Source organism: Neltuma alba, unplaced genomic scaffold, assembly GCF_004799145.2.
Source record: "Neltuma alba isolate B1F8T4 unplaced genomic scaffold, ASM479914v2 tig00011128_pilon, whole genome shotgun sequence".
Taxonomy (NCBI): domain Eukaryota; kingdom Viridiplantae; phylum Streptophyta; class Magnoliopsida; order Fabales; family Fabaceae; genus Neltuma; species Neltuma alba.
In genome coordinates this window covers 9,205-132,543 of record NW_021635864.1, presented here as the reverse complement: position 1 = coordinate 132,543, position 123,339 = coordinate 9,205, and the positions used below count along the sequence as shown (strand labels likewise).

The 123,339-nt window shown below is 36.7% G+C and overlaps 12 protein-coding genes across 12 annotated transcripts in view; 10 read left to right on the top strand and 2 right to left on the bottom strand.

The window, feature by feature from the left end:
• The first annotated feature begins 3,691 nt into the window (after positions 1 to 3,691).
• On the top strand, positions 3,692 to 7,772 carry LOC114761647 (probable E3 ubiquitin-protein ligase RHG1A). Its single transcript, XM_028951061.1, is given in 9 exon segments — positions 3,692 to 3,960; positions 3,963 to 4,120; positions 4,122 to 4,144; positions 4,346 to 5,388; positions 5,391 to 5,707; positions 6,279 to 6,329; positions 6,853 to 6,951; positions 7,047 to 7,187; positions 7,275 to 7,772. Coding segments are annotated over 9 exon segments (2,145 nt in total). The 5' UTR covers positions 3,692 to 3,779; the 3' UTR covers positions 7,407 to 7,772.
• Positions 7,773 to 10,838: 3,066 nt separating this feature from the next.
• LOC114761633 (probable serine/threonine-protein kinase At1g01540) lies at positions 10,839 to 19,192 on the top strand. The gene is made up of 13 exons (XM_028951049.1): positions 10,839 to 11,387; positions 11,756 to 11,848; positions 11,931 to 11,996; positions 12,088 to 12,153; positions 12,855 to 13,145; positions 13,243 to 13,319; positions 16,426 to 17,235; positions 17,404 to 17,508; positions 17,641 to 17,763; positions 17,891 to 18,061; positions 18,164 to 18,293; positions 18,410 to 18,619; positions 18,875 to 19,192. Exons 1-13 carry the CDS (start codon positions 10,968 to 10,970, stop codon positions 18,998 to 19,000), a joined length of 2,688 nt encoding a protein of 895 aa, XP_028806882.1. The 5' UTR covers positions 10,839 to 10,967; the 3' UTR covers positions 19,001 to 19,192.
• Positions 19,193 to 24,441: 5,249 nt separating this feature from the next.
• On the top strand, positions 24,442 to 26,780 carry LOC114761641 (subtilisin-like protease SBT1.9). The gene has a single exon (XM_028951055.1). It carries the CDS (start codon positions 24,442 to 24,444, stop codon positions 26,740 to 26,742), a length of 2,301 nt encoding a protein of 766 aa, XP_028806888.1. The 3' UTR covers positions 26,743 to 26,780.
• A 3,476-nt stretch (positions 26,781 to 30,256) lies between these two features.
• LOC114761632 (uncharacterized) lies at positions 30,257 to 31,905 on the top strand. The gene is made up of 3 exons (XM_028951048.1): positions 30,257 to 30,838; positions 30,930 to 31,115; positions 31,247 to 31,905. Exons 1-3 carry the CDS (start codon positions 30,365 to 30,367, stop codon positions 31,529 to 31,531), a joined length of 945 nt encoding a protein of 314 aa, XP_028806881.1. The 5' UTR covers positions 30,257 to 30,364; the 3' UTR covers positions 31,532 to 31,905.
• Positions 31,906 to 36,994: 5,089 nt separating this feature from the next.
• On the top strand, positions 36,995 to 39,800 carry LOC114761698 (probable BOI-related E3 ubiquitin-protein ligase 2). The gene is made up of 4 exons (XM_028951125.1): positions 36,995 to 37,129; positions 37,282 to 37,382; positions 37,744 to 38,060; positions 39,207 to 39,800. Exons 1-4 carry the CDS (start codon positions 37,056 to 37,058, stop codon positions 39,732 to 39,734), a joined length of 1,020 nt encoding a protein of 339 aa, XP_028806958.1. The 5' UTR covers positions 36,995 to 37,055; the 3' UTR covers positions 39,735 to 39,800.
• Positions 39,801 to 51,813: 12,013 nt separating this feature from the next.
• LOC114761697 (heat stress transcription factor B-4-like) lies at positions 51,814 to 53,645 on the top strand. Its single transcript, XM_028951124.1, has 2 exons — positions 51,814 to 52,366; positions 52,454 to 53,645. The coding sequence occupies exons 1-2, from the start codon at positions 52,118 to 52,120 to the stop codon at positions 53,264 to 53,266; spliced, it is 1,062 nt and encodes a 353-aa protein (XP_028806957.1). The 5' UTR covers positions 51,814 to 52,117; the 3' UTR covers positions 53,267 to 53,645.
• Positions 53,646 to 59,601: 5,956 nt separating this feature from the next.
• On the top strand, positions 59,602 to 60,751 carry LOC114761612 (transcription factor HEC1-like). Its single transcript, XM_028951023.1, has one exon. It carries the CDS (start codon positions 59,902 to 59,904, stop codon positions 60,667 to 60,669), a length of 768 nt encoding a protein of 255 aa, XP_028806856.1. The 5' UTR covers positions 59,602 to 59,901; the 3' UTR covers positions 60,670 to 60,751.
• An 11,042-nt stretch (positions 60,752 to 71,793) lies between these two features.
• LOC114761699 (uncharacterized) lies at positions 71,794 to 75,567 on the top strand. Its single transcript, XM_028951127.1, has 5 exons — positions 71,794 to 72,100; positions 72,223 to 72,416; positions 72,593 to 72,626; positions 74,521 to 75,140; positions 75,238 to 75,567. Exons 1-5 carry the CDS (start codon positions 71,794 to 71,796, stop codon positions 75,514 to 75,516), a joined length of 1,434 nt encoding a protein of 477 aa, XP_028806960.1. The 3' UTR covers positions 75,517 to 75,567.
• Positions 75,568 to 86,363: 10,796 nt separating this feature from the next.
• LOC114761700 (uncharacterized) lies at positions 86,364 to 90,812 on the top strand. The gene is made up of 5 exons (XM_028951128.1): positions 86,364 to 86,670; positions 87,054 to 87,247; positions 87,422 to 87,455; positions 89,806 to 90,425; positions 90,523 to 90,812. The coding sequence occupies exons 1-5, from the start codon at positions 86,364 to 86,366 to the stop codon at positions 90,799 to 90,801; spliced, it is 1,434 nt and encodes a 477-aa protein (XP_028806961.1). The 3' UTR covers positions 90,802 to 90,812.
• Positions 90,813 to 107,571: 16,759 nt separating this feature from the next.
• Positions 107,572 to 110,934, top strand: LOC114761690 (uncharacterized). Its single transcript, XM_028951114.1, has 5 exons — positions 107,572 to 107,878; positions 108,001 to 108,194; positions 108,368 to 108,401; positions 109,630 to 110,249; positions 110,347 to 110,934. Exons 1-5 carry the CDS (start codon positions 107,572 to 107,574, stop codon positions 110,623 to 110,625), a joined length of 1,434 nt encoding a protein of 477 aa, XP_028806947.1. The 3' UTR covers positions 110,626 to 110,934.
• Positions 110,935 to 113,217: 2,283 nt separating this feature from the next.
• On the bottom strand, positions 113,218 to 117,517 carry LOC114761630 (uncharacterized). Its single transcript, XM_028951046.1, has 8 exons — positions 117,230 to 117,517; positions 116,691 to 116,823; positions 116,465 to 116,560; positions 115,696 to 116,358; positions 114,918 to 115,278; positions 114,599 to 114,680; positions 114,193 to 114,443; positions 113,218 to 113,825 (listed from the first exon to the last, which is right to left on the bottom strand). Exons 1-7 carry the CDS (start codon positions 117,422 to 117,424, stop codon positions 114,237 to 114,239), a joined length of 1,737 nt encoding a protein of 578 aa, XP_028806879.1. The 5' UTR covers positions 117,425 to 117,517; the 3' UTR covers positions 113,218 to 113,825; positions 114,193 to 114,236.
• Positions 117,518 to 122,105: 4,588 nt separating this feature from the next.
• LOC114761686 (uncharacterized) overlaps positions 122,106 to 123,339 on the bottom strand; it is a 6,465-nt gene continuing 5,231 nt past the window's right edge. Inside the window, exon 11 of the mRNA XM_028951109.1 lies at positions 122,106 to 122,416. Coding sequence (XP_028806942.1) covers positions 122,339 to 122,416 — 78 coding nt within the window. The 3' untranslated portion in view covers positions 122,106 to 122,338. The remainder of the gene's footprint in view (positions 122,417 to 123,339) is intronic.

The window sequence follows — 123,339 nt, the reverse complement described above, 5'->3', positions numbered from 1 at the left end:
AAATTATCACACGTTTGTTATACTCAACCAACTAATTAACTAATATTCTTAACATTTCAAAATTAGTTATTTGACTCTTATATTAAAAATAAAAGGATATGCCATTTTAACACCGGCAATAATGAAGATAACGCAGCAAACTGGTGGTCCTGGATCCCATTATCAAGTTACAGTCGCACAAGTCCTTGTACTGTGTTTGTAAGTACCTAATGGTGACACAGTATAACAATTAATAGCTCCAGCAAACTAGATGTGCCCCGGGGGGTTGAAGATGTGCATTTAATTTGCCGTATCTAACAATGCTTGTTAATTTCACAACTTTCTTACGACACATATTTTATGTATATGTTCATGTGCGTTCCTCTATTTATATATCTATGTAAATATTTGACTTTAGGGGATTGTATAGGAGAGGGCATGGTATAGTAGACAAGTTGATGGGTGAATCTGTCAGCAGTGGGTAACAATTATGTGCGTGTAATCTGGAGGTTGTCAGATAACGTAAAAGGCATCGTGCATTAAAAAAACAAAAAAACAAAAAAACGAAATGAGAACAGTATGATTAAGAAAATAGAGAAATTAGAGGGGGTGAACCGGTGGGCAAAGCGTGGATAACTTATCATATTGGCTTTGGTGGGAGATTCATTATATTATTCTAATGATATTGGATATTGGAATCTTTGGGAGCTCGATGGCTCTATGTCTGTGGGTTGCTTCTGGAAGGAGCCACGCAAGCGAGCCAGATGAGGGAACCCACAAGCCACGACTTCCTTTATGAGGGGCATAAACCCAATAAAATATTCATTCAGTGGCTAACATGGAAATTAAAGCAAAACAACCCCATCTTTTGAACGGGTCGGAAGGCACAAAGCAAGTGGGAAAAACAAGAACATGGCCAAAATTCACCCAACAACGCCGTGTTTAAAACAAGATCAGAATCCAATCGTTGCATCATATGCCAAGATAACAACAAAAGGAATATAAAAGACTGAAAAAATAGCAAAAGACTGTGTGGTGGAGCCACCCACATACCCAAGAATTTTAGGTCAGATCCATCTGTATATTTATTCAGTACTCACTTCACGCCTCTTTAAAGCAAAGCAAATTCATCCATGAAATTGGTTGAGCTTTCACACCAAGTTAAAAGGCTAAAAGCCCAAAACACTGCAAGTTGCCTCTCATCATCTTTGCCAGCCATACGTTACCATTTGGTTAAGCGAGACACCTAAAAGCTAAAATGGTACCCGACGACAGCGAAATTGATTCGTCGGGCGACCCTATGATGTTTCCCTGCTTTTAATTTTTGGTGGTCATTTTGTTGAATGGAGGCCGCATAAATAATGAAGTCCACCGGACATGGGAAGTCAAAATCAATCCAAGGAAGCGCCCAGATTTGGGGTACATGAGGACGAGGGGTGAGAGATTAAAAAAACAAAAGGAGAAAAATGCAAGTCATCAAGGCGTGGGCCCGATATGATTAAAAATAGAGCCACGTGTATAATCATGCAGTTTGTTTTCTGCGTTGTTATTACACACAAATCAAATGGGGCCCAAGTCACAAGGAAGCATGGCATGTGAACCGTGAAGGTGAGCGAGCGTGTGAATGGGATGGTAAAAGAGAAGGTAGGGGAGGCGGGAGGGAGGTGCTTGGCGTGAAAGAGATTGGAACAGAGGAGCAGTGGGGCTGTGTTCGGCGCGCATTGGAAGCCGAGTCTTTTAATCGTACTAATCACCTTCTCATTCTTACTACCTCTCATTTATTACTTTGAATCGGTTTGTTTTTGCGGGAGGGGGATGCATGTCAGAGAAAAACAAAATGAGGAACAAAAAGGCAAAGAGGTGAGCTTTTGGAAACGGGCTTTGGCTTCCTTTCCTTGTCAGTTATTACCCTACCATATTAATCAGGATTTTTTTTTCCTCCGCATCAATATCTTTAATATTACTATTATTCATTTCTTTCTTATTCTTAGTTGTAAATTACTGCCTGTCTCTGTAGGGTCATTTTTGTGAATTAAAAAGATTACTGTCCTCTTTAATCTTTTCCTTTCATTTTTTCCTCCCATTGCTCTCTATCCCAATTCAATCCTCCACCACACCACCCAACGCTCTCTCTCCTTGTCCCTCTTCCCATTTCTCACCCCGTATTCTGCCCTCTTTGTCTGCCCTGGAAGGAGGAACCAGGGAACGGACTTTCAATCCAACCAAAGCCGCCGGCCGCCAACATGGGCAGTTACCCTTGTTTTCCTTCTTTCTCCTGCTCGTCCTCTGATTTTACGGTAGATCGGCCTTTTTTTAAATGGTCTCATCTGGTGAGTTCCTTCCGCTTCTTGTACGTTGTTTTTCATTATCTTGGGTCTGATCAATCGGTGATTTTGCTGAATCAATGAATATCAAGTTTTATTTCACCCCTTTATTTTATAAATATATATTTTTTAAAAAAAGAAAAAATTTCGGATTTCATCTTAGTATTGGTCTTATGTGATGATTTGGGGCTTTCCCTGTGGCTATTGAAATTTTTGGTCATAATCTTAAACCGCTTTGTGTGTTGAATTCTGCTGCTTTTTGTTGGTTCTTATTCACTTGTTCATAGTTGTAATCGTCTAATTCAAGCTGGTCTTGAATGATTTGTATCCAATTTTGTGCTGCCAATGATCGAGCTGATGTCACGGAGACTGTAGTTCCTATTCCGCTTGGTTCATCTTATCCTGCAAAATGAGTTGACTTTAATGTGTGTCAACCATATGGTCTCCCCCCCCCCCCCGGGGGGAGTTGTTTTTCTACGATTTCATCAGTAGGTTATGGTGCATTTGTGGGATTAATTTTACCTGTTAAGCATCTGTATTGCTTGAACCTTAAGTGATGAAAGAGTTTTCACTGGTGGTGGATATGATGCCTGGCAACGCGTATGCATTATCCTTCATGGGGGTTAGGCAATAAGCATGCCTCGCGCTATCTTTAGTTCTTGTATGTTGACTTTATTGACCGACGTGGCTTTGGTTTGTTGAGAGACATCCATTTCATTACCTTGAGGTATAATGTACAATCTTGGCATTGTGACTATACATAAGCTACATTATACATATGAGCCGGGAAGTGGTTGATATTTGACAATTTACTAACGGATGCCAGTAACATCTTATGTTGAGGAGTACCTTACCTCTAGGCTGCTCTGAGATTTATACTGTTGCTGCATCTTGTCAAATAATAGATATGATAAAGTGCATACATATAATTCATTATCAGCTTGCATGATTAATCTCAATTATACTAAGAAGCATTACAAGTTTTACACATGCCCTTTTGGAGGGGCTTTTTCCTGTGAAATGGTCTTGGCATAAAGAAACAATCCAATTTGTGATGCTTTACCAAATGGCTACACCTCACTTGAGCTCTTCAGGAGAATATCTGTGCTTGTGCTTGTGAATGCTTTCATGGGTTAAAATTGCATCACAAGTTGCTTGAGCTGGCAGCGATTATTTTGCATGTGATTTATAAATTCTTGTTGGTGATAGTGAATTGGTTAAGATTTGTCTGTTTTCAATGCCTAATGATCATTCCTTTGCTTTGCTTGAGCTGGCAGCGATTATTTTGCATGTGATTATAAATTCTTGTTGGTGATAGTGAATTGGTTAAGATTTGTTCTGTTTTTCAATGCCTAATGATCATTCCTTTGCTTTGTTGTACAGATCTGGCAAACTTGATGCACAGTGTGCTTCATTGTTGAGGTTCTCGATACATATTCACCCACATTGTTTAGAGTATCTTTTAGTGCTGCCCCAATGCAAGGCCAGAGGGGTGCAATTGGTTCCTTGCCTGAAACCTTAGAATTCAATTGTGGATCCACATCAAGTAATCCTACTGTGGATCAGCAAATTTGCTGGAATAATATGCGGAATCCTGCTGATAATGATACTAATATACCTGAGTATTTACTTCCTTTGAACGATATGAACCCACCATATATAATTCTATAAGCCATGAATGGCAGAATTCAAGTGGATGGAGCTTAGGTGAGCCAGTTCTAGTAATACCCAGAGTGAAAATCAACAACAATCTGCAGAAAAGAGAACTTGGATGGACATCTCCAATTAGTGCTAGTGCTGCAGCTGGTCCAAGAGCAAGAAGGAAGGCACTTTGAGCCAACTTTGTTCTTTCGGCTGACAATGTTAATTCCAGTCCCACATATATGCACAACTCCGTTCTCACATGTCACCGGAATCTCAACTTAAATGCTGGCTTGCAGATGTTGGTGGTGATAACAGCCAGCTTTTGGAGCATCCGAACTTGCACAAATCTAGTGGATCAGTAAACGAGCATGTTCCACCTGGCATTGTTTCTGGTCCTTTTCCTCTCTTTCGGCTGACAATGTTAATTCCAGTCCCACATATATGCACAACTCCGGTTCTCACATGTCACCGAATCTCAACTTAAATGCTGGCTTGGCAGATGTTGGTGGTGATAACAGCCAGCTTTTGGAGCATCCGAACTTGCACAAATCTAGTGGATCAGTAAACGAGCATGTTCCACCTGGCATTGTTTCTGGTCCTTTTCCTCCTCCTCCTGGAAATAACAGCTTTGTGCTAGAAGGCACTGATGCTAGGTCGGGTTGTTCTCTAGATGTGTGCCGTGCATCTTGTAAAAGAAAGGCCGTTGAAGAAAATGTCGGACCATCTTTGGATGGTGGAAGTTCTAGTTCTAGTCAGCATGCAGAAAGTAGTGCTTGGAACACTCTTCCAACTCAGGATAATGCTGGGAGCAGTTTAAGTAGATCTGCTTCATCTGAGCAAGTAAATGCTAGACTTGGGCTGGGAATGGGGGATGAAACCCCTGAAAACCTTCCTGATTCAAATGATGTGGGGAGCACTGGAAGCTTCCACAGGAATCTCCGTTTGAGGATAAGTCCTTCAGGCCTGCAAGATTCAATTCCTCCCCCTGCATTCTCTACTGGGAGTGTGATTAGGCATTCTAGTATGTCAACCTCGTCAATGTCACATAGGTTCCCGCCTGTTGATAACTCCCTGGACTTGAGGGCAGCACCAATGGTAGATAATGTAATTCCTCAAAGCCAGCCCCTTGTGATCCATGTTCCTTCTTTGCCAAGGAATATGCAATCATTACGATGGAATGGTAGTTCTAGTTCAAGCAACAGCCAATCATCAAGCCCAATCCTTTGTGCAGAGAGGGATAACCAACCACAGGAAGAATCAAGCTCAAGAAGTATTTCTAGAAACATTTTTGATCGCCCAGTGTTCGTACCTGCAACTGATTTAAGAAATATTGTCCGAAATCCAACAACTAGAGCTTCAGGTAGCACAAATTTAAGCATGTCTGGAAATGTTGCTTCTTCTTCACGGGCTGGATCAAATTCAGCTATCAATCAGTCATCTGCCTCGCATGGGTTTCTCGTCCTAATCCTCCACAATATCCACGTAGATTGTCTGAATATGTTCGTCGATCATTGTTTTCTCCTCCTCCTGAGACCGCTGGAAGTCAAAATCCAAGCAATAATCATTCCTTGCGCTCTGGTCCTAGTGCTTCATCTGAAGCAAGGGTGCCATCTTCTGGGGCTGGTGGCCAAGGACATCATTCATCACACCCAAGATCTTTGTGGATGGAGAGGCAAGGTGACGCTGAATTTGGAATACCTTATTCATTGCGAAGTTTGGCTGCTGCTGGTGAAGGAAGTAGTAGTAGACTAGTATCTGAGGTCTGTATTTGACTCTTCCCTTTCTTATGTTCATGTTTTCAATGATTTCTTATTTTTCACTGCAGGGAAAGATTTTTGCTTTGACATAGCATTGAAGGCGTGGAGGAACTTGGATGATTTGGTGTTTTTAACATAAAAAGTTTAGCAAGTCTTTTTCAAAAAGTGTTTTAGAGGGAACTGACCTTTTAAAAATCTGTATTTGTCAAATTCAATGTATTCAGCTTGCTCTGCCAATACCGTCAAAAAGTAAATTTAGGCTGAGTTTTTGGGAAACCCCAGAGTGGGGATGAGGTAGACTTCTGAACATATCAACGTGTAATAGCAATGATTTCTGGTGATCAAAACAAGTCTGAAAACAAGCAGTGTTGTTTTAGAAAGTTACATAATTGATTTTCAAGTCTTAAGCCCTCTTACTGCTTGCATGGAACATTTCCATTTCCCTGTCTAATTGACATGGGCGATTGATTTGGAGCTGTCTGTTCTTTATACCTAGGCAATTACAATGTCTAACTTACATCTCTGAATATTTTTCTCTTGCACCTTACATTTTCTTTGCCCTTTTGTTATGCAGCTCCGTAATGTTTTGGGCCTCATGCGAAGGGGTGGAGGCCTGCGATTTGAGGTTAGTTTTCATAAATTAATTGGGTGGGTTGACAAACTCCATATTTTGATTAGACATCCTTTTTCTTTTTTGACTAATTCTCTTTTAGCTTTCAGTAGTGTTTGTCTTCAAATCTGGTTGATATCTGATTAAGTTGTAATGTATAAGATATGATTGCTTGTACTGTCAACAATCATTATGTTGATGTGGTTTTCTTGCCTTTGTGGCCTAATCATATTTGTCACGAGTGAAGGGATTATTTGAAGTAAATGCTGTAGAAGAGTCAAAAAATGCTAAAATATGAACATAAACTTTGCTTTCCTGCATAGAACATAGAAATAATCATGTGAAGTGTTTCCTCCCTCTTAAGATGCAAGCATATTTGGATGGGCTAATAAATTTGTGTTTTTTTTTTCCCCCCACTGGGGAAGTTGCCTGGGCCCCCACACATGCAGTGTGGTCTTTATCTGTTCATCATTTCATTCAGGTAGGCAGTGAGCTATTAAATTAGCCATGTAATATCTATGCCTTGACTTTGTCACAGGATGTTATGATTCTTGATCAGTCAGTCTTTTCTGGAATGGCTGATATTCATGATCGACACAGAGATATGCGTCTTGATGTTGATAACATGTCTTACGAGGTAGGAATATTTGACATGACATTTGTTTTCCTCCTTGTGTAATCTCTGCTGTATTTAATTCCTTCTAATATTCAAGTTGCCACTTCATTTTATAGGAGTTGCTGGCTCTAGAGGAGCGAATTGGAAATGTGAGTACTGGGTTGAGTGAAGAAACTGTAATGAAACTTTTGAAACAGAAGAAGTATTCAGTTGAAAAAGGATCTAAACTTGAGGCAGAACCGTGCTGTGTCTGTCAGGTGAACCTGGCTGTCTCAACTTCTTTGCTTCTTTTATATCCATAATCACCGACGCAATTCTTAATCACTTGATTGTATCATGTGCAGGAGGAGTATAATGATGGAGATGATATAGGAACCCTTGATTGCGGGCATGATTACCACACAGGCTGTATCAAACAGTGGCTAATGCATAAGAATCTGTGTCCCATTTGTAAGACAACGGGCTTGGCCTCGTGAGACAAGACAACTATTCAATTCTCAGGCATTTGATTCCGCCAAAAACAAAATTGGAGATGGAGATGGAGAGAATTGGTTCAATTACCTTGGAAACTCAGGTTAATTGAAGCGGAATTCTCTCGTGCGTTGCTGCCTTGTCAGTTGTCATACCCTCATTCTATATATAGCGTTAGTGAATGCTCAAGCACCTGTTCATCTGACAAATCACAAATGTCTTCCCTTCCCCCTTCCCTCACTTTCGATTTTACTATTTTGTTTATTTATTTTAGCCAATGATCTTGCACTTTATGGGACTGATAATTGGTGTTGGGTGAAGGAAGCATAATTTATCTTTATTCTAGCTGATCACGATTGGTTTTTACTTTTTACTGTCTTTGTCAAAAGCATTTTTACGTTGCCGATGACGTGCAAAATCATTGTTTTGGTTCGATTCATTATGGCTGACGGATCGCTATGCCAAATATACTTGAAGAGCGTCTGATTCAGGCTGAAAAGCTGTGGTTTGCTTGTGGTTTGGGTGAGAAGCATGTGTGTGGCTTTGGTGCTTCTCTATTATCATCATTCGATTCACGCGTAATTCTTGTGAATGACGCTTTTGTCTGTGGTTTCCCCCAAAAAAAAAGAAAAGATTTTACTGTTTGATGTAAGTTTAGGTTCATGCGGTTGGTTGCTGGTGATTCTTACTTTCCAAGTATTGATGATGATGACATCATCTTATATTTTAGTCTTTTTTATGTATTTAATATTTGTGATGATCCTTCGATAATGTAATTTGATTTTTATCCTTTAATGTTATTTGTTTTTAGCTCGGCAGTGCCTATAGTTTGACAAGGCTTCGGTAACTTGACCCTAGTTTGTATAATACTTATTATTCAGTTTTTAATGTAATAGCTGTTTAACCAATCTGACTATGTGAAAAGGGACGTAATTAGTTGTAAAATAAGGAATCGGATGTTGCTAAAATATTTCTGGGTAACAAATGTCTTTGTAACTGTTTGAATTTGATTGCTACAATTGGTGAGGAAGCATGGATATAGATAGTTTGAGGGCAAAAAAAATAAATATAAGAAATGAAGTGAACTGAGATTTCATGTTTAGGATGAAAAAAAGGACTCTGTTAGTAACTTTTATATTTGGGATTAAAAAGAGAATTTTGAGTGTATTTGGGCCATAGGAGAACAGTTCCCTTCAGCCTGATTAGAGCAACAGTTAGAAGCCTTAATAAGATTGAGGGCGCCCGTCGTCCGTGGTTGAGCAATAAGAACAGTATCCTCTCACTACCAAGAGACGAGTTCGATTCCTCGTCACAACCCTTAGAGGCATCCCATATCTAAGGAGCGTCTGGATAAATGTTTGAGAATCTGGTGTGGGTTTGCCTTACCCAACATATGATTATCTAAGAAAGGAGCTAGATTGAGCACCACGCCCTTGATTTGAGTTAAGCCCGAGCCTTGCCTGATATTTGTATAAGGAAAATGTATGCAGTTTGAGGGGGTAGGCTTCTAGAGAGGGGATAAGAGAGAGGGCTGTGGGGGAAGGGCAGAACAAGAGCGTTGGAGGAAGGTGGAGTGCAATCAAAGGCTGCCTCGGGAATTGCACTGCCCTGGGTTCCCTATCTTCAAATGCAACAATCAATGAATAAATATATGGCATTTGCTGATGCTGTCCGTTTGGTTGGTTGGGTTATGACGTCTTTGACTTTGCTTTTGCCCTTTTCCTCCTCTGTTCTCTCTTTCCTTCCTATATTCTCTTATTTATTTTGCTTCGCTCAGTCATATCCCTTCTTTCTTCTCATTCACATCTGCCCCTCCATCCCTCCGATTCAATGTTCCAAGTCAAACTAGTGCATCCATTCATTTACAGTAACAAATCACATTTTTTTCACAAATTAAAATGATAACTGAATCGTTAAATATTTTTTAAATTGATGAAAATTATATGTTTTACTTTTGTTAAAGAATATCATAGGAAAATTCTCTCCATTTTTTCCAGCGTTTAAAACTCTCCTTCCTTCTCATAACAACAGGTAAAAATAAAAAATTGTTATTAGTTATTACATCAGCCTGTTAAATTTTGCTTCAAGATTTCTTTTGAAAAGATTTCTTATGTTATTGATCACAGCGAGTAAATTCATATGGTTATAAATATACAAATAAATATATATAGTCAATTAATGGGAGGTCATATTGTTCATGAGTTCGCAATATTAATAATCTCTCTCGCATATCCTGCATTCTTTCTGTGATTTTAATTCTCCTCCACGTGAATTTAATATGTTTTCATTTTTAATGTTTTATATTTTCAATTTTTTCCTCATAAGATTCATATGTTATAAACATGAGCAGATTTTTTAAATGAAAAAAACTTACAAGATAAGGACACCCACCGACCGTTGCATGAACAAATTTTGGGGCAAAAACAATGACATTAATTCCCTCTGCAATTTTCAATTATCTAGTGTTCAGTGTGATTTTTTAAAATCAGAATCAATTTTCGAATGCTATATTTTGTTTTATAAAGGACGAGACTTTTGCACAATATGGTTCTGTAATTTTACTGTTCACCATGAGAGCAATATTATATATAATACTTTAATTTAATATCTTCTATAAAATTAGTCATACGTTTTTTTTTTTTTCAAAGAAAAGAACATACCCTGTGAAAAGTTAATTTTATTAACAGGAAATAAATTGACACATAATAAAAAAAATTAGAATAAAAAGTGGCGTTAGTAGAGAGAGAATCTTTAAAAAATTGTATTATGACTGATAATGGTTTTGAATTCGAATTAATACCCCATCTTTAGGCAAAAAAAAAAAAGAGAAGAAGAAGAGGTACTCCACCAGCACCGTAGTCCATGAGGATAAAGTTCTAGAAAAAGAGTTGTGACATCAAGTTTAAAAATCATACTATTTCCCTTTTCTTATAAATAAATCAATGGCTAAATATGAATTAACATGGATATTTTTAGCTGGGGAAAAAAGAATGGATATTTTTATATTTACAATATCAAGATTATATGTATAGATTCCAAACGAAATAAGTAGCAAAAAATTTATAGTCATTCAATAATTATTTGTTATAAATATTTTTAATGGGAGAACATTAATTTCTAAATATAAAATTCGATCACTTTATTAAAAAAAACAGAAAAAAAGGAAAGATCAAGTGGAAAAAGTATTTGGGAAAAAAGTTAGTTGGCAAAAAAGAACACGCAATGCAAATATGCAGAGGGGCAGGAAAGTGAGGGAGGCGGGAGAGTAATCAAATTGCATGAACTGTTTGCACAAAACGGCATCGTTTCAGGCGGTTTGAAGGCACGCTCAAACGTTTTTTTTTTTGATCTGAAGGCACGCTCAAACGTTAAACCCACTGCTAAGTGCTAAATGCAAAGCTTAACCAAAAATGGCCGAGACACTTGCACCCAACTGCCCAAGCGAGAACCCAACAAAAGTACAAAAGATGAACGCAGGCGTCTTTGCGCAATTTGGACATGAATCCAAATCCTTCCTAACCTCCTGAACATTCTCTCTTCTTTCGCATCTATCTATCTATCTATCTATGGCTGATATGTACGGTACTCCTCCTTCTCTGCTCACCGCCTCCGCCACGCCTTCTGATTCCGACGATTTCTCCACCTTCTTCACCCACCTTCTCCATAACTCGCCCTCCCCTTCCATACTTTCCAAACCTAAAACCTCAGCGCCGCCGTGGCTCCCTCCGCCTGTGGGGACCGCTGGGTTTGGCCAATCCGGGTCGGACTCCCCTCACAAAAATGGCAAGTCTGTTGGGTCTTCCGGTGTAGTGTCTGATTCTTTTGACTTTTCTGATCCCTATGCGTACGTTCCGGCTCATGTGATAGAGGCTACTGGAAATGAGTTCTTTCCGACTCGTATCGACGATTCTGATGAAAATACTTGCTTCAAAGAACACAGGATTTCGCCGGAGATTGATCCCGGCGATTTCATTTGTGCCGTCGAGGTAGCGCTGCCCGTATTTGACGAAATTCGTTTTGGCTGCCAGATTTACTCCAGTTATTTACCTTTTTTGTTGTTGGTGATCAAAATGAAGATATGTAATGAATTTGACCCTTTTAACTTTTGAAATGATCTTTTCACATCATTGCTTTTTGGGAATCCCCTTCCACCCAGTACAAAACAAACAAAATGTTGAAAATGAGGTGGACGTGTTACAATACTTGTTGAATATTAAAGTTGCATTTTGCCTTAACTTTGAAATTTTCTCTTTTTTCTTTATTTATTTTATCTCAAGAAATCACAGTAGCCAAACCGAGATTCGGTTTTTATTAATGAGTTACTCTGTTCTGGGTGGATTCCTTTTGGGTCTAGAAGAATGGTGAGGCGTCGCAGACACAGCGAGTCCCAGCACGTACTTCCTCAAAGAGGAGCAGAGCTGCAGAGGTTCATAATATGTCTGAAAAGGTTAGCTTCTTAACTGCTCGCGGTTCTTACATATTGTACCAATTTCGGACTTCATGTTGACAAGTCTTAATCGACGAGGCAGAGAAGGAGGAGTAGGATTAACGAGAAAATGAAGGCCTTACAGAACTTAATTCCAAATTCTAACAAGGTATTCTATTAAACCTTTGTCCTGGGTTTGATCCTGCAAAAATATTTCATTTCTTTTCTTTCCGATGATTGAGTTTCTTTGTTTCCAATAGACGGATAAAGCTTCAATGCTGGACGAGGCGATTGAATATTTGAAGCAGCTTCAGTTTCAAGTGCAAGTGAGTTTTTCTGTCAGCCTGCGTCTGTGGTATTACATGATTATATTTATGATTTCATTTGTTGCTGTTCTATAAGTTCCATGTTTATTTTTTCTGGGTTCTTTCATTGATTCATATCGAATGATAATCTGAAAACATGTATAACCCAGCAAACACCATATAAAATTTGTTCACTATTCTATTGGCCTTCAATTTATGCTCCGAGTTTCATTTTTCCTGCTAGAGGATATTATTGTTTACCATGGACGGTTCAATATCAAACGAACGAATTTGCATGCCACCAATACTTGGACTCGAGGTAAAAAGAAATTTCTTTTTAAATCTGTTTGGATCGGTGCAATATATCACTTCTAGGCCATGTATTCAGGACTAATAACAAGTTGTGCGAGTTTGTTAACGTGAGACTTCTAAAACTGTGAAGTGATTGCTGAGCTTGAATTAATAGAAAAGAAAAGAATTATTGTAGGAGTTGTGTGTTTGCGTTCTCAAGAATGATTTGCGATGGAGAATTGTTTCAGTTACACTGTATGGATAAACTTGTTTGACACAAAAATCGTCTGAAGCATTCGTTAATTTATTCATCGCCGGCCGTTAATTGGGACAAAAAGTCCTTCCGTTAGGATTGCCACATCAACGGGCATGCGTAGTCTGTTATTCCTTCAAAGACACTGTTAATTGAACACTCGTGCTTGGCTGTGCAGATGTTAATGATGAGAAATGGTTTGAGCTTGCATCCAATGTGTTTACCAGGAGGAGTGCAATCCATGACACTGCCTCAGACAGGGTTGAATTTTGACGAGTCCAATGGATATCAGACTTCTTCTCGCGGAATTGCCTCGTCCGGGAATGCTGAATGCTTGGTGCACCCAGACTTCAGTCTTCCAAAGCATTGCAGCATCTCAGATCAACCCGTGATCAAGATGGCCAACCCAGATAATTCATCTGGCTTCAGATTTCACGTTGCACAATTCGACCCTTCTACGTCATGCAAGGTTAGACAATTATAGCTTGTAAGTAGTGCAAGTTGTTAAAATTTCTATGTTATGCATTAAAAATACATAGATAACCATTCTTGTGTGTAACGTGAAGGATGCGCTCTCTGATGGCGCGCCACAGCTCCATTTGGATGCCACGAAGATTGAAAAGAGTGCGTCTTCTGATGTCTCCTAAATTATGCCCTGATGTATTGGGGAGATAGAAGGGACTTGGTAATTAAATTGGAGGCCACCTTATTGATCCCTAGTTTTTTTCGTTCAAAGAGGGACAGTATAATCTACAGAGGAACCTTGAAATTGCTGATCGTGACACGCCATGTCAGGATGTTCTTTATGCGAGTGAAGACAGTTTGACCCAACTGTGGGCTCTCCCAGCTTATTGAAATGTACAAACTTCCTGTTTATCGGTCGCATGGCCATTAGACCTTGCGGGCATTCTGCTTCTGTAGGATTTTTAAAAAAAAAAAAAAAATTAAAGATGTATTTAAAAAAAAAAAGGCAGGTAAAGGAAGTTACTAATGAAAACTTCAAAATATCACTTTGATGTACAAGTCCCATGCATTTGTTTCCCATAATTTTTATGCGTTTTCCGCTACGTTATCTTGGGTGATGACAAAATTTTAGATTAGGGATATGCTGCGAATTAACCGCCATTTTGAGTGAACACGGTTATATAATCCATACAAAATTTGGCAGAGCGTGCCACTAATGGTTTTCAAGTTGTTATGGGTCTAATTTGGTTTGTTGGAATGGTCATGCGTGAATATTAGGGTGTAATATTTTGCTATAAAATATAAAATAATACTCGTATGTAAGAAGTCTTGCATTTCAATTTTCAATTTCTACTATACGGGACTAGGTTTTATAAAGGAGTTAGGTACTGACAAATAATTAAAAGGTCAATGAAAAACGAAAAGTTTATTGACTTGTTGCGGACCGAGGAGAAATTTCACCTACTGCCTGTCGTGAGGCCAAAACAGACGATCTAAGAATCTCCATTATTATTCTCTATACTTTCGTGCGGCCTGATGAAACGTTACTGAGAAGCTAGCTGTAGAAGTAGAAGGAGGCTAGGAATTTAATTGAGAAGAGGAAATTAAATAATGCATGCGCAGGGAAGGGTCGGGGGTTAGGAATATAATGAAGATAAAGCCACCTGTGTCGAGACTGTAGTGTGTCAGAAATGAAGGCGACAGACATGGTGGGGCTACTTCACAAATAGTGGAAAGGGCGGTGGTCACACTACTCGGCAACATATTATTATATACAATTCCTTTTCATTTGTCCGTTTTAAAAGATCCAGCGCAAATCATTACTTTTTTACGGTGCACGCTGGTGAGAAACGTTCGTTGTAGAATTCTACTACAAACCCCACATATGAAAGTGGATTAATGGAAAAAGACGAAGGATATAAATTAGAGTAATTTGAGTTTTTGGTAAGAAGATGACTCCAAATGAGCAGCAGGGTATCAGGTTGGCGCCATTGTCAGGATGCGCAATGGTGTTTTTCCTTTCACAATGGGAACTGAGCTTAACTATATTGTAGCTCATTAGCAGTAGCAGACGCATTTTGTGCAGAGCTGTCGGTGGAAGTGAGAACTTGAGGTTTGTTATGCTGCTCAATGATCTTATCAAATAAATAAAATGATTAATAACCTGATGGAAGAAGTGCACTTGATTGAGCTTCGTGAAGTGGATAAGAGGCGGATGGCCTTGTGGATTCTTCTTCCTCAGTAAGACAGATAGAGATTGTGATATAACAGCTAGTTCGTAGTGTAAATAAGTTTGTAATGTAATTTACAAACTAGTTTTTATATCTAGGAGTGGAGGTAGCGTGGTATTTACTTGGGATTTTCACTGGTCACTATATGTCACTCGAGCTCTGCTCACCGTAGAAGCATTATTCATATGGGAAAGCAGATAGTGAATAGTTTATTTGAGGGAAGGAAGAAGAAAATTATGAAATAGGAGCGATAATTATGAGAATGAGAGGGTGGTCATGATTTATCTTGTTAGCGTCTCTGCGTTGCAGAATGACAAGGAGGAAGAAGATTGACAAGTTGTCTTGAAAGAAATCTACAATACATGACATGCACACACATTTATGCACCCAAAGCTTCAGTGCGTCCCCATTATTGTCATGTAATCAAATCTGAGAACGGCACCATCCAGCGAGAGAGAAAAGGCACAAGTATCTTTTATGGGAGACAATTATATTTTAGATATTATGAGCACCGAATGTTGGCACATTTTTTAGCCCACTATGTTGCGAGAGATTAACTCCTTCTATTAGACCCACTCCTGCTAAACTATCGTCCTCTGATTTTTTTTTTTTTAACTAAAGTAAAAGTATCTTTTATTAGAAGCAATCCTATTCGAGGTATTGTCGAGTATTAAATGTGAATACTTCTCTTAGTAGAAATTTGAATCTTGATTTATCACGTTGTGAAAGACTAATCTCTTCTATTATATCCCAGCTCTGTTGTTTCCCTTCCTCTGAATTTATTTCTACATGTGGGAGCTATGGGCCAGGAGTCATCCGCCATGCGGTATAGATCTTTATTTGGTGGAGGTATTTTTAGGATGGATTGAGTCCATGACGTGAAGGTGATCGTGGGCTCACTGGGTTATTTGCAGTAAGTAGGTCCGCCTTCGTACTTAAGATGCGACCATGTTAAAGTTTATTCATTATTCATTATGTCGGCCCAGCTCCCCGGGCCACAACCCCATGCATTAAATTAAAGTCAGCTCAATCTTACTGCTGACTTTGGTTCGTATGTTTAAAGGGGATGAACATAATTTTCGGGCAAGTTGGGGAAATTTCCAATAAAATAAGAAATTAATTATTGGAGTCGATTAATGAAGGCATCTCTCAGTCAGAAAAAGCAAGGCTTACATAAATAAAGGAACAAGCACCCGGAGGCAGGAAGTCTCCGAGTAGGGCCGAGGAAAGCAGATGGTTAATGGGTTCTAATATTTATTTAATATTATTAATAATCTCCAGAATCCAAACGAAGATGCTGCCGTATCCAGGATTTTGACCTTTCTCTCCGTCCTAATCTCTGCACTTGGATTACTAACTGACTACGAAGACCGCACAACACATTTAAAACAAAACTTTGATATCACAGAAAACATCACTTGCAGAATTATTAGACATTGAACCACGTTTGTTCTTTTTCTTTTTTTCGCCAGTGAACTACCTTTGTTCAAAGCTTTCATAATGCAGATGACATCGGAATCAAATTCAACCTGCTACAAAGTTTTGAGATAAAAGGCACAGTCTCCAAGGTCTTGGCTTCACTGTCACTGTGCTGTTTCGCCTTATTCATCGCTGCACAGATACAGACTGCGTTCCACTTGCTGGTGGTTACTCTTCTCATCCTCCTCCTCCTTCTTTCATAACTTGGGGAGGGGAGAAGAAGAGAACAATGACGAGCTACGCGTTTCTGAACGATCAGCTCTCAAAGCACACTTCAATTTTTGGGTTACGGCTCTGGGTGGTGCTCGGTATATGCGTCGGAGCAGCCATTGTCATTTTACTGTTTATCATATCACTCTGGTTCGCTGCAAAACGCAATAATGCTTCCAAGCTCAAGTCTTGTCAGAAACCCAACATCAACATACCAAGTGTGTCCAAGGAGATTCAAGAAATCCGGATTGACCATTCTCGTGAACCAACCAAGCCAAACCTCGTGCCTAACCCCGACCCACTGCCGGAATCACAGTCCGAGGCTCTAGAAAGAGCACAAGCCATTCTTCTTCAGCAGGAGGACGAAAGCCCAGGAACAGGCCCCCACAAAATTCACATCGAAATTGGAAAAGGCCACCGGATTTCGTTCCCTGAGCGGGGTGGAGGTTCATCTCATGGCAGCGGGGAGGTTCGGTCCGGTGAGCAACCCTCCATTGCTGTGCCGGAGGTTTCTCATTTGGGTTGGGGGCACTGGTACACTCTTCGAGAGCTTGAGGTCTCCACCAATTTTTTCGCCGATGAGAACGTCATAGGCGAAGGTGGCTACGGAATTGTTTACCGAGGGGTGCTGCAAGATAATACCAATGTTGCTGTTAAAAATTTGCTCAACAATAAGTAGGGGTTGCGCAATTTTAACTTTCTCTTCGAATCTTACATTCGGGAATTTTTCTGAGCTCCTAAAGAAGTTTTAACTGTTACGTATGGAAGCATGAGCTCAACAATAATGAATTGTAGTCAGTATCGCCTTGAAGAAAGTTAAGACAGTCGATTCTCTGCCTGCAGGGGTCAAGCCGAGAGAGAATTCAAGGTGGAAGTTCAAGCAATTGGACGCGTTCGGCATAAAAATTTGGTGAGGTTGCTTGGATACTGTGTTGAAGGAGCTCATAGGTATTTCGATATTCATGATGAAATATTCAATGCTTTTATTCTTCATCTGCTGATACGCTGTGGCCGTCTGAACTTCTTGAACCGTTTTAATATGAGTGTTATGCATTTTGGTACAAATTCATGTGATTGCAGGATGCTTGTTTATGAGTATGTGGACAATGGAAATCTGGAACAGTGGCTACACGGAGATACCGGCCCTTCTAGCCCTCTGACGTGGGATATTCGAATGAATATAATCCTTGGAACTGCAAAAGGGTAAATGCTCATATTTATATAGTAGTGAATGCGGTATCCACTTATTTTCTGTGAGTTCCTTCCCCGCCCCCCCGCCCCCGGGGCATTGCTCTTTTCATTGTTAAAGCCTAAAACTGATTCATTGCAGGTTAACATACCTTCACGAGGGGCTTGAGCCGAAGGTTGTTCATCGTGATATCAAGTCGAGCAATATATTGCTTGATAAGCGATGGAATCCGAAAGTTTCTGATTTTGGGCTTGCAAAACTCTTGGGATCCGAAAGGAGTTATGTGACGACTCGCGTGATGGGAACATTTGGGTTGGTTGAACTTTTCTTTGAAACGATGTGGCCACTTTCTAACTTGATAAAGTGATCCGGGCCTAACAGGACAGATGACTGATGACCTGTTATGTTTCGCAGATATGTGGCGCCAGAATATGCAAGCACTGGCATGTTAAACGAAAGAAGCGATGTGTATAGCTTTGGGGTTCTTCTTATGGAGATAATTTCTGGTAGAAACCCAGTTGACTATAGCCGTCCTCCAGGAGAGGTAGCAACCCATACTATTTAGTGACTCTGTTTTTGGGTCACTTTAATGCATCTTTTCAATGTTCTTCCTCCACCGAACGTGCTTTTCTGATCATAATTGGCATGTCAACTTTGCAGGTGAACCTGGTTGAGTGGCTGAAGACAATGGTCACAAACCGAAATGCGGAAGGTGTGCTGGATCCTAGGCTGCCTGAGAAACCTCCTTCTAGAGCACTGAAGCGTGCCTTGTTAGTAGCTTTACGGTGTGTAGATCCAAATGTCCAGAAAAGGCCGAAGATGGGACATGTTATCCATATGCTCGAGGCTGATGAGTTCCCATTTCGAGATGTGAGTTTGCCTAGAAATTTTGGAATATCGCAAAACCTTTTTGGTACTATCATCCCTAATTTATAATGTTGCCACTTTATAAATGATGTCTGCAAACTGTTCGAGCCGGATCAGTTTTGTGCACTGTCATTTAGTTGCTGCTTTGATGTTTACTTGCTGGAATTACATTAGACACCCAACTATCTTTCTTGAAGCCATACTTTGTGCGATATTCGGAGCCCATAGTAATAATTTTGATTTTGGAATCTTTTACAGGACCGTAGAGTTGGAAGGGAATATGGAAGGTCCCATCAGGATAACACAAGAGATAGGTTGATGGAAAAGCGAGTGAGCGAATCCGGTGACAATGGTGTGTATGAAAGTAGTTCCCACAATAAATAGGTATTTAGTGAATAAAGCAAGAACTTGAAGGACAGTAGCGTTGCTAGGGACGCTTTAAACACTGTCTTCTCTAACTGTACATGTAAAGTGTTTGTTAGTCAATATGGTACTACAAGCTACTGTATGCCATTTAGTTGAAAGCACAAGCTGAACGTCTTATCAGCCTAAATTGTGTTCGCTCTGGTTCTTGTTCTTTTTGGCCCCTCTTACTAAATTAAGTTCAGAACTGCCTGCCTCTTTAATGTTGCTTACCTATCTCACTTGTCACCATCTGTTACTTTCATCAACACATTTAATGATCCATTTCAAATCTTAGAAATTTCTTTCTTCCCTTGCCTAAACTTCGCACGACTTCGGCTCTTCCTTCTCCACCGTCCCAAAGCTTATTATATGTTGAATTTCGATTTGTTTCATTGTGTGCGCGTGGGATGACTGCCTGGGGGAAATTCTCTCTTGGTGGCAATTCTTTGTGGAGTGTTGGAAGGTGCAAGCAAGGCCTGGGCAGATTTGTTTTGTCAATGTTTGCAGGTTTTGTAATTTTGTGTTTCAGAAGCTGATGCTTTCTATTCCCGGCTCATCATTCTCTAGACCTTTACTAGCATTACAAAACTTCTTTCGAGGTTTTTCTGAAGGTGAAGGGACCTCAGACTCTTTTAAATTATGCTTATGTTTTGTCTTATTCTTGCGGGCTTTTTTTTTTGGGGGGGGGGGGTTGCATCACTTAAAAGGTGTTACTTCTTAACTAAAAGAATAATTAAACATGTATTATTTCATAAACTTTCTTGGAATTCCGTGTTACCAGTATTAAATTCTTCTCCTTGCTTAACCTGTCATTAATAGAATTTCCCGCTAAGATGTCCAGAAAACTCCTTTTGGAGGGGCTGGAGTTGAGTCCAGTTGCCCAAAATTATGAATCAGAGGAAGTATCTTTGAACCTGCTTGAATTCCTTTGAAATTTGTATTGCTGATATAAACAGTCAGGTAACGTGAGGACAAAGCCCAAGTGCACGTGTATTAGAAATGTGAGCCATTTTAATTACAGAGCCTCCTTCTTCCCATGGTCCAACAAGGGTGAATTTCTTAATATTTACAATGCGACAAAATTTTATGTGCGCCAAAATTGCTGAGCTTATGGATTCAAAGCACGCCGGGGCGTGTATTGTTTGTTTTCTTGCATGCGTTTACTTGGCATTTCTCATGAGCATTGCCTGTTTATGTTTAAGGAGAAGGTTAGGACCATGCTTATTATCTTCTTTTTTTTTTTTTAATTACAAAGGCAAGCTGAAGCTTGTAGAATAAAAACTAGGAACAAGCGGTCCTAGTCAACAAAATCAAAAGGAATAACAACTAAGAGGTAAGAATCAGTAATTTTGTCTGTCCTCTGAAATTATCTGCCTGCAGATAAGAGGGGTTGACGGCACCAAAGACGTTTGGTAGGTACTTTGATACCCCATCTTTGCCATATAATCTGCGCATCTAATTAATTCCCTGCTAGTATGGAAGATTTTCACATCCCAGTTTGCATATAATAGTTCCCTTACCTCCCTCACCAAGCCCTGTAATGGGTGGCCATTCATGCAATCTATCATCAGGATATTAAGGGCATCAACAGAGTGTCTATTTGGATTAGCGATTGGAAAAGTAACTTATAGAAAAGTGAATTTGGTAAAAGTTAAATTGATAAGTTGAATTGTGTTTAGATTGAAGTTCAGAAAAATTAGTTTGTAAAAGTGAGATTGGTAAAAGGTTATTTGAATTATAGTTGAGTAAAAATAAGTTTGGTTGAAAAATTATCAAAATATATATATCAGTTCTGTTTTTTTTAATCAAAAATCTTTTTCTCCTCATGGATTATGGCCGAAATAGGTGATGGAACAAAAAAGAAACGAGGAGAACACACTCTTTCTATCTTTGGCTTCCTCACTCTAATAGTTCAATATTCTTCTTTACTAGCTTCAGTTTGCACTTCTCACAGATGATTCCAATTTTTTAATGATCAACATTGCTCATAGTACTATTATTCTTCTTTGATTTTTTCCTGTCAGATGCTCATACAATGGGGAAAAAAAAAACATGTTCAACCCGACTCTAGCCTCTATGTTTTTTTTTTTTAAAAAAAAAAACCTCCTCTCTTCATCGATTATGGCCGAAATAGGTGATGGAAGAGAAAAAAACAGGGGACACACAGCTATTTACAGACCATTGTTAACATAAGAGCAGAAATCCCAACAAGTTCAGTTTCTAAGAGCAAAATCTATACTTAAATAGATTACATGCAATCCATCACGTTTAACTCTACAGAGAAGGAACTAAAAACGGAGACTTTGCAGTACCAGATAGATTAACTAGACAAAACCAAGCTCAGATTAATTTGCACATTAGCTCAACTCCACTATAAATCTACAGGTCGATCGTTACATGCAACCAAAGCAAGTTAGATGAAAAGAGAAAGATGAGAACAGAGAATCTGTATGGCATGTATCGAATCCGCAATAATAGAGCCTAAGAAAGGTAGATCGGACTATGTTTTGCACTCTTCAGCCAAGATATATACTGGGAACTCACCCCCAGTGCTCAGACGCCGACCACCACAGCTTTCGAGGAGGTCTTCAGATCTGACGTGCTTTGGATGACCGATGAAGCACGCAGAGATGCTTCCCCATCAGACCCAACACAACGCTCACCTCACGCCAGCCAACGGATGGAAAATGGCAGAGTGGTGATGGAGTTACAGCAACGGACTCGATGACGCAGCTCTTCTCTCTAGTAGTGAAGCTCTCAGTTTTTTGAGTGGAGGACACACAAATAAAGGCAGACGAAGAAAGAGACGAATGAAAATGAGGAGAGGCAGAGGAAAGAAAGGAATAAAAATGGGGAGAGAAAATAATTTGATGGGAAATGAGTATCTGACAAAAAAATAACGGTCCAATAAGCACGATTTCAATTTCAAAAAGCTCCTCCAACTAGCTTATACATATCAGGTGTTCCAATCTGACTTTTAGTGGATGAGTGGGATGGCCCAAACGCTGATCCAAACACCCATCCAAAGATAATCAGGCTTATTTTCATTTTAAACCTACTTTTGGCCCACCAAACGCCCTTCCAAACAGAGCCTGAGTCTATGTAAAGTTGTATCTTCCAACTTCCAAGCCCGTTTTAATTGCTACTAATTCTGCCTCGATCACTAAGCCCACTCCAATGGAGCGTGTGAAGCCCATTACCCATTCTCTTACATTGTTCCTAACAGTACCTCCACAAGCCGCCTGAGCATTTGTCCATACTGAGCCATCAACGTCTACTCGCATCACATTTGGTGGTGGTAGTGTCCAGTATTCTTCCTCTGCCTGTTCAAGATGAAAGATTCTATGCTTCATCTTCTGGTTTGAGGTGAACTCCATCAAGTGGTGTAGGCACCTCTGTGTGCTTATTATCTAACATGGAAGTTTATTACTCGGCAATTTAACGAGCGTGCATAGTGGCATGGTTTTCGCTGAAGATGCTTACTTTTCATCCGGTGCTTGTCTGCATCTGAAATTTGGACCAGTTATCTTAAACACGCAAAATATAATCACAAAGAAATGGGGGAATATGTTTGAAGAAATGGGTGCTTCTGGAACAAAGCAATGCGCTGATTCCCATTACAGGTGCCTTATATTAACAGTAAATAATAGGGAGAATTAAATCATTGTTTGTGGGGAGGAGGGAGCACGATGTCCTGTTTGAGACATCGCCATGTTTTGTTGTATGAGCAGTGAGGCCTTGGAACGGGGAGGGAGGAAAACAGAACCTCGTGAAAATATTACTGTAAATCACTTTGTATCATGATGATCGGAACTGAGCCCCACCTGCTTGGTTCAAACGTTATCAGATTGATTATAATATAATTATCATGGCTTTTTATCTCCTCACGGGCGGAAAATAAATCCTGATATAGAGGCCCACATACGCTGCGATAGGAACTGTGCAGAAATTATATGAGGTCTCAATAACAAGGAAATAAACATGTTATTTCGATCCTTAATATAAGAGTTAATTTGATTTTCAATTTAGTTCTCAATATAAGACTCAAATTTATTTTGTCTTTAATATTTATTCATTTTATCCTTAAGTAATCTCTATAATAGTTGCATATGTTAAAAAGTTATTATCAATTTGTAATTTAAAATAAAGGCATTTTAAGAAAGACAATATCTATTTATTATAAATAACTAAATATAATCAACTTTCTTAATATCTTTAAATTAGTTAATCAGGTAGTCTTATATTAAGAAGCCGGTGTTATATATATTACAAGTCCAAAATTACGAAAGACCTTCACGCCAATTGCCGAGGCAAAGGGTAACAAGTCGTAATTCGTAGCTTGTTGCTGCAGTGTGTTGCCAAAAATAAAGTTTGTCTCAGTGCGTAGGAAGTCTACACATGTGAATAGACTTGTACAATACGACTGATAGTTGCAAAAGTGGGTGAGAAGTCTGAATCCGCTGGCTATGTAATTTGGCCACTTTTGTATGTGAGAGTGGGAAGGAAGAGCATGGCAAGTTCAATCCCGAAGCATGCGTGGAACCACAATGACATGATAGCCCAGTACGCCGCGTGTGGCCTGGCCACCAAGGGCGGTGCCCACCCCCTCCCCCCCAACCCTCATTGTCAACGAATCAACATCGACGCAGGTCACTGATTTCTAATCGCTTCTCGCCTTTTACCTCCACGTATTCACCGACATGTATTATCATATATTCATATTATATCTAATTAGCCCCTTATTTACGCCACACACATACACAGTCGGACTTACCTTTCATCAGGACCCTTGTGTATATGCGATTGTGGGCGCACGGGATGATTCCTCGTGCCACCATTATTCAGTCTTTCTTGTTTCTTCACATAACATGCCTAACACTTTGAGTATTATTGTTCCCCATTCACTCTTGGAGATTATACTCTGATTGTCCCTTGTCCCCGCCCTTATTGTTCTCCATGCTCCGCAGCTCTTTCCTCATCACTTTATTTCGAATAATTCAACTCCGTTTCAATGCTTGAGCACCGCTCCGGTGCACGACGTTTGACTAATAAGGCGTTTGCTGCCAGCCATGTTGCTTAATGCGCAAAATAGCACCAAACACATGAATTAATCACCCCTAATTAAAGTTAATTAAGCTCTGAATGCAAATATGTACTCACATTATCCTAAAAAGATAAAGTAAAAAGTTGACTCTTGAGAAGAAAAAGGGGAAAAAAAGGTCCACAGGACACATGGGCATGGCTTGTTGATAAGACATCCGTGGTCCGCCAGTAAGATACCATCAGCACAACTTGGAACATATGTGGTGACAAAGTGGGGAATCCCTCGGGGCTAACCATACCCCTTGCTCCTCTAAATAAGTCTCTTGAGTTAGTTTCGTGTCGTAAAACAGCCATCCGAATTCAAACTGCTATCAGCAATGACTTCTCATATTTGTGTATGGCTGTGGGTATCCTCCATTGCAATCCTGCGCCCCATCTTCACGTTGGCTGATCGGTCTGACAACTACATCATCCACATGGACGTATCAGCCATGCCTAAACCCTTCTCCACTCAACACACCTGGTACCTGTCCACCCTTGCCTCCGCACTGAACAGCCCTCAAGTTTCCACTAATTTTACCTCTTCCTCTTCGAAACTCATCTATAGCTACACCAACGTCATGAATGGTTTCAGTGCACACATAACCCATTCCGAGCTTGAAGCTCTTAAGACCTCCGCTGGCTATATTTCATCATTCCGTGATTTGCCTGTCAAACCCGACACAACCCACTCGTCCCAATTCCTTGGTCTCAATCCCAAAGTAGGAGCATGGCCGGCCTCAAACTATGGCAGGGACATAATCATTGGATTGGTTGACACTGGCATTTGGCCAGAAAGCGAAAGCTTTCGAGACCAAGGGATGTCTGAGATCCCTTCTCGATGGAAAGGACGGTGTGAAAGTGGTACCCAATTCAATTCATCACTGTGCAACAAGAAACTCATCGGAGCTCGATTCTTCAACAAAGGATTGCTGGCCGAGAACCGAAACGTCACCATAGCGGTGAATTCCACCCGTGACATGGACGGTCACGGGACACACACGTCAACCACCGCAGCAGGAAGTCATGTTGAAGGTGCATCTTACTTCGGGTACGCCTCTGGAGCAGCAATGGGCATGGCTCCAAAGGCTCATGTGGCTATGTACAAGGCTCTTTGGGAATCTGGGGCCTACGCATCTGATGTAATAGCTGCAATTGACAGTGCTATAACAGATGGTGTGGATGTTATTTCACTGTCGTTGGGGTTTGATGGGGTTGCTTTGTACGAAGACCCTATTGCTATAGCAACTTTTGCAGCCATAGAGAAAGGCATTTTTGTGTCCACGTCAGCAGGGAACCACGGGCCATCTCTTGAAACTTTGCACAACGGAACACCGTGGGCAATAACTGTAGCTGCTGGCACCTTGGATCGTGAATTTCACGGGACCCTAACACTCTGCAGTAATCATGAAGTTCAACTCCATGGCTTGTCTCTCTATCCTGGAAACTTCTCCGCAAGCCAGAACTTTCCGTTGGTCTTCATGGGCAAGTGTGACAACTTGAAGAAATTGATTCGAGTCAGGAGAAAGGTTGTGGTGTGTGAAGAGAAGAACGGAACCCTTGGTGATCAAGTGGATAACCTTGACAGAGCAAAAGTTTTGGGGGGCGTGTTCATAACAAATAGCCCTGACATCACATTTTATTTTCAGACCAAGTTCCCGTCCATCTTTATAAATCCAGAGAGAGGAGAGATGATCAAAGATTATATAATGAAGAACTCAAATCCAAGGGCAAGCATGGCTTTCAATATGACGGTCTTGGGGACCAAACCAGCCCCAACTGTGGATAGTTATAGTTCCAGAGGACCTTCACAGAGCTGCCCATTCGTGTTAAAGCCTGATGTTATGGCTCCTGGAACGTTAATCTTGGCTGCATGGCCCCAAAAAGTTCCGGCAGCAGAGTTGGAGTCCCAGAACTTATTCAGTAACTTCAATTTGCTATCTGGGACATCCATGTCTTGTCCTCACGTCGCCGGAGTAGCCGCTCTTTTAAAGGAAGCACACCCCGATTGGAGTCCCGCCGCCATTCGGTCAGCCATAATGACAACATCCGACATGCTGGACAATACCCTCGGACTCATCAAAGACATTGGCGATGATTACAGATCAGCTTCTCCTCTGGCCTTGGGAACTGGTCATATTAACCCTAATAGAGCCCTCGACCCTGGGCTTGTTTACGATGCAGGAATTGAAGACTACGTGAATCTTCTTTGTGCACTGAACTTCACCCAAAAGAACATTTCCATTATTACTAGATCCTCTTCCAACAATTGCTCCAAACCTTCCTTGGACCTTAATTATCCCTCATTCATTGCTTTCTTTGATGGTGGGGTCACATCGTCTTCTACCCGTGATGGGTCCAAAAAGGCCACAGAATTTAAGAGAACAGTGACCAATGTTGGAGAGGGGCAAACAACGTACAAGGCAAGCATTACGCCCGTGAAAGGGTTTCAGGTCTACGTCATCCCGGATAAGCTGGTGTTCAAGGAGAAGAACGAGAAGCAAAGCTACAAGTTGAGAATAGAAGGACCAGAAATGATCGACGAGGATGTATATTTTGGGCATCTTGTTTGGACGGATCTGAAACACGTGGTTCGAAGTCCGATTGTAGTGACCACACCTGTCGAAGTAGCTAGGTAGAGCTAACTAAAAATGCCCCTCTTGTTACTCAAGTCAAAATTATATGCATTCGCTTCAACATTAATGATCATTATATCGTCGATCTTATTTAGAGGACATGGTTAATTAGAATTTATATAGCATGTAGCACTGGATAGAGTTCTGCAATATTGATGTTATCAGAAGGGCATGCGTGAGTGAATTAAATAATTATTAGGCACAAAGGGACAATTGAATGATAAGAAAAGAGGCAGGAGAAGGGACCAGGAGTTGCGATAGGCTTGAACCTCATTGATCCATGTGTAGAAAGAAGGGTATCCAGTCCATGTATTTTCCGTTAAAGCATGGCCACATTGATTCATTCATTCACTTCGTATTCTGTGGGCCACATTGTTACTCTTTTTTTGGTTTTAGATGCCGTTGCCTGTTGGTCCACCCCCGCTCCTGATCGGTCCCACTATGGGACATTAATAATTTACTTTTTTCTGTCTAAATAAGTATGTATTTACTTTTTTGAATTTTACAAATGAGTTAATAAGATTTTATATTGAAAACAAAAAGAATTACGGTAAGTTGTATGCTCTATACCAACCTTAATTAGTTTGACCCCTTTCTCCACTTCTCCTTTTGTTCTCAAACAAATTAGGCCCGTTTAAAATAATTTATAAGTAGTCTTTTAATTATGATTTATGAAACACGCTTATAAGTCATTTTAAATGTAATACTACATTCAATTCTTAATAAAAGACGCAGTTGACTAATTTAGAAAGATTAAAAAAATTAGCTAAATTAGTTATTTGTAATAAATACGTGTTTTTTTTAAATATTCTTGTTAATTATGTTTATTAGCTAAAGCTATCATTTGATGGAACATTTAATACGTGCAACTACTACAATGATTATTTTGAAAAAAAATAGATGAATATAAAGATAAAATTGATTGGATCTTATATTTAAAATCAAATTAAAAGTTAAACTAATGTTTATATTAAAGACCGAGAAGTAGTAAATATGATCTTAGAAGAACAAGGCAGTTACTTTCAGATAGAAAAAAAGGAAGGGGACGTCCTTACTTATGCTGTTTCATACCGGTCCAGTTGATTAGGCATTACAGTATGAGTCAATGAGAATGAGATCGTGGTGCAGTGCGTTTATGGAGTTTTTAAGGGCGTGTTTGGATAAAAACCAAATCATGATTTTAGAAGTGTTTTGATGGTTTACAAAGTAAACATGTGGAAAAATTTATTTTATTTTGCGAAAAAATACTTTTAAAACTATAGTTTAGAAGTTGCCAAACACCTCCTTATAGAGGAATGGAAAGAAAAGAAGAGGAGAAAAGTGAAAGACAAGGTGGTTTGGTAATAAAGATGTGTTATTTTTTTAAAAATATTCCTGTTAATTATGTTTATTACCTAAAGCTATCATTTGATGGAACAATTAACACGTGCAACCACTACAATGATTACTTTGAAAAAAATAAATGAATATAAACATAAAGCTGATTGAGATTTTATATTTAAAATAAAATTAAAAGTTAAACTAGTTTTTATATTAAAAATCGATCAGTAATAAATATGATCTTAGAAAAACAAGAAACTTACTTTCAGATAGAAAAAAGAAAGAAAGAAAGGAACGTCCTTACTTGTGTTGTTTCATACTGGTCCAGTTAATTAGGCACTACTGTATGAGTTAATGAGAATGAGATCGTTGTGCAGTGCGTTTATGGAGATTTTGTTAAGAGAGGAGTGGAAAGAAAAGAAGAGGGGGGAAATGAAAGACAGGATGGTTTGGTACCGAGGAAGTCAGTTTCTTCATGATTCAAATGGAAAAAATTTGGCACGAAATGATTCCATTATGACAAGGAGGGTACAGTACTTTACTGCCTATTGCCTAGTCTGGTTGTGCTCCCTCTCTGTAAATATTTGTTTTCAATATATTTCCCCTTTAGTTAAAAAAAGCAGGGTGCAGTAGTGGAGCATGGAATCCATTTTGAAAAGCCAAACTTGCCCAGAATTATTGTTGTTATGTGCATCTGTGATCCTTTTAGCACTGTTTATTTTAATCACACCAAACACCACTCGGGAATGAGGAAACTCTTATTTTCTTTCTCTTGCGTCTTAAATATTATCTTTTTTATACTTGGTTGGATGCAGAGCTAGGAATCACCTCATTTCCTCTGTCAAGGGGAGGAAGAGCAGAAAATGATTGCCGATCCGAAACACTTGACCGGAATGCGATTGGGTCCAGCTTCACCGGATGATGAAATCCTCCGGAACACATCTCTCCGAAAAGCTGCAATTTTGGCCAAAATCACAAAAACTTAGAAACCCTCCACAACCGTCTCTGGTTATTATCATATTATTACCTCCGTTCTAATTATTAGTTTTTGTTTATAAATTATAAATAAGATTAAAATCGGAGATACTATTATATTTGCACGAGAATCCTACCCTATTTTGTTGATACGTTTATTTTAAGTCAAAATTTGTTAAATCTAAGATTTTCGCCCCTTTCCTAACGCCAATGTGGATCATAAGGCCACCGACACACTTTTTCAGTTTTTTGTGAATTAAAATCTTGTCCTTGCAACTGATGCAAGACTAGCATAGGTGGCCTTACAGTTTGTTTGCGTAGCGCTTTAATCTATGTGTTTTTTTAATATCCAAAGTGCTGAAAAATTTTGTTGATTTACTACATTCATTGTTATGCGACAACATGTTACAAATAAAAAGATCAGACTGGTAGTCTTATTTTTTATTTTTAAAGATACAAATTCAAATATTTAAAAGGCAAATAATTAACTTTTTATCATAAGAAAATGATTGTTAAATTTTAATACTAAAAATATTAACCTGAGCAAACGCGGTGTAATTTTGCTTAAAAAACATCAGCGTCATATTTCAAAACGTACAAAAACTAAATATATATTTTTTTGAAATTTTTGGATAAAGAAAGCTACAACCGACATTTTGTAATGTCAATGAGTGGGACAATATATGGCGGTTGTTGATATAGCATAATAATTGTTATTTTGGCCACAAATTTATTAGAAGATTGTATAGTTTTGCCAACCCAGCTAAAAAAAACAAAATGTCAATTTAGAAGGAATTATTATTATTATTATTTTTGGTCAAAATTTAGAAGGAATTATTTAGGTGCAGGAAAGCAGCAAGGCTGCTGGCAGGGGGGGAGAAAACAAATGGTGGTGAGCAGCAAGGCTGTGATATCATCACACAACGGGTCATCGTTGGGAGATTCGCGTTAAGTGACAACTGGAATGTGGGTGTCGGGTCAATGATTAGATTAGGGTTTTATTCATTGCACATCTGCGCTTTTGTCTTCGGCCTCAGCCCCATGTGATGTGAGTCCAAAAAAAAAAAAAAAAGCCCCATGTGATGCGGTTACTGTTCTTTTTGAGTTACTATATTAATATCTGCTGCCGGTGGTTTAGTAACGTATAAAAATGTTTTAACAATCGGATTACCCACTAATGCATTTTCTTAATTTTCCTGTCAAACCGCCCCCCTCGTAAAAGGCCAGCTCACAGTATATCAGACTCCATTATTCTACATTCTGCTAATGATCTGAAGAAGAAGCGCAATAGAGAAACTTCTTGTGAGCTGGAGTTTGGAGAGATCACAGAATGCACGCCAAGACGGATTCTGAAGTGACCAGCCTCGCCGCTTCGTCACCCACTAGGTCTCCTCGGCGGCCGGTGTACTACGTGCAGAGCCCTTCTAGGGATTCCCACGATGGAGAGAAGACGGCGACCTCGTTTCACTCCACCCCTGCGCTCAGCCCCATGGGGTCTCCCCCTCATTCCCACGCCTCACTGGGTCACCACTCTCGCGAGTCTTCCTCTAGCAGGTTCTCTGGATCTCGCAAAATATCTCCCAACGATGCTTCTCGTGCTCCCCATGGCAAGTCTCAGAAGTCATGGAAGCAACCTGATGTCATCGAGGAAGAGGGTCTTCTTCCCAATGAAGACCGCCACAAGCCTCTCCCTCGTCGCTGCTATGTCCTGGCTTTTGTTGTTGGCTTCATTCTTCTTTTCACTGTCTTCTCTCTAATTCTCTGGGGCGCCAGTAAGCCGATGAAGCCCAAAATTGCCATAAAGGTTTGCATTCCGGTCCTTAATTTTCAGAAATATCGAATAGTTGAATCAATTCCCGATTTGGTCTTGATCGATTCGCATTCCCATCTTGTAGAGCATAAAGTTTGATCATATCACGGTTCAGGCTGGTTCGGATTCCACAGGAGTGGCCACCGATATGATATCCCTGAATTCCACCGTGAAGTTCACATATCGCAACACTGGCACATTTTTTGGGGTCCATGTTTCCGCAACACCTCTGGATCTGCTCTATTCGGAAATCGTAATTGGTTCCGGAGAAGTAAGCTTCGAAACCCATCATCCTAGCTCAAAACTTATTTTTAAGTTCATACTGAAATTCATTAGCTCAAAACTTTCGAAAAAGTCTAATCTCTTTTTGAATATACATACAAATAAACTTGGGGATTACAGATGAAGAAGTTTCATCAATCAAGAAATAGTCAAAGAACAGTGAGGGTGGCAGTGATGGGTAACAAGATTGCTCTGTACGGGAGCGGCGCGGGCCTGAGTAGTTCAACCGGTGCGCCTTCAGTTCCAGTACAATTGAAGTTAAGTTTTGAGCTTCGATCCAGAGCTTACGTTCTTGGCAAGTTGGTGAAGCCGAAATTTAACAAGAGGATCGACTGTTCTATAAATCTGAATCCTAAACACATCAACGCCACGATTTCTCTGAAGAAATCGTGCACATACGATTGATCGGGAATTCCACAGCGAGAAGAAACCCAGAAGCGGGGAAAAAGAAAAAGATAAAGAAAATGTGATACGTGTATTCATTTCATTGGTTCTTTAAGATGAGGAAAGAGCGGGGGGTACAGCTGTAAAAGGCTTCTGGGCAGGACACGAAGAAATTTGAACGCGTTTCTGAGCATTTTCGCTGCCAAAGTTCTATATTGCATAGTGGAGAAGATGATAACAGGCTGTCTTGAATGGCTTGGTGTAGACATACTTGTGAGTGATCTGTTAATTATGGTTTTCCTTTATGTATGTCATTTTTTAAACCCTTTTTTGTTAATGCTTGAGCATTATTCTCCAATTTCTTACAATTATATTTAAAGGTGAAAGTCAAATAATTTACTCAATCCCAGATCCTCCTATTGGAGCACTTGCGTTTATTGATGGAGTAATTATAGGCTAATAGAATCGGATGCAGCAAGTTCAATCTCCCGGATGCCTACGCAAATGATGGCTCGAAAAACAAATGCAACCTCCCAAGTGGTGCAGATTCATAATTATGGTTTGGTTATTTCATTTGAATAAGCAACGTTGGGAGGCATTGTTCTGTCGCGATTCACCAGAATGAATGTTGTTGTGTTCATTTGTCTTTCATCGGGAATCCATTATTCTAGCTCACGTGCTTGACAACCAAGCAACGTACTAACACTGTCTCACAGATCCATGAAGATTCATTCCAATAATAGCCCTTGATGAAGTCTCGTAGCATTGATGTGTGAATACTGAATATATGCTCCGTCAGTTTCATATTATGAAACGTGAAACATTAACTAGGAGCAAAACGGGAAGTGAAAAATTCAATGCATTCTTGTATTGTGAAATATGAAAAACAGTACTCATATTACCGTGACGATCTTAATATGAAACTGAGAAAGTATATAATTCATGTGCGAAATTTGATGCTTGTGAGATGATAATCCTTTCGAAACGTGTTGCAAATTTCACATGACGTGGCCCTTTAAAATTTGAAATCACTAGGGAATTTTGAAGTGGTAGCTACCAAAGAGGGCAAATTAGTTCCGAACGAGGGCTATGAGAGGAACTCACGGGAGGGCGGATATTTTTTTTGCAATAGAGGAACTTATAATTTTACCGTTTGCCTATAAAATATTGCTCCGTCATAATAAAGATTACTCAAAAGCCAGATCACACTCCAGACTCCAGAGCTTGCGCCGAGTTTATCAGTTGTCGGCATGACTTGTTCTCCCGAAAATGGGTCGTTATAATGCCCTAATCTCGAACGATGGCGGTTTTTATTAAAAATTAAAAATTTCCCAAATTTAATAATAAATGCGTTAGTATGTCAACATTAAGTTGCCCGCCATATATTATCAATTTATTTATATTCCTCACCGGCGCCAGATGATCCGATATGATGTGAGTTCCATGTGTGGAGAAGAAGCAGTCTTAAAACAAAGGCAGAGGGTCACCATTTTACGGGCGGTGTTAGTTGACTATGTACTCCTCTAATCCTAAATATAAGACTCTTATACACACTAGTATAAGAGTCTTATATTTAGGACCGAAAGAGTATATGTATATAGAGAGAGAGATAGAAAGAGAGAGAAGTTAGCTGGAGAATAACATCCCAATAGTCCTCTGCTCTTATTTATAGATTAGAGAGAGAATATTTTTTTATTCATAAATCACTTTATTAAATTTTTAGTGTGAATATATTATTTTGCCTTTCATTTATTATGGTGTAAATAATTATTATTTTTAAAATTGTATATATTAAATATAGGTAAATTAGGAAAATTATTATATTTTAATGGAGAACTAATGCATTTTAAAGTTTTTCTTAATCTATATGAAATATAATAAAAATGCCTTATAAATAGGACAATGGTATACTCAAGGACCTGAAATTTATTGAAAACACAATCTTCATTGTATTTTGTTTTCCTCCATGGTTCTCAGTCCTTTATGATATTTTCAAAAATTCCTAGTCCCCTAATGCAGAGTATTCTGTTTTCCACCGCGGTATCTGGGCGTCATCATTCTGCCAGAGTTAGAATCCGAGAGAAGTGGAAAGGGAGCGGTAGGTGTGAAGGCAAAAGTGGAGCCAATGGCCATGGGAGGAACAAAAGTGCGGGTGATTATTAATTAATCAAGTATTCTTTATTCAACATGATTACGCAAGAATTATTATATGGTTGGCTTCTGCTTCAAGTCTGCAAGTTGATGCTTTTCAAAGGCTAAAATATCATCCAATGGCTCTTTACTTGATTTTCAGACTATGTTGATGTCTAACTAATGCGATTCTTCTACACGAAATTGATAGTTGCAGCCTCATGTACTGCTTGGTTTGACAAAAATGAGGTCCTTCGCAAGGACATTGTGGCCAATTTTTAATATTTCATTGATGCATATCCTTACCGGTCTGAACTCTGGAGAAAAATAGGTTTGATTGTTTGAACGGAAAGAAGACTTCTGCTATTATATTGTAGTAATTAACCAAAAAAAAAAAGGGATAATGAAATACGGAATCATATGAATCGTGTACTGAGTTTTTCACTTCTTTGAGATTGACTTTAACCCCGTTCCCCCAAAATTACCATCGGGATCATCTTTGTGCTCAACAGAAAGTATCAAGTAAACGTTTATAGGAAAGTAAGTGGGTGACGGGCATCGACATGATTTATCAGTAAAAACGAAGGCCAAGCCTCACCATGAGGGGCGGGCCACAAATAATGTAATGCCCAGCATCACCTGTTTGCGCAACCCAGATTTTTTCCCCCACAAACAACATTCTTTGTTTCTCCACTTCTGCTTCATAACTATTCTATTCTATTCTCCTTTGTTCAACCCTGTCACAACATTAAACACAAAAGGACAAAAAAAGAGAGGCAAACTTATTGGGTCTGTTTGGACGAGCGATTGAAAAAGTAGCTTATGGAGAAGTGAAGATTGGTAAAAGTTAAATTGGATAAGCTGAATTGTGTTTGGATTAGAGTTAAAAAAAGCTAGTTTACAAAAGTGAGATTGGAAAAAGGTTGTTTGGATTATGGTTAAGTAAAAGTAAGTTTGGTTGTAAAATGACCAAAATGGGTGTGAATTTAATAAATAATGAAACATGATTAAAAAAATAATTTCACATAATATAATGAAATTAAGATAATTTAATATGAAGAAATCAAATTAAATGAGTGAATTAAATTATAAAAATTTTAGAAAACTCAAAAAAAATATATTTGATATATAAAGTGAAAGACGAAAAAAAATGAATTGAGATAATATAATGAAAAAGTGAAATATATAAAGTCAATTAAAATTGAAAACTTTAGAGAAATCATAAGAAATAATTTACAAGACAACCCTTGAAACATGATAAAAATATGAATTGACATAACACAATGAATTTAAATTAATTTAATATGAGGAAATGAAATTGATTGAGTGAATTAAATTTGAAAACATCAGAGAAATGAAAAAAATAGTGCAAATATAAAGCGAAACATAATTTGAATGGATAAAACAGTTATGAACTCCAATTTGCAGTATTGTGACAAAGTGAAACGAAATATTACATAATTAATTAATTGATAAGCTATGGATAATTTGGTCTCTGATTGCATCACGAACGCGATTCATATGCGATGAAGACTGTAATGTAACATTTGAAGACGATGGTTAACTAGTTTCAGTCTCGTCATGTTCGCCAACTATATTACCATTTTCAACTTGTTCAAAAAATAAGTTGGAGCCTGAATGCCTCCTTATAAGGTTATGAATGGCCATTGTTGCACAAAATCCATACTTGAACAGATTACATGCAATCGAATTAACATTATCATGGTTGTTTCTTTAATTCTACAGAAGCTCGGATGAAGGAACCGAAAACCGTGAGTACCTAGCTTAACCAGACAAAACACAGCTCGGATGAATTTGCAACATTCACAGCAGCCCAACTCCACAACAATTCAATAGGTCGGCCATCACATGCAACAAGAGAAACGCAGACGAAAAGAGAAGAAGAAAAGAACAGAGATGCTCGACAATGTGTACCGAATCCGAAACTACGGAGGCTGAGGAAGGTAGATCGGGCTCTGTCTTGTACTCTTTGCGCGAGATATACACGGGACAACTCACCTCCAAGCTTAGATGTCGGCCACCACAGCTGTTGGAGGAGTCTTCAGATCTGACCTTCGAACACCTTTAGACGACCGACGAAGCACGCAGAGAAGCTTCGCCCACCGAACAGAACACAACGCTCAACTCACGACGGCCGATGGACGGAGAATGGCAGAGTCGCGACGGAGCTACAGCAACGGACTCTTGACTGCACGGCATGTCTTCTCTCCAGCGGCGAAGCTGTGACCTTACGAGTGAGGAGAGGCAAATGACGAATAAAAAATGAGGAAGGAATAAAAAATGATCATTTGACAGGAAATTAATTTTCTAACGGTCCAGCAGCACAGTGCAAAAGCTACCCCTTCCAGCTTATTAAAATGCACGATTGGGAGTTGTGTCCCTTAAACATCGCCTTTGGGGTTCGATTCCTAGAGGGATGGGAATGGAGCAAGCGTGCCTGGGAGGGTCGCCCCCATCTTGAGCCCGACAGTACCCGAGGGATTAGTCATTGGGTTCGTTTCGATGGATACCCTGGTGAAAACCAAAAAAAAAAAAAAATGCACGATTGGAGCTCAAATGGGATGGGCCAAAAGCTGTCCCAAACGCCCTCAATTAGCCAATTGGGCTTATCATCCACTCAAACCTCCTTTTGGGCCCGCAAAACGCCATTCCAAACAGGCTGATTATCTGCCTTATTCATATCTCTCTCCTCTAAATCAACAGGGTCAAATAACCAGCCATATCCCCTTCCTCTTTTTCACTTTATCTTCTTTCTTTCTTGTCAGTGTGAATGGAATTCCATATATATTTTCGCCCTTCATTCTTCAAACAAGACATAGCTGCGTTTGCGTACACTCTTCATTGAATTGTTAGATAATCAAAATTAATGGCACAAAAGACATATACGTGACAAGACTGCCTTCTATTTATTATAGTATTTAATGACATTTGATTGTGCTGCAAAAGGCGCAGGTGCACACTGCCTCACCGATGCACCTCATCTCACCTCCCCTCATTAATAGCCCAGTGCTGCTCATTACAGAACATATCTACTAACTTGATAGTGCAGGATTCTCGGTCTAATAACTATTTGTTTAAAGATATCATAACGATCTTTAAGTTAAAAGATTATGAGCAAAGATTTACTACGGATTGGCAATATCAAGTCCGTCTCTCCGTTTTGGTCAAAAACGAAAAGCCTGTCTCTCTGCAGCTCCACTTCCGTCCCTTTTGGTTGTGGGCCTATTGGATCAAATTCTTGGGGCGGTGTTCTCTCAAATTTGGGCTTTGGATTTTCTGTGCACATCTACAGAAATATCATGAAATGGGAGGGGCAACTAGAAATTTCAGAATTTCCTCCTTCGGCCACCTCACCATTTTATTTTGACAGAACCTTCCTTCTCTCAGGACAACCATGGCTTTCCCTCAGCACCACCTCCAACAACACTACCAAACCCAACCACTACAACCACAATCGAAATCATTCAGGCAAATACTGTCCACTATTATCTGAAAAATTCTTAATATCTCAAGGAATTCTCTTTCTTTCCGCCTTTCATTTTACCGACCTTTCTTTTTGTTAGCAATCTGTTAGCTCATTGTTTCTTTCCCTTTCTTGGTTCTTGTTGCGTTACTTGCAGAGGTTTACGGACAGTAGATGGTCAGATGTCGCAGCAAGTTGCCTTCTATAATCCACCTGATTTGCAAGATCAGACCCAGCATCCTCCGTATGTTCCTCCTTGTACGTAAAATCTTCATCTTTAGCTTCGGCCCTTTCCCTTTTTGTTCATATATTTTCTTTTTGTGTGCTTCGCTTGTTTATTGGGATATTTCAGTAGGATACGTTTCTTTGTTACTCTGGAAAAAATTTCAGCTTGTGAAAAATGAAAGAAATGAACTAAGCTAGGGTTTTGTCACCATTTGACCATCTTGAATCCAAAATCTTCTTTTTATAGCTGAATAGTCGAGTTTGAGTTTAAATTCTTTCTTAGCATTTTCTTGCCTTCTTAAGTTTAGTGCTGGTAGGCGTAGCTACTTTCCTTTACGTTATGTTGATATATAAAACTAACCCCTTGAATTGTTGGGTGCTGCCGCTTTTCTAGTTCATGTTGTTGGCTTTGCGCCGGGTCCATTTCCTCCTGCTGACGGTAGTGACGGTGGAGATGACTTGCAATGGAATTACGGGTTAGAGCCCGAGAGGAAAAGACTAAAAGAACAGGATTTTCTGGAGAACAATTCTCAGATATCTTCCATAGATTTCCTCCAAACTCGATCGGTCTCCACTGGGTTGGGTTTGTCACTTGACAATACCCGCGTGGCTTCCACTGGAGACTCCGCTTTACTATCACTCATCGGTGATGATATTGAGCGTGAATTGCAGCAGCAGGACGCAGAAATACAAAAATACCTTAGAGTGGAGGTTAGTGCTGCATTCTAGTTTAATTTACTTAGCTACTTGCTAAGGTTAGAACTCGGTATATTTCATTGAAACTGGATTTTTATTGTTGTATGAACACACCATGCCGTTTAAGCATGTTTAACATCGTTTATTGTTGGGTGATGATGTATGTCTGTTGTGACTTTTATTAAGCGATCTAACTCAGTAGAATAAAATTGGCATTTTGATTGTTTTCGGGGTTAGCTTTGATTCTGGTTGCAAGAACCCAAACTGCATCTGTGTGAACTTTATAAAACGGTCACCAATGTTCAAAGGAATACAGATTCGAAGGAGGGTTGGTGTAATAGAAATATAATGTTAACACAATTTTCTTTGTCATTACATGGGTTTTGGATTCCATATGGTCCGAGAAATTTCAGTCTTATCTATGATCTCAATTGTCCGTGCTATTCAGTCCAAGGGGGCTAAGGTGACACCTCATGGAATGGATGACAAATTTTAGATTAGATAGGATTGCAATCCCATGAGACTTTATGGACTCTGGACGAGCCTGCAATACCATGATAAGCATAGCAAAGAGATAGTTGTGAGCATCTCCATTCTTCGGTGACTTTTTTCTTTTCTTTCCTTTGCTTTTTTTTTTTTAAAAAAAATCAAAATATAGCTCCTTCCCCCTCTCCTCCCCATCTTTTGATTCTGAAATGTTGAGTGTGCTCTTACGATGGGTTGCTGTAAATTGAGTGGCATGCGTACCTAAGATTATAGTTTTCTTGATCAGCTGCTGGAGATCCATGTTCTTCCCTTATCTCTAAATGCCAGTGGGCTGGCAATGATGAAGTTAATTTACATTTTTTCTTGGAAGAACGAATGTGTGCTCTGGTATAAAACTTCATCTGAGTTTTACTTCTTCCGATTAAAGTGATGGGATCAAATAAAAGTCATACTCATATATGACTTCATGCTTCAAAAAGTCTAATCAGTTATCCTGATCATCCTTTCTTCTGCGCCATGAGATTGTTAACCAACCTTTCTCTCAACTACATTCTCCGAATACCTCCCTCTGCATTATACTTGTTATAACTTGGGCTGGCCACTGCTACAAGCTGTGCAATACTCGATTTATATATAATATCAAGATAGCATTTTCAACTATCTCCTTTATGATAGGGTGAACGATTGCGGCAAACGGTTTTGGAGAAGGTTCAAGCAAGTCAACTTCAGAGCATGTCAATTGTTGAAGACAGAGTCCTACAGAAACTTAATGAGAAAGAAGCGGAGGTTGAAAGCATCAATAAGAGGAACATGGAACTTGAAGAGCGAATGGAGCAGTTGACCGTTGAAGCAAGTGCTTGGCAAAAACGTGCCAGATACAATGAGAACATGATTGCTGCTCTCAAGTACAATCTTCAGCAGGTATATGCTCAAGGCAGAGATAGCAAAGAAGGATGTGGCGATAGCGAGGTAGATGATACTGCTTCATGCTGCAATGGCCGTTCCATTGATTTTCACCTGCTCTCCAAGGACAACAATGATATGAAAGAGATGATGACTTGTAAGGTATGCAGAGTCAACGAAGTTAGCATGCTTTTATTACCATGCAAACACCTCTGCCTTTGTAAAGATTGTGAAAGTAAGCTTAGTTTCTGCCCCTTGTGTCAATCCTCAAAATTTATTGGCATGGAGGTCTATATGTAACTGGACAGTGGATACTTAACACGTGGAATCTCTAATTTTATATTAAAGTTATGCATTTGTTTGTTACTGGAGTAGTATCTCCATATTATCTTGCAGACAGTTACTCAAGGAGTGAAGAACCATTGAACCGAACCAGAAGAATATACAAATAATTGAACCATAATTGTTACGAATGTATATAAGAAAATTTCCTCTCAACTTTTTAAGAAGCAACCAAGCATGGCCATCTTAAAGCTGAAAGTGTGTGGTTAACCGTAGCGACTTGCTTGGATATCAATTGCATGTCGTTTTCTTATTGCAGGAAATCAAAATTGTGTAGTAGTGATTTATTCGCATGTGACATCGTGTGATAGAGAGTTCTCTCTCGGCTAATATCTAACAAAGATAACATAACACATGGAAAATAATGGCAGCTGTTTCTTGGAAATCGGCAAAAGAGGCTTGTCATGTGGCGAATGAAGTGGGTAAGGCATCGAAATTTACATAGAAGTGCTTAGATCGTGACCGTAGAACTCACAAGGACTCACTGGGGGGACCGTTGACTGCAAATCCTATATTCCAAATTATCCCGATCGAGATTGCGGATAAGGCTCATTCGTTGAAGTGGGCTTTGTGATTTCGTCTCCGGTTTCGGAGATTGCAAGCCCATTCTCATGAACTCGAGAGGGCCTGTCAAGATCATTTCAGCCTGCGAATTCGAATCAAGTTCCATATTTGTAGTATGTGTACTATTTAATATAGCGTGAGCGTGACGCTTGCATTGCGTTTGCATATTCTGTGTTCAAGCGATGCGCTGGACAAAATTAAGGGTCCAGAGCCAAAAAAATGCAGTTTGAAACTAAGCCTCCTTTTTCATGTTCACAACTTTTACTCAAATCACATCGCTCAAGTGATAAACAGTATACCTATTGGTCTGAGTTGAAACGAAAATACGGAAAATAAATGTAAATAATTATTCATGGACATGACATGTTATGGGCGGGGAAAGGACGAAGGATGGATGGGAATGGCTTTAGTGTGAGAGAAGAGGGAGAAGATTGATCAACTTTTTTCTAATCATGCTATAGAAAGTGATGACAAAGAGGAAAGTGAATGTGCTTCGCGCATTATTTTAAGCACCTCTCTCTCGCTCTCAATCCCTCTTATTTTTATTATTATAATTATTTCCACCACCTCCTCCACTTTCCCCTCCTTCCACCGCTAACTCCAGTCGATCTAAAGACCTGTCACACTCGTGTCTCTTTGCCCCTTTCTCTCTCTCTCTCTCTAGTCTCTCTCTCCTCACTTGCCTTTTCTTCTTTATCTCCGTGGAAAGCAAATCATCAACCCCGGAAATTCAATAGATAATCAAGTGTAATGCACATAACAAAAGATTGTTCCTAAATTTAATCGGAGAAGAGACAAGAGGGAGCTAGAGTGTTTTATTCAGTTCAAATATTTCAATCATGCAACCTCATCCTTATTCCCCATAAAGCTGAATTTTGCCTTTTCTTTTTATTTCCTTCTTCTTTAGTGGGGCCTGTGGCCAGCCTTCTCTTAGGCCAGCTTCCTTCCACTTTGCACAAGTATGCCATTCTTTTAACACAGATATTATATAAGGCCCTGTGAATTTTCTGTTGCGAGTCCGATTTCTCTGCTCTTTTGCAGTTAAAGTTATTCCTTCTTTAACTCGAACCTTGCAGCAAGCTATGCCCACATCTTCTGCTTTTGATGGATATTGCGTTCTGATGCAAAAAGCTTCTCCCTGCACGTAAATGGATCATTTGTTCTTTTGCCATATTGCTATAACCTCAAGGTTTTCATGTTAAATTTTGATGATAATAAATCATTCTTTAAAAATGTAATCGTTGATTAAATTGCTCAGTACAAAGCACGTAGTTGATATTAGTGCTCTTCTTAACTAAACTGAAAACGTTCTTTTCTTTGGACTGGTGAACCATAATCAAGTAGAAAATTATCATCCAGCATTCAAATCATTTGGTCTATCCTTTGATTATAATCACTTACAATAATTATTATAATCGAAGGGGAAAATATGCAAGTAGTAATTGCTACTGTGTTCATGAGTAACCAATAAAATAAAAAGATGATATCTTGGGCAAAAAAATAAAAATAAAAAGAGATATCAAAACATTTCAAGACACATTCTAAGAGCCAAAATATAGCCGACCATGAAGCAGATGAGGCTGCCCTTGACATACTACTTCTAGTCTTTATTATAAAAACTAATCTGATATTTAATTTGATCTTAAATATAATATCTCAATTTATTTTATATTTTATATTTATCTATTTTTAAGTGGTTTTTATAGTAATTGCACGTGTTAAATGTTTTATCAAATAGTAGGTTTAACTAATATATAATTAGAAAAGATATTTTAGAGGAAAAAAATACCTATTTATTGCAAATAACTAACTTAATTTATTTTTTTAATCTATTTGAATTAGTCAACTAGCTCTTATATTAAGAACTGGGTGTAGTAGCTTATGGAGCAATAATGAAAACAAAATCAAGACATGAGCAACAACATTGTAACGGAGCAATAACTTTATGAGGCTGGCAGTTAAATGCATGAAGATAATAAGCGAAATTTTGTTCTTTAAGAAATTCAATTATAATCAAGGGGAAATGACAATTGCAGCATATGTGAAGGTATTAATGAATGAAATTAATGAATATATATCTCTAATTATTGAAATACCATGTATGGAAGTATCATGGTCTTTAGTTGTAATTAAAAACAAATAACTTGACAAAACCAAATGTGAAAAATAATCAATGGAAGGTTACTCATGAATTTAAGGAATGTCACCTGTGAGTCAATGAGATATTATTTATAAATGGATCAATATTCTCACGAATTTATGCATCGTCGCTAATAAATTTAAAAACAATCACTTGTGTGAAGCAATAGAAAGTCATTTGTGAATTTATAAGAAGTCAGCTCTAAATGAATAGATAGTTTCGTAAAAGTCACTTGTAAATCTATGAAAAGTTAGTTAGTTAGTTATGAATTGATATATAATCTCTTTTAAATATATGCATCATCATTTATAAACTGAAGGACAATCCAATTGATTTTTCATAAATTCACAAGTAATTGTCATTGTTCGGTCATAATTGACTTTATATTGATTCACAAGTGACATTTCTTAAATTTACAAATAATATGAACTTTATTTCAAGTCATGAGTGATCTTTCATTATTTATATTGGCTCTTTTCTATATTTGGTGATAAGGCCAATTTTTGAGAAGTCATTTATTTTTAATTGTAAATGGAGGCCATGATCCTTCCATGACATGTCAATAACCTGAAGTCTCGATTGGCATTAATGTCTTCACAAGGTCTTCCTTACAATCAATACTAATGTGAACTTTTGACATTGTTGAATTATTGGGACTTTGCTGTACGTCTAACTAAGATAATAAAATTACTTAAAACAAAGTCTTTGTGTTTTTAATATCTACAAAAATTTACAAGTTATTGCTTGTGAAAAACTGAAAATTATGAATCCGTCCACTCCTCGTATTTAAATTATCAGCCCTAATTCCCTTGGTAAAAACTTCATATTTTTTAGTCCTACCCCCCCAGTTGAATAAATACATGGTGCATAGTAGGCTGGATTGAGAGTTAGCTTGTCAGAAAGACAAAGAAAGAAATGGAAATGAAGAAAAAGAAACAATCTAGTTAAAAAATTCTCTCTCTTTTTTTGTAATTTTAATACCTTCAAATACCGCAAATTTACCACAATACAAAATTTTTTCGTCCCTTCCATTATCCTCCATAATAATAAAAAATGTTATTTTTTCCTTCCTCTTCATTATCCTCCATAAAGTCATGGATTTTTTTTAATCCTGTCTTTTTGCGTGTGAAGAACAAGGAGTAACCACAGGAATGGTAACGGGAAACAGATGCACTTCTTACTGTCTGATACCATATTAATTAGCTTCGACAATATTATTGGCATAAAACTTGCTAGACCTTGTGAGTTGTGAAGCAGTTTTGACAACCACGGACATAGATAAGGTTATCTTGTTTTGTCGTCTTCGTTAATTGCTAATTCGAAAGCTGAAATACGAAAAGTATAATGTTCATCTCTTATTTTTGTCTCCACCATGAACTTAAACGTACGGACGCCCTCCCTGTCTTTCCTGCTTGTACGCATCTGGTTGTCTTCGACATTTATATCCACAAACAAGATTTGGTGCGTATCTATGCTGTTGTGTTTGGTAGGACTTAAAAAAATTAACAGCTTCACCATTATATTGTCCTGTAAATTTTAATAAAGCCAGCGTTAAAGGGTGCTGGTTCCACTTTTGGCAACAAGATATGCTCCCTGTTGTACATTACTGCATTCTGTGTATATCTTTCTCTTCCGAATGGAACAACAACTTCATATATAATTAACAACTCTAGAAGATTGCTAATTAGATAATGAGTTTTAAGCCTTTAGAGTTCTGGAAGTGGTTGAAGAGAAAAATAGAACATAATGTGGGAGTAGAAATAGGAAGTGAATTCATCTCGTACACATTCTCTTTTCGAACTATACACGAATCCCCCCAGCTCCTCCCAACAATAAAAACTCTAGAGGATCCTTGAACTTACCCACAACTCTAAAACCTCTCATAATTAATTTTAGGCTTTTAATCCTCCTCCATATCCTCAAATTAAACGTTAAGTAGTTTAGAATCGCTTCAAACTATATGTCACGTTGTTTGTGGAATTTTCTTAATGACCAAGAAAAAGGAAAGAACATAGGCTGAGAACATTTAACAACAAGAATATTGATGTTGTTGTTGTTATATTATTATTATCATCATCATTTAGTTTTCGTTTTATATCTAACATTCATCTGTACCAAGTGTAGTTTACTTCTGTTAGCCAAGAGAGGAGAAAACGTAGTTTACTTTGCCACTAAAAACAGTCCTTGCTATGATTATTAGTGTCTTGATCCATTTATGATTAAAGTCATATTCCTTGTGTCATTTCAAGAGGCGGACTTCAAACTTCAAAAAACGGATGAAAGTTTTTTAACTTGTAAAGAATCACGGGGGGGATCTAGTCAAATTATTCGGAGAATTACACTAGTTTTCAGTGCTGTTCATCACCGTCTGATAATTAATTAATTAAAGATGGATCGCCGCATGCACTGTGTGTCTATATATATATATATATATATATATATCACTTCATCACCAGCGGCGCGGGAGAGAACTTTACGACTGTGATAATATCATATTTGATGAAACCGTCAATTCCGTTCTCGGGCATACCGAGCTAGTGATTGTATCACCATCACCATCAGATCAGACCAGGTCGCAAAAAGAACTTTATATGCCACATCATTGACTCGGTCGGCCAAAAGGGTTACTGTTTAGTGGTTAATCAGGTGGCAATCTTGCAGTTATATTTGTATCATTATATTACGAAATTACACACACCGATGTATACATGGGTTATTTTTTATTCAAAATCAAAAAAGAATAATTAATGATTGCAGGACACGGGACAGTCCGGATCTATCAAACAAGGCAAATGATTTTCCGATCACAGCATCATGATAAATCTGGATTCCGAAGGGCTATTCATGGTATCCGTCGATTTTATTTTCTTTCTTTACCAGAAATCGATGAGAGGATAATGAGATAGTGAGGCTGTTTGCTCACGATTTTGATGGCTCGCACTCATGCATTATTGGCTGGCATCACAGAGGAAAAAGTGCCACTTTAAGCAACTTTACAAAGCAATATAATGGACGAGAGAGAGGTGGGTCTTCTTTAAACTATTACTGTTCGCTATATGTATGAAATGATGAGGGAGGGACCCAGAAAGTAGGTTGATCATCTAGTGGATTCTCTTGGACGACTGAAGATGAATTAGAAGCAGCCTTCAACTATGCAACATTGTGGAATGTGGATGTGGAACATATATCGTATTAGCTAGTCACCTTTATTGTTGGTTTTTCTTTAACGTTCTCAAGCCACATGATATAAAAGAAGAGGAACAAGAGAAAAAGAATGTGACGTGCATGTGATCCAACAGCCTTTATGTTCCCCTTTAGCTCTCACCTACTCATCTTCTACTTCTCTTCTCTTCTGCTTCTTCTAAACGAAATTTACCACCACCACTTCTCTGTGTCGTCTTTCTTGACATTTCGGTGAGTAATGCTTTTTTGATTAATCATGTTTAGGTCAAGCAGGGATCTTCATTACTTAATTGTACTGAAAACATTTTTTGGGTCCCACTATTAGACATGCGAGGTCGGCCATATAACAGGTATATGTGCATGCATGCATGCCATCGAGCTAATTCGTCGACATCCATCAAAAGCATGCTTTTAATTAGTGGAGTTAGTTCTTAGGCCCCACATCAAATCAAATGAATTATATATATCAAATCGACCACTTTGCTTTGCTTTTCTTTTGATCAGAAAAAGACTGACTGTTTTGGTGCTAGAGTTTCATGGTAGAATACGTGAATATACTGCTCCTTCCGTTCTTATTCTTTAACGGGAGGCCTGGTATCTCATGTCATGTGTAAATAGAAAGATCTCCTTTTTTTTTTCACGTAGAAGTCCTAGCTATGAACGTCGACTTTAGGAAAGAGAGAAAGGGAAAAAAAACATTAAAGGGAAAGGAAAAGAGAGAAGCAAGAAGAAAAAAGGGGGATGGGTTACGTTGAAACTCGAAAGATTGAGGAAAGACCTCCCTTGTTGTTCTCTCCTTTTGATGCAACTCTAAAGGATGTAAAAATCAGTTTTTTCTTATTGATAAGAAGCAATATAATAGGTCATGAAAGCCTAATATTTCGATTTGAGATAATACTATCCTTTGTGTGGAAGTTGCTTTTGAACGTCTTTTTACGGGGCACGGAATGAACTTTTGCATGGAAGTATATATTCTATCTACGTATTTTCTATTCCTCCGCCTTAATTTAGTGTCCCACTATCCATCCGACCAACATCTCTTGCGTGCAAGTTTGTAACATGTGGAAAGATTATTTAAGAGGTGTTTGGATGGAAACCAAACTATGGTTTCAGAAGTGATTTTACGGTATACGAAGTAAATATGTGAGAGTTTATCTTGATTTAGGAAAAAGTGTTTTTCAAAAACACTTCTCATGCTATCCAAATACCTCCTTAATTCGTTTAGATATTTGCTGCACTACAACGTAACATGAGGGGTTCATTTTCAGAAATCATGAACGCGTTTTTAACAGTTTATTATGTGAGTTAAAAAAAAAGTCTAAGACATATTATCTGTAAGATAAATGATACAAATAAATACTAAACCGTTGGTTTTTTCTTGGGCCCTTTCAAAATGAAAATTAAACCTGTTGGAATTACTGTAGATCAGCTCAGCATATATGTTGTCTAAAATATTTCCAACTGGCTGGTTAGTCCATTTGAATGGACGAGATATAGATCAATGCAAATATTTGAAATGTTCTCAGAATTGATTTGATGGAATGGAACGGACGTCAGTTATTGGGAACGCTGAAATCAGAATCTGCAATAACTTCACAAAATTTGATGGGCAAAAGAAAATGCATTACATTAATTATCCAATAAATCTATAGAAGTTGTCAAAAGAATCTTAATAGTTAGTGGGTACAATAATAATGTGATGGGAAAGAAGTATGGGATCCATGAAGGACGTGATGGCTGGGAACTTTTTGCGTAAACACGTTACTTCAATAATATTTAATAAATGAACATCACGCACTAAATTATATATTTAAAGACTAGCTGCAATTACTCCTACATTCTAGTTTTTATTACGACTAAATTAGAATTCAAATTCTTCGTCATTACATTTACATTTAAACTGTTTAAATAATCTTGTATGAGTACAGATGAGAGGACAAGAGAGCTCGTGTGGCACTATATAATTTGAAGAGCTGTAGAAAGACAAATTAAAGGAGCGTCTTGTCCGGTCCTTTATTACACATATCAGAGAGCCAATTCCTCCTGCCATATAGGCCCTCGTGACCTTCTGTTTAATTAATACTATTAATATGTTGCCATTAAAACACTTTAACTCAACTCTGTTTCCCCCGCCATATCCATCTGTCCCATGCTCCACTCCAGAAGAGACCAGTGACTTGTTTTTTATGGAGGAAACAGACAGAAGATAACAACCTTGCTAACTTTGTGCCTATTTGCATTTGCAAGCTCAAAACCGAAGCTCCAAAAAGCTTGCTGGGTGTATTCAGATTATTATTGCCGAATAACAAAAACTAGTGTAAATTTTATTGTTTGTGATCAGTATATGTTTTTGTTTATTAAATACATCTAGTTTATATCGTACATAGCAAATAAATAATTTTTTCAGTATTTACAATATATTTACTTCTTTTTATTTTTTATAATTAATTGTCAAATTTAAATTTAAGATTTTTCTTCAAGTTACGCATTACAAGTTCTAATACGTTAAACTCGTTTTTTATGGAAGAGTATTGAAACATAAATTATGTCACATTAACTGATTTTTATCCGAATTTTACTTTGGAGATTGTGATCTGTGAAAATTTCAATTTTATAGACATTAGTTTGAACAAGATCTTTGGCGAATGGCATGCATATAGCTTTTAACATTTTGATTCTTTCGGTTGGGAAGGATTAATCATTAGAAAAGAATGTGTGTGTTAATGGAGAAGCAATTATTAATGTTTTGCGGTTAATTAGTATGTGGAGGTTGTGATAGAGCAATAATATGAAGGGTGATTTTATTTGAAAAGTTGGCGGTGGTCACGTGATAGGAAGATAGTGGGGTTGGTCTCACTTTGGGCAATGTTATAGAAATTAGAATAGAATCTTCTTGGCTCTTGAACAAGAGTAGAGAGTGTGTTTGAGTGTGCTTTTGGTGGGTGAGAAGTGAATTTCACTAATGCTGGTGGGCTCGCTAGGATCTGTCTCAGTTGCTGACAACTTGTGAAGGAAATAACCCCTCCTTCATTTTCTAGATTTCCTTTTCTCTGTGGGCTCTCTCTCTCTCATTTCTTTCACACAAGCATATCCTTATCTTTTCAATTATCAGAATCAGAAGAACATAAAATGAATAAATTAATGTCTGTATGTGCAACTGTGCATCCATTAACTGCCAAATTACCCTTCTTTTTCTGTCTTTCTCCTCGAGCGCTTCTCTTACCAATCACCTACAGAAAATAAAGGACCCTACCCTATATCTGATGGACCCACCTAATCCCAGCTTTTTCATCCATTGATAATCACATAATTAGGTCTAAGACTAATGTGATCCCGTCATCTGGTAAAGCCAACCAACTGGCCAAATTTTCTGGAACACCAGTTTATGACCAAGTTTGAATCTTGGGAAATAATGACTGCTGTCAAAACTTGGGAACCAAGTAAAAATTTGCCTCAGTCTCAAAACTGATGCTTGGAAAGTAGAAAAGTATGGTGAAATAGGGTGATAAAGAGATGGGTTTTCCAAAAATATGCAAGTAACATGAAGGTGGGGAATGGGGAATAGGTGGTGGTAATAAATGTTTGTTCTCAACAGAATAAAAACAAGAAAAGAATCACGAGGCTAGGAATGCACTCACAGGGGTCCTCAACATTAAAAGGGACTACGTACTGTCTCCATGTCAGTCGCTGCGACGGTTCAGCAAAAGGGTCAGTGAGAGATTGAGCTGCGAATGGGGGGAACTAGAAGAAGAAGAAGAAGCAAGACCAAAGATAAAACTAAGAGGGCATCATTGTTTTCCTTGCCACAACATAATTATCAATTATCACTTCGGTCCTTTTTACCCTTCTTCTTCTCCTTCTTCTTCTTCACAGGTCATGCTAGACGCTAGACTAGGCTAAGGAAAGAACCCATCCATTCCCATTTTTAGTTAATTATCGGGACTTGAAGTTGCCAGTATAATTCCTGTCTAGCTGTTTCTTCGTTTTTGTGATATTTCCGATCCACATCTAATCAAAATAATGTATATAGCTCATGCATGCAAACGCAATAAATTTTTCTCCGACCTAGGTAGCTAAAAGTAAAAATCAGAAATAGAGTTTTAACCAAGAATATTGTAAGACTCTTAGGAGCACCGGGTCACAATATTACGGGTCAACGAATGAAGTACTGTCTCATTATGTATATTTTGCAATAATTGTGTTCAGTTTCAATTAATGTTTACTTGTCAGTAGCAGTATAATTACTGAGCAACATTTTATAATGAAGTCAAATTTAGTTCTGACAGTAAATGTAGTAGCTCTAAAAGTACACATATGAATGAGTAGGGACAAATTCTAACTCAACATGCTGGCCTGCTGGGTGGGTTAATGCTAGCTGTGAAGTAATGAGTAAGCTTTAAAATGTGTCCACAAACCTTTTTTTTTTTTTGTAGGGGGGAGGGGGGCCAGAAAGAATGGCTTCTCTCAGAAGCTAAACTTAGGTTTGAAAAACTATGGAGATATTATTATTATTTATGGGGATTTAATTATATGCACATTGAATCCGAGAAAGGCAAAGAAAATTGCAAAGCGAGGAATAATGATCTGGGAGTGGGGAGCTGGGACAGTTGAGCATTGCTTTTCCAATATAGAGAATGATACACATTATCAAAATAATCAGTTATGGTATCTGTCCGAAATAATTACTCATCATTTTCCTATTGCTTTGCTTTGGCCCTCTATCTGCTTCTCTGTCCCTACTCTTTTCCTTTCACTTACTATCACAAGATCAAAATATACGACGCCTCACTCATTTCGATGGAATGTACCAAAAGAAACTGTTTGAGCCAATCTTTCGACGGGAAAAAGCGAACATGAATTCCCATTGAAAAGACGAGTTTTAACGACGTAACCGAATACACGCAAACTCAACTCTGGTTGAGGTTTTCTGTCCACTTTAATATTCTCATATTGTTCACAAGTGTGCTTATATAAATTCTGGTATTTATGTTTCCTTTTGGTGATACACATTTTCTCGAATATTTAACTGGACTTGTACAGGAGGTTTTAATGGAAGTGGAAAAGCTGTAAAAACTTTTGAGGTCAATAATTCAAGAATTAATCACCTGGGGAAGAGCTAGCAGAAGAATCAAACTAGGAATAAAAAGCAAAGGAGAGCTGAAGAGGGCCATCTATCTACAATGTAACAAAAGGGTACATAGCTAGCAGTCAGAGACTAGTCTGTAGCCCACATGTCATTGAAGTTTGAGATGTATGTATCTGCCAAAAGGACATAAAACAAATATATTAAAAAAAAGGTGGTAAACAAGAGTAGGAAAGGGTCAGAGCGAAGCAGATGGAAGAAGAGAAGCAATGGAAGGAAGAAATGTCGTCACCCTCAACAGTCTTTAATTTCCATCACGCTATACGATGTGTGCTTTGCCTTGTAACTCTTCTAGAGCAGCAGGGGGGGAAAATGATAAGGATTCGAAATCGGAGACTGTGTTTGGTTGGTGACTTTAAACAACAAAAGGAAAACTACAAACTGAAAAAGAACACTGGTTTGACGTGAAGTTAGCCAAGCCCCCATCCTTCCTTCCTCTCTCTCTCTCTCTCTCTCTCTCTCTCTCTCTGGTTACTTCTAACATCACTCTACAGTACTATTTAGTTCTGTCCGCAGGGGAGAAATGACAAATACCTAATTAATAAACCTGTGTATTTCGCCGGAATACCCTTCTAACGAGGTTTCCTTCACCTTGGCAAACATCCTTAACGCCGTATTTAATGTATCCATTAATTAACCAAAGCTAGATTCCACCAAGTAATGCGCATAGGCTATAGAATAAGAACACGGGGGCAGAAAAGAGGCCCCTCTTTTAGGGGTTTATGAAGGGGTTTGACTAGTGTGCAGTTTGGAGTAAATAAAGAAGAAAAAGGAAAAGGAAAAAGGGAGGTGGGGGAGGGAGGAGGATGCAATGGTCAATTCGCATGGAGCTCATCAGCTGCTTGGAGGTGTGCGGGATTTTAAAGAGGGGTGAGAGCGGGGCGGATCAATGTCAGGAGGGCTCAGTGAATCACACACACGTAGAAAGAGAGAGCTAGTCACGGGTTTGTATTGAGAGGCCCTTATTTCACAGTCCTAGACAGACAGACAGACACATATTCCCCCTCACCCTACTTACTGCATAACCGAGGAGGGAAACAAATTTATAATACCCCTCCTACCCGACAATTCCCTCCTCCTCCTTCATCTTCACCCACCCAAACCAACACAAAAAGAGCAAAGACATAACCAAATTACCGCATTACACAGTAGAAGCAGTACTACTACTTCTATTCCTCTCTCTCCTCGACATTTTTATCCACCTCCATCATTCGCATCCTTCGCTAACCGCTTCGTCCTCCTTCCTTTCTCTCAGTTGACACCTTATAGCTCCTCCAGTTCCGTCCTGATTTTTCCAACCTGCTGTGTTCGATGGCTATGTTGTTGGACAATTGTGAGAGCATTTTACTGTCATTAGACTCGCACAAATCGGTGCCGGCTCCTTTCCTCACCAAGACATACCAGCTGGTGGATGATCCCACCACCGATCACATTGTGTCTTGGGGCGAAGACGACACCACCTTCGTCGTTTGGCGTCCTCCTGAGTTCGCCAGGGATCTCCTCCCCAACTACTTCAAGCACAATAATTTCTCCAGCTTCGTTCGCCAGCTTAACACTTACGTATGCTTCCCGCAACTCACCCCTCACCCTCTTCCTTTTCTGGTTAATTCCCTCTCTAACTTGAATTTTTTTTTTTTAATGAACTAGGGTTTTAGGAAGATCGTGCCGGACAGATGGGAGTTCGCGAACGAGTTTTTTAGGAAGGGAGAGAAGCATTTACTCTGCGAGATCCACAGAAGAAAGACGGCTCAACTTCACCAGCATGTCCCCGTTAATCATCATCCTCCTCACCCGCCACTTCCGTTGGGACTCAACGTTCCTACTTTCTTTCCCTTCTCAACCACCAGAATCAGCTTGTCTCCGTCCAACGATTCCGATGACCAACCGCCCCATTGGTGTGACTCGCCACCGCTCACTTCTCCAAGCGGCGGCACCGGCATGGTGACGCTGTCCGAGGACAACGAAAGACTGAGAAGAAGCAACAACATGCTCATGTCTGAGCTGGCCCACTTGAAAAAACTCTATAACGACATCATCTATTTCGTCCAGAATCATGTCAAGCCCGTGGCTCCAAGCAACTCTTTCTCTCCCTCTCTGCTCCTACCCAATACATGCTCACCATCTATGCCTCCTGCAGCTACAAACGTTTCCATGGTGCAAAGGCAAATGAATCAGCTTCTGGGGTATTATTCTACATCTGCTAGCTCAAAGCAAACTACTCCTCAAGTATCTCGTTTTGTGAGATCTCCCGCGACCTTCACGTCAAGAAGTTCCGTCTCCATTGTGGAAGAACCCTGCAGCAATACCAAGCTTTTTGGCGTGTCTCTTCAATCCAAGAAAAGGGCGCATCCTGACTCTCATTCTATTACTCCTGCCAATTCCGAAATGAACAAGGCTCGACTGGTCTTGGAAAAAGATGATGACCTGGCCTTGAATCTCATGCCACCTTCGGCATGTTAGAATTCTTATTAGATATACCACTTTTTTTCCCCGCTTAATTTCTTCCTCTCATTTGTTTGTTTCTTCTTTTCTTTTTTTTCATTTTTTCTTCTTCTTCCTCCTTGATCCTAAGTCTCAGTGAAGGAGAATGATATTGATGGAAACTTGAGTGTGCGCGTGCGTGCGTGTCAATGCTGTTTTGTGATTCCGTGTACATATGGCACCAAATATTATCTTTGTTCCCCACATATCATCCATTGATGGAGGCAGGTTTTGGGTAGAGTGAAGGCCAAATTAAAAGCAAAACTTTAAATGTTCATCTTCTCTTTCTGGATTCTTGTTGAGTTTTCTTTCTTTTCACTGGCGCAATTTACTGCTGTGCATTATTATGGTATTATTTTTCTTCCTCCTGTTCAACTCCATCTGTTTCTGATTATGATCTCTGCATGTTTCAGTTGCATTAATGGCAGCGATAGAGAGTGAGAGGAAAAAAGAGTCAATGAGAAAAAGGGGTTCCTCACAGTTCTATTGGGTAAAAGCTGAGAACTGAAAACGCAACAGGCTGGCCTAAACACTAATTTCTCTGGGGCTTTCTCTACCTAGCCCCATGTTAAAACGTACGAGCTAGCATTCTAGCAACGCCTTGCATTTCAATTCAAAAACCGATAAAAGACGAGTGATATCACAAAAGATCCACGGATCGAGCTGACACCGAATGACATATATTCGTTCCTGAACAATTCCATAATTAGCTTTACATGATTCTGCTTATTATTGCTATTATTACCATTTAATTATAATTTAATAATAATTTACGGAAAAAGAAAGCCATCATATCGGCCGCTTGATTATCTCATCGAGAGTTGTAGATTTCCTTTTTTTTTTTTTCAGAATAAATTGGGAGGAGGACTGAAAAGTAAGTAAGGGAGTCTTCCAAAAAGAACGAAATGGAAGACTACAGATGGAGATGTAAGGAAGGGAATATAAAAATGAAAATACGGTTAAAGAACAGGAAAACAAGGAATTGAATAATTCGATGAAAGCGAAATGTAAGGAAGACCAACTTTAAAACGTTGTTCGACGCGTATCTGTCGAGGCTTCTATACTTCTTCTGAGGAACTAGAAACCTTTGCCTTTTCCCACTTTAAGTAGTCATCGGATTAGCGTTTACGCTACTCTCTCTAGCTCACGCTCTCCTTGAGTCCTCTGCGTATTCTTCCATTTTCTATATATCTGGCACTCAGAACCCCCGGATGACTCACCACTGTGGATATCGAGTCATAATATATATATATATATATATTATAATTTCTAGTAACACCCACACACAGCACTTCCATATATATACGGGGAAAGTTATCTAAGAGAAAGTTTGAGTGAGCATTTTCACATGTTCTTGCCTTTCCTGGCCTCTCACTTAGGTTGTTTAACCATTCATAGGGAGCATTATTAAAATGTGAAGCAGAGAAACTGTACGAGAGAAAGCAAGCTAAGAAAGATATATCTAGGGGTCTGCGGTGAAGAGAGAGAGAGAGAGATATAGCAGACAAGGGAATAAAGATAAAGATAACGGCGAATATTAAAGAATAAAAAGGTTGAATATCTTTGTCGTGCAATGCAATAATATAACTTCGTCTCATACGCTCAAAAAGCTTGAGGAGAGAAAAGATAGAAAACCCAATAGCACTAGATTTCGAATTGTGTGTCCTTCATGGGCTTTTGTCTTTTGGGAAAGGATTGGCACGTGACAGGCACGGCAAGTGCAGCAGGTAGGTGGGCATGCGGGCGGGTGAGATAGTTTTGGTTTGAAAATGGGACGGGTTTAAAAAGTGGATACGGATCAAATGGCAAAGAGGCTTTATTCTTTGAACAGCCTTATGCAACCACTGAGGTCTCCACAGAGCATTAGACAAAAGGTAGACAAAAGATGACTTGTGGATTGTAAAGTCGTAATTAAACTGTAAATACCCCTCTTCTCTGCTCTATCCTCCTTTTTCTTTTTTTTCTTCCTTCCCTTTTTTTTTAAAAAAATTTTCCACTTTGTTATTAATTGCCTTTTCATGTTTTACCCCCCGGATCTTTATTCTCCTTTCTCTTTAACAAAACAATATCATAAACGTCAAAGTATTGCGGGTCAATTCAAAGCAAACCCGGGGTAAAATACCAGGCCTTATATCCACTCGGCCCAATCAGTGATCGTCAACACTTGGGCCGTATTAACCAGCTCTGGCGCGGTCTCTTTCTTATATCTTTATAAGCGTCTTTTTGGGCCTAGTTCTCTTTTAAGAGTTAGTGCATCAGAATTTTAGACAAAACTAGTATTTCTGGCCTGCTTCTGGTTTTCTCTTTGGTTTTGAAATTTCGAACAATACGAAGCATCATGCGCCAGGTGGCCGACGGGAAAATTGTAAAAACTGGAATTTCAGAAATTTGAATAATTTGAATAAGATTTATTATATTCGTTCTGATTAATTGCGGCTCAAAGCCTGAAAGAAACAAGAAAAACAAAACTACGAAAGCAAAGAAAAATATAATATTTATTATATCTTTATAACCAATATTTTTTATGTTTTAATTTAGTAGAGAGACTAGAATATTTTATACTCCTCCGGTCTTAAATATAAGACCCTTATACTAGTGCGTATAAAGGTTTTATATTTAGAACCGGAGGAGTGTCTCATTATGACATTAGTATGACCCCAAACATCAGGCGCCCAATGAATTCTTATTCCACTCTAAAGTAACGCTGTCATCTATGCGAAAATCAGCAACATAATAATATCACCACACACTGTTTCTCTCAGTGCGGAACCTCTCCATTTAGCCTCCATTCAGATAAAATGCAGTGTTTTATATAATTTAAGAAGTAATGCGATGCCATTTTGAAAAGGGAAAAAAAAAAAGCCTCAATCAACTGTTTGGGAAAAAAAAGGGTGTTTGGACGACAAACCTTCGAAGACTCACCCCTTTCCGATTCTTTTTGTTGAGGTTCAAACTGAAAGTCCACTAACTTTTACAGCATCTAGTAGTTTCCAAGACAATGCTAGTCAATCGCAAAGGAAGCTTGTGTTTTGGGTAATGGAGGAAGCTTGCATAGTGTTTGGGTAATGGAGGACATAGCGTCACTGTAATGAGAAACCTCTTTTTTTTTTTTTGGGTTCTTTCAAATGTTTGATTGAGTATTTTTGCTTTTATTTAAAATAAAATCAGAACCCAATAAAACCTGTTTACTGCATTAAGCTGGGGGAAATACAAGAAGCTGATTGGTGGAAAGAAAGAAACGACCTTGTTTTGAGTTAGTGACGGAAAGTGGAGAAAATTGCCCAATGGAGCGGTTTCGCGCCACTGTTTCTCTATTTTCTTGTCCCGGGAAAAGCGTGCTGTGAAAAGGAAGTTATAGAATGTTCAATCCAAACAAGTGGTTGGATTGTGGCAGTATAAGATGCAGAATAGGGCAATTGGAAAATGATTTAACTTGGAAGATTGATGAAATTTGTGCATGCAGAGACAGGCACGCAACAGAGCCGGGACCATCTCATTCGCTCGCCCTCGCTATTAAATTAATGCTTTCTATTCTGCCCTAAACCTACCCTCGCGTTTCCCGATAGCACCAAATGTGGCAGATATATCCAATTTACACAACACCAATCTTATTTTATACTATCAGTTTGTTTGGCATCCTTATAATAATAACCAATAACAAGGGTCGCTGCAGGTAGAATCGTATCAGCGTCATGAATGTAAAAACAACTGGGATGTGGGGAAGAGAAGATAAGACGATAAGGTGATAATGCGGAGTAAATATAGGCTATATCACCAGCAAGATCTCTCTCCTTTGGATTCTTCATCCACCAGACCAGCCTCTTTGGCCCCCACACTTCATTTAAATATATGCATGACCACCTTATTTTATTCTGTGTATTGGGGATTAATTGGTTCCACATTAAATAATACCACAGAGAGCTGAGAGAGATAATGCTGTCGTCAGTCGAGGCTGTGGACCAAACTTTGAAGTGATGAGGATGGGTGGGTTTAATTTTGCATGGAGGTTTCAGAACAAGAAATATCAGACCGATCTCCAATTAATATATATATATATAATTCCTCTGATGCTTTCCTCCGTAATCACAGATAAGCTGCGTAATCCGTGGAAGCGAAGGCAGTACGCATATATATTTGCTCATAATAAGTTTCTGGAAACGTCAGCAGAGAATTATAATGAGCATGAAATATTATACTATGGAATGTGCCACAAAAGCAATAATCCGAATATACGAGTTATTGGTGGCCAGCCAATCATAGCTAGCATAGCACCGCATACGTGTTTCGTAGCAAACAGAAGCGTGTCGCTCCCCGGCGGGACGATGGCAACACCGCATTAAGTTGGCCCCTCACCTTATCAACGTCTGCTAACTTCACATTATAATGTGCCCTGTCGCCTCCACACTCTTGGCCCACCCTTTGCCGATGCCAATATATGATTTCAATTCTCATGCAATCATTCAATATTTCAATACTTGTATATGTTACATAATTTATCTGTATAAATAATTCTAGGGATCGGAGCTTTAGTAATAAAGTTTGTCGTTTGATTATATTATTGAAACATGACTTGTCAATCGGGCTTTAATTTCATACGACGAGCATCGAAGATTTGTGAAACAAACTCGTGTATACATGGTGAACATATTTTTAATGTAGTTTCTTGTTACGCTATATACATATATAGGCACTGGGATATAATTTCGTCAAGTTTAGAGCTCGCATCTTTTTGTTAGTCAAAGGAACTTGTAAATCCCTAATATTTGACGGAATTAACTCATAAAACTTGTATATAACGATCCAGAGGGGGTGGTTGGGCGTGAAACAGAGCGGTGGGGTAAGTTCGTTAACAAAACGGGCACATGAAGCAGCTTGCATCACAAGTCAGAACCTGATCCTTCTCGAATAGCGTTCCCTTTTCATTCATTTCTCTGCTCTTTCTTTTTCTTTTTTGTTTAGACTGATATTACAATCCGAATCCGAATTCGTCCGCCTGTGGCTGCGCCCCATGAGGCATCATATGATCTCACTCATTCATCGATGGTGATAATCACTTCTACTACTTGCCTCGCCTTCTCATTGGTTTGCCTCTCACTTCCATCATCCCAACCCCATTCAATCCTCACGCTCTCTCCCCCCTTCCCTCCTCCTTTCCATCTAAAACACATATAAATCCTTCAAACAAATTAATTTATTCGACTAAATGGGCATGCTGAGATTCCTGACACCTGTGGGTCCCTCCTCCTCCTGTCTTTCAAAGGAACTGGGTGTTGTTTAAGGGCTAATCAGGGGTGGCGTGCTCTTAAGCGTTATTAGGCTTCAGCTCCCCACTTACACGCATTTTTCTATTCATCCGTTGACTCCCGTACATTTCATTATCCATCAGTTTGATTATTCTAATTAGGTCAAGATTTAGTTTTATATGTATGGAGGCCTATCACTTGCGCCGAGCGTTGCTCCTCTCGTGTAATATATTCTTGGACAAATAGATCTTCCTCATGATGCCCTCTTATCACTAAAGATATGTCCTTCAAATTCAATGGCTCATATGGCGCCCGCCCTAGCTAACGCCTTTTGACGTATTTCCTTTGGTTTTATTTATAAAACCAAAGTTAACTAATTTTACAATTCAATATTTTTAAACTGTCAATTTTTTTTTCTTAAAAAAAATCTGCTCTTCACTAAAATAACGCATCTCTGTTGATATTTAATGATCAAATAATGCTTTAAAACCTTATCATATATTCATTCTGATACTTGTTATAAGAGCAACCAACTAATTCACACATGCCAATAAAAACAGCTAAAAACATTAAATTTGTCATATAATTCAAGTGATATTTCTAATATTACCGTCATTAATCACACTAAATTCTAACATTATATTAATTTTTTACTCTCACAATCGCCTTATTAAACATGGGTATATATGAAAAGATATTTAATACCCATTCAAAATATTATAGGATCTTATAAAAAGCATAAAAGAATTTTCTACATGTGATCTTATAATAACGACAAGAGGGAGATATTAGAACCGGAGAGAAAAGTAATTTATTACCCACTGATTTTTTTTCTCCCTATTCTCAAAAGTGTATTCTTTCCAAATTAGGAAGTCTGAAACATTAACATTTCAAGAAAAGCAGCATCCATTGCGAAGGAATAAAGAAGGCCTGCCTCTATAATTATAATAAATTATAATTAAATAATATTTGTGCTTGAACCGCTTTTTATATATAAGACACAGTAGCCCCTCCCCTGAGATATTGATTCTTTGCCATTCCGTTCTGGACATCACCACCAAATCGATTTTTTTCAGTATCCTTATAGTTCCTTCTTTATCATATGAGTCTAAGCCTTCCTGCACATTCTGCCATTAAACTACCACTTCACTGCTCTTCTCTTTCATCTTTCCCATCTCTCTGTTCGTCTTCTGATTTCCCCAGTTCTTCTCAGTCACGCCACCTTAAATACCTCTCCATCCTATCAATTACTTTCTCACCTCTGTTTCTGATCCCATTTTAACCTCACCTGTCTTCTCCCGCCTCTTCTCCATCCACTTCAATTTTTTTCTTCCCTCTTAGCGGTGGGGTTAAACCATATTTAACACGTAAATGAACAGTAAGGACCTGTTGGAGTCATCCACTTCGGACCAGTACGATCAGATGGACACGATGACGATGATGATGCACCTTCCTGAATTCTCTGGAGCCTACCACGACGTTGTTTCCGATGACTTTGCACTGCCTGAGCTCTCCCCGGTGGCTGCTAGGACGGACACCGACATACACGGAACTATGCTACATTTTTTGGACAACTCTCCCGTGACATCGTCGTCCTCCTTCAATAGTTTACAGTCTGCTACAATTTCCTTTACTAACCCTACTCCGACGCTTCACCAAGAGCGAGATCCGCCACCGTGCGGAGGAAACGGGTGCAGTAGAGCATCGGAGAAAGGGATGTCGATGGCGGCGATGAGGGAGATGATATTCAGGATAGCGGTGATGCAGCCGATACACATAGACCCCGAGTCAGTGAAGCCACCAAAGCGAAGGAACGTGAAGATCTCAAAGGATCCTCAGAGTGTGGCGGCTCGCCACCGTAGAGAGAGGATCAGCGAGAGGATAAGGATACTGCAGAGACTGGTTCCGGGAGGGACGAAGATGGACACAGCTTCCATGCTAGATGAAGCCATTCACTATGTGAAATTTCTCAAGTCTCAGGTTCAGTCATTGGAACGGGCTGCAGGCCGGAAGCCTCCAGGGATAGGATTTCCTGTGGCAATGTCCACTGCATCTTCCTCCTCGTATCTTGCCATCCCATCAAAACCTTGCCAATTTCCTACTCAAGATGTTCCGCATTTCGGACATGATGCGTGGTAGCATATTAATATTAATTAACGCCACTTATATGTATTTGTAATTTATTATTGAGCATAAACAAGCTATATATATGGATTTTATTTATATTTGTTGTTCACTGTAGTTAGTATTCTAGTTCTCTAGTTGGGAATTATCCTTCTTCTGGCCACTGTATTAAATTCTTGCTAACATCCCCCCTCCTTTGGGCTTGAAATATGCACGCAAATTAATAAAAAGTGCTGAATAACCTAGATGCTTGCATGATTATAATAGAATCTAAATAGTAGTAACTGATCGAATAAAGATCTTTAAGTCTCTATTTTGTATTTGACTGTTTTTCTTCATTGGCCTATTGAAAAACGATAAAGCTAAGCAATGCAAAAAAAATCCCTAGTGGCGATCATACAAGGAGTTAACGATAAGGACCATGAGAATGAAATCCTAATGGAGTTGCAGCACCCAATCTTTGTGACTCGGAGGAAAATGTGTGACATTTTCAACGTCTTTATGTGGGAATGAGGGCAGAGCGTACAATTTTCTAGATTTCAAGCCGTTTATTTTAAAGGAGATTTGATAAATTCTAAAAGCGTTCATGAGACGGGACGAGACACGGACAACTCTGTCCTGATATTTGGGACATGACAGTTTTTTTTGTCCCGTGTCTCGTCTTGTTTGTCCTAGTAGTATTTATTCCTGTAAGAAAGGGACATAGTCAGGACAGGATAAGAATGTCTTATCTCTTTTTTAATTTAAAAATTTAAACTACATATCAAGTATAAAAAGTCATAACAAAATTATGCATAGATAAAAATTAGGAAAAGTTGGTAGTAATTAAAATTGACAAATAATGTTTTTTGTAATATTGGGGAAAAACAAACTTAAAATGTTTATTACAAAGAATATCATATAACTCATACAGAATACTTTATAAACAAATAATTGAAATAATGATTGGTAAATATATATTATTATCATGATTTTTTTTTTGACCAGAGATATATTATTATTATCATGATACTATTATGGTGACAAATAAAATGAATCTATAGACACACAAAAAAATATTGGGACAGACATCCTTGTCCTACAGGGACAAGATATTAGGACAGGATATAGTTGAATACCCTTACAGGTTTATTTTATAAAGGAACTAGATTAGAAAAATAAATATAAATAAGTCTTTTAAAAGGAATTTAATCTTCGCATTTATAAATTGAAGCCGGGGCGCAGGGGGTGTGGAGGGAGGAGAAGAGACAAGGGAATAGATTATGGGGATAGTTTATAAATAGTTTTTTAATTATGATTTACGGAATTAAAATAAATATGTAAAAAAATTTTATCTTAATTTATATAAAACATACTTATAAAATTGAGATAGCAAACAGAGTCGGTATTGATGGAAGTGGGAATGTGAAAGAGAGAACGTGGGAACACGAAAATTCTGTGGCGCCGGAGTAGGGGGACACCTGTACGGTGGTAATGGGGTGAAACAGAGGAGTGCGGTTTCCCCAAACCTGAAAAGGCGAAGACGCAAATCCCCTGATTCAATGCACTTGCTTCTGCTTCTGCTTGTGCTGCCTCTTCGGGAGCTGTAAGAATCCCAGCAGCTCCTCCCCCTTCATTACGCTCTTAGGAACTCTCGTCTTCTGACCCAAACCCCCTGCCTTTGCTACAACGCTACTGCAAAACCAAACACAAACTAAAAATATCATTTTAAATTACATGTTTTCTCCATTTTAATATTATTCTCTTCAAATTTCTGAATAAAATAATATCTTTATAATTAAAATACTGATGGTAATAAATGCGAAGTAAATTTAATAATATATATGTCATGTTCTTAAATGTTCTCAATAATTTTAAAACATAAAGATAAACAGAGGGAGAGACCGAATTGAATGGGAGAGAGAGGAACGCAAACAAGCAAGCACGAGGAGTGTGCGTGATGAGCTGACAGAGGGGGGGGTGGTTGCTTTTACGAATTGGGCACGGCGATGACGTCGACTCTGGTCACCATCCTCCCACGTGATCTCCACCCGCACGCTCCTCCCTGTCTCTCTCCACGTCCGATGAGGTTTCGTGTTATTCTCCACTTCTCATCCCCCCCTTCCAGTCTCATTCAAGGTCCATCTAGTAATTTCCCATTTTCATCTCTGTTTTGAATTTTACAAAATAAAAATGAAAAGGCCTTTCCAGAGCTCACCAATAAAAGAGTTTGAACTTGAAGGCCGGCGTTGATAGCCATGGTGGCTTCCATTGGGCCTATAAACTTGGGGTGCAGCATATCTTTTCCAGTGAAGGCGCGGCCTATTTAATTTGATACTTCCATTTTTAATACTCGGTTATGTCATGGGTCCAACAAAAAACGTTAGACCCCAAAACATTGTGGCTTCCACTGGGCTTATAAACTTGGGGTGCGGCATATGTTTTCGAGTATTGGCGCAGCATATTTAATTTCATTTAATTTCATACCTTCATATTTAATACTCCTCCTGTCTTTAATATAAGACCCATTTAACTAATTTGATTAGATTAAGGAAGTTAGGTAAGTTAGTTAATTATAAGAAATATGACACGTTTTTCCTCAAATATCATAATCATATTTCTTAATACCCCATCTTTCTCTTCTACTTGATTATGGTTGAAAGAGTATCCATAAGGGTAATTTAGAAATAATTGATAAATATGAAAAATGGTTCTTATATTTAGGATCAAAATCAACTCACTAATTGGGCCTTATATTAAGGACCGGAGGAGTACTTGATTATACCTGTCAGGGTTGTGTCTAGTAAAAAAAGTTATTCTCTCATAATATGATGAATCAAGGTTTGAATCCTTACTATAAGAGGTGCCCACATTTAGTGCTCGATAGTACTTCAAACATGATTGTCTTCAATAAGAAAATACCTGTGCCTCCCAAAAAAAAGAAAGAAAAAAACTCAACCGTACCTAAAATAAAATTACCCATAATAAAAAAGATATATATGCTTAGGAAAAAAAAAAAAATAGAGCTGCACAGTGCCCATCCCACTTCAGTCGCTATTTTTCTTTCTTTTATATACATCCACAAAACCCCTAAAGACCTAGGCAGTTTGATCCCAAATGATCGAAGTTTAAGGAGTGCATGCGGCTATAATAGATTGAAATGCAGTGCAACACAATACTACCTCCAGTCTCTAATACAAGAGCTAGTTTAATTTTTTTATTTTAGTTCTAAATATAAGATTTCAATTATTTTGCCCTATAGTAATTCCTATAGTGGTTGCATATGTCATAGAGTTACTATCAATTTGTAATTTAAACACATGACTAATAAAAATATTTTAGAAAAGATAATATTAATTTATTATAAATAATCAACGTAATTAACTTTTTTAATCTTTTTAAATTAGTCAAATAGATCTTATATTAAGGATTGGAAGTAGTATTAGTCATTGTAAGCTTGTCTGGTTTTATCGAAAATGATGTAAACAAATCTTTTTTTCTTCTCACATTTAATTAATCAACGCATCGCATCTAAGTTTTAACCTATCACGCGACCTCTTCCTACTCTCTGCATTATGCTCGACAAGACAAGACAGAAATATATGCATCCGGGGGCTTAGATGATGATGAATGGGAGAATGTCACGGCAAAAAAAAATTGAAATTATTAGATTTTAAATTGGGAAAATGACAATAAAATACCACTTGAATTCTAAAAAGACAGATAAGGGACCTGAATAAGCAAAATGACAAATAAGGCACTGGGTACCAATCTGGAATTCATATTTTCGGCCAAAAGACCAAAATGCCCTGATGAATGCGGGAAGACCGAAAGCTAAAAGTGAGAGAAAGGAGAGAGGAAGACCAACGCAGTGAGAAAAAGGAGAGAGGAAGACCGATGCTGATGAAATGCGGGAAGAAGGAAAGAAGAATGTTGGAAATGCTATTATCTTACTCCTTCGCATCACCATTCTGTAGAGATTGTTGATTTTGGTTGTGGGAAAGAGGATTTGTAGTGAAAGAGGGAGTGAACCGAAGCAGAAATCAGCAAGCAATTACGTAACGTAACTGCTGTCATATGCCTGCTGGTTTTTAGTAAATCCCATTACGTGAATGGTAAATTTCACTATACCTGTAGTTAATTATGAATTTTACAAAATACATATTGTGATTTACAACTTTTGTAGTGAAAGTGACTACTTTGTTAATAGGTTTTGCAACCTGTTTTCAGGAGATAAACAACTTGTTTGTAAAAACTAATAAAATTTTACGCTAAATTTGACAAAACGTATAGTGGGATTTACAACTTCCGTAGTAAAAATGACCACTTATTCAATGGGTTTTGTAACTTGTTTTCAGGGGATGGGCAGCTTGTTTCTAAAAACTAATAAAATTTCCTACTAAATTTGACAAAACACATAGTGAGATTTACAACTTTCGTAGTGAAAATTACCACTTCTTAAATGAGTTTTGCAACCTCTTTTCAAGGAATTGGCAACTTGTTTCTAAAAACCAATAAAATTCCATGCTGAATTTTACAAAACAGAGAGTGATATTTACAACTTTTGTAGTGAAAATTACCACTTCTTAAATGAGTTTTGCAACCTCTTTTCAGGGGATGAGCAACTTGTTTTTAAAAACCAATAAAATTCCATGCTGAATTTTACAAAACACACAGTGATATTTACAACTTTTGTAGTAAAAATTACCACTTCTTAAATGAGTTTTGCAACCTCTTTTCAGGAGATGAGCAACTTGTTTCTAAAAACCAATAAAATTCCATGCTGAATTTTACAAAACACACAGTGATATTTACAACTTTTGTAGTGAAAATTACCACTTCTTAAATGAGTTTTGCAACCTCTTTTCAGGGGATGAGCAACTTGTTTCTAAAAATCAATAAAATTTGACGCTGAATTTTACAAAACACACAGTGATATTTACAACTTTTATAGTGAAAATGACCATTTCTTAAATGAGTTTTGCAACCTCTTTTCAGGGGATGAGCAACTTGTTTCTAAAAATTAATAAAATTTGACGCTGAATTTTACAAAACACACAGTGATATTTACAACTTTTATAGTGAAAATGACCACTTCTTAAATGGCTTTTGCAACCAGTTAATTCAACGTGACTACAAAAGTTGTCACTTTTATTAGTTTTTACAAACAAGTTGTTTATCTCCTGAAAACAGGTTGTAAAACCCATTAACAAAGTAGTCACTTTCACTACAAAAGTTGTAAATCACAATATGTATTTTGTAAAATTCATAATTAACTACATGTATAGTGAAATTTACCATTCACGTAATGGGATTTACCAAAAACCAGCAGGCATATGACAGCAGTTACGTTACGTAATTGCTTGTCAGTTTTCTGATTTCCGCTTCATCTTTCCGCTTCGGTTCACTCCCTCTCTCACTACAAATCCTCTTTCCCACAACCAAAACCCACCAAATCAACAATCTCTACAGAATGGTGATGCGAAGGATTTAGTTTCGTCAACTGGAGGGGGTTCGGTTTCGTGAAGTGGAGGGATTGGTTTCATCGAGTAGAGGGATTCGGTTTCACTGAGGGGAGGGATTAGTTTCACCGAGTAGATGGATTGGTTTCGCCAAGTGGGGGCAGTTTCTCTTTCGCCGAGTAGGGGGAATTGCTTTCGCTGGGAGGAGGCGAACACAATAAGGGCAATTCAGTCTTTAGGCCAAAAATCAAAATTCCAGATTGGTACCTGATGCCTTCTTTGTCATTTTGCTTATTCAGGTCCCTTATGTATCTTTTTGGAATTCAAGTGGTATTTTAGTGTCATTTTCCCTTTTAAATTAGGTGTTGGTTCTCATACTTTAATAAGTTTTCACAATACTTGTTTTGCAGATAATAATGCATTTTTGTTGAATTTCATCACATTTGCATATAGAATCTCACACAACTCGAAAAGAATATGATAAAGATAATAATACTTGTGATCTTTAATATAAAAACTAGATAGTTAATCTGAAAAAAAATAAATAAACTAGTTAAGTTGGTTATTTGTGACAAATGAGTGTTATTTTTCTTAAATTATTATCTTTAATACGTAGGAGTCGTTTTCGGCTATAACAAGATAATAAGAAAGAAACGGTATCAGTTGCACCAGCAAAACCTATCACATGTCACGTCTTTCGTCTTGATGCATTTATTTTCCACAAGATGAAACATTGTTAATCAACACGTAGGGGTTGTTTGTTCAACTCAAGTAGTACAAGATAATAAGAAAGAAACTGCATCAATTGCACTAGCGAAACCTATCATTTGCGACCTCTTTCGTCTCCAAATACATCCTCACTGAATTATCATTTTGTGATGTTGGTTTCCTTCACGTTTATATGTCCATCTCCGCAAATTCCCACCGCCCAATCTTTGAAAGATAATAAAACTGTTAAATCAGCGATATAATAATAAATCACATCTAATTTTATTCCCCCCCCCCTGAAAGTTAGTATCAGGACAAGGAAGATAAAGTATCAATTGCTTCAACGAAAACCTATATCATGCGACCTATTTCTACTCTATTCACCACATACTAAATTAGATTACTATTTTGATCACTAATATGGAGCAAAGGAAATCACACCCACTGGTTCACGCAACGTAACCCGGAGATGACAAAACTGTGAAAGATAATACGAATGTTAAATCAACACATTGCGTATCCTTCATTATATTACTGTTTAATTAATTATTTTCAGCTCATCAGCCAGTAACAGGAAGAGCGAAAATTAATTTCTTCAAAGGTAACGGAGCCTGTCGTGTCATTATGACCCTCTTTTTCGTATATCATACGGGAAATGATGCAAGAACAAGGGTGCCCTAAATTAGGTGGGGTGGATTTGTTCTTTCTTCAAACTTCTTTTTTTTGTTTTGTTCAAAGTTCTTTCTTTAAATTTCATTCCAAGGCAATATAACATTTAAATTTCATATAGTGCAGACATACCTAAAATATTATAGATTTAGTTTTGCACATGTATGAGTATTACAGGGGTTAAAAATGACTTGGCTTCAACTCCATATGTGTGTTTAAATTTGAATCCGATGCATATATTTAAAATGAGTATTGCCTGTAAATCATGTATAGATTTTTTATATGTAAATTGAGAAATTCAAATATTGTCTTATTAATTTCCTAAATTTTTGTTTTTATCTTGAATCATTCAGAATGCAAAATAATATTAATGTTCTGATTATTAATTTATACAAAGATAATGCTGAGTGCATTCCAACAACTGTATATGGGATGTCAATGATGAATTCCTTTTAATTGCTATTCCATTTTACTTAATTAAAAAAATGAATGAATTATATTCTGGGCTAGACTATTTGGCAACTAACCCAGCCAATACTGAAGATCTGTTTCTTTCTCTGCATCAATAATCATTTCCTTCATGGAAATCCATTCAGTTCGAAATAAACAGCGGCTCAACTTAAAAATTTTGCCCATCAATTACATAATATATTCAGCTAAAATAATATTTTTCTTTTCTCATTTAAGTTTGGAATCGAGGTTTAGAAGTTACGTGAAGCCGAGTATGAAACATAGAAGAAATCTATATATGAAAATTCACGGAAATTAAGAACTCGTTGCGCAGTTAGAACTTGATCTGGTTGATAAGGGTACGAGTATGACTAGATTGTTTTAATAGGCTCATGGGAAATAATTTTGTAATCATATGTATTTACACTAAGCCTTTCATTCTCGACTTCTCAACTTTAGGAGTTACGAAAAATTTAAGATTTAAGATTGCAAATAAATAAATAAATAAGAGGCCATCTTAAGCGCTTTATATTTCTGATGCTTGCTCATCTCGAATCACCTATATTTTTTATTTGGAAATTAGCGCTAAATGACGTTATTGCAGAGTTAAGAATTATAAGAGTCCAGACCATACAAGTGAAGTAGAAATTCATGGAAATCACTAAAAACACATTATCCTCGAGGTTAATGCATTCTTCGGTATTCTGCTCAGTGACAAAAACTGGGGCGTGGCGTGTATGGTCACTCTTTGAATTCTTGTTATTGGGATGATTAGTTTTTGCCCCTGATTGAAGCTACGCACGTTAATGGTCCTCACGCCTAAACCTAAAAAAAAAAAAAAACACGTGTGATAAAAAACAGTCAAATAAAGATGAGATTCGGATAAAGACTTCCTCTAATTGGTAGAGTGGTTATTATTTATATACATCGTACGCGTGGCGGCTTAGAATTGGAACAATGATTTGACATAACCCAACAATAATCAAATGTAACTGTCTTAACACGTCCGATAATCAGTGCGAGATTTAATTATACGGATATATAATCTCAACCTTACTAATATTTTAGGCTCCCCGGCCACCTTCGTTCAAGCATCCCACGCATGACTTTCAAATTAAGTGGCGGCTGATCAATGCTGAATAATTAACCTTTACTCTCTCATGTATAAACGTATGTATAATCAAATCCCCCTTGCTTTCACTCTTTTTATTATTGATCTTCAAATCGAGTATGTATAAACGTATGTACCTGGTTCATCCTCAGCTTTCTTTATTTTGTTTTTATTTTTTCAGACTGCAGGAGGGGACAATTATTGACGCGGGGAATATTCAAGCAAAGTTCGACTTTAAAAATAGATCTCAATGAAATGAGAAGAAAGTGGATCTCTTGTTGATCAGTACAAATACTAAATAATGAAATATTGTAATAGGCCATTTGCATATGGAGGAATCTACGGCATAGAACACAAGCCAAACACCGCTTAGAAGAAATTAACATTGACTTTCTGCTTAATAATTAATTATGTGACCGCGTTTCGCTAGCTTGGCCTGGATTATTATTTCCTTCAACTTCTAATCTACATGTATATGACATATTATTTATCATATAATGAAGCTGGACCGAGTTCTTTTAATCATATACTGCCTCTAGTTTAAAATATAAGATAAACTTTGTTAAAGAGGTTTGAATTTTTTATAAAATAGCATTCACTTTTCTCTAAGTATTTAATAAATGTTTTCCTAATTTTACCCTAATCATATATTCTCTTTCTTCTTTAATTCATTTATAACATCTTTTTACTTGTTCTCTTTATTGATAAAGGTATATTTAAAAAAAAAAAACATGCTTTACATATTTAATGAAGCCGGAACGAGTTCTTTTAATCATGTAACAAATAAAAAAATTATAAAACATCTTCCACAATTACATAATTTTTTTCCCAAATTTTCAAAATCATTCATTATATATATGCGTAATATAATGCAATCGCCTGCAATATTATTCCTTTGCACGCTATGCGTGGAAATAAACCTTTGCGAATTCTCAACAATCCGTTATCCGTATCGACTTATCAAAAAGATACAATCATGACAAGTCCTCATCGTGATATTTTCTTCTGGTGGAAAACCAAAACTAGGGGGGAGAGAAATGAGGGGACGAAAATTGGAAAGGACAAGGAAAGATGAGTTGGAAGAAGACAATGATCCAAAAAGGTGTTTTGGCAAATATATGATCGTATATTATATGTATTAAATGATGATTAGCTCCATCACTACTAATTTAACTTTCAGTATTCATTTAACTTAATAAATTATTAATAACAAAACTCTTGTTCTCAATCTAGTTAGGGCTTAGTATTATATATAAACTGAAGCTCATCGTTTAATTCTTTTATATTAGTAACTAACCATAAAAGAAGTAAACAGAAATCAATTGAACGCTAAAGCAATTATAATTAATTAAATTACATTGTCGTTCAGTATTACTATTATGTTGGATAGGCCCCGCTAGCGAAAGAAAATATCAGAATAATACAAGTCATTATTCAATTGATGATGATTTGTTCAGTTGAGGAAATTAACCCTCCAATATTATTGTAAAATCAAATTGGGAAGATTACGTACAGATCCCACGTAAGAGATTTTATTCATCTAAGGTCTCACGAAACGAAATGTCAAAATTACTGACAGGTCCCAAGGGACCTTAGAATAATATATTCTATTTGTAAAATGACATTACTGCCGCTCACATTCCAAATTCATATTTGCTCTGTCATTACGATTTACAATCTCGGCAGTGACTATTAACAACCTAATGAGAAGGTGTTAACAACCTAAGCAGTATCCGTTAACAACTTACTTTATAGGATCAGATAACCTCCACATAAGGGTAAATTATAACCAAATAATATAATACAACAACTTTAATACTAAAATGGGAAGTTTTTTTGAAATCATTAAGAATTTTAACTAAACCCAATAGGATTATAGCAAAATTTTAATGCGGAGATCCATTGACAATCTCAACGGTGAGTATTAATAACCTAAGGAGAACTGTTAACAACCTCAACAGTGTTTGTTAACAACTAACTTTATAGGATAATATAACCTCTAACTATAACTAACTAAACTAACTAAATTATAACTAAATAGTGTTAAAGTTAATCTCATATAGTTGTTAGAGGTTATATTATCCTATAAAGTCAGTTGTTAACAGACACTGCCTAGATTGTCAACAACTCTCCTTGGGTTATTAATACTTACCGTTGAAGTTGTTAATGGATCTCGGCATTAAAATTTTTCCATAATCCTAGTAGATTTAGTTAAAGTTCTTAATGGCTTCGAAAAGCTTCCCATTTTAGTGTTAAAGTTGTTGTATTATATTATTTGGTTATAATTTACTCTTATGTGGAGGTTATGTGATCCTATAAAATAAGTTGTTAACGAATACTACTTAGGTTATTAACACCTTCTCATTGGGTTGTTAATAATCGCTGCTGAGGTTGTAAATCGCAATGACAAAGCAAATGTGAATTTAGAATGTGAGGAGCAGTAAAGTCATTTTACAACCAGAATATATTACTCTAAGGTCCCTTAGAACCTGTCAGTAATTTTGACATTTTGTGGGATCTTAGATGAATAAAATCTCTTCTGTGGGACTTGTGTGTAATTTTTCCAATAAAATTTCACGTTTTACCTGGTAAGACCTAACTAGCTAGCTTGCATATAGACCACACAAATGAAACATGATCGAATGAAAACCCTCGTCCAAAGTTTGAGACGTTGACACTACGACTCACCTCATATATATAAATCCTCATCATCATCATTATCTTTTGTTAAATAAGATTCCTCATTGATTAAAGCCACCTATGGCATCCAAGCAACCTTTTGACGGCGATTACCTGTTGCTGAAGCCAGAAGAAGCGAGTGTGATAGATCTCATTCGCCTCCTCTTTTCTTCTAAATTAGAAAACAGAAAGTTCATCGAGTGCCCCGCAGAGCTCCAATACACAGAATTTCGACGTCGATGGATCCTCTTCATCTCCGTCGTGGTTCAGATGGCCCTCCTCGCCTCCAAATGGCCCCTCGCCAAAACAGGCTCCCTGGTAGAGACGTGGCTTAACCTTGTTTCAATCAATGGCGGCTTCATAAGGCTTTTGTTCAACTTTATCAGAGGTTAGTTCGTCGTCTCATGATCAAAATATATATAGTATTTATTCACTAAAAAACCTTCCTTATTCCATGGCTCAATGTATGTGCGCGCATGTGGATTAATGTTGGTGGTGTGATATGTGCAGGAGCGGTAAGATTACCGGAGAGATCATCGGCGAAATTCAAATCGGTGGCGGGAATCCTTGACCCGCGAATGAAATTAGACAAGAGTATTACACCTGAGGATGCTAAGTATAAAGGCATGCTGTCTATGATGGCCTCTAAATTATCCGACGAGAATCAGAACCTCGTTGAAACTGTTGTCACAGATTATTGGGATGTAAGTTCATTTCATTGCCTCTTCTCATTATTGTTCATCATGACTGTCTCTCCGGGCTATATAATATTAGCTACGGGAAAAAAAAACCCCATCATTTGTTTCATTACTGTTTTCTCTAATGATCGAATGGGGTATTGTTTTTTTAATTTTATTTTTCTTTGTGATTGTTATTGCAGATGGATTCCTTGAGGTTCTACAACTTCTGGAACGGTAACTATGAAGCAAACCTTGAGTAATTTTTGGGTCTTCATTTAGTACTCATCATTATCATGCAATCTAAACTATCCAAAATCTAATATGGATGGTTCAGATTTAAAATTTTTAATATATAATTTTTTAATGATAAATTTATTTTTTAAAGATATATAAGTTATGATATTATATTTATTTTAAATTCTGTATCTATTACAACAAAAAGTTGATTAAAATATAAAAAATTTAAATTATATCAAAACGATCTAAATTGATTTGGATTGTTCAAATTACGATGAGCACTCCCTGCTCATCATTGTGATGAGCACGGAATGTGCTTCTGTAATTTTTTCTTTCAAAACACGAAATAGATCTGAATCTAGTGAATATTTAATAGGGAGACACAACCTCTTTGTTTGATTTTCTGAGAATATATAACTTTTCGAGTGTGGCAGCCTGGCAGGCATCACAGTTAAAAGGGGTAACCTGAGTTACTTAAATTACGATGATTCCTATTCCATATGCATGCGTTTTTCCTTTTTATAGCCTAAATCACGTTTTGAACAAAAAAGAAAAAGACAAATGAAGAGGGGAAAGTTCCGACTGGCTAGCCATGAGCGATAATTCTTAGAATCTGCTGACTCATATATTGGCATCATATAATTCCCGCCTAACCTTAATTTGTTGAAATCAAACGTTTTAAACTTCGTTTAATCACTTGAATATATTTATTTGACCTAACTAGAATAATCTCACGCGGAAACTTGTTAATAATGTGAATTTCTAAAAATGTTATATTATATGGAGAATATTATAGATTCATAGATTAAAAGCCGTGCATGTTTTCATGGTTTCTGTTTACTTGTATATTACTTAATTATAACCATATGTTATGTATGTACTTTTATTACCGCCAGTGAGACTGTATAAAAGGCTTTTTTTTTTCGCCTGTTATAAAAAGCTTAATTTGAAGAGGGGGATCTGTTAGTAAATTTTAATTAATCAATTGTTTTAAGCCACTGATATTATATTTCTCATGCTAAAAACCTCTGTTTGAATCTGGCTCCTCTCGTCTCTCTGTTTTTTTTAAAATTATTTGTATTCTTAAAAATTATTTCTCTGGTCTTTTACAGTATAAATTATACTACAAAATGAGTTTCTATATTTAGGACATGAGGAATACTATTCTAGATCAATTTTGTAGTGCAAAATAAATTATTACGTGTTTTTTTTTTAATCCTCGACGTCTAAAAGTTGAACTTTGAAACAAGTAGTTATATTAATATATATGAGTACAAAATTAAATCGTTGAAATTAAAGTGTCCAAATTGTTGATTAATTGCTTTTTCTCTAAGTGAGCCATTTGACTCCTTCCTCAACTTTTGTCGGTTCCCCCTTCTTTTTTAAAGGCGAGTCATTTCCCTCTTCTAACTTTGTCATTGGCAGTAATATCGTACCCGAGATTACGGTGCCTGCAGCCAGACTTTCTATATGTATTTTGATCAAATTAAATATAATTTCTATCATCCAAAAAAAAAATACACTCTCTTTTCTTTCTCTCTTCCTTTCTTGGTTTTTTTTAACCTTGAACTTATCCTTTCTTATACTCGAGACATTCACAAACTATTTTTGAACATTCTTTCCCAAGTAAATGTTTTATCATATTAGAGAATCGATAAAGACTTAACCCGATCACTCTCTAATACCCCAAAATATTTTGTTCCGCACATGATTGATTATTATCAATGAAGTAACAGACAAACAGTGTTACTTAATCAAATTATCAACTTTTCCGAGAGTTTCGTTTATCAATTTTTTTGTCCGCTGTTGCAGTTGGTAGAACAAGCATATAGTTTACATCCAAGTGGGGAATTTTTTCCCACTTTAACTAAAATAAAATAATGGTGTGCAGAATATCAGCAAGCTGACTCCACCAAAGCAATCATGTTCCAAGACACAAAGTCTGAACCCAACTTGATCGTAGTTGCATTTCGGGGCACAGAGCCATTTGATGCTGACCAATGGATCACAGATGTAGACATATCATGGTACGAGATTCCCAAAGTGGGCAAAATCCATGCAGGCTTCATGAAGGCTTTGGGACTCCAGAAGAATGGTGGGTGGCCCAAGGAGATAGACGAAACCAGTGGGGCCGAACACAAGCAGTTTGCATACTACACAATCAGAAAAGATCTGAAACAGATTCTGCAGCAAAACGAGACTGCAAAATTTATAGTGACAGGGCACAGTTTGGGCGCAGCTTTGGCCATTCTCTTTGCGACTGTTCTAACACTTCACGAAGAGGCATGGTTGCTGGATAAGTTAGAAGGCGTTTATACGTTTGGCCAGCCCAGAGTTGGGGACCAAAAGCTTGGTGAATTCATGGAGGACAAGTTGGAAAAGTACGATGTGAAGTATGTAAGGTATGTCTATGACAACGACGTCGTGCCTAGGGTCCCTTACGATGACAAAACCCTCTTGTTTAAGCACTTTGGTCCATGCGTCTTCTTCAATAGCTTGTATCAAGGGCAGGTATGAACTGAATCAATTGGTTTGTGTTCTTCTTCTATGTTGGGCTTTGCTGTGATTATGAATTGAGAGTCTTGTGGTTTTGTATATTGAAATGCAGGTTTTGGAGGAGGAGCCAAACAAGAACTACTTCTCCTTGCTGTGGGCAATACCCAAGAACATAAATGCAGCTTGGGAGCTAGTTAGAGGTTTTATTATCCCGTTCGTTGAAGGTGAGGACTACAGAGAAACGTGGTTGATGAAAATAGTCAGGCTGATTGGATTGATATTTCCTGGATTATCCGCTCACCTTATTCAGGATTACGTGAATCTTACTCGATTGGGTACGTTAGCTGCATCTACGAAACTCCAGAATCCACAGGATGCCAAGGATGAGTAATGTTGGATGATGAGTAGTGTTAAAATCTACATCCTCCCCTCCATTTGGGACGCAGTATGGTACCTCGTGTACAATAAAACCGAGTATAAGGTCTGATAGGATAAGACCTCATAAATGGCTAGTTCTACATAGTATTCGGATTGACACTGTATGAGATATTGCATCGTTTGATAAGACTGTTCTGCTTTTGAAGAATATAAAACCGGATAGAATATAAATGGCGAAGTTCCACACCAAAGTGGCTATAGACGTGTAAATTTCAATGTTTCACTTTTCCACCACACATCAGAGGGACCCCATGAGTTGTCACTATCATGGACCAAATATAAGATTACATACGGCAAAACTACCTATCAAGTTGTTGGAATTATGAGGTTGCTACGGCTAGCACAGTGCACAGCTACATGAGTATATGCGGCGACGGCGACGACGAGGAGGGTTAGCCATAAGGGTTTATTTAAATATTACTACACTAAATTATTTAACCTTGTTTAAACTAGAAAATGGAGGAGAAAGTAGATCACCAAATTTCAAAGGGTGAATGAATAATTATATTTTTACAGTATAAAATTCATTTAATATTAAAACATTTTACGGTTTTTAACAAATATTGCTAACAACGTAAAAAAATTAAATTAAATTATAAGCTTTATAAGTAGAGGAGAGGATTTTGTAATTTTGGTAAAAGTAAGATTATACAAACACTTTTTGTTATTGTTTTTTGAAATTCAAATCTTTCAAACTTTGAACAATAAATCTTGGAAGAGAAATTATGAAGTAAGTGATACTTTTATGAACTGAGATTTTTTTGTAAATTGTGTAAAATGTTTTTGTAATTTTTTAATCCGAGTATTTCAAACTCTGCACATGACTTCTTGGGAATTACATAATATACCCCGTAAATTAAACAAGACCTCATTTTACAATGTAAATTAATCGCTAATACGTTGGGTCTTGCCAGTTGGTTGCACTGAATTTGTAGTTTTAGAGGCCCAAACCGAAGACAATTTAAGAGGCTTTGAAATAATTAATATGATAATAATTATGAATGTTCTATTGTATATATATAAAAAAAAAAATTATGCATGTTCTAGAAGCTTTGGTCACTATGTCGAAGATCACGCCAGAGCCACGACCTCCGTAGTCCACTAGCGATGCTTGAAATGTAAGAATAAGGAAAGTGATCAAAGTGAAAAATGTGCTGCCTAAAATTAAAGCTTTGGTCAGGCTTTGCCCGGTTATGAATTGAGAAGCCTCCTCCAACCAACCATTAAGCATGAAGAATGAAGCATCAACTATCAATCATTACTCAATCCAACTACCCCACATATCGTCCATTGCATTTTCCTTATATTCTGATCACTTGTGTTCAGCCATTGTAATTTTAATACCTCCAGTTATAAAATCTAGTTTGTAATTTGTAATGTAAGGAGATAACATATCACTAGAACTACTATCAATACTGATTCCAATTCCCATCTCACGTACTCATCCGAAATTAAAGTGTTTCTGTTTTTATTATAAGATAGTCTGTTTCTTATTTCTCAAGTTATTTTCGGTTGTATTTTTATCCCTGCAACTTGAAGGATGTTAAGGGACTCAAAATCATTTGGAGTCTCCCCCCCCCCCCCCAAGATAGACATGATCCCTAAAATCTCTAGCACACCGGCAAAATCTCACCAACACTGGTAATTACGCAGATTTGACGTCTCTAGTAACTAATGCCCTAGCTAGTCATTTGGTCCTTATGAACAGTTATCTCTAATTGAGATGCCCGATTCAGGCTCAAGATTGAAGGGAAGAATAAATAATAGAGCTGCGTGCATAATATTTTCTACTGTAGCTAGATTACATTTGACCACGAACAGTCATCGAGGATTGGAGGCAGAGAAGTTTACAAAAGAAGCCTATTTCTAAAGATTGACTCAAGTACGTACATGTTATTAACTAGTCACTCTCAAGGATGAGGAAACCTGGGTCTTTCATTAGTGCTTTCCTCAGAGAGGATTTAGATCTTCAGGATTACTTACAGCTGAAGTTCGCTAAATTCAAGCCTTGAATCAAATAATTTGTCATCTCCCGACCAAAATCATGACTCGTGAATAATCTAAATATTCAACTGCGTATCTTATAAGATCAAACATATTAATGTTTCCAATTGAGTATCCAGATTGCTCAGATGTCACGAATTCAGAAGACATTTAATTGATCCAGTGGTTTAGATTTGACAACCTGCAGATCATAGATTTCTTGGGAAAGCGGAAATGAATACTAGACCAGGTGCTGATGTTACTGCAAAACTGCAGTAACACAAATTGAGTGTCAAAGTAGTAACTGCTCTACGCAGCACAACATTCGTTCAGATGCAGATAATCCTTTTAGATTCTTCAGTGACCTGGTCGCAGAAGCATTACATCTTCTGTTAGAACATCGTACACAAGTGTCATGAATAGTGCAATTTGCCATTTGAGGCCATCGAACGTTTAGATGAAGCTCCAGCTAGAAAATGTTCATGGGCTTTGTAAGATTCTTGATGATTCCAGGAAGAAAAAAATATGTCATGTATCTGTGGGATACAACCAGCCAATGAAATCATTTTACTTTCCAGATGCACACTGACAAACCAAAACTTTCCAAATTTTTGGAAAACTCGGATTGAGCAGCTTACACCTATAAATAAATTAATTAAAACCAATTGCATCAAAGGTATGAAAATGAGTGTTGTCTAAGCTAGGATCAGGTTGATTTACCCAGCATCACATGTACAATGAAATAAACAGTGGAGGATGACGCATCAAAATGCATGGCAGGTGAAACATCCACTCAAAGAGCCCATCTGGCTTGGTGTGCGGAAAGAGAGAGCCCCGTGGAAATTTCTGCCAACTTGATGGGCCTGGTTGTCGGAAACTGAGCTTCTCATTTCCTGAGGTTTCTTTTGAGCCGATTTCACCTTGTTCATAATCTTAACCATAGAAGATCTTTTCTTCTCCAACTTCATCTGAAATAACGAAAATAGTAGTGAGAATGTTGCTCCGTCTAAGTTTACATCTGTCAAAATTCCCGGGGTTGCCGAAATAGTGCTACGAAAAATTCTGCGGTGCCAGAGTAGGGGGGCACCTGTACGGTGGTAATGAGGGGAAACAGAGGAGTGCGGTTTCCCCAAACCTGAAAAGACGAAGGCGCAAATCCCCTGATTCAATGCACTTGCTTCTGCTTCTGCTGCCTCTTCGGGAGCTGTAAGAATGCCAGCTCCTCTCCCTTTATTATGCTCTTCGGTGAGGGTGTTCACGAAGCTTAGTTGTCCAATATGCCCGTTCAAGCCCGTAACAAAATATTCAATCTGTCCTAAAAAAATGGTCTGAAAGAACTATTGGGTATATTCGGGCTGGACAAACTGTTGGACTGGGCTAGGCATCAGACATGGTATGCTGCCCTGCCCATTTGACCATGCCTGCAAAAATATATATAATTTTATTTATATATATTTTATTTGCCTCATATTTATTTCTTAAATCAAACACATTATTGTATCAATATTCAGTATGTGTTATACTTATTTATTTTTGAATAATTTTGAGAGTTAGAGACTAGAAAAACAATTAAGTTTAATAAAATATACTAACAACATTTTTTGTCATAGTCCACTCCTCTTAGCTACTACAAAAAGTAGTTTCATAGTATATTAATTAGTAATAACAAAATTAAGGCCAAGTTTCCATTTTAATATAAAGTCACATTAGATTATTTAGAGGGATATAAATAATTAGTTAATTAATATAATATATTGACTTGTTGGATATAGAAGCCTGTTCTGCCCTGTTCGCATTTGCTTAACCCAAACTTATTAGGGCTTTTCATGAGCAAGACTGGGCAACGAGCTGCATTTTTTAGCTCGTTCATTCTCCAGACTGGGCATTGGGTAAGGGTCCTATCCTGCCCAGCCCTGTTCATGTGCAATCCTATTCTTAGGAACTCTCGTCTCCTGACGCAAACCCCCTGCGTTTGCTACAATGCTACTGCAAAACCAAACACAAACGAAAAATATCATTTTAAATTACATGTTTTCTCCATTTTAATATTATTTTCTTTAAATTTCTGAATAAAATAATATTTTTATAGGAATTAAAATACTAACGGTGATAAATACGAAGTAAATTTAACAATATATATATATATATCTCATGTTTTTATATGTTTATAATAATTTTAAAACATAAAGATAAACAGAGGGAGATATTGAATTGAACGAGGGAGAGAGGAACGCAAACAAGCAAGCACGAGAAGTGCACGTGATGAGCTGACAGAGCGGGGGTGGTTGCATTAACGAATTGGCCACGGCGATGACGTCGACTCAGGTCACCATCCTCACACGTGATCTCCACCCGCGCGCTCCTCACCGTCTCTCTCCACGTCCGATGAGGTTTCGTGTTATTCTCCGCTTGTCATCCCCCGCTTCCGCTCTCATTCAAGGTCCATCTAGTAATTTCCCATTTTCATCCCTGTTTTGAATTTTACCAAAAAAAAAAAAAAAAAAAAAAAAGGTCTTTCCAGAGCTCACAAATAGAAGAGTTTGAAGTAGATGTGGTAATGTGGGCTGGCGGTACGGATATGGGCCAGCCCATGGCGGTGCAGGCCCAAAACGGTGCGGGCTGAAGTAGCCCGCCAAGGTGCCAGCCCGAGCCCGCCTACATATTCTTTATTTTTTAAAATAAAAACTATTATTATTAATATAGATTAAGCTTAATTTGAAGTGTTAAAATTATGTTTTGAATCTTAAATTTGAGTAGTGAGTTATGATAAAATAAAGTGAAGATTAATTTATAATTTAAGAATATATTTTTAAAAACTAATATATTTTTTATAAATAATTAATTTAACTAGTTTTTTTATTCAAAGTAATTTAGTTTTCTTATCCAAATTAATTAAGTAGATATTTTATGTATAAATGTATAAGTATCACATGTTTATTTAATTTTATAAAGGCTTTTATAGTGACACAACAAATAAATGAAAAATAAAATATGGACGATGATCTTCGTATAACTACACACAAAATCACAAATATATAAAGTGTTTAATTACTTATGCAATGATATGAAAGAGGCAGTGTTTAATCGTTCATGTAGAATTTGAGGGTCAAAATATTTTAACTATATTAGGAATTATATGAAGAAAAAAAAAAAAGGAACTAGCCAGCGGCAGAGTGGGTTCAAAACAGTACGGGTTGAAATAGCCCGGACCTTGACAGACTGGCATATTGCCAACCCGAGCCCGTCTTTTTTAGCGGGCTGGACCCAATCCGTATTACGAGTTCTAGTTTGAAGGCCCGCAAGTAAATGGTTTAGCTGGCGTTGATAGCCATGGTGGCTTCCATTGGGCCTATAAACTTGGGGCGTGCCATATTTTTTTGACCGCATGCGAACTGCCCAATGCCCATCCCGCAAGTCGCTATTTTTCTCTCTTTTATATACATCCACACTAAACCCCTCAGGACCCGGGGAGTTTGATCCAATGATCGAAGTTTAAGGAGTGCATGCAGCTATAATAGATTGAAACGCAAGGCGATACAATACTACTTTCGTTTCTTAATATAAGAATTAGTTTGATTTTTTTATTTCGGTCATAAATATATGACTTTAATTTATTTTGTTTTCAATATTTATTTATTTTGCTTTCTATTATAGTGGTTGCATATGTCATGGAATCACTATCAATTTATAATCTAATCACACATAATTAATAAAAATATTTTAGGAAAGACAACATCAATTTATTATAAAGAATTAACTTAACTAATTTTTTTAATCTTTTCAAATTAGTCAAATAGGTATTATATTAAGGACCAGAGATAGTGTTAGTCATTGTAAGCTTGTTTGGTTTAATATTGAAAATGACGTAAACAAGTCTTTTTTGCACATTTAATTAATCAACGCAGCGCATCTAAGTTTTAACCTATCACACGGTCTCTTCTTGCTCTATGCATCTAACTCTCTCATTTTGTTCTTTCTCCAAGACGAGAGAGATATTTGGATCCGGGGGTTGAGATAATGATGAATGGGAGAATCTCAAAGAAAAAAATTGAAATTACTAAATTTTAAATCAGGTTCAGTTCTCATACTTTAATAGGTTTTGACAATATTTGATTTGCAGACAAATAATGCATTTTTGTTGAATTCCATCATATTTGCATATATATATATATATAGAGAGAGAGAGAATCTCACATAACTCGAAAAGGATCTGATAAAGACAATACTACTCTCAGTCCTTAATATAACAAATAGATAGTTAATCTGACAAAAATTAAGTAAACTAACTAAGTTGGTTATTGTAACAAACAAGTGTTGTTTTTCCTAAACTATCATCTTTAGTCAACACATAGGAGTTGTTTTCGGCTATAACAAGATAATAAGAAAGAAATGGTGTCAATCGCACCAGCAAAACCTATCATGCATCATGTCTTTCGTCTCCATACATCCATATTCCACAAGATGAAACACTGTTAATCAACACGTAGGGGTTGTTTTTTCAACTTAAATAAGTATAACAAGATAATAAGAAAGAAACTGCATCAATTGCACTAGCGAAACCTATCATTTGCGACCTCTTTCGTCTCCATATACGTCCTAACTGAATTATCATTTTGTGATGTTGATTTCCTCCACGTTTATATGTCCATCTCCACAAATCCCCGCCGCCCTTTGAAAGATAACAAAGCTATTAAATCACATCTAATTTTATTTTTCCCCCTGAAAGTTAGTATCAGGACAAGGAAGATAAAGTATCAATTGCTTCAACGAAAACCTATATCATGCGACCTATTTCTACTCTATTCACCACATACTAAATTAGATTACTATTTTGATCACTAATATTCCAACAAAGGAAATCACACCCACTGGTTCACGCAACGTAACCCGGAGATGACAAAACTGTGAAAGATAATACGAATGTTAAATCAACACATTGCGTATCCTTCATTATATTACTGTTTAATTAATTATTTTCAGCTCATCAGCCAGTAACAGGAAGAGCGAAAATTAATTTCTTCAAAGGTAACGGAACCTGTCGTGTCATTGTGGCCCTCTTTTTCGTATATCGGACGGGAAATGATGCAAGAACAAGGGTGCCCTAAATTAGGTGGGGTGGATTTGTTCTTTCTTCAAATTTCTTTTTTTGTTTTGTTCAAAGTTCTTTCTTTAAATTTCATTTCAAGGCAATATAACATTTAAATCTCATATAGTGCAGACATACCTAAAATATTCTAGATTTAGTTTTGCACATGTATGAGTATTACAGGGGTTAAAAATAACTTGGCTTCAACTCCATATGTGTGTTTAAATTTGAATCCGATGCATATATTTAAAATGAGTATTGCCTGTAAATCATGTATAGATTGTTTATATGTAAATTGAGAAATTCAAATATTGTCTTATTAATTTCCTAAATTTTTCTTTTTATCTTGAATCATTCAGAATGCAAAATAATATTAATGTTCTGATTATTAGTTTATACAAAGATAATGCTGAGTGCATTCTAACAACTATATATGGGATGTCAATGATGAATTCCTTTTAATTGCTATTCCATTTTACTTAATTAAAAAAATGAATGAATTATATTCTGGGCTAGACTATTTGGCAACTAACCCAGCCAATACTGAAGATCTGTTTCTTTCTCTGCATCAATAATCACTTCCTTCATGAAAATCCATTCAGTTCGAAAGAAACAGCGGCTCAACTTAAAAATTTTGCCCATCAATTACATAATATATTCAGCTAAAATAATATTTTTCTTTTCTCATTTAAGTTTGGAATCGAGGTTTAGAAGTTACGTGAAGCTGAGTATGAAACATAGAAGAAATCTATATATGAAAACGGAAATTAAGAACTCGCTGCGCAGTTAGAACTTGATCTGGTTGATAAGGGTACGAGTATGACTAGATTGTTTTAATAGGCTCATGGGAAATAATTTTGTAATCATATGTATTATTTACACTAAGCCTCTCATTCTCGACTTCTCAACTTTAGGAGTTACGAAAAATTTAAGATTTAAGATTGCAAATAAATAAATAAATAGGCCATCTTAAACCCTTTATATTTCTGATGCTTGCTCATCTCGAATCACCTATATTTTTTATTTGGAAATTGGGGCTAAATGACGTTATTGCAGAGTTAAGAATTATAAGAGTCCAGACCATACAAGTGAAGCAGAAATTCATGGAAATCACTAAAAACACATTATCCTCGAGGTCAATGCATTCTTCGGTATTCTGCTCAGTGACAAAAACTGGGGCGTGGCGTGTATGGTCACTCTTTGAATTCTTGTTATTGGGATGATTAGTTTTTGCCCCTGATTGAAGCTACGCACGTTAATGGTCCTCACGCCTAAACCAAAAAAAAAAAAAAGTGTAATAAAAAACAGTCAAATAAAGATGAGATTCGGATAAAGACTTCCTCTAATTGGTAGAGTGGTTATTATTTATATACATCGTACGCGTGGCGGCTTAGAATTGGAACAATGATTTGACATAACCCAACAATAATCAAATGTAACCGTCTTAATACGTCCGATAATCAGTGCGAGATTTAATTATACGGATATATAATCTCAACCTTGCTAATATTTTAGGCTCCCCGGCCACCTTCGTTCAAGCATCCCACGTATGACTTTCAAATTAAGTGGCGGCTGATCAATGCTGAATAATTAACCTTTACTCTCTCATGTATAAACGTATGTATAAACGTATGTATAATCAAATCCCCCTTGGTTTCACTCTTTTTATTATTGATCTTCAAATCGAGTATGTATAAACGTATGTACCTGGTTCATCCTCAGCTTTCTTTATTTTGTTTTCATTTTTTCAGACTGCAGGAGGGGACAATTATCGACGCGGGGAATCAAGCAAAGTTCGACTTTAAAAATAGATCTCAATGAAATGAGAAAACAATGGATCTCTTGTTGATCAGTACAAATACTAAATAATGAAATATTGTAATAGGCCATTTGCATATGGAGGAATCTACGGCATAGAACACAAGCCAAACACCGCTTAGAAGAAATTAACATTGACTTTCTGCTTAATAATTAATTATGTGACCGCGTTTTGCTAGCTTGGCCTGGATTATTATTTCCTTCAACTTCTAATTTACATGTATATGACATACTCCCTCCGTTCCTTATTATAAGAGACAAATAACCAAATCACGTTGATAAAAAAAACAGTTAAAATTAGTTGAGGGCAATTAATGTGTAAAAAGTATAATATTTTTTCCAACAATGTCCCCATTAATAAGGAGAGAGAGTATGAGAGAGAACAATTAAATTATTAAAAGAAAGAGAAGTGGGAGGGAGTGAGTATGAGTTGGAGACAAAATAAATAGGGGTAAAATAGGAAATCAATACAAAAAAATAGAGACAACTTTTAAGTGTCTCTTGTATATGGAAACATGCCATAAGCATCAAATGTCTCTTATAATAAGGAACGTAGAGAGTACTATTTATCATATAATGAAGCTGGACCGAGTTCTTTTAATCATATACTGCCTCTAGTTTAAAATATGAGATAAACTTTGTTAGAGAGGTTTGAATTTTTTATAAAATAGCATTCACTTTTCTCCAAGTATTTAATACATTTTTTTCCTAATTTGACCCTAATCATATATTCTCTTTATTCTTTAATTTATTTATAACATCTTTTTACTTATTCTCTTTATTGATAAAGGCATATTTAAAAAAAAAATGCATTACGTATTTAATGAAGCGGGACCGAGTTCTTTTAATCATGCAACAAATAAAACATTATAGGAAAAACCATATTGGAGGTACCTATACTTTCTCTCAATTTTTAATTTGGTACCTATGTGTTTTTTTCCCTTTAATTAAACATTTAATTTTATCTTTTTAGCAACATTAACTCTTATAACTTTGTTCTATTGATATTTTTAGTCTCTACATAAGGATTAATAATGTTAATAGAGCAAAATTAAAGATTTAGTTAAGAACAAAAAACACATAGGTACCAAATTGAAAATTGAGAGAAAGTATAGGTACCTCCAATATGGTTTTCCCAACATTATAAAACATCTTCCATAATTACGTAATTTCCCCCCCCCCCCAATTTTTCAAAATCATTCATTATATATATGCGTAGTATAATGCAATCGCCTGCAATAATATTATTCCTTTGCACGCTATGCGTGGAAATAAACCTTTGCGAATTCTCAACAATCCATTATCCGTATCGACTTATCAAAAAGATACAATCATGACAAGTCCTCATCGTGATATTTTCTTCTGGTAGAAAACCAAAACTAATTTAACTTTCACTATTCATTTAACTTAATAAATTATTGATAACAAAACTCTTGTTCTCAATCTAGTTAGGGCTTAGGATTATATATAAACTGAAACTCATCGTTGAATTATGTGATTCTTTGATGGTAATAACTAATCATAAAAGAAGTAAACAGAAATTAATTGAACATTAAAGCAATTATAATTAATTAAATTACATTATCGTTCAGTATTACTATTATGTTGCATAGGCCCCGCCAGCGAAAGAAAATATCAGAATAATACAAGTCATTATTCAATTGATGATGATTTGTTCAGCTGAGGAAATTAACCCTCCAATATTATTGTAAATAATAAAGTTTCACGTTTTACCTGGTAAGACCTAACTAGCTAGCTAGCTTGCATATAGACCACACAAATTAAACATGATCGAATGAAAACCCTCGTCCAAAGTTTGAGATGTTGACACTACGACTCACCTCATATATATAAATCCTCATCATCATCATTATCTTTTGTTAAATAAGATTCCTCATTGATTAAAGCCACCAATGGCATCCAAGCAACCTTTTGGCGGCGATTACCTGTTGCTGAAGCCAGAAGAAGCGAGTGTGATAGATCTCATTCGCCTCCCCTTTTCTTCTAAATTAGAAAACAGAAAGTTCATCGAGTGCCCCGCAGAGCTCCAATACACAGAATTTCGACGTCGATGGATCCTCTTCATCTCCGTCGTGGTTCAGATGGTCCTCCTCGCCTCCAAATGGTCCCTCGCCAAAACAGGCTCCCTGGTAGAGACGTGGCTTAACCTTGTTTCAATCAATGGCGGCTTCATAAGGCTTTTGTTCAACTTTATCAGAGGTTAGTTCGTCGTCTCATGATCAAAATATATATACTCCTCCGGTCCTTATTATAAGACCCAATTTGACTTTTTATTTGGTCCTAATTATAAGACCCAATCCATTTTCTCTCTTATATTTATGTATTTTTTTTCCAAGATAATCCTTCTAATAATAATAGTTTTAGCCAATATACTTAATTAGCAAGGATATTTTAGGAATAACAACACTTATTTATTATAAATAACCAACTTAACTTACTTCCTTAATCTCCTCAAATAAGTCAATTGGGTCTTATAATTAGGACCGGAGGAGTAGTATTTATTCACTAGAAAACCTTCCTTATTCCATGGCTCAATGTATGTGCGTGCATGTGGATTAATGTCGGTGGTGTGATATGTGCAGGAGCGGTAAGGTTACCGGAGAGATCATCGGCGAAATTCAAATCGGCGGTAGGAATCCTTGACCCGCGAATGAAATTAGACAAGAGTATTACACCTGAGGATGCTAAGTATAAAGGCATGCTGTCTATGATGGCCTCTAAATTATCCTACGAGAATCAGAACCTCGTTGAAACTGTTGTCACAGATTATTGGGATGTAAGTTCATTTCATTACCTCCTCTCATTATTATTCATCATGACTGTCTCTCCGGGCTATATAATATTAGCTACGGGAAAAAATACCCCATCATTTGTTTCATTATTGTTTCTCTAATGATCGAATAGGGTATTGTCTTTTTAATTTTATTTTTCTCTGTGATTGTTATTGCAGATGGATTCCTTGAGGTTCTACAACTTCTGGAACGGTAACTATGAAGCAAACCTTGAGTAATTTTTGGGTCTTCATTTAGTACTCATCATTATAATGCAATCTAAATTATTCAAAATCTAATATGGATGGTTTAGATTTAAGATTTTTAACATATAATTTTTTAATGATAAATTTATTTTTAAATATATATTAGTTATGTTATTATATTTATTTTAAATTCTGTATCTACTACAACAAAAAGTTGATTAAAATATATAAAAAATTTAAATTAGATCAAAACGATTTAAATTGATTTGGATAGTTCAAATTATGATGAGCATTTCATACTTATTATTGTGATGAGCATGGAATATGCTTCTGTAATTTTTTCTTTCAAAACACGAAATAGATCTGAATCTAGTGAATATTTAATAGGCGAGACACAACCTCTTTGCTTGATTTTCTGAGAATATATAACTTTTCCAAAGTGGCAGCCTGGCAGGCATCACAGTTAAAAGGGGTAACCTGAGTTGCTTAAATTACGATGATTCCTATTCCATATGCATGCGTTTTTCCTTTTTACAGCCTAAATCACGTTTTGAACAAAAAATAAAGACAAATCAAGAGGGGAAAGTTCCGACTGGCTAGCCACGAGCGATAATTCTTAGAATCTGCTGACTCATATATTGGCATCATATAATTCCCGCCTAACCTTAATTTGTTGAAATCAAACGTTTTAAACTTCGTTTAATCACTTGAATATATTTATTTGACCTAACTAGAATAATCTCACGCGGAAACTTGTTAATAATGTGAATTTCTAAAAATGTTATATTATATGGAGAATATTATAGATTCATAGATTAAAAGCCGTGCATGTTTTCATGGTTTCTGTTTACTTGTATATTACTTAATTATAACCATAATGTTATGTATTTGCTTTTATTACCGCCAGTGAGACTGCATAAAAAGCTTTTTTTTTTTTTGCCTGATATAAAAAGCTTAATTTGAAGAGGGGGATCTGTTAGCAAATTTTAATAATAAAAATTTAATATTAAATCGTAATCATTTACGTTTTCAGTTAGATCCAACATTGTTTAAATAAATAAAACTAACGTAAATTATAAAAAATGAAAATTAAAAAAATTTATTTAAACTTTACTTATATTTATAATTTTACTTATATTTGTAATTTAACATGTTTTATTAAAATATTTTTAATAGTGTAAGTTATATATACAAATTTCAAACATTGTAAAATTACTTATATGTTTTTTGGTCTAAAAAAAATCATAAGAGATGAGGAATTACTTGGGAGAGGTATATTAATCAAATTTTCTTTTTAATTGAAGAAGGGCATTCTAGTTATTTAACAACATTTAGAAATCCCTAATTAGGTCTCATGGCTTGATTAGGAATTTGCTAAAAGTGCAAGCCTAAATCTGAATTTAGGTATTTCGGCTGGATTTAATTGGGATTCTCCCTATTATATTTCTCATGCTAAAAACCTCTGTTTGAATCTGGCTCCTCTTGTCTCTCTGTTTTTTTTTTAATTATTCATATTCTTAAAAATTATTTTTCCGATCTTAAATATAAGACTCACTTTATAGTGTAAATTACATTAAATGAGTTTCTATATTTAGAACATGAGGAATAATACTTTAAATCAATTTTGTAGTGCAAAATAAATTATTACGTGTTTTTTTTTAATCCTCGATGTCTAAAAGTTGAACTTTGAAACAAGTAGTTATATTAATACATATGAGTACAAAAATTAAATCGTTGAAATTAAAGTGTCCAAATTGTTAATTAATTGCTTTTTCTCTAAATGTGAGCCATCTGACTCCTTCCTCAACTTTTGTCGGTTCCCCCTTCTTTTTTAAAGGTAAGTCATTTCCCTCTTCTAACTTTGTCATTGGCAGTAATATTGTACCCAAGATTACGGTACCTGCAGCCAGACTTTCTATATATATTTTGATCAAATTAAATATAATTTCTATCACCCAAAAAAATATATATATACACACACACACACACTCTTTTCTTTCTTTCTTCCTTTCTTGGTTTTTTTTTAACCTTGAACTTGTACTTTCTTATACTCGAGACATTCACAAACTATTTTTGAACATTGTTTCCCAAGTAAATGTTTTATGATATTAGAGAATCGACAAAGACTTAACCTGATCACTCTCTAATAACCCAAAATATTTTGTTCCGCACATGATTGATTATTATCAATGAAGTAACAGACAAACAATGTTACTTAATCAAATTATCAACTTTTCCGAGAGTTTCGTTTATCAATTTTTTTGTCCGCTGTTGCAGTTGGTAGAACAAGCATATAGTTTATATCCAAGTGGGGAATATTTTTTCCACTTTAACTAAAATAAAATAATGGTGTGCAGAATATCAGCAAGCTGACTCCACCCAAGCAATCATGTTCCAAGACACAAAGCCTGAACCCAACTTGATCGTAGTTGCTTTTCGGGGCACAGAGCCATTTGATGCTGACCAATGGATCACAGATGTGGACATATCATGGTACGAGATTCCCAAAGTGGGCAATATCCATGCAGGCTTCATGAAGGCTTTGGGACTCCAGAAGAATGGTGGGTGGCCCAAGGAGATAGACGAAACCAGTGACGCCGAACACAAGCAGTTTGCATACTACACAATCAGAAAAGATCTGAAACAGATTCTGCAGCAAAACGAGACTGCAAAATTTATAGTGACAGGGCACAGTTTGGGCGCAGCTTTGGCCATTCTCTTTGCGACTGTTCTAACACTTCACGACGAGGCATGGTTGCTGGATAAGTTAGAAGGCGTTTATACGTTTGGCCAGCCCAGAGTTGGGGACCAAAAGCTTGGTGAATTCATGGACGACAAGTTGGAAAAGTACAATGTGAAGTATGTAAGGTATGTCTATGACAACGACGTCGTGCCTAGGGTCCCTTACGATGACAAAACCCTCTTGTTCAAGCACTTTGGTCCATGCGTATTCTTCAATAGCTTGTATCAAGGGCAGGTATGAACTGAATCAATTGGTTTGTGTTCTTCTTCTGTGTTGGGCTTTGCTGTGATTATGAATTGAGAGCTTTGTGGTTTTGTATATTGAAATGCAGGTTTTGGAGGAGGAGCCAAACAAGAACTACTTCTCCTTGTTGTGGGCTATACCCATGAACATAAATGCAGCTTGGGAGCTAGTTAGAGGTTTTCTTATCCCGTTCGTTGAAGGTGAGGACTACAGAGAAACGTGGCTGATGAAAATAGTCAGGCTGATTGGATTGATATTTCCTGGATTATCAGCTCACCTTCCTCAGGATTATGTGAATCTTACTCGATTGGGTACGTTAGCTGCATCTACGAAACTCCAGAATCCACAGGATGCCAAGGATGAGTAGTGTTGGATGATGAGTAGTGTTAAAATCTACATCCTCCCCTCCATTTGGGACGCAGTATGGTACCTCGTGTACAATAAAACCGAGTATAAGGTCTGATAGGATAGACCTCATAAATGGCTAGTTCTACATAGTATTCGGATTGACAGTGTATAAGATATTGTATCGTTTGATAAGACTGTTCTGCTTTTGAATAATATAAAATCGGATAGAGTGTAAATGGCGAAGTTCCACACCAAATTGGCTATAGACGTGTAAATTTCAATGTTTCACATTTCCACCACACATCAGAGGGACCCAATGAGTTGTCACTATCATGGACCAAATATAAGTATACATATCGCACAAACTACCTATCAAGTTGTTGGAATTATGAGGTTGCTACGGCTAGCACAGTGCACAGCTATATGAGTACATGCGGCGACGGCGAGGGTTAGCCATAAGGGTTTATTTAAATATTACTACACTAAATTATTTAACCTAGTTTGAACTGGAAAATGGGGAAGAAAGTAGATCACCAAATTTCAAAGGGTAAATGAATAATTATATTTTTACAGTATAAAATTCATTTAATATTAAAACATTTTAGGGTTTTTAACAAATATTGCTAACAACGTAAAAAATTAAGCAAAATTATAAGCTTTATAAGTAGAGGAGAGGATTTTGTAATCTTGGTAAAAGTAAGATTATACAAACACATTTTGTTATTGTTTTTTGAAATCCAAATCTTTCAAACATTGTACAATAAATCTTGGAAGACAAATTATGAAGTACTTGTAAGTGATACTTTTATGAACTGAGATTTTTTTGTAAATTATGTAAAAAAAAATTTGTAATTTTTTCATCCGAGTATTTCAAATTCTGCACATGACCTCTTGGGAATTACATAATATACCTTGTAAATTAAACAAGACCTCATTTTACAATATAATTAAATTAATCGCTAATACCTTGGGTCTTACCTGTTGGTTGCACTGAATTCATAGCAATGTTTTAAAAGCCGGACAAGACATTGAACCAAAAAATGGTCACAGTTCAATCGGTCAGATCGGTTGGATCGTTCAGTCTTACCGTTAACAAGATAATTAAATTAAAAATAATATTATATATCTATATAGTGATATATGCGTAAAAAATAAAATATCAAATCATTAAAAATTTTAAAAAATAAATTGTCTAAATACATATACACATTTAAATTATGTTAGTCATTTATATTTTGGCAAAAAATCGTTTCATATAAAGATATTTAAATAAATTTTATATAACAGTGAAATAAAAATATAAAAAGGAAATAAAAAAAGAATAAAAAATTGTTTCATATAAATTTTGAATAAATTAAATTATGGCGAAAAAAAAGCGCACACACAACAGAATATGAACATGCCTGTAAACATCTTTTTGTAAACTGTGATGAAAAAACTTGAGATTTTATATTACTCCTTGGTCCTAAATATAAACCCTTGTACTAGTATATATAAACCCTTATATTAATATATATAAGAGCTTTATATTTAGGATCGAAAGAGTAATATGACAGTGTGATATACCTAAAAGACTTACTTATTTCTGCTCATGAGGTGCATTTATGTGATCTTATTTTTCGCAGAGCATATTTCTTCAAAACCCTGTGCAACTCACCCCTTTACCCGTTGGACAGTGCCTCACATGCTTGTATCCATCAACCCTATTTCATTTTAACAATTTCAAAACTCTCCCCGCACCAGTTCCAGCAACCTTCAAGTTATTCGAGTTCTTCTTCTTGGTTAGATCAAGTTTATCTCCTCCTTCTTTTAGTTTTTCTTTCTTTTCTTTCCTTTTGTTGCTTCTTTCTTCCTTCTACCATTTCCTCTTTTCCCTTTTGCGGTCTATCAATTTTCTTCCTTCCAATTTCATCTTCACTTTCAGCCAACAATGTTAGACCCACTCCAACTCTAACTCGGCCGGCTTTTAAAAATCCGTTCTGGTTTGCTGCCCAAATCCGGCTTTCGGCTCAAAAGCCGGTTCAATACAGCTCAATCCAATCTAATCTCTCAAACGGTCTGAATGAAAAAAACGAGCCGTTGATGCTTCCGGCTGACGATTTGACTGGTCCAACCATCGGGACCAGTCCCGGTTTTAAACCATTGATTTGTAGTTTTAGGGGCTCAAACCGAAGACAATTTAAGAGGCTTTGAAAAAATTAACATGATAATAATTATGAATGTTCTATTGTATAAAAAAAAAGCTATGAATGTTCTAGAAGCTTTGGTCACTAAGTCGAAGATCACGCCAGAGCCACTACCTCCGCAGTCCACTAGTGATGCTTGAAATGTAAGAATAAGGAAAGTGATCAAAGTGAAAAATGTGCTGCCTAAAATTAAAGCTTTGGTCAGGGTTTGCCCGTTTATGAATTGAGAGGCCTCCTCCAAACAACCATTAAATATTAAGAATGAAGCATCAACTATCAATCATTACTCAATCCAACTACCCTACATATCGTCCATTGCATCTTCCTTATATTCTGATCACTTGTGTTCAGCCATTGTATCTTTTAATACCTCCAGTTATAAAATCTAGTTTGTAATTTGTAATGCAAGGAGATAATATTTCACTAGAACAACTCCCCTGGTCCTGAATATAATATTCTTATACTAGTATGTATAAGGGTTTTATATTTAGCACCGGAAGAGTACTATCAATACTAATTCCAATTCCCATCTCACGTACTCATCCGAAATTAAAGTATTTCTGTTTTTATTATAAGATAAAGTCTTTCTTATTTCTCAATTTATTCTCAGTTATATTTTTATCCTTGCAACTTGAAGGATGTTAAGGCACCCAAAATCATTTGAAGTCTTTTTTTTTTCCCCAGATAGACATAATCCCTAAAATCTCTAGCACAAAGGCAAAATCTCACCAACACTGGTAATTACGCAGATTTGACGTCTCTAATAACTAATGCCCTTGTCATTTGACGCAGATTTGCCATTTAAGGCCATCAAACGTTTAGGTAAAGCTCTTGCTAGAAAATGTTTATGGGCTTTGTAAGATTCTTGATGATTCCAGGAAGAAAAAAATATGTCATGTATCTGGCGGATACAACTAGCCAATGAAATCATTACTTTCCAGATGCACACGGACAAACCAAAACTTTCCAAATTTTTAGAAAACTCGGATCGAGCAGGTTACACCCATAAATAAATTAATTAATTAAACCAATTGTATCAAAGATATGAAAATGAGAGTTGTCTAAGCCAGGATCAGGTCGATTTACGTACCCAGCATCACATGCACAATGAAATAAACAGCGGAGGATGACGCATCAAAAGGCATGGCAGGTGAAACATCCACGCAAAGAGCCCATCTGGCTTGGTCCACAGAAAGAGAGAGCCGTGTGGAAATTTCTGCCAACTTGATGGGCCTGGTTGTCGGAAACTGAGCTTCTCATTTCCTGAGCTTTCTTTTGGAGCCGATTTCTGCTTGTTCATAATCTTATCCACAGAAGATGATCTTTTCTTCTCCAACATCATTTGAAATAACGAAAATAGTAGTGAGAATGCTGTTCCTCTAAGTTTAGATCTCCTGTGAAAAAATTCCCCGCGAGTGGGGGGTTGCGGAAATAGTGCTACGAAAAATTCTGTGGTGCCAGAGTAGGGAGACACCTGTACGGTGGTAATGGTGGGGGAAACAGAGGAGTGCGGTTTCCCCAAACCTGAAAAGAGGAAGACGCAAATCCCCTGATTCAATGCACTTGCTTCTGCTTGTGCTGCCTCTTCGGGAGCTGTAAGAATCCTGGCAGCTCCTCCCCCTTCATTATGCTCTTACGAACTCTCGTCTCCTGGCCCAAACCCCCTGCCTTTAATACACTGCTACTGCAAAACCAAACACAAACTAAAAATATCATTTTAAATTACATGTTTTCTCCATTTTAATATTATTCTCTTCAAATTTCTGAATAACATAATATCTTTATAGGAATTAAAATACTGATGATGATAAATGCGAAGTAAATTTAAAATATATATGTCCTTAATATAAGACCCAATTGTTGAGTTGGTTTTGGTCCTAAATATAAGACTCATTTCTCATATTTATGAATTTTCTCTAAATTACCCCTATGAATACTCCCTCAACCATAATCAAGTAGAAGAGGAAGATGAGGTATTAAGAAAGATGATTATGGTATTTTAGAAAAAACGTGTTATATTTTTTACAATTAACTAATTTACTTAATTTTCTTAATCTAATCAAATTAATTAAATAGATCTTATATTAAGAATCGGAAAACTATTATTTTTTATATGTTCTCAATAATTTTAAAACATGAAGATAAATAGATGGAGAGACTGAATTGAAATGGGGGAGAGAGGAATGCCAACAAGCAAGCACATGGAGTGCACGTGATGAGCTGACAGAGCGGGGGTGGTTGCTTTTACGAATTGGGCACGGCGATGACGTTGACTCTGGTCACCATCCTCACACGTGATCCCATCCGCCCGCTCCTCCCCGTCCCTCTCCGCGTCCGATGAGGTTTCGTGTTATTCCCCACTTGTCATCCCCCACTTCTTCTCTCCTTCAAGGTGTATCTAGTAATTTCTCATTTTCTTCTCTGTTTTGAACTTCCAGAGCTAAAAAATAGAAGGGTTTGAAGGCCCGCAAGTAAATGGTTCTGCTGGCGTTGAAAGCTATGGTGGCTTCCATTGGGCCTATAAGAGCGGGGCGCAGCATATTTTTTCGTGTGAAGGCGCAGCATTTTTTTTTGGGTAAACAGGCGCAGCATATTTAATTTCACACTTTTATATTTAATACTCAATTATACCATGGGTCTAACAAAACAAGTTAGTCCCCCTAATATTGGGGCTTCCACTGGGCCTGTAAACTTGGGGCGCAGCATATTTCTCCGAGTGAAGGCGCAGCATATTTGATTTCATACTTTCATATTTAACACTTGATTATACCTATTGACAGGTTGTGTCTAGTTAAAAAAAATTAGTCTTTCATAATATAGTAAATGAAAGTTTGAATTCTTACTAGGAGAGGTGTCCATATTTAGTGCCTGATAATATCTTGAATAGGATTGCTTTCAATTGAAAAATACCTGTGCCTACCAAAAGTAAAAAGAAAGAAAAACTCGACAGTACTGTAAATAGAATTACCTATAATAAAAAAGATATATCTGCTTAGGGGAAAAAAATAGAACTGCGCAATGCCCATCCCGCTTAAGTCGCTATTTTTCTTTCTTTTATATACATCAACACCAAACCCCTAGATTACGTTTGGTAGGAAGCATTAAAAATGAGAGATTGACATTGACATTGCAATTGAAAAAATCTATTAAAAGAGTGTTTAGTATAAGAAATTGCTTGTTTATAGGATTAGCTAAACTCATGTATGTGAGATTGGAGAATATCATGAGAGGAAGTGGTATTCCTTAATCGCACCTCTATGGGTTTACCTAATCTCATATAATAAGCAATTACTCATGCTAAATACTATTTAATGATTTTTTTCAATTGCAATCTCAATCCTAATCCCTCATTTTCAATGCTTTGTACCAAATGGGACCCTAGAGACTTGGGGAGTTTGATCTCAAATGATCGAAGTTTAAGGAGTGCATTGGGCTGTAATAGATTGAAACACAATGCAATACAATACTACCTCCAATCCTTAATATAAGAGCTAGTTTAATTTTTTTTATTTTGGTTCTAAATATAAGAATCCAATCTACTTTGTTTTTAATATTTATTTATTTTGCTGTCTAGTAATCCCTATAGTGGTTGCATATATCGTGGAATTATTATCAATTTGTAATTCAAACACATGATTAATAAAGATATTTTAGAAAAGATAACATCAATTTATTACAAAGAATTAATTTAATTAACTTTTTAATCTTTTCAAATTAGTTAAATAGGTCTTATATTAAGGATTGGAAGCGGTATTAGTCATTGTAAGCTTGTTTGGTTTAATATTGAAAATGATGTAAATAAATCTTTTTTTTTTTTACATTTAATTAATCAACACATCGCATCTAGGTAGGGTTGAACACAAAACCCTATAACCCAATGAACCCAGTTTGACTCGAATCTACATGGTCTGGCCTGAAAAAAAAAAGGAAAAAAAGCCCAATAAAAATCAAGTCAAACCGGGTCTAACCCGAAGATCGGGTAGGATCGGGTGCCGGGTAAGTATGCTGGACTGGTTAACCCGATCCTACTCGGTGATACATATTATTTTTTTAATATATATATATTAGACATCATATTGATTTTAAAAAAAGGAAAAAGAAATAAAAAGCCCAAGCCCCAAAGAATGACGCTACTGATTGATAGGGGTCAGTACCACTATCCTCAAAACCCAATATGATTTGAAACTCAATTCAAACCCTAAGCCTTAGGTTTTCGGTGCCTTCTCTCTTCCTCCTCCCGCACCCACTTCCCTTCTCTCTTCAATCTAGTGCTCAAATGCCCAATACTTCCCTTCACTGTTGCAGACTTGCAACCCCCTTCTCTGGCCTCTTCGCCATCTTTAAATACTCATCCTGAAGCTTGTTATTATCTTGCTGTATTTTATTCTCACTGATGCGATGTGGAACAGTTATGGTGATAAACATAGATAGAGTCCTATCTCCTCCTCTAATTCTAATTTTCTATGGTTCAATCATTCTTCTTGAGATCTTGTGGCCTGGGTGATTTTTCATCATGAATATATTTCTTTTCCAATTCTTTATGTATGTATGAATTTTTACTCTTCATACTGCATTGTCACACTCATTTTTCTAACCCAACTGGATCATCAACCTTTGGTTGAAAAAAAAAGAAGAAAAAACTGGACCATTAGCCTAGTCCAATCCAGTCTGGTCTGCCCAACTTGATGGGTAGCAGTTTCTCCACTGGGTTGGACCAGTCTTTAGGCTAAAATGACCAGCTCGAAGACCAAACTGGACCAGACCACGGGCTAATGTCTTGCCCAGCCCGGTCTGGTCTATGTTTAGCCCTACATCTAGGTTTTAACCTATCACGCGACCTTTTCCTACTCTATGCATTCTGCTCCCCAAGACAAAACAAAAATATTTGCATCCGAGGGCTTAGATGACGATGAATGGGAGAATCTCATGGGAAAAAAAAATTAAAATTACTAAATTTTAAATTGGGTTTGGTTCTCATACTGCAATAAGTTTTTACAATACTTGATTTGCAGATAATAACATATTTTTGTTGAATCTCATCACATTCACATATAGAATCTTACACAACTCGAAAAGAATCTAATAAAGATAATACTACTTCCAGTCTTTAATATAAGAACTAAACAGTTAATTTGAAAAAAATTAAGTAAACTAGTTAAATTAGGTATTTGTAACAAATGAGTGTTGTTTTTCCTAAACTATCATCTTTAATCAACACATAGGACCCGTTTTCGGCTATAACAAGATAATAAGAAAGAAATGGTATCAATTGCACCTGTAACAACCCCCGTAATTCATGGTAAATAAACATTTTCAAAACGATAATTGCTTTAAAAGGCTAACCATGGTAGGAAGGACAAACCTAATCAAATAGAAATCTATCATAGTCAATAACAATCCAAATCTTTAACAGAGTAGTAGCTACTGTTCTAGAATAGTAAAGATAGTTAATCAAATCAGAAAGGATCAACATTTGATTTTTCTTGTATATATCAAATCCATCAGCAATAATCTGGAATCTCAAATACACTTAAGACCAATTGTAAATGGGTTAGGGCATTTGAAGTCCACCAAAATAACTACCACTACTGTAACAACCCCCGTAATTCATGGTAAATAAACATTTTCAAAACGATAATTACTTTAAAAGGCTAACCATGATAGGAAGGGCAAGCCCCATCAAATAGAAATCTACCAAGTCAATAACAATCCAAATCTTTAACAGAGTAGTAGCTACTGTTCTAGAATAGTAAGGATAGTTAATCAAATAAGAAATGATCAACATTTGATTTTTCATGTATATATCAAATCCATCAACAATACTCTAGAATCTCAAATACAATTAAGACCAATTGTAAATGGGCTAGGGTATTTGAAGTCCACCAAAATAATTACCATTGCTGCCCATTATCAATTGCAATCAAAATAACAATCACATATGTCCAAAAAGGGCTTCGCCCAATAGTACAAGTTTAGAATGCAGTGGAAAGGCTATGATTATGTTAACTAAAACAAAAGGGCCCTAAAGTTTGGCAATATACATCAGTCAAATCATGTATACCAAAACAGAGGCTATACAGAGTGGAAAGGAAAAACTCAAGCCTCGGACACCTTGCCTTTGGGACCAACACCTGAACTCTCGCCTGAAAATGTTAAATAACCACGGGGTGAGTCAAATTGACCCAGTAACCACAATTCCAATTCAACAAGTATCCAGGGAGTGATTACAAGATAGCTAAGCGGGCAAAGTACAATTTCAAATAACATATAAGTTAAACATCTTTACAGAAAACAATATATAATAATTCAAAAAGTAACTTGCATGCATAGAACTTCATCAACCATCCTTATAACCTCCTTGTAACCTCTGACAGAACCCATGGGCTATTCACACATAACAGGATTCGTCTCTTTTACAAGACTGCACCAAGCTCTCCAATAATGAGGTGTAACTCGGCCAAAAGTTACAGAGCTCATATCGGACCATGGGTTCCCTTTCCTTGGAATATGGAAAGGTGTCATGTCCCTTGGGCTGACCCTTGACCCGGCCAAAGGAAGGGTGATACCGAGGGCCCTAAGAATGTTAATGCCAACCACTGGGCGCCAAGTGGCGGCTATACCACGTGATATAAATAATCAGACCTCCCACAACTACATTTCAGCACAACCAACACAGCCCAATCCAACCATTCAATTCCACACAATTTCATATCCATAAAGTATTCTCAGATTCAATAATCAAATTTGTTCAACATCAACAAGATATTCATAAGATGAAATAATTCATGCCCACTTAACTAATAAATTTATCAAAACATAAATCTTGATATAGATATATAAATTACTTTTCATACAAAAACCACCATAACACATATTGAGAACATTTATAATATCAACTCGTGCTTATAATCACATCAACAAGCATACAAGGTAAATTAGAAAGTGGTTACCTCAAGTTCTTGACACAAGAACTAAAAGTAGGAGGATTCAAGACCCAATGGCCAAGAGCCCAAACCAAGCTTACTCTACAATAATAAATTGATAAACATATATTAATATAAAAAGACTAATTAATATAGCATTAAAATAGTTTATTATCTAAATCCCCATAATTGGCTTACCTAAAAAATTTATCTTTAGGAAAAATAATAATTCATCTATTCTTCCAAGTGACAATTTCTAGTGCTTCCCAACTCTATTTCTCTCATTCACATTATTAATAAGAATAATCCCTTCAAATCATCTAAAAACCTCCAAAAAGTGCTTACTCTAACTCTTAGAAAAATAACCATATGTCAACTATGCCTTCAATCATTATTAAAATCCTATTCCCTTCTTCCATTAATCATTTCCCATTCATTAGAATCAATAACTTATAATATTCTCCTCAATTTCCTCCAAACACCCAACGTCCACTAGTTAAAGTCTCTCTAAGAATCATCAACATTATTATTTCAACAACAATCCTCAAAGTTCAAGCATTGAATCCTCAATATAACCTCAAATGAACTCAACTAAGAGATAAATTTCGAAATTAATATCATCATTAACACAAATCACAATTTTTCAACCAATCCCTAATTTACATTGCCTCAAATCAACCATCCAACTAAAAATCTAAGTCATAAGGCTTCTATTCTAACCCCATAAGCTCCATTAATATCATCAAAATAAGTTAGAAGCCTCAAATCATTAAAAATCTATCAAGCCCTAACACATCTTATTTTCTGCCATAAACTTAAAAATAAATAGAAAAAGTAGGAAGAAAATAGCTTACCTAAATAATTTAGAGGAGACCAAAGAATCTCTCCTTGCTCACACCCTCAACCTCTCCCTCTCACTCTCTCACGCGGCGGGATGGCTGACCAGAGGAACACGAACGCGAAGCAGTAAGGAGAGGCTACAGGATGGGAGGCGGAAGAAGGAAATGAGTGATTCAATTGTAATGGGTCACGTGACCCCCCTTACTCAAACCCTTAGTTTGTTTGTTTGTTTTTTTTTTAAAGGTGGGTCACAGCCCACCCGGGATTTAACTCCCCTCCCCCAAAACAAACAGTGGGTGGCCACGTGCCACCCACTGTTAAAATATATATATATATATTTATATATATATTTTAAATATATATTAATTATTATTTAACTATTATTTATTAATTAGTAGTCTACCTGTAATTAAGATTAGCTTCAATGATAATTAATTAATCTCATTTTAATAAACTAAAATCCAAATATATATATTTTTGGATGTTACAACTACTGCCCATTATCAATTGCAATCAAAATAACAATCACATATATCCAAAAAGGGCTCCGCCCAATAGTACAAGTCTAGAATGCAGCGGAAAGGCTATGACTATGTTAAGTATAACAAAAAAGCCCTAAAGTTTGGCAATATACGTCAGTCAAATCATGTATACCAAAACAGAGGCTATACAGAGTGGAAAGGAAAACTCAAGCCTCAGACACCTTCCCCTTGGGACCAACACCTGAACCCTCGCCTGAAAAATGTTAAATAACCACGGGGTGAGTCAAATTGACCCAATAACCACAATTCCAATTGAACAAGTATCCAGGGAGTGATTACAAGATAGCTAAGCGGGCAAAGTACAATTTCAAATAACATATAAGTTAAACATCTTTACAGAAAACAATATATAATAATTCAAAAAGTAACTTGCATGCATAGAACTTCATCAACCATCCTTATAACCTCCTTGTAACCTCTGACAGAATCCATGGGCTATTCACGCATAACAGGATTCGTCTCTTTTACAAACTGTACCAAGCTCTCCAATAATGAGGTGTAACTCGGCCAAAAGTTACAGAACTCATATCGGATCATGGCTTCCCTTTCCTTGGAATATGGAAAGGTGTCATGTCCCTTGGGTTGACCCTTGACCCGACCAAAGGAAGGGTGATACTGAGGGTCCTAAAAATGTTAATGCCAACCACTGGGCGCCAAGTGGCGGCTATACCACGTGGTATAAATAATCCAACCTCCCACAATTTCATTTCAGTACAACCCAATACAGCACAACTCAACCATCCAATTCCACACAATCCAATACTCATAACGTATTCTCATATTCAATAGTCAAATTTGTTCAACATCAACAAGATATTCATAAGATAATTCATGCCCACTTAACTAATAAATTTATCAAAACATACATTTTGATATATATGTATATCACTTTTTATACACAAACCACTATAACATATAATGATAACATTTATAATATCAACACATGCTTATAATCACATCAACAAGCATATAAGGTAAATTAGAAAGTGGTTACCTCAAGTTCTTGACACAAGAACTAAAAGTAGGAGGATTCAAACCTAAGAGCCCAAACCAAGCTCACTCTACAATAATAAATTGATAAACATATATTAATATAAAAAGACTAATTAATATAGCATTAGAATAGTTTATTAACTAAATCCCCATAATTGGCTTACCTTAAAAAAATTATCTTTAGGAAAAATAATAATTCATCTATTCTTCCAAGTGACAATTTCTAGTGCTTCCCAACTCTATTTCTCTCATTCACATTATTAATAAGAATAATCCCTTCAAATCATCTAAAAACCTCCAAAAAGTGCTTACTCTAACTCTTAGAAAAATAACCATATGTCAACTATGCCTTCAATCATTATTAAAATCCTATTCCCTTCCTCCATTAATCATTTCCCATTCATTAGAATCAATAACTTATAATATTCTCCTCAATTTCCTCCAAACACCCAACGTCCACTAGTTAAAGTCTCTCTAAGAATCATCAACATTACTATTTCAACAACAATTCTCAAAGTTTAAGCATTGGATCCTCAATATAACCTTAAATGAACTCAACTAAGAGATAAATTTTGAATTTAATATCATCATTAACACAAATCATAATTTTCCAACCAAACCCTAACTTATATTGTCTCAAATCAATCATCCAACTAAAAATCTAAGTCATAAGGCTTCTATTCTAATCCCATAAGCTCCATTAATATCATCAAAATAAGTTAGAAACCTTAAGAATTAAAAATCTAACAAGCCCTAATAGGCTTTATTTTCAGCCATAAACTTACAGAAATGAAAAAGAAAAAACTAAATAAAAATAGTAGGATGAAAATAGCTTACCTAAATATCTTATATGTATCCAAGTAGAGTCCTTCCTTTCTCACACACTCAAACTACCTCTGACACTCACTCCCTATCGCGGCAGAGGCGAGGACACGGACCAGAGGAATACGACACGAAGCAGAAAGGGGAGGGGGGAAGCATTTGAAAGTGGGGGTACACGTGACCCCACTTGAAATGCAATTTTTTTTTAATTAAAAGAAGGCCACGGCCCAACAGGGTCTTACCCCCCTCCTTCCCACTGGCAGTGGGTGGCCCACGTGCCACCCCCTTGTCTTTTTATTTTATATATATATTTTATAAAAATAATAATTTTTTAATATAATTTTTATTTATTTATTTTTTATTTATATAATTTATATGTATATCACAGAAATTATGATTTACAATTTATTCAATAAACTTTAATATTAAATATTATGAATTAATCTCAACCATATAACCTAAATCCTACAATAAGATAAAAAAACAAAAAATGGAATGTTACAGCACCGGCAAAACCTATCATATGTCATGTCTTTCGTCTCCATACATCTATTTTCCACAAGACAAAACATTGTTAATCAACACACGGGGGATGTTTTTTCAACTTAACAAGTATAACGAGATAATAAGAAAGAAACTGTGTCAATTGCACTAGTGAAACCTATCACTTGCGACCTCTTTCGTCTCCATATACATCCTCACTAAATTATCATTTTGTGATGTTGATTTCCTTCACATTTATATGTCCATCTCCACAAATCCCCACCGCCCAATCTTTGAAAGATAATAAAACTGTTAAATCAGCGATATAATAAATCACATCTCATTTTATTTTTTCCCCTGAAAGTTAGTGTCAGGACAAGGAAGATAAAGTATCAATTGCTTTGCTTCAACGAAAACCTATATCATGTGACCTATTCCTACTCTATATTCACCACAAACTAAATCAGATTACTATTTTGATCACTAATATTCCAACAAGGAATGAAAAAGAGGACTGGTTCACGCAACGTAATTACCCGGAGATGACAAAACTGTTAAAGATAATAAGAATGTTAAATCAACACACTACGTCCCCTTAATTATTGTTTTATTATTTTCACCTCATCAGCCAGTAACAGGAAGAGCGAAAATTAATTTCTTCAAAGGTAACGGAACCTGTCGTTTCATTGTGACCCTCTTTTTCGTATATCAGCCGGGAAATGATGCAAGAACAAGGCTGCCTTAAATTAGGTGGATTGGATTTGTTCTTTCTTCAAATTTCATTTTTTGTTTTATTCAAAGTTTTCTTCAAATTTCATTCCAAGGCAATATAACATTTAAATTTCATATAGTGCAGACATGCCTGAAATATTAAAGATTTAGTTTTGCACATGTATGAGTATTACAGGGGTTAAAAATGACTTGGCTTCAACTCCATCTGTGCGTGTCAATTTGGATTCGATGCATATATTTAAAATGAGTATTGCCTGTAAATCATGTATAGATTGTTTATATGTAAATTGAGAAATTCCAATATTGTCTTATTAATTTTTTAAATTTATGTTTTTATCTTGAATCATTTAGAATGCAAAATAATATTAATGTTCTGATTATTAATTTATACAAAGATAATGGTGAGTGCATTCCAACAACTATATATGTGATGTCAATGATGAATTCCTTTTAATTGCAATTCGATTTTACGTAATTAAAAAAATGAATAAATTATATTCTGGGCTAGGCTATTTGGCAACGACCCTAGCCAATACTGAAGATCTGTTTCTTTCTCTGCGTCAATAATCATTTACTTCATGAAAATCCGTTCAATTCGAAAGAACAGCAGCTCAACTTAAAATTTTGTCCATCAATTACATAATATATTCAGCTAAAAAAATATTTTTCTTTTCTCATTTTCCATGGAATCGAGGTTTAGAATTTACGTGAAGCTGAGTATGAAACACAGAAGAAATCTACATATGAAAGTCAGGGAAATTAAAAACTCGTTGCGCAGTTAGAACTTGATCTGGTTGATAAGGGTACGAGTATGACCTGATTGTTTTAATAGGCTCATGGGAAATAATTTTGTAGTCATACGTGTTATTTACACTAAGCCTTTCATTCTCGACTTCTCAACTTTAGGAGTTACGAAAATTTAAGATTTAAGATTGCAATAAATAAATAAATAAGAGGCCACCTTAAACCCTTTATCTTTCTGATTCTTGCTCATCTCGAATCACATATATTTTTTTATTTGGAAATTAGGGATAAATGACGTTATTGCAGAGTTACGAATTATAAGAGTCCAGACCATACAAGTGAAGTAGAAATTCCTGGAAATCCCTTAAAACACATTTTCCTCGAAGTTAATGCATTCTTCGGTGGTCTGTTCAGCGACGAAAACTGGGGCGTGACGTCTATGGTCACTCTTCTATTAGCTTGTTTGAATTCTTGTTATTGGGATGATTAGTTTTTGACCCTAATTAAAGCTACGCACGTTAATGCTCCTCACGCCTAACAAAAAAACATACGTGTAACAAAAAACAGCCAGATCAGATAAAGATGAGATTCGGATCAAGACTTTCTCTCATTGGTACAGTGGTTATTATATTATATACTCCGTACGCGTGGCGGCTTAGAATTGGAACAATGATTTGACATAACCCAACATTAATCAAATGTAACTGTCTTAACAAGTCTGACAATCAGCGCGAGATTTAATTATTGGGATATACAATCTGAACCTTAATATTTTAGGCTCCCCGGCCACCTTCGTTCAAGCATCCCACATATGACTTTCAAATCAAGTGGCTGATCAATGCTGAATAATTAACCTTTACTCTCTCATGTTCCCTCCCTTGCTTTCGCTCTTTTTATTATTGATTTTCAAATCGAGTATGCATAAACGTATGTACCTGGTCCATCCTCAGCTTTCGTTATTTTGGTTTTATTTTTTTGAAAAAAGAAGCTTCTCTACTGCAAAAGGGGACAAGAATCCAGCAAAGTTCGACTTTAAAAATTGTAATAGGCCATTTGCATATGGAGGAATCTAAGGCATAGAATACAAGCCAAACACCGCTTAGAAGAAATTAACATTGACTTTCTACTTAATAATTAATTATGTGCCCGCGTTTCGCTAGCTTGGCCCGGATTATTATTTCCTTCAACTTCTAATTTACATGTACATTATATACTACCTCTGCTCCTAATTATAATACTTTGTTTATAGTTTACAAATGAGGTCTTATAATTAGAATCAGAGATAGTACTACAAATAGAGTCTTATAATTAGGACTGAATGTAGTATTATTAATCATATAATGAAAATGGATTGAGTTCTTTTAATCCTGTACTCTCTGCGGTTCAAAATATAAGATAAATTTTGTTGGAGGGGCTTGATTTTTTTATAAGATAACTTTCACTTTTTATCTAATCATTTATTTTTTTTAAATTTTACCTCTAACATATATTCTCTTTCTTCTTTAATTTATTTATGACATCTTTTATTTATTCACTTCATTAATACGGGTATATTTGGGAAAAAACTACATGCCTTACATATTTATTGTTTTAAACAATTTTTTAATAAATGAAAATAGATAAAGCTTATCTTACATTTTGAACCAAAGGGAGTAACAAATAAAAAATTATAAACATCTTCCACAATTACAGAATTTTTTTCCAATATTTCAAAATCGTTCATTATATGCATAATGCAATCGCTTGCAATAATATTATTCCTTTGCACGCTACGCGTAGAAATAAACTTTTGCGAATTCTCAACAATCCATTGTCCGTATCAACTTATCGGAAAGATATAATCATGACAAGCCCTCATCGTGATATTTTTTTTTCTGGTAAAAAAGCAAAACTATAGGGGAGAGAAATGAGGAGACGAAAATAGGAAAGGACAAGAATGAGTTGGAAGAAGATAATATTCCAGAAAGGTGTTTTGGCAAATATATGATCGTATATTATATGTATTAAATGATGATTAGTTCCATCACTACTAATTTAACTTTCACTATTCATTTAACTTAATAAATTATTAATAACAAAACTCTTATTCTCAATCTAGTTAGGGCTTAGTATTATAAACTGAAACTCATTGTTTAATTATATGATTGTTTTATAGTAGTAACTAATTATAAAAGAAGTAACAGAAATTAATTCAACATTAAAGCAATTATAACTTGATAATTACATTATCGTTCAGTATTATTATTATGTTGCATAGGCCCCGCTGGCGAAAGAAAATATGAGAATAATACAAGTCATTATTTAATTGACGATGATTTGTTCAGTTGATAAGGAAATTAAATTTCACGTTTTACCTGGTAAGACCTAACTAGGTAGCTTGCATATAGACAACACAAACTTGGTCGAATGAAAACCCTCGTCCAAAATTTGAGACGTTGACCCTACAACTCACCTAATATATATAAATCTCCATCACCATCATTATCTTTTGTTAGATAAGATTCCTCATTGATTAAAGCCACCTATGGCTTCCAAGCAACCTTTTGAAGGTGATTACCTGTTGTTGAAGCCAGAAGAAGCGAGCGTGATAGATCTCATTCGCCTCCTCTTTTCTTCTAAATTAGAAAACAGAAAGTTCATCGATTGCCCCGCAGAGCTCCAATACACAGAATTTCGACGGCGATGGATCCTTTTCACCTCCGTCGTGGTTCAGATGGCCCTCCTCGCCTCCCAATGGTCCCTTGCCAAAACAGGCTCCCTGGTAGAGACATGGCTCAACCTTGTTTCGATCAATGGGGGCTTCATAAGGCTTTTGTTCAACTTTATCAGAGGTTAGTTCGTCGTCTCATGATCAAAATATATATAGTATTTATTCACTAAAAAACCTTCCTTATTCCATGGCTCAATGTATGTGCGTGGATGTGGATTAATGTTGGTGGTGTGATATGTGCAGGAGCGGTAAGATTACCGGAGAGATCATCGGCGAAATTCAAATCTGCGGCGGGAATCCTTGACCCGCGAATGAAATTAGATAAGAGGATTACACCTGAGGATGCTAAGTACAAAGGCTTGCTGTCTATGATGGCCTCTAAATTATCCTACGAGAATCAAAACCTCGTTGAAACTGTTGTCACAGATTATTGGGATGTAAGTTCATTTCATTACCTCCTCTCATTATTGTTCATCATGACTGTCTCTCTGGGCTATATAATATTAGCCAAGGGAAAAAAACCCCATCATGTATTTCATTATTGCTTTCTCTAATGATCGAACAGGGTATTGTTTTTTAATTTTATTTTTCTTTGTGATTGTTATTGCAGATGGATTCCTTGAGGTTCTACAACTTCTGGAACGGTAATTATAAAGCAAACCTTGAGTAATTTTTTCTTTCAAGACACGAAATAGATCTGAATCTAGTGAGCACTTAATAGGCGAGACATAACCTCTTTGATTGAGTTGGATTTTCTGAGAATATATATTTTTACTTTTCCAAGGTGGCAGCTAGCCTGGCCGGCATCACAGTAAAAGGGCCGACCTGAGTTACTTAAATCACGATGATTCTTATTCCATATGCATGCGCTTTTCCTTTTTACAGCCTAAATCACGTTTTGAAGAAAAAGGAAAAAAAACAAATGAAGAGGGAAAGTTCAGGCTGGCTAGCAATGAGCGTTAATTCTTAGGATCTGCTGACTCATATATTGGCATCATATAATTCCCGCCTACGTTTAATTACCTGAGTGTATTTATTTGACCCAACTAGAATAATCTCGCAGGAAACTTGTTAATAACACCACTAGTCCTTTCGTTTCTTCTATTTCTAAATATAATACTCATTTTATAATATAAAATTTACATTATAAAGTGGATTTTATATTTAAAATCGGAGAAATAATATTTTACATAAATTCTGTAATGCAAAATAAATTATTACTTTTCTTTGAAACAAATAGTTATATTATTATTGTATGACAACAAAATTAAATCGGTGAAATTAAAGTGTCCATATTATTAATTAATTGCTTTTTCTCTAAAAGTGGGCCATTTGACTCTTTACTCAACTTTTTCTCGGCCGCCCCTTCGTTTTTAAAGGTGAGTCATTTCCCTCTTGGAACATTGTTATTGGCAGTAATATTATACCCAAGATTACGGTACCTGCAGGCATACTTTCCACATATATTTTGATCAAATTAAATATAATTTCTATCACCCAAAAAAAATCTAAATATACTTTCTTTTCTTTCTTTCTTCCTTTTTTTTTCTAAACCTTGAACTTATACTTTCCTATACTTGAGACATTCACAAATAGATTTTTTCCCAAGTAAATGTTCTATGATGTTAGAGAATCGATAAAGACTTCACCTGGTCACTCTCTAATACCCCAAAATATTTTGTTCCGCACATGATTGATTATTATCAATGAAGTAGCAGACAAACAATGTTACTTAATCAAATTGTTAACTTTTCCGAGAGTTTCGTTTATCAATTTTTTTGTCTGCTGTTGCAGTTGGTGGAAGGTGCATATAGTTTACATCCAAGTGGGGAATTTTTTACACTTTAACTAAAATAAAATAATGGTGTGCAGAATACCAGCAAGCTGACTCCACCCGCGCAATCATGTTCCAAGACACAAAGTCTGAACCCAACTTGATCGTAGTTGCATTTCGGGGCACTGGGCTATTTGATGCTGGCCAATGGATCACAGATGTGGACATATCATGGTACGAGATTCCCAAAGTGGGCAAAATCCATGGAGGCTTCATGAAGGCTTTGGGACTCCAGAAGAATGGTGGGTGGCCCAAGGAGATAGACGAAACCAGTGAGGCCGAACACAAGAAGTTTGCATACTACACAATAAGAAAAGATCTGAAAAAGATTCTGCAGAAAAACGAGACTGCAAAATTTATAGTGACAGGGCACAGTTTGGGAGGAGCTTTGGCCATTCTCTTTGCGACTGTTCTAACACTTCACGACGAGGCATGGTTGCTGGATAAGTTAGAAGGCGTTTATACGTTTGGCCAGCCCAGAGTTGGGGACCAACAGCTTGGTGACTTCATGAAGGACAAGTTGAAAAAGTACGATGTGAAGTACGTAAGGTATGTCTATGGCAACGACGTCGTGCCTAGGGTCCCTTACGATGACAAAACCCTCTTGTTTAAGCACTTTGGTCCATGCGTCTTCTTCAATAGCTTTTATCAAGGACAGGTATGAACTGAATCAATTGGTTTGTGTTCTTTTTCTGTGTTGGGCTTTGCTGTGATTATGAATTGAGAGCTTTGTGGTTTTGTATATTGAAATGCAGGTTTTGGAGGAGGAGCCAAACAAGAACTACTTCTCCTTGTTGTGGGCAATACCCAAGAACATAAATGCGGCTTGGGAGCTAGTTAGAGGTTTTATTATCCCGTTCGTTGAAGGTGAGGACTACAGAGAAACGTGGTTGATGAAAATACTCAGGCTGATTGGGTTGATATTTCCTGGATTATCAGCTCACGTTATTCAGGATTATGTGAATCTTACTCGATTGGGTACGCTAGCTGCATCAACGAAACTGCAGAATCCACAGGCTGCCAAGGATGAGTAATGTTGCATGATGAGTAGTGTTAAAATCTGCATTCTCCGCTCCATTTGGGACGCGGTATCCGTAGGATAAGACTTAACATATACTCGTATAGTACAAGAATCGGCAACCCGTTAGGCACCTCGTATACAATGAAACCTGGTATAAGATCTGATAGGACAAGACCTCATAAATGGCTAGTTCTACATAGTATTCGGATTGACACTGTATAAGATATTGTATCGTTTGATAAAACTATTCTGCTTTTGAATAATATAAAACCGGATTGGATATGAATGGCGAAGTTCCACACCAAATTGGCTATAGATGTGTAAATTTCAATGTTTCACAATTCCACCACACATCAGAGGGACCCAATGAGTCGTCACTATCATGGACCAAATACGAGTATACATGATATCGCACAAACTACCTATTAAGAGCATGTTTGGTATGGGGATTCCAGGAGTAAACGCGCATTGGAAAATGTGAAACATAAGTTAGGAACAGATTTGAAAATTACAGATGTTTGGATTGCCGTTGAATGAAAATGAACTTATGCCATAAACTGACTTTTTTTCTAGCGCTCCAAAGAGTAAACTTTTGCCTTCTACACCACAACTAATGTGGTCCACACAAGTGAATGATAAAATGTTTTTATTTTTTTTGCCAGAGAGAGAATGCTTTTAGCCTTCTAATATAAGATTTAACAGACTAATTTGAAAAGATTAAGAAAGTTAAATAAATTACTTAATTATATTTTATGTTACATGATCTTTTTAAAATATTTATGTATATTATTAGATTGCATAGTAATTTACAAGTCAAGCAAATTAATTTGGAAAAAAATAAACATAAATATTTCAAAATAATTTATTTAACTTTCTTAATATTCTCAAATTAATTATATATATTTAATTATATTCTAAGTATGTTCAAAATTTTCTCACTAACAGACATTTTTATTTTACAACTATAATTTTAATTATTTTTTAATAATTATCATATTAATATCATATAATATAAAACATTAAAATTGAATAAAGTTCATGTCCTTTTCAGTTATTTTACATATAAACTTAATTTTTATTAATTATCCAAATAAATTTTAGTTTTTTTAACTGACTTTTTATAAACATCAATCCAAACATAAATCAAATTATATCAACTGATTTTTACTTTAACTTAAGTTTCCAAAAGTCATTTAGGATAAAAGTTAGTTTTATCACTGTTAATCCAAATACACTCTAACTTGTTAGAATTATGAGTTTGCTACGGGTAGCACAGTGCACAGCTATATATATGCGAAAACGACGCCGAGGACGGTTAGCCATAAGGGTTTATTTAAATATTACTATACTTAATTATTTAAACTTGTTTAAACGAGAAAATGGGGGAGAAAGCAGATCACCAAATTTCAAAGGGCAAATGAATAATTATATTTTTACAGTATAAAATTCATTTAATATAAAAACATTTTAGGGTTTTAAACAAACATTGCAAACAACGAAAAAAATTAAACTAAATTATAAGCTTTATAAATAGAGGAGAAGACTTCGTAATTTTGGTAAAAGTAAGATTATACAAACACCTTTTGTAATTGTTTTTGGGCATCCAGATCTTTCAAACTTTGTACAATAAATCTTGGAAGACAAATTATGAAGTGATACTTTTATAAACTGAGATTTTTTTGTAAATTATGTAAAGCGTTTGTGTAATTTTTTAATCCGAGTATTTCAAACTCTGCACATGACCTCTTGCGAATTACATAATATTCCCTGTAAATTAAACAAGACCTCATTTTACAATATAAATTAATTCCTAATACCTTGGGTCTTACCAGCTGGTTGCACTGAATTTGTAGTTTTAGAGGCCCAAACCGAAGACAATTTAAGAGGCTTTGAAATAATTAATATGATCATAATTATGAATGTTCTATTGTATATATATAAAAAAAATTATGAATGTTCTAGAAGCTTTGGTCACTATGTCGAAGATCACGCCAGAGCCACTACCTCCGTAGTCCACTAGCGACGCTTGAAATGTAAGAATAAGGAAAGTGATCAAAGTGAAAAATGTGCTGCCTAAAATTAAAGCTTTGGTCAGGCTTTGCCCGTTTATGACCTGAGAAGCCTCCTCCAACCAACCATTAAACAATAAACATGAAGAATGAAGCATCAACTATCAATCATTACTCAATCCAACTACCCTGCATATCGTCCATTGCATTTTCCCTATTTTCTGATCACTTGTGTTCAGCCGTAGTATTTTTTAATACCTCCAGTTATAAAATCTAGTTTGTAATTTGTAATGTAAGGAGATCATATTTCACTAGAACTACTATCATTACTGATTCGAATTCCCATCTCACGTACTCATCCGAAATTAAAGTATTTCTCTTTGTTATAAGTCTGTTAAGGAACCCAAAATCATTTGAAGCCTTCTTTTTTTGTTGTTGTTGTCCGAGATAGATATGATCCCTAAAATCTCTAGCACACCCGCAAAATCTCACTAACACTGGTAATTACGCAAATTTGACGTCTCTAATAACTACTGCCCTTGTCATTTGGTCCTTATGAACAGTTATCTCCAATTAAGATGCATTCAGGCTCAAGATTGAAGGAAAGAATAAATAATAGAGCTGCGTGCATAATATTTTCTAGTGTAGCTAGATTACATTTGACCACGAACAGTCATCAAGGATTGGAGGCAGAGAAGTTTACAAAAGAAGCTTATTTCTAAAGATTGACGTGAGTAAATACATATTATTAACTAGTCACTCTCAAGGATGAGGAAACCTGGCCTTTCATTAGCGCTTTCCACGGAGAGGATTTAGATCTTCAGGACACTCACAGCTGAAGTTCGCTAAATTCAAGCCTTGAATCAAATAATTCGTCATCTACCTACTAAAATCATGACACGTGAATAATCTAAATATTCAACTGTGCATCATAAAAGATCAAGACATATTGATATATCCAACAGAGTATCTAGATTGCTCAGATGTCATGAATTCAGATGACAAATTAATTGATTCAATGGTCTAGATTTGACAACCTGCAGATTATAGATTTCTTGGGAAAGCGGAGATGAATACCAGATCAGGTGCTGATGTTATGAACTTCAAAACTGCAGTAACACCAAGTGAGTGTCAGAGTAGTGACTGCTCTATTCAGCACAACATTCTTTCAGATGCAGATGATCCTTTTAAATTCTTCAGAAACCTGGTCACAGAAGCATCAGATCTTCTGTTAGAACAGCGTACAGAGGTATAATAATGAATAGTACAATTTGCCATTTAAGGCCATCGAACGTTTAGGTGAAGCTCTTGCTAGAAAATGTTTATGGGCTTTGTAAGATTCTTGATGATTCCAGGAAGAAAAAAATATGTCATGTATCTGTGGGATACAACCAGCCAATGAAATCATTTTACTTTCCAGATGCACACTGACAAACCAAAACTTTCCAAATTTTTAGAAAACTCGGATTGAGCAGCTTACACCTATAAATAAATTAATTAAAACCAATTGTATCAAAGGTATGAAAATGAGTGTTGTCTAAGCTAGGATCAGGTTGAACATGGAAATTTACCCAGCATCACATGTACAATGGAATAAACAGTAGAGGATGACGCATCAAAAGGCGTGGCAGGTGAAGCATCCACTCAAAGAGCCCATCTGGCTTGGTCTACGGAAAGATAGAGCCCTGTGGATATTTTTGCCAACTTGATGGGCCTGGTTGTCGGAAACTGAGCTTCTCATTTCCTGGGCTTTCTTCTGAGCCGATTTCAGCTTGTTCATAATCCTATCCATAGAAGATGATCTTTTCTTCTCCAACTTCATCTGAAATAACGAAAATAGTAGTGAGCATGTTGCTCCGTCTAAGTTTAGATCTCCTGTGAAACCCCCCCCCAACCGGGGGGGTGGGGGATTGCCGAAATGCTGCAACGAAAAATCAGCAGAGCTGGGGATTAAAGAGAATAATATTAAGAAAAAACCTCTAGTTTCCTTATTGCTGCCTCAGCTTTTGCCTTCTGCAAGTTCTCCCAAGCAGTGATTCTAGCTTCCTCCCTCTTAACCCTGGACGGTTAAATTAGCCAGCATTTAGAGGCCGAAAAAGAGAGAGAAAACATGAAGCATTCATCAACATCAAATGGTTATCACAAAAGTCTATTGCACCTATTCAAGTTATTTAAAATATCGTTGTGCAACCCAATAACTACACTGGAGTAGCGTCAATCTGAAGTGATCCTTAATTAATTATCCATATGCCTGAAAAGATTGAACCGCATTTATACAATACCAAAGTGGACATACTTTGAAGCACCCTTTGCAGTTTCAGAAACATCCCAAGCTGAAGACTGGGCACTTCTTTCTTTCTTTTTCCAGTTGTCGACATATTCCGAGCCTCTGCCAGTGAATAGGGCTCTATGCTTGTTGGACCACCTTGTCATGGTGACAAGTTCATCTATCTGCACATCCCTGATATCCATATTAGAAGAGGCTCTCTGGAAATCTATGATGGGCAGCACAGGTGTGGGGGAGACAGAGAAAGAAGCCCTCATACTGGGAGAGGAGCATGGACTATCCTCTGGACTCATCTGGGTGGCCATGTCCCTCCTCGAAACGACACGAGACACATTGGTGGCCGCATCATTAGAGCCATCGAACTTTTCCTCTGTATATTAAGACCATAGCCAGAAAGCAAAATCAGATGCATTGCAGCATAGTTAGCAAGGCACTTGTAAAGAATATCACCATCTATATTTGTGATGACATAACTAAGCATACGGTCGTTTACATTATCACTTAGTTTCAGATATCAAACTATTATTAGAGTCTAAAGAAGATGCTAGCATCAATCGCACAACCTAGCAGCGATAAATACGGAATGGTTCGCAGAAGACAAAGGATTAACTGAAAGCTACGTAATGAGAATTCGTGTCAAATGCATCGGAAGTCAACGCTTTAGGGCCGTGCTTTAAATAAGTGACTTCCCAGCGTTGATTTTGTATCGATGAAGATAATTTTAGGTATAACTTCACAAATACGTCAAAATTCAGTGTAAGATAAGGTCCAAGGATGGACGAAATGCCTTGGGAAGACAAAAGTGACTGATTCTGCATCTCAGAGCATCCATGCACACTAGCAGAGCGGGCCATGCAAGGATCTGCTCGAGTCGGAAGTACTCCATCATGACCACTAGAATGGATTGTCAATCCATCGGCTCGGATAACACCGGCAGTTACTGGAGAACCTGCCATGAAATTTCCAGCATTTCCACCTTCTAGCATGGGCACTGCCGATGAATAGAGCGAATGATACGCATATCCAGGGGGACCAAGCGGACCACTCTTTGACTTTGGCCTCCTCTGGGGTGGTGGCAGGGAACATCTCCCCCTACCATCTCCTGAAACAGGGCTGAAAATCCATCTCTCAGCATCTTCCCATTTTGATGGCAATGTTCTTCCATTATTTAAAGGCAACAGAGCCGCACTGACTTGCTTCCTGGTAGCACTGGTATGCAAAGGAACTCGCTCAGAGCTCCAGCCCTTCTGCATTACTACACCAGCATGCCGATAATTCGGTGTTCCAGGACTAGGGAAATTGTTAGACCTGCGAGTTGATGCTGAACTCTTCTTCATGGTTCCCAGTCGAGGTGAAGATCCAATTGCACTGTTCAGATCTAAAGAAGCAGGCCTTCGCCGGTCTGGCTTTTTCAATAAAGCTTCAGATCTTGATCTACGATCTTGGCATTCTTTATGTTATGCAGAAGCAAAGTAGGATATTAGATTCCTGGGATTTAAAAAGTAAAAAGCAAAGAGCCTCAGTCCCAAGCTTTGCTACGGAAGGTAGTTTGGTACCTTTAAGGGCCAGAGAGAAAGAGTTTCTAGCAGAATCCAATTCCAAGAGTTGATTACCGTCTTCAACGTCGTCAGCATCGCTGTCTTCTTTTTGAACTGCGTGAAACGTATGTGCATAGAGGGAGTGAGAAGCGTTGGCGAATCGCTTATATCAGTTGGGAAGGCCTGGTGGCTTAACGAATTTTGGATCTTTGTAACATGAAAAAACAAAACAATTTAACAGTACCTTTTGCCTTTTCTTCCTCTCTCACGAAGCGACTATGCTTCTTGTTTGCTGCATGTTTGTTTGGATCTGAATCTGGATCCGGACCACACCAATTCTCGATGGGAGAAAAATCACCATCCCGCACTCTCAATTGCTGCAAGAGACCCAGATTTTAACACTAGGAAGTGGAAGAACCTCAAATGTCTGAGCTCAGATTATGATTTATTCGTGTCACGACAGTTCGTACAGTGAAATGGAAGCTTACTATCCCCAAACATTTAGAAGTAATCCTCTCGTGAATTGGATTAATACTATTAACAAGTCCGGAATCAATCCAAAAAAGGGCGTTCTTATTAGCTCAATTATTTAAAAAGCAGATCAAGGGGAAAAAAGAGTTGAAGTCGAGCACCTTCTATAAGAAACAAAGAAAACAAATTGACCAAATTACACGAAAGTAGTTCCAGTGTACGACTTCCACGGGTGCATGTCACCGGGAAAAGAATATAATAGAGAAGGCAGTGATATCAGAGGAAGGGAGAAGGAAACGAAGTCCCAAGTACCAGGGAAATTTCAGAGGCGAGGGAGTCATGCTCATTAGCGTCAGATGCAAAGGAGCAGCGATCGACACTGGCAGAAGCAGAGGAGAACAGACTGAAGTTAGATTCAAGAGTAAAGATAACAGAGTCCGGGCTACAATCGCGAGGTCTGAGTTCCGCCCTCGACGAGGATCGGTCCTGAAACCCCAACTCCGGCATTGCTCAATGTTGGAGCAGCGTTCAGAGTAGACGAACGGAGCCGACAATAATCTGCATTGGCGCGTACCGCAAACACGAAAAAGACCCCTGGATTTAATGGATATGACTCGTGGTGGAAGGCGGAACAAGCAAGCGATTTGAGGATACAATGACGTGGGGTTTGTGAAGAAACAGAAGAGTGGGCCGGACTGAGCGGATCATCCAAGAAAAAGGACAAATGATTTATGGGGGAGGAGGACGAGGAACTTTTTAACACATCTTTCTAAGCTAATTCTAATTGACCAGAGCATATAACGCTTTGACTGCAATTTTATATGATGATATTGACAGGCTGGGTGAGTTCCGTTCCAGTGAGGTTGAAGTGCTGAGGACTAATGAGGTGCTTGGAATATAAGCATTCTTAGTAATTAGTAAGTAATTGCTCCATTACAACAGGAAGACCACGATGATTATGTCTGGCGTGCAAGTTTATCTCTGCATGTGCCCCTGCATAGCCTCACTGTACTCTCTCTGAAATTAAATTAAAATAAGATCACCCTTGTTTGTACTAATTAAAAAGGCCAGGAGAAAAACTACTTTCAAGGCTTCATCATTTGGAGGGAAGACCATCACATCCTTCCACTAATTACGCATCATTGCCAGTTAACGACGTCCGCCCAAAAAGGAAATAAGATTTACCATATTTTAATGAATGTAAAATAAAAGGGCATATTTTTTATTCGCTTCAATTAAACATAGCAGTAAATTATATAACTTTATTTTATCAAAATTTTGTTTGTACCAAAAGGATATTTATAAATTATAACTAAAATGAATACCCGTTACTGGCTTGTTTTTTTTCCCTTTTATTTTCTGTGTTTTGCAACAAGTAATCCAGGATAACAAAAGGGGATATTTATTACGAAAAGTGTGGATTGATGATTCCAGAAAATGACAATGTCATTGTTTGGTCAAAAGGTCAATAATGTTGTTGGGCGTGGGTTGGATGGGTGGCCCTATGTATATTGCTGCCTCATGCAGTCATGCAGTTAATATTTCAGTTAGTTATAATTATAAGATTTTATTTTAGAACCAAAGGTAGTATAAGAATTGATTGGCTAATTTGAGTAAATTAAAAAAACTAGTTAACTTAGTTATTTATAATAAATAAGTATTATCTTTTTTAAAATATCTTTGCTAATAAAATGAATTGGAGAGAACTATGATTATTACACGAATTATTTTAAAAAAATAGATAAATATAAAAAAAAATTAAATTTTTATATTTAGTATTAAAATAAAAATTAAATAAATTTTTATATTGAAAATTAGAGGTAGTACTATTTTGTTGGGGGAAAATTATAAATATAAAAAATCTTTTATCCTCTCATTTGTGACAGCTGACGCAATGCATAAGAAAGCATGAACAATGGAACAATGAGTCGGCGAATAATTTAATAAAAAGCAAAATAATAATAATAATAATAAATAGGAGCCAGATTGAAAATCTCTGCTCCAAATTTGTAAATAGAATCATAGAGAAATGCCAGGCTCACACATGTGATGTGATGCCCGGTTCTGACACCCACTGAAAATCATTTAACGCGCAGATGGGACCATATTTTTCGAGAGAATTACTAAAAAACCTCTAATAGTATGTAATCACAAGTTTTAGCATAATAATAATAATTTTTTAGATTTATTTTGTAATTATTTTTTTGGGACCTTATTATAATTCTCCTATATGTTGTTGAAAAAATTAATCTTTTGATTCCTATAATTTTTATTCATTTGTAATTTAGTTTTTATATTTTGACTCGATGCAATTCAATTCCTAAGTTTTGATTCGGTTATAACTCAGTTTTTGAAATTTGACTTGCTACAACTCGGTTCCTATACTCTTAATTATTTTATAATTTATTCCCTCCATTGATTAGATATGTAATTTTATTTTTAAAAAACATAATGACTAAATTATAAATTGGGTAAAACTATAAGGATTAAGTTGCAGTAAATCAAACTTTAAGAACTGAATTATAATCGAGTCAAAACTATAAAAATTGAGTTGTATCATATCAAAATATAGAGATTATAGGCGTATCAAAATTATAAAGATTGAGAAATTAGTTTTTCATTTTTTTTATTTCCCGCAATCATCAAATACAATACAGTATGGTACTCTAGAAATTGACTTCCACTTGCCCTTCGGTGCATGCATACATTAATTATTTTAGAGTTGTAGCAACATTACAGATCTACTGCCCTTTCAATTTTTCCACCAGCAGCAATCAACCAAGGTTGTGTAACTTACGGTCAAATAGTAAAATTTATCAATTTACATTGATTTTATGAATTGTCGAGATAAGTATATAAAAAAAAATTGTGTTTTGATTTGCGTGGAAATATTTTTAAAAAAATATTTTTAAGTGTTTTCAAACGCTTTTGTAATTTCTCTCGTCTTTAAAGGTGTTATATAGAGGAAGCTATGATTCTTTTTTGATAAAATTTGATAGGTTATGGTTAGTCATACTCTCTTATGCTTGATAAAATTGCCAATTTGCCAACCATCACGTGACCTTACAAAGAATTATTATCACTTTGATTCATCTAATACTCCTCCGGTCATAAATATAAGACTTTTATATAATGTATATAAGGGTATTGTATTTAGAATCAGAGAAATACATGTTTGACTCTCTACTCAGTTAGCAAGTTAGCATATGTTATGAGATGAAAATATTAAAATTAAGAGTCAAATAATAATAATAATAAACACCATCCTTTTTGTTTGTTGTCTTCAGGTCCTCTCTCAGGAAAATCATTGCGTATAGAAGTCGCATTCCCGGGAAGATCCATAATCACAATACAAATGTCGGCAAGAATATATAAATATAATTCGGCCCCAAAAAACCCCAAACAAATAAAAGCATCGCCGCCTAAAGTAGTGCGTGCAATAAATTACTGGTAACTCAGGAGACAAGGGATGTTCATAATCCGATAATCGTATTTGGTCGAATTGGACCCGCTTTATCTGAGCTTAGTTGACGAGTTAGCATACCATGCTCTGAACAGTGAGGATGGGACCGACCAGAACATAAATAGTGAGGTTGGAGCATTTATTCACCGACTTGAATTGGCCTCTGCCAAGTACGTACTAGCATTGTGAAACAAACGTGCATGGCGACATTCAAATTGATATGATGAGAAAGAAAAGGCAGTAATAAATGGCTTCTCACTTTTCAACACAAAATTGACCCATCCAGAGTTACTGCTTGAACCCCGCCCCCACCCCGGAAAAAAAACAACACCACAGAAATCCAGCTCATATCACATTGAATCCAGCCTGCCCAACTCTCTGCAGCTTGAAACCCTCCCTACCTGTGAAAACGAGTGGAATAATTTCTCAGGATACGCACAAAGCTTGACCACTAAATGACTACAATTCAATTTGTACTTCCTGCATTTTCCCAATGTGCCCTTTCCCCAACCCTTTAAATATTTAGTTGCAAAATAAACGCCTCTTCTTAAAAGATCCAACAACGGAAGACATTAAATTCAATACCCACCATTGCTGTGCACCTAATTGTAAAAGAATTGCGAATTCGTTGTCAGGTAAAAATAGGATTGAAAAAGCAGGATAACTTTTCCTGGGTAAAGATAGATGGTAAAAGTGTGATAAATTCAATTACGCGTAAAATAACACAAAAATCCTTAATACAGCATATCCAAACCAGTATTTGATGACTTGTCCTCGAAGAACTGCCCATGCTAGGCAAGAGTTTTTTTTTTTTTTTTATAAATAATTTAGGGTATTTTCAAATTATTTTGTACTTGAGACTAACCCCTAATAGGCCGGAAGTATTTAAGGTTAACACCCTTCACTCAACAAGTGCGCTTAAACTTGAGTTTTTTTTTTATGGAAATGAGATGGCTTGCTAGACGAGTTATTTACTGATTTACTCCTTGGAGTTGGCTAATTACTACAATTTTTTTCCGAATTATCAATCATACAAACATCTGAGTATTGCTGTGAATTATTGAATCTCAGCATATGTGCATGTTTTGTGGACAAAATAAATTGAAAAGCTGTATTTTATGTAACATAGCTGGGGGATAGGGACCCAGCAAGTGCAAGGCACAGCATAGGGAAGGTCAGATCCAAGAGATATATATAGCAATTGAGGGGAGCCAAGAGCTGGTCCTCGTGCTACGTGGGCTGCTAACATGAGTGTCCGTACCTGTCTTCAGTTTTCAGCTCTCACCCATGAGTTGGATCCACTGATTGAGATATTGCGCGAGGGACAAATTCATCTTTCAGGCGTTTCTTGCGAGAGCCCTCTTCTATTCACCCCGTAAGGTGAGGCACTGGGAACTAATGACGTGTTGAGCCCTTTAAAAATGAAAAATCTACCCCCGCCTCAAGTTTGATGCGATCAATTAATGCTACGGTTTTCTTTATTTATTAGTAGGGTTACATAAAGATTAGGGTGACAGGTCGTAAATTTCTTACTTATCAAACAGTCCTTTTCCAAATAAAAAGGAAAGTCTTTAGGGCTCTTTGTTCAATTGATCTGTATGGAATCCCTAGTTTCTGATTCCTACTTCCACAATTCAACTCTCAATTATTCAAGTGCCAGTGAATCTGTTTTCCAAGGTTGGTGGTCAATCACTTCATTACCTAAATTCTTCACGTGAGCATAGCTTGATAATCAACGAAAGAAAAATCCTTGCTAAATTAGGCCCGGTGTAATAATTTAACTGTGCTAATACAAGATAAATCAAGACATCTATTGTTGTCATTTACAAAGAGAACAAGAACATTTATCGAACTCCACAGCTACAACTTCAATATAACATGGGCTAATCAAACTGATTTCTTTCCACTACGGAGCAAAATGTTGTTCATGTAATGAAAGAGAACCAGAAGAGTTGTACTCAGCACCCTCCAACTGTTGTATCACTGAAGTAAGCAGTAACTGCCTTCAGTTTACCATTCAAGAAGACTTTCTCCACCTGAGATCATCATGGCGAAAAAGAATTAATTCATCAAGTTAGTTACATAATATGTTAAACAATAATGGCATACAAATATAATAGTTAACCTCAAACCAAAAGAAAATAAAGATTGTAACCTCGGGTCACTAGGTGGCTTCATGAAAGAAAGACGTGATTTAGAATCCTGATTATTTTTCTTCATTCTGTTCTAGTGGTAAAAAGGTATATATTTCTCCCATTTCACGCCTTTACCTCAAATTTTTAATCCTGAATATTCAAAGGAAGACTCGCGCAATTCTCAGCCAAGCAAAGTTATTAGATAAATATTCTCACCCAAAAAAAAAAAGTTATTAGATAAATAAAATTTTGACCAAAATTACTGTATAATCCATGTTCCTCATAAACTTTGCACTTCTTTTCTCCCCAAAAAATGCTTCATTAAATTATAATTGTATCAAATTTCGGACAATAATAGTGTTGTGGAGCCAACTCGTTAAAGTCCAAATTAAATACTGCTGTTACATAATGTTCACGTTATTAACGTAAAAAATCCCAACTATTCTCACGCCAAGCAAAGCATCACAGGAATAAATTAAAAACGATCAATTAACTATGCATATCCTTATGTTAATACCTTCTACTTTCAATGCAGGCACAAAATCACATCTTAAATTGCTTTTAATACATTTATTTCTCTTACCATATCCTCCATAAGCAGATATACCAAAACCATAATCTCAAATGGACATTAAGGGGTTAGTGGAACGTCATAAATTACATTTAAAAGGTATATATTTACGAGTATTCAAACAAATAATAAATCATTACTCTCACTCGTTTTTTTTCCCAACGATCTTTTTAACAACCCCCCCCTTTTTTTTTCCTTCTCCCTTTCTGGGGGTGGGGGCTTTGAGAACCAGGCTTCCACTAGAATGTATATC

Coding starts and splice junctions, on each gene's coding strand:
- LOC114761699 (XM_028951127.1), top strand. CDS start 71,794: ATGGCATCCAAGCAACCTTTTGACGGCGATTACCTGTTGCTGAAGCCA. Junction 72,101..72,222: donor TTTGTTCAACTTTATCAGAG/GTTAGTTCGTCG, acceptor TGATATGTGCAG/GAGCGGTAAGATTACCGGAG. Junction 75,141..75,237: donor ATAGCTTGTATCAAGGGCAG/GTATGAACTGAA, acceptor ATTGAAATGCAG/GTTTTGGAGGAGGAGCCAAA.
- LOC114761698 (XM_028951125.1), top strand. CDS start 37,056: ATGGCTTTCCCTCAGCACCACCTCCAACAACACTACCAAACCCAACCA. Junction 37,383..37,743: donor TCCTCCGTATGTTCCTCCTT/GTACGTAAAATC, acceptor CCGCTTTTCTAG/TTCATGTTGTTGGCTTTGCG. Junction 38,061..39,206: donor AAAAATACCTTAGAGTGGAG/GTTAGTGCTGCA, acceptor CCTTTATGATAG/GGTGAACGATTGCGGCAAAC.
- LOC114761641 (XM_028951055.1), top strand. CDS start 24,442: ATGACTTCTCATATTTGTGTATGGCTGTGGGTATCCTCCATTGCAATC.
- LOC114761690 (XM_028951114.1), top strand. CDS start 107,572: ATGGCTTCCAAGCAACCTTTTGAAGGTGATTACCTGTTGTTGAAGCCA. Junction 107,879..108,000: donor TTTGTTCAACTTTATCAGAG/GTTAGTTCGTCG, acceptor TGATATGTGCAG/GAGCGGTAAGATTACCGGAG. Junction 110,250..110,346: donor ATAGCTTTTATCAAGGACAG/GTATGAACTGAA, acceptor ATTGAAATGCAG/GTTTTGGAGGAGGAGCCAAA.
- LOC114761697 (XM_028951124.1), top strand. CDS start 52,118: ATGGCTATGTTGTTGGACAATTGTGAGAGCATTTTACTGTCATTAGAC. Junction 52,367..52,453: donor TTCGCCAGCTTAACACTTAC/GTATGCTTCCCG, acceptor TTAATGAACTAG/GGTTTTAGGAAGATCGTGCC.
- LOC114761630 (XM_028951046.1), bottom strand. CDS start 117,424: ATGCCGGAGTTGGGGTTTCAGGACCGATCCTCGTCGAGGGCGGAACTC. Junction 116,824..117,229: donor TCGCCTCTGAAATTTCCCTG/GTACTTGGGACT, acceptor GGTCTCTTGCAG/CAATTGAGAGTGCGGGATGG. Junction 114,444..114,598: donor CAGCAATAAGGAAACTAGAG/GTTTTTTCTTAA, acceptor TCGTTATTTCAG/ATGAAGTTGGAGAAGAAAAG.
- LOC114761612 (XM_028951023.1), top strand. CDS start 59,902: ATGAACAGTAAGGACCTGTTGGAGTCATCCACTTCGGACCAGTACGAT.
- LOC114761700 (XM_028951128.1), top strand. CDS start 86,364: ATGGCATCCAAGCAACCTTTTGGCGGCGATTACCTGTTGCTGAAGCCA. Junction 87,248..87,421: donor TTGTCACAGATTATTGGGAT/GTAAGTTCATTT, acceptor TTGTTATTGCAG/ATGGATTCCTTGAGGTTCTA. Junction 87,456..89,805: donor GTTCTACAACTTCTGGAACG/GTAACTATGAAG, acceptor AATGGTGTGCAG/AATATCAGCAAGCTGACTCC.
- LOC114761632 (XM_028951048.1), top strand. CDS start 30,365: ATGCACGCCAAGACGGATTCTGAAGTGACCAGCCTCGCCGCTTCGTCA. Junction 30,839..30,929: donor AGCCCAAAATTGCCATAAAG/GTTTGCATTCCG, acceptor CCCATCTTGTAG/AGCATAAAGTTTGATCATAT. Junction 31,116..31,246: donor TCGTAATTGGTTCCGGAGAA/GTAAGCTTCGAA, acceptor TGGGGATTACAG/ATGAAGAAGTTTCATCAATC.
- LOC114761633 (XM_028951049.1), top strand. CDS start 10,968: ATGGCTGATATGTACGGTACTCCTCCTTCTCTGCTCACCGCCTCCGCC. Junction 11,997..12,087: donor TAATTCCAAATTCTAACAAG/GTATTCTATTAA, acceptor TGTTTCCAATAG/ACGGATAAAGCTTCAATGCT. Junction 17,764..17,890: donor ATCCTTGGAACTGCAAAAGG/GTAAATGCTCAT, acceptor GATTCATTGCAG/GTTAACATACCTTCACGAGG.